We start from the raw sequence: 144,179 nt of genomic DNA on the forward strand, positions 1-144,179 counted from the left end.
CTTCTGCACACTTAAATGTCCCTGTCTGACAGCTCTGAAGAGAGCAGTGGTGCTCCCAGCACGGTGTTTGAGCTCTGAGAACGGACAGACTGTCCCCTCAAGTGGGTCCTTGACCCCTGAATAGCCTAACTGGGAGACACCTCCCTGTAGGGGCCGACTGACATCTCATACAGCTGGGTACCCCTCTGAGACAAAGCTTCCAGAGGAAGGATCAGGCAGCAATATTTGCTGTTCTGCAATATTTGTTGTTCTGCAGCCTCCACTGGTGATACCCAGGCAAACAGGTCTGGAGTGGACCTCCAGCAAACTCCAACAGACTTGCAGCTGAGGGACCTGACTGTTAGAAGGAAAACAAACAGAAAGGAATAGTATCAACATCAACAAAAAGGACATCCACACCAAAACCCCATCTGTAGGTCACCATTATAAAAGACCAAAGGTAGATAAAACCACAAAGATGGGGAGAAACCAGAGCAGGAAAGATGAAAATTCTAAAAATCAGAGTGCCCCTTCTCCTCCAAAGGATCACAGCTCCTCACCAGCAATGGAATAAAGCAGGACGGAGAATGACTTTGACGAGTTGACAGAAGTAGGCTTCAGAAAGTTGGTAATAGCAAACTTCTCCGAACTAAAGGAGGATGTTCGAACCCATCACAAGGAAGCTAAAAACTTTGAAAAAAGATTAGACAAATGGCTAACTAGAATAAACAGTGCAGAGGAGACCTTAAATGATGTCACGGAGCTGAAAACCATGGCACAAGAACTACGTGATGCATGCACAAGCTTCAGTAGCCGATTTGATTAAGTGGAAGAAAGGGTATCAGGGACTGAAGATGAAATGAATGAAACGAAGCAAGAAGAGAAGTTTAGAGAAAAAAGAGTAAAAAGAAACGAACAGAGCCTCCAAGATATATGGGACTATGTGAAAAGACCAAATCTACATTTGATTGGTGTACCTGAAAGTGATGAGGAGAATGGAACCCAGCTGGAAAACACTCTTCAGGATATTATCCAGGAGAACTTCCCCAACCTAGCAAGGCAGGCCAACATTCAAATTCAGGAAACACAGAGAACACCACAAAGATACTCCTCTAGAAGAGCAACCCCAAGACACATAATTGTCAGATTCACCAAAACTGAAATGAAGGAAAAAATGCTAAGGGCAGCCAGAGAGAAAGGTCAGGTTAGCCACAAAGGGGAGCCCATCAGATTAACAGCGGATCTCTCAGCAGAAACCCTACAAGCCAGAAGAGAGTGGGAGCCAATATTCAATATTCATAAAGAAAAGAATTTTCAAGCCAGAATTTCATATCCAGCCAAACTAAGCTTCATAAGTGAAGGAGAAATAAAATACTTTACAGACAAGCAAATGCTGAGAGATTTTGTCACCACCAGGCCTGCCCTAAAAGAGCTCCTGAAGGAAGCACTAAACATGGAAAGGAACAATCGGTACCAGCCACTGCAAAAACCTGCCAAATTGTAAAGACCATCGATGCTAGGAAGAAACAGCATCAATTAATGGGCAAAATAACCAGCTAACATCAAAGTGACAAGATCAAATTCACACATAACAATATTAACCTTAAATGTAAATGGGCTAAATGCCCCAATTAAAAGACACAGACTGGCAAATTGGATAAAGAGTCAAGACCCATCAGTGTGCTGTATTCAGGAGACTCATCTCATGTGCAGAGACACACATAGGCTCAAAATAAAGGGATGGAGGAATATCTACCAAACAAATGCAAAGAAAAAAAAAAAAGCAGGGGTTGCAATCCTAGTCTCTGATAAAACAGACTTTAAACCAACAATGAACAAAAGAGACCAAGAAGGCCGTTACATAATGGTAAGGGATCAATTCAGCAAGAAGAGCTAACTATCCTAAATATATATGCACCCAATACAGGAGCACCCAGATTCATAAAGCAAGTCCTTAGAGACCTACAAAGAGACTTAGACTCCCACACAATAATAATGGGAGACTTTAACACCCCACTGTCAACATTAGACAGATCAACGAGACAGAAAGTTAACAAGGATATCCAGGACTTGAACTCAGCTCTGCACCAAGCGGACCTAATAGACACCTACAGAACTCTCCACCCCAAATCAACAGAATATACATTCTTCTCAGCACCACATCACACTTATTCCAAAATTGACCACATAGTTGGAAGTAAAGCATTCCTCAGCAAATGTAAAAGAACAGAAATCATAACAAACTGTCTCTCAGACCACAGTGCAATCAAATTAGAACTCAGGATTAAGAAATTCACTCAAAACTGTACAACTACATGGAAACTGAACAACCTGCTCCTGAATGAATACTGGGTAAATAACGAAATGAAGACAGAAATATGTTCTTTGAAACCAATGAGAACAAAGACACAACTCACCAGAATCTCTGGGACACATTTAAAGCAGTGTGTAGAGGGAAATTTATAGCACTAAATACCCACAGGAGAAAGCAGGAAATATCTAAAATCGACACCCTAACATCACAATTAAAATAACTAGAGAAGCAAGAGCAAACAAATTCAAAAGCTAGCAGAAGGAAATAAATAACTAGGATCAGAGCAGAACTGAAGGAGATAGAGACACAAAAAACCCTTTAAAAAATCAATCCATGAGCTGTTTTTTTGAAAAGATCAACAAAATTGACAGACCACTAGCAAGACTAATAAAGAAGAAAAGAGAGAAGAATCAAATAGATGCAATAAAAAATTATAAAGGGGATATCACCACCAATCCCACCGAAATACAAACTACCATCAGAGAATACTATAAATACCTCTATGCAAATAAACTAGAAAATCTAAAAGAAATGGATAAATTCCTGGACACATACACCCTCCCAAGACTAAACCAGGAAGAAGTTGAATTGCTGAATAGACAAATAATAGGCTCTGAAATTGAGGCAATAATTAATAGCCTACCAACCAAAAAAAGTCCAGGACCAGATGGTTTCACAGCAGAATTTTACCAGAGGTACAAAGAGGAGCTGGTACCATTCCTTCTGAAACTTCCAATCAATAGAAAAAGAGGGAATCCTCCCTAACTAATTTTATGAGGCCAGCATCATCCTGATACCAAAGCCTGGCAGAGACACAACAAAAAAAAAGGAGAATTTTAGACCAATATCCCTGATGAACATCGATGCAAAAATCCTCAATAAAATACCGGCAAACCGAATCCAGCAGCACATCAAAAAGCTTATCCAGCATGATCAAGTTGGCTTCATCCCTGGGATGCAAGGCTGGTTCAACATACTAAAATCAATAAACGTAATCCATCACATAAACAGAACCAAAGAGAAAAACCACATGATTATCTCAATAGACGCAGAAAAGGCCTTCAATAAAATTCAACAGCCCTTCATGCTAAAAATTCTTAATAAACTAGCTATTGATGGAACGTATCTCAAAATAATAAGAGCTATTTATGACAAACTCACAGCCAGTATCATACTGAATCGGCAAAAACTGGAAGCATTCCCTTTGAAAACTGGCACAAGACAGGGATGCCCTCTCTCACCACTCCTATTCAACATAGTGTTGGAAGTTCTGGCCAGGGCAATCAGGCAGGAGAAGGAAATAAAGGGTATTTAATTAGGAAAAGAGGAAGTCAAATTGTCCCTGTTTGCAGATGACATGATTATATATTTAGAAAACCCCATCATCTCAGCCCAAAATCTCCTTAAACTGATAAGCAACTTCAGCAAGCTCTCAGGATACAAAATCAATGTACAAAAATCACAAGCATTCTTATACACCAATAACAGACAAACAGAGAGCCAAATCATGAGTGAACTCCCATTTGCAGTTGCTACAAAGAGAATAAAATACCTAGGAATCCAACTTACAAGGGGCGTGAAGGACCTCTTCAAGGAGAGCTACAAACCACTGCTCAATGAAATAAAAGAGGAGGCAAATGGAAGAACATTCCATGCTCACGGAGAGGAGGAATCAGTATAGTGAAAATGGCCATACTGCCCAAGGTAATTTATAGATTCAATGCCATCCCCATCAAGCTACCAATGACTTTCCTCACAGAATTGGAAAAAACTACTTTAAAGTTCATATGGAACCAAAAAAGAGCCCGCATTGCCAAGACAATCCTAAGCAAAAAGAACAAAGCTGGAGGCATCACGCTACCTGACTTCAAACTATACTACAAGGCTACAGCAACCAAAACAGCATGGTACTGGTACCAAATCAGAGATATAGACTGATGGAACAGAACAGAGGCCTCAGAAATAACACCCACATCTACAACCATCTGATCTTTGACAAACCTGACAAAGACAAGCAATGAGGAAAGGATTCCCTATTTAATAAATGGTGCTGGGAAAAGTGGCTAGCCATATGTAGAAAGCTGAAACTGGACCCCTTCCTTACACCTTATACAAAGTTAATTCAAGATGTATTAAAGACTTAAATGTTAGACCTAAAACCATAAAAACCCTAGAAGAAAACTTAGGCAATACCATTCAGGACATACACATGGGCAAGGACTTCATGACTAAAACACCAAAAGCAATGGCAACAAAAGCCAAAATAGACAAATGGGATCTAATTAAACTAAAGAGCTTCTGCCCAGCAAAAGAAACTACCATTAGAGTGAACAGGCAACCTACAGAATAGGAGAAAATTTTTGCAATCTACCCATCTGACAAAGGGCTAATATCCAGAATCTACAAAGAATTTAAACAAATTTACATGAAAAAATCAAACAACCCCATCAAAAAGTGGGCAAAGGATATGAACAGACACTTCTCAAAAGAAGACATTTATGCAGCCAACAGACACAAGAAAAAATGCTCATCATCACTGCTCATCAGAAAAATGCAGATCAAAACCACAATGAGATACCATCTCACACCAATTAGAATGGCAATCATTAAAAAGTCAGGAAACAACAGGAGCTGGAGAGGATGTGGAGAAACAGGAACACTTTTACACTATTGGTGGTAGTGTAAACTAGTTCAAGCATTGTGGAAGACAGTGTGGTGATTCCTCAAGGATCTAGAACTAGAAACACCATTTGACCCCCCGATCCCATTACTGGGTATATACCCAAAGGATTATAAATCATGCTACTATAAAGACACATGCACACATATGTTTATTGTGGCATATTCACAATAGCAAAGACTTGGAACCAACCCAAATGTCCATCAGTGATAGACTGGATAAAGAAAATGTGGCACATATACATCATGGAATACTATGCAGCCATAAAAATGATGAGTTCATGTCCTTTGCAGGGATATGGATGAAGCTGGAAACCATCATTCAGAGCAAACTATCACAAGGACAGAAAACCAAATACCACATGTTCTCACTCATAGGTGGGATTTGAACAATGAAAACACTTGGACACAGCGTGGGGAACATCATACACTGGGGTCTGTCATGGAGTGGGCGGTTGGGTGAGGGATAGCATTAGGAGAAATACCTAATGTAAATGACGAGTTAATGGATACAGCAAACCAACACAGCACATGTATACATATGTAACAAACCTGCACATTGTGCATATGTACCCTAGAACTTAAAGTACAATAAAAAAATAGAGAACCCAGATATAAATCCATTCATTTATAGCCCACTCATCTTCAACAAAAGCATGAAGAACATCCAGTGGGGAAAGGACAGTCTTTTCAATAAGTGGTGCTGGACAGTCTGGATAACTATATGCAGAAGAATGAATCTATACCCCTATCTCTCACCCTACACAAAAATAAAATCAAAGTGGATAAAAGACTTGAATCTAAGACCTCAAACTATGAAACTACTAGAAGGAAACACTGGGGAAATGTCCCATGACATTGGTGTGGGCAAATTTTTTTTTGTGTAAGACCTCAAAAGCACAGGCAACAAAGTAAATGTAGATAAATCGGATCACATCAGATTAAAAAGCTTCTGCACAGTAAAGAAAACCTATCAAGAAATTGAAGAGATAATCCACAGATGGAAGAAAATATTTGCAAACTATCCATCTAACAAGGGATTGAAAACCAGAATACATAAGGAGTTCAAAATACTCAATAGCAAAAAAGTCCCAAATAATCTGATTTAAAAATGGGCAAAAGAGCCAGGTGCACTGGCTCATGCCTGTAATCCCAGCACTTTAGGAGGCCGAGGTGGGCGGATCACCTGAGGTCGGGAGTTCGAGACCAGACTGACCAACATTGAGAAACCCCGTCTCTACTAAAAACACAAAATTAGCAAGGGTGGTGGCACATGCCTATAATCCCAGCTATTCGGGAGGCTGAGGCAGGAGAATCGTTTGAACGTGGGAGGCAGAGGTTGCGGTGAGCCGAGATCGCACCATTGCACTCCAGCCTGGGAAACAAGAGTGAAACTCCGTCTCAAAAAAAAAAAAAAAAAAAAAAAAAAAGGCAAAAGATCTATATAGACATTTCTCAAAATAATACATAAAAATGGTCAACAGGTATATGGAAAAAATGTTCGACATTACCAATGATTAGAGAAATGCAAATCATTAGAGAAATGCAACTCAAAACCACAGTGAGATATCATCTCACCACATTTAAAATGGCCTGTGTCAAAAAGACAGGCCCTAGCAGATGCTGGTGAGGATGAGAAGAAAGGTGAATCCTCACACACTGTTGGTAGGAATGTAAATTAGTATAGCCACTAACAGTATGGAGGTTCCTCAAAAAAACTAAACATAGAATACCATGTGATCCAGCCATTCTACTACTTGGTATGTATCCAACAATAAAAAGGAAATCAATATATTGAAAGGATACCTGCACTCCCATGTTTATTGCAGCAGTATTCACAATAGCCAAAATATGGAATCAACCTAATTTCCCAACAAAGGATGAATGGATAAAGAAAATGTGGCATATATACAGGAAGGAATATTATTCAGCCCTAAAATAGGATGAAATCTGGTCATTTGCAGCAACATAAGTGGAATTGGAAGTCATTATGTTAAGTGAAATAAACTAAGTAAAAAGCAACACATATCACATGTTCTTACTCATGTGGAAATTATAAAAGTGAATCTCATGGAGATAGACTAGAACAGTGGTTACCAGAAGTCAGGAAGTTTGAGGGGAGAGGGAGGTGAAAGGAAAAAAAAAAGAATATAAATATATTTATTGCCACTAAACTGTACACTTAAAGATATAAAGGTGACAAATTCTATATGTATATTTTACCTCAACAAAAAGGCGTAAGAATAAACAAAGAAGCAAACAATATTAAGTCTTAAGAAAGCAACTGGTTAATATTTAATTACATTATAATTTTTTAACAAAAATGGGAACAAACATCTGCATATTGTTCTGTTGCCCTAATGAATAATAGCAATAGAATTACAGTATAACAACATTTGCACTATACCTCACAGTTGTCACACAGTTTCACCATAAATTTTAAACACAAATAAAAACTTCAAGTGGTATCATAGAATGACAGAACTGAAGAAACTCAGGTTTTTTGGTCTTCATATTTACAATAACGGTGCTATTGTTTCAACAGAGGAATGTTTAGCATCACAAGTGTTAGAAACATCAAGTAACTGTACCTGAAGGAAGCTTGAGTGGATTTTAAACTGTGATGAACTTTCTCTCAAAACAGAAATGTATAGTTAGGTCCAGGAAACCTGGGGATTGCATGTATAACTGGAGGTTCTCCAAATTAACTTCCATTTAGAATACAATGTTGATGAAAAGAGATGTAATTTAAATGTGCTGATTTGAAGTATGCTTATCTATTATTGCAACTCAACAGTAGTCTCAGCAATTTGTTTCGAATATAGCTCAACAAATGATTTTGTTTTCAGAGAAGAGCGTGTTCCCACTGACATGATTTAGAATTGTTGACATGGTGATAATAACAAAGCAGACCAAATTATAATCGGCTTTCTTCTTCTTCCTTCTCTAGAGACAGTGCACTTCCTCACTGCCTGCAACCAAGGAAATGCTCCCATTGCCCTGGCCTTGATATGTCACTGGTTTCCTATTGTGTTGTTCTAGAAATTTTTCCTGGAAGCCCAGCTGAGCCTCCTCCTCCAGTCCTTCCTATAATTGTGTAATAAACAAATTCCCTATATAAAAATTCCTCTTTGCTTAAACTATCTAGTTATGTATTCTAACTAACTCTTCTAGTTATCTGCAACTAAACCCTGACTGATACAGATAGTAGGCAAAGAACAGGGGATTTTGCTTAGAGCAATAGCTGTTAAAAACATTTATTCCTTTATCCATCCATTCACTCAACAAATACTTACGTGGCTCTGTATATATAGCTATGCTTATATGTTATTCAAACTTCGGGTATTTTCTCCTGAGAGCATTGAATTTTGACTAGGCGATCAAGTCGTGCACAAGAGAGATGGATTGGACAAGTATATTAGTTAGAAAGCATTTGGCTGTCAGAAACGGAAACACTAACTCAAAGTGGTTAAAACTATTAGGAAATATATTATCTTACAAACTGGAAGTTCCACAATGGGTCAAGTTTTGGGGTAGCTCAATGATACCATTAGGTATTCAGGTTCTTCCTGTCCCTCTCTTCTGCCATACTCCATATTGACTTCGTCCTTATACCGGCAGCAAGATGGCTTCAGCTCATCCAGAAACAACAACGATCAGAGAAAGAGAACAGAATGATTCTCTCTCAGGAGTAAGTAGATTGCTGTGTCATTACGGCCCCACTCACAGGTGATCTGTAGGACGACGGGGAAGGGAACCTGTTGGGCAGAACTTTGAGTCATATATTTGGTTGTCCTCTTCATCTGGAACTTGTCTTATTTGCCAGGAAGAAGAGAAAGGCTGTGGCAAGGATCTATACTGAATCATGGCAGAGACTAATGTTGCGGCTGGATGGTCAGGGTCTTGGAAGAAGCAAGTTTCGAGTATTGCAAGTTTGGAGCAAGTTTGGAGCAAGGAAATTTGAGCAAGAAGTATGTGAATTGATCTAGAATGTATGTCTTGCATATGAATATTTATCAAAAGGTTCTCTTTGTAGGAGAGCTGCTAAATAGTCAGATGGGCTTAATGCCCATTCAGTGGATATCAATCAGACTCTCTCTACCACTCTGGTGCTTGATGGATGAGCTCATATACAAAGTGGCCTTGGGGACAGAGATGAAAATATGCCTGGACTCAATAATATGAATTTCTTCTCACCAAAACTTACTACTGCTTGGATGCCCAATTTACCAGCAGCAGCCATTAGCCCTGGGCCCCTGATATGGTATAATATCCTATGGGTACCAACGAGCCATCTTGGGACAGTTTGATTGCTTTGGACCCCTTTTATTACAAACTGGACAGTGACTTTTTTCTTAACTTGAATAGATTGTAACTCCAAATTGGATTTGTTTTCCTGTTTACCATACCTCGGCTAGCCCTACCATCTGTAGATTTATTGAATACCTTACACAGCACTATTGTATCTCACACAACATTGCTTCTATCAAAGGAACTCACATTACCCTGATCTAAGTACAGCAATGAAATGAAGCCTGTTGGCTTCACTGGTTTTGCCACATGCCAACTCACCTAGAAGAAATCAGCCTAATAAAACGATGAAGTCACCTCTTATAGATGTACTTATGACATGGCCTAGCAAAAAACACCCTGTGAGTCTGGGATACCATCTTGCAGGAATGTGCTGTACATGCTGAACAAGGACTGGTGATCAACATATGGTGTTTTTTCCTCCATAACCAGAACACATGGGGCTGAGAACCAAGGGATGATGGCAAGATTGACACCTCATGATCCACCTACAAAAAATTTTGTGTTTTGCTTCCTATTCTCACAACTTTGGTTTCTGCTATTTTAGAATTAGAAGCTTATTATTATTCAATATTGCTTTCAGGGAACACAACAATGATTCCCCTCAATTAGAAGCTGGGACTGCCACCTCATGCTGGTAGGCAAACCAGAAAAAAAAAAAAAAAAAGATAATTACTACCTTGGCTAAGGCAACTGATCCTGATGATCATTAAATGTTGTACATTATAGGAATGAACTAGTTTGCTTTTATTACCCTACTGAGACATCATTTATGTTATTTCCACTATAACAATGAACATTGTTGTACATGTCCCCTTGTACACATGGGTGAAAGGGTAGATACCTAAAAGTGGAATTCCTAGGTCACAGAATATGTGAATATTTAACTTTACAATGTGTTGTCAAAAACTCACCAAAGTGGGCCAGGCGCAGTGGCAGTGGCTCATGCCTGTAATCCCAGCACTTCGGGAGGCCGAGACTGGCAGATTACCTAAGGTCAGGAGTTCGAGATCAGTCTGGCCAACATATAGTGAAACCCCTTCTCTACTAAAAAATACAAAGTTAGCCTGGTGTAGTGGCACACACCTGTAGTCCCAGCTACTTGAGATGCTGAGGCAGGAGAATTGCTTGTAACCGGGAGGCGGAGGTTTCAGTGAGCTGAGATTGTGCGCTGCACTCCAGCCTGGGCAACAGAGCAAGACTCTGTCTCTCAAAAAAAAAAAAAAAAAAAAATCACCAAAGTGGTTGTACCCATTTGTAACCCCACCTACAATGACCAAAGTCCTATTTGTATATATTCGTGTGGATATTTATTTAGTTTTGCTAATCTGATCAGTGTGAAAAATCTCATTATTGATTTAACTTATATTCCTGTGATTACTTGAGCTCAGGCATCTTTTCATGTCTGTGGTGAGATGTGAAAAAAAAATAGTGTCAATTCTGTTTTCCACAAGAACAGTAGTTACATTCTGAGCAGTGGTGTGCACCATCTCATGAAGCAATTCTTGTATTCATGACCATGCAACACATTTTTCTCTCTAATTAGGTCTGAGTTGTTTAGTATCAAATTTAGCTCCCTTGAGGGTATAGGACAAAAGAGGAAAGCCAGTGCAGGATTTTAAATTTACATCTGATAATCTGTAAAATGGACACTTCACATGGCTTGTGTGTGTGTATGTGTGTGTGTGTGGCCTGAATCTCTAATTAGTGTTGTGTAAACCAGGAAGTGCTGAGATGTAATCTTAGGGATTTTGTCCCTTGAGTTCCTGTTAGTAATTTGGGTTTCTAATGGTATAACGTGGATTGCATTGTAGTAGAACTGCCATGCCTCACGGGTTTGCAGCAATCTCAAATGCTACAGTCAAGTATGAGTCATAGCATGCCAGAGCTGGATGGTATCTTCACAATCGGGCTATCCACAGCCCATAATTGGTGAAGGGGGGAAACTAAGGCGAATAGAGCTCAACCTGTGAGGTGGCAAAGAGCTGAATTCCCAATTGCGTGCTCCAGCTTGATCTGAGACCTCAGGGTGGCTGTGCGGTGTCTGGTCATATGAAATTTTCCACCTGTGCTATGACATGAACAACGCTGCTGTTGGGAGACAATTTTCCATGGATTTGTTGAGTTTCTGTATGTCTCAGGAGAGCTTTTGTCCTTTGTCTGACTCAGTAGTCTTGCATCTTCTGCCAGCATCTATAAAACTGCAACTAGTTACCTTGTTACTTGAAAGAAGAGTAAAATCTCAGATACTTCACAGCTCCTCACAGTTGAAAGCAGTAGTTTCAGAAGCTATTAATAAATGTTTTGTGTGATAAGAATCCTCTCATCAAATTCGTTTTGGAAAAGCTGAAGCCAAAATAAGAATTTAAAAAAATATAGAAGGAAAGTGGGTTCTTTTCCTGTTAGACTCTTTGATAAACTAAACAGCATTATGAATGGCTCTTGGGCATGGGGCAGGGATGGATGGAGTGTGCTAAGTTTCAAGAAATATTGGAATAGGAAACCTTGCTTCTCCCTTCCTCTGTGGGATGCTTAGGAACACTGGAAATAACAATAGAATAAAATTAGTAGAAACGGAAAGTGCGTATAATATAATTACGAATAAGGATGGAAATGCAGTTGGGGTGGTTTTCATATCCTTTGTAAACTAGAATGTGGTAAGCTAACAGTTATGGAAGCAGTACCTACACAGTCCTTTTGCTGGTGTGCCCAAACCAAGGAAGATAATGGGATTTTGCCCAAGGGTCAGATTTTAGAGCCAAAATGGGGTCTAGAAACAATGTCCAACCCTTCCATTTTACACATGAGGCACCAAGGCCTAGTGGGAGGAAGGCATTTACTTAGAGCCACCCAGTTCATGGGTGGTAATTTTGGCAATAAAACGTAAATGATTTTAGTCACTTTTCAGTGTTCGTCACACATAATTTGTTCTCATGTTATCGTATTGTTTTATTTATTTGTAACTCAGTTTTAAGGTTTCATAAGGCAAATAGCATTTTGTCTAACACGTAAAGCTTCTACTAAAGTGTAACAATCTATTGAATATCTACGGTATTCACTAGTCACTCTTCAAATTCAATACTGCCCAAAACAACTTTTTGCCATGATGAAAATGCTCCAGCCGGACACGGTGACTCACACCTGTAATCCCAGCACTTTGGGAGGCCGAGGCGGGCACATCACCAGAGGTCAGGAGTTCGAGACCAGCCTGGCCAACATGGTGAAACCTTATCTCTACTAAAAATACAAAAACTGGCCAGGCGTGGTGGCACGCGCCTGTAATCCCAGCTATTCCAGAAGCTGAGGCAGGAGAATGGCGTGAACCTGGGAGGCGGAGCTTGCAGTGAGCCGAGATCGCGCCACTGCACTCCAGCCTGGGAGACAGCAAGACACTGTCTCAAAAAAAAAAAAAAAAAAAAAAAAAAACAAAGAAAAAAAAATCCATATTGCCAGTGTCCAGGATGGCAGCCATAAGCCACATGCGACTATTGAGCACTTGTTAATGTGGCTACTGTGATTGAGGAACTGTTTTCTTAATTTCATTTAATTTTAAGTAATTGAAATTTGCATTTAAATAGCCACATTTGGCTAGCAGCTGCTGTCGTGAGCGCTGTAATGACGAACTGTAGTGACCATACACTACAGTGTGCAATCTAGGAATGAGGAGGAATTAACGGCTAAGGTTGGAGTCAGAATCCGAGTTATTCCTTTTTGTTGATCTATGACAAGCAGTCATGCCACTGGTGCAGGCCTGAAGCCCCGTTCACTTGTTCCACAAGCATTTAGCAAGCACCTATGTGCCAGGCTTTGAGTGGGAGTGTGGGGGTGCAGCAACCACTGGCCACGTGGTTATAAGGGTCTGGGCCTGTGGAATGAAGCAGAAGACGTCATCGTGAAGGAATCAGTTTCAGGCCTCGCCAGAGTTGGCATATGCCACGCGAGGGTCACTGCCCCATTGGCTTCTGAGTCACGGACTGCCCCGGAAGCTTCTGGGCCACGGACTGCCCCGGAAGCTTCTGGGCCACGGACTGCCCCGGAAGCTTCTGGGCCACGGACTGCCCCGGAAGCTTCTGGGCCACGGACTGCCCCGGAAGCTTCTGGGCCACGGACTGCCCCGGAAGCTTTTGGGCCACGGACTGCCGGACCGTTGGGCAGTGAGGTAGCATCTCAGCAAGGTGGCACCCGGAGCCATGCCTTCACATGGGAGGCAAGCGAAGGGGAGGAATAGGACAAGTTGCCGTGCCATGGGTGTGGCTCACTTAGAGCCGGCAACTTATGAGCTGGCGGCAACTGGGTCGAATCCCGAGAGCAGCCATCCTGGATACGAGGCCGCCATGGCTGACAGGCCTCAGCCAGGATGGCGGGAATCTCTAAAGATGCGGGTCAGCAAACCCTTGGGGATGCTCATGCTCTCCATTTGGATCCTGCTGTTCGTGTGCTACTGCCTGTGCTCCGGTGAGTGCTGGCTCAGGCCAGGCAGAGAAATGCTGGGGGAGGGGGAGGGGGAGGGGGAGGGGGCGGGGTGTGGCAATGCACCGGCACCAACCACAGGCCTTCCTGCCCCTTCCTGTCCTCTCTCCTCCCAAAGGCCTTTATGGCTGTATCCTCAGCAGTCTTTACAAAGTTCTGCCCTCTCTCGCCTGGCCGCAGGAAGTCTTTCCTGCCTAAACTCACTTATAAAAGACTTTCCCTCCCCGACTTCCCCTAACAAAAGCCTTCCCTTCCTCACTTCCTGCCACAAAATACTAACCTCCCTTGTCGCCCCTTTTTAAAAATTGAGGACAAGGCACGGTGGCTCACATCAGTAATCCCAGCACTTTAGGAGGCCGAGGCAGGTGGATCACTTGAGGTCAGGAGTCCAAGACCAGCCTGGCCAACATGGTGAAACCCTCATCCCTACTAAAAATACAAAAATTAGCCGGGCATGGTGGTGCACGCCTGTAATGCCAGTTAATCGGGGAGGCTGAGGCAGGAGAATCGCTTGAATTCGGGAGGTAGAGGTTGCAGTGAGCCTGGTGAGAGAGTGAGACTCCGTCTAAAAAGAAAAAAAAAAAAGGACCGGGCGCAGTGGCTCACGCCTGTAATCCCAATACTTTGGGAGGCCGAGGCGGGCAGATTGCCTGAGCTCAGGAGTTCAAGACCAGCCTGGGCAACAAGGTGAAACTCCGTCTCTACTAAAATACAAAAAAATTAGCTGGGCGTGGTGGCATGCACCTGTAGTCCCAGCTACTTGGGAGGCTGAGGTAGGAGAATTGTTTGAACCCGGGAGGCGGATGTTGCAGTGAGCTGAGATCGCACCACTGCACTCCAGCCTGGGCGACAGAGCGAGACTCCGCCTCAAAAAAAAAAAAAAAAAAAAAAAAAAAGGCCAGGCGCGATGGCTCATGCCTGTAATCCCAGCACTTTGGGAGGCCGAGGCAGGTGGATCACGAGGTCTGGAGATCGAGACCATCCTGGTTAACACGGTGAAACCCCGTCTGTACTAAAAATACAAAAAAATTAGCCAGGTGTGGTGGCAGGCGCCTGTATTCCCAGCTACTTGGGAGGCTGAGGTAGGAGAATGGCGTGGACCCGGGAGGCGGAGCTTGCAGTGAGCCGAGATCGGGCCACTACACTCCAGCTTGTGCGACAGAGCGAGGCTCCATCTCAAAAAAATGAAAAAAAATTGAGGTGAAATTCATATAACGTAAAATTAACTATTTTATAGTGAACAATTAAAGGGATTTAGTTCCTGTAAATGTTGTGCAACCGTCACCCCATGTAGTTCCAAAATATTTTAACCACCCCAAATTAAAACCCATACCCATGAACCAGTTACTCCCAATTCCCCAGTCCATAAGGGTACTTCATTCCTTTTTATGGCTGACTAGTATTCCATTGTAGGGATATACTATATTTTTATCTAGTTTTTGAAATTTACCTAATTTGGGTTGTTTCCACTTTGGGCCTATTATGAACAATACTGCTGTGAGCATTTGTGTACAAGTTGTTGTGTAGACATGTTTTGAATTCTCTAGGAGTAGAATTGCTGGGTCATATGGGAACTCCATTGATCTTTTTGAGGAAGTCCCACACTGTTTTACAAAGTGGTTGAACCGTTTTACATCTCCACTAACAATGTTTGAAGGTTTCAATTTCACCAATATATGTTATCTGTCCCCCTTGTTATAAATTATAGCCATTATAGTAGGAGTGAAATAGTATCTCATTATGGTTTTGATTTATATTTTCCTAATGCCTAATGACGTTGAGCATGTTTTATATGCTTGTTGGCCATTCGTACATCTTTGGAGAAATGTCTTTTCAATTATTTGACCATTTTTAATTGGATTGTTTGTGGTTTTGCTGTTGAGCTTCAAGAATTCTTTATATATTCTGGATACTGGACCCTTATCAGATACCTGATTTGAAAATGTTTCCTCCCATTCTGTGGGTAGTCTTTTCACTTTCTTGATAATGTCCTTTGATGTAAAAATGTTTTTAATTTTGAGAAAGTTCAATTTATCTATTTTGTCTTTGGTTGCTTGTGTTTTGGAGTCATATCTAAGAATCCATTGCCAGATCCAAGGTCATCACGATTACTCCCAGGTTTGCTTCTAAGAGTTTTATGGTTTTAACTCTCATATTCAGATTGTTGATCCATTTTTAGTTGATTTTTGCATATGGTGTATGTTAAGGGTCCAACTTCATTCTTTTGCGTGTGGATAACCACTTGTTCCAGCACCACTTGTTGAAGAGATGATTTTTTCCTCTTGGCAGCCTTCTGAAAAATCAGTTGATTATAGATTTATAGATTTAGTTCTGGACTCTCAATTTTATTCTGGTCTACGTGTCTATCTCTATGCTGGTACCACATTCTTTTGATTACTGTAGCTTTATAGCAAGTTTAGAAATTGGAATGTGTGAGTCCATCATTTTCGTTCTTTATCCATACTGTTTTGCATATTCATGGCCACTAACAACTCTATGTAAATTTGAGAGTCAGCTTTTCCGTTTCAGCAAAAAGGCCATTGGAATGTTGATAGAGTTGGCATTGAATCTGTAGATCACTTTGGAAGTACTGCCATCTTAACAATATTAGGTATTCCAATCTGTGACCACAAAATGTCATTCCATTTATTAATGTCTTCTTTAATTTATTTCAGTAATGTTTTGTAGTTTTCAGTTTACAAGTCTTTAACTTCCTTGGTTAAATTTATTTTTAGATATTTTATTCTTTTGTATGCTATTGCAAATGGAATGGTTTCCTTTTTCTTTTCATATTGTTCTTTGGTGGTGTATAGAAACACAGCTGATTTTTACCTGTTGGTCTCGTACCCTGTAAAATTGTGAAATTCATTTATTAGCTCTAGTAAGATTTTGTGGACTTTTTGGATATTCTAGATATAGAATCATGTTATCTGTAAATAGAGAGAGTTTTACTTTTTACTTTCTGATTTTCATGCCATTTATTTCTCCTTATTGCTTAATTGCTCTTGCTAGAACTTCCAGTACAATACTGAATAGCAGTGATGAAAGTAGGCATCCATGTTTTAGAGGAAGCTTTTGGTTTTTCAACATCGATTATAATGTTATCTGTTCATCAGCTTTTCATCATGTTAAGTAAGATTCATTCTGTTCCTAGATTGCTGAGTGATTTTATTACGACAGGGTTTTAGATTTTGTCAGGTGCTTTTTTTTGCATCAACTGAGATATGAAATTGTTTCCCTTTGTGTATTATGTTGACTGATTTTCTTATGTTCAACCATCTTTAGATTAGTGGGATGAACCCCACTTTATAGTCATTGTGTATAATCCTTGTAATATGCTGTTGCATTTGGTTTGCTAGTATTTTGTAGGAGAATTTTGTTATCTATATTCATAAGCGATATTGGTCTGCAGTTTTCTTGTGGTGTCTTTGCCAGCCCTTGGGATCATGTTACTACTGAACTCCTAGAATGAGTTAAGAAGTATTGTTGCTGGAAGATTTTGAGAATGATTGATGTTAATTCTTCTTTAAATATTTGGTAGAAATTACCAGTGAAGCCATCTGTTCCTAGATTTTTTTTTGTTGAAACATTTTGTTTTCGATTTTATTTTTACTTTAAAAAAGTTATGGGATACATGTGAAGAACGTGCAGGTTTGTTACATAGGTATACATGTGCCATGGTGGTTTGCTGCACCTATCAACCTGTCAACTAGGTTTTAAGTGGTATTTGTCTGAATGCTCTCCCTCCCCTTTCCCCCAACCCCCCGACAGGCCCTGGTGTGTGATGCTCCCCTTCCTGTGTCCATGTCTTCTCATCGTTCAACTCCCACTTATGTGTGAGAACATGCGGTGTTTAGTTTTCTGTCCCTGTGTTAGTTTGCTGAGGATGATGGTTCCCAACTTCATCCATGTCCCTGCAAAGGACATGAACTCTTTCTTTTTTATGGCTGCATAGTATTCCATGGTGTATATGTGCCATATTTTCTTTATCCAGTCTATCATTGATGGGCATTTGGGTTGGTTCCAAGTCTTTGCTATTGTAAATAGTGCTGCAATAAACATACATGTGCATGTGTCTTTATAGTAGAATGACTTATAATCCTTTGGGTATATACCCAGTGATGGGATCGCTGGGTCAAATGGTATTTCTGGTTCTAGATCCTTGAGGAATTGCCACACTGTCTTCCACACTGGTTGAACTAATTTACACTCCCACCAACAGTGTAAAAGTGTTTCTATTTCTTCACATCCTCACCAGCATCTGTTGTTTCCATACATTTTAATGATTGCCATTCTAACTGGCTTGAGATGGTATCTCATTGTGGTTTTTATTTGCATTTCTCTAATGACCAGTGATGATGAGCTTTTTTTCATATGTTTGTTGGCCTCATAAATGTCTTCTTTTGAGAAGTGTCTGTTATATCCTTCACCCACTTTTTAATGGGGTTGTTTATTTATTTCTTGTAAATTTGTTTAAGCTCCTTGTAGATTCTGGTTATTAGACCTTTGTCAGATGGATAGATTGCAAAAATTTTCTCCCATTCTATAGGTTGCCTGTTCACTCTGATGATAGTTTCTTTTGCTGAGCAGAAGCTCTTTAGTTTAATTAGATCCCATTTGTCAATTTTGGCTTTTGTTGCCATTGCTTTTGGTGTTTTAGTCATGAGGTCTTTGCCCATGCCTCTGTCCTGAATGGTATTGCCTAGATTTTCTTCCAGGGTTTTTATGGTTTTAGGTCTTATGTTTAAGTCTTTAATCCATCTTGAGTTTACTTTTGCATAAGGTGTAAGGAAGGGGTCCAGTTTCTGTTTCCTGCATATGGCTAGCCAGTTTTCCCAACACCGTTTATTAAATAGGGAATCCTTTCCCCATTGCTTGTTTTTGTCAGGTTTGTCAATGATCAGATGGTTGTAGAGGTGGGGTGTTATTTCTGAGGCCTCTGTTCTGTTCCATTGTTCTATATATCTGTTTTGGTACCAGTACTATGCTGTTTTGGTTACTGTAGTCTTGTAGTATAGTTTGAAGTCAGGTAATGTGATGCCTTCAGCTTTGTTCTTTTTGCTTAGGATTGTCTTGGTTACATGGGCTCTTTTTTGGTTCCATATGAAATTTAAAGTAGTATTTTCTAGTTCTGTGAAGAAAGCCGATGGTATCTTGATGAGAATAGCAATGAGTCTGTAAATTACTTTGGTCAGTATGGCCATTTTCACAATACTGATTCTTCTTATCCATGAGCATGGAATTTTTTTTCCGTTTGTTTGTGTCGTCTCTTATTTCCTTGAGCAATGGTTTGTCGTTCTCCTTAAAGAGGTCCTTCATGTCCCTTGTAAGTTGTATTCCTAAGTATTCTATTTTCTTTGTAACAATTGTGAATGGGAGTTCACTCATGATTTGGCTCTCTGCTTGTCTATTCTTGGTGTATAGGAATGCTTGTTATTTTTGCACATTGATTTTGTATCCTGAGACTTTGCTGAAGTTGTTTATCAGCTTAAGGAGTTTTGGGGCTGAGACGATGGGGTTTTCTAAATATATAAAATCATGTCTTCTGCAAACAGAGACAATTTGACTTCCTCTCTTCCTATTTGAATAGACTTTATTTCTTTCTCAGGCATGATTGCTTTGGCCAGAACTTCCAATACTATGTTGAATAGGAGTGGTGAGAGAGGGCATCCTTGTCTTGTGCCGGTTTTCAAAGGGAATGCTTCCAGCTTTTGCTCATTCAGTATGATGTTGGCTATGGGTTTGTCATAAATAGCTCTTATTATTTTGTTGTGCTGAGAAGAATGTATATTCTGTTGATTTGGGGTAGAGTCTTCTATAGATGTCTGTTAGGTCTGCTTGGTCCAGAGCTGAGTTCAAGTCCTGAATATCCTTGTTAATTTTCTGTCTCATTGATCTGTCTAATATTGACAGTGGGTTGTTAAACTCTCCCACTATTATTGTGTGGGTGTCTGTCTTTTTGTAGGTCTCTAGGAATTTGTTTTATGAATCTGAGTGCTCCTGTATTGGGTGCATATGTATTTAGGATAATTAGCTCTTCTTTTTGCATTGATTCCCTTTACCATTATGTAATGCCCTTCTTTGTCTTTTTTGGTTTAAATTTGTTTTATCAGAGACTAGGATTGCTTTTTTTTTTTTCTTTCCATTTGCTTGGTAAAATTTCTCCATCCCTTTATTTTGAGACTGTGTATGTCTTTGCATGTGAGATAGGTCTCCTGAATACAGGACACCAATGGGTCTTGGCTCTATCCAATTTGCCAGTCTCTGTATTTTAATTGGAGCATTTAGCCCATTTACATTTAAGGTTAATATTGTTGTGTGTGAATTTGATCCTGTCATCATGATGCTAGCTGTTTATTTTGCACATTAGTTGATGCAGTTTCTTCATAGTGTCATTGGTCTTTATATTTTGGCGTGTTTTTGCAGTGGCTGGTACTGGTTTTTCCTTTCCATATTTAGTGCTTCCTTCAGGTACTCTTGTAAGGCAGGCCTGGTGGTGACAAAATCCCTTAGCATTTGCTTGTCTGTAAGGATTTTATTTCTCCTTCGCTTATGAAGCTTAGTTTGGCTGGATGTGAAATTCTGGGTTGAAAATTCTTTTCTTTAAGAATATTAAATATTGGCCCCCACTGGCTTGTAGGGTTTCTGCAGACAGATCTGCTGTTAGTCTGATGGGCTTCCCTTTGTAGGTAACCTGACCTTTCTGTCTTGCTGCTCTTAACATTTTTTCCTTCATTTCAACCTTGGTGAATCTGATGATTATGTGCCTTGGGGTTGCTCTTCTTGAGGAGTATCTTTGTGGTGTTCTCTCTATTTCCTGAATTTGAATGTTGGCTTGTCTTGCTAGGTTAGGGGAAGTTCTCCTGGATAACACGCTGAAGTGTTTTCCAACTTTGTTCCATTCTCCCTGTCACTTTCAGGGACCTCAATCAAACGTAGGTTTTGTCTTTTCACATAGTCCCATATTTCTTGGAGGCTTTGTTCATTCCTTTTCAATCTTTTTTCTCTAATCTTGTCTTCACGCCTTATTTCATTAAGTTGATCTTCAATCCCTAATATCCTTTCTTCTTCTCGATTGATTTGGCTATTGATACTTGTGTATGCTTCACGAAGTTCTCGTGCTGTGTTTTTCAGCTCCATCAGTTCATTTATGTTCTTCTCTAAACTGGTTATTCTAATTAGCAGTTCCTGTAACCTTTTGTCAAGATTCTTAGCTTCCTGGCATTAGATTAGAACATGCTCCTTTAGCTCGGAGGAGTTTGTTATTACCCACCTTCTGAAGCCTACTTTGTCAAACTCATTCTCTATCCGGTTTTCTGCCCTTGCCGGAGAGGAGTTGTGATCATTTGGAGGCGAAGAGACATTCTGGTTTTTGGAATTTTCAGCACTTTTGCACTGGTTTTTTCTCATTTTTGTGGATTTATCTACCTTTGATCTTTGAGGCTGAAGACCTTTGGATGGGATTTCTGTGTGGGGGTTCTTTTTGCTGATGTTGATGTTACTGCTTTCTGTCTGTTGGGTTTTCTTCTAACAGTCAGGCCCCTCTGTGGCAGGTCTGCTCTAGTTTGCTGGAGGTTCACCCCAGACCCTGTTTTCCTGGTTATCACCAGTGGAGGCTGCAGAACAGCAAAGATTGCTTTCTGCTCCTTTCTCTGGAAGCTTCATCTCAGAAAGACACCAGCCTGATGCCAGCCAGAGCTCTCCTGTATGAGGCGCCTGTCAACCTCTGTTGGGAGGTCTCTCCCAGTCAGGAGGCACAGGGGTCAGGGACCCATTTGAGCATGCAGTCTGTCCCTTAGCAGAGCTCGAATGCTGTGCTTGTAGACCCCTCCTTGTCAGGGTCCACTGCTCTCTTCAGAGGTGGCAGGCAGGAACGTTTAAGTCTGCTGAAGCTGTGCCGACAGCCGCCCCTTTCCTCAGGTGCTCTGTCCCAGTGAGATGGGAGTTATATCTTTAAGCCCTTGACTGGGGTTGCTGCCTTTCTTTCAGAGATGCCCTGCCCAGTGAAGAGGAATCTAGAGGGGCTGTCTGGCCACAGCTGCTTTGCCACACTGTGTTGAGTTCCACCCAGTCCTTAGCACAGTCAGGGGAAAGCTGCCTACTCAAGCCTCAGTAATGGCGGATGTCCCTCCCCACACCAAGCTCAATTGTCCCAGGTCGACTTCAGACTGCTCTTGTTGGCAGGGAGAATTTCAAGCAAGTCATTCTTAGCTTCCTGGGCTCTGTGGGAGTTGGACCCACTGGCTTGGCTCCCTGGCTTCAGCCCCCTTTCCAGGGGAGTGAACAGTTCTGTCTCACTGGGGTTCCAGGTGCCACTGGGCTAAGAAAAAAAAACAAACTCCTGCAGCTAGCTCCGTGTCTGTCTGAACAGCTGCCAGTTTTGTGCTTGAAACCCAGGGCCCTGGTGGTGTAGGCACATGAGGGAATCTCCTGGTCTGTGGACTGCAAAAACCATAGGAAAAGCATAGTATCTGGGCCAGATAGCACAGTCTGTCACAGCTTCGCTTGGCTGGGAAAGGAATGCCTCCGCTCCTTGCACTTCCCAGGTAAGGCGACACCTCACCCTGCTTCTACTCACCCTCCGTGGGCTTCACCCACTGCCTAACCAGTCCCAATGAGATGAGCAGGGTACCTCAGTTGGAAATGCAGAAATCACCCAACTTCTGCATTGGTCTTGCTGGGAGCTGCAGACCAGAGCTGTTCCTTTTCGGCCATCTTGCCAGCAGATGCCCCTGTTTTTGTATTTTTATATTGATATATCATAGTTGTATGTATTTTTGGGGTATATGTGATATTTTAATATGTATATACAATGTGTAGTGATCAAATCCAGGTAATTGAGATATCCATTACCTCAAAAATTTATCTTTGGGTTGGGAACATCCCAATTCTTCTCTTCTAGCTACTTTGAAATATAAAACAAATTATTATTAAGTATAATTTCTCTGTTGCAAGGGAGGTTTTGTTTAGTGTTTCAATCTCTTTACTTGTTATAGGTATTCTTTGAAAGGTCTTCCCTCCTTAACCTCCCTTCACAAAGTACTACATTTCCTTTCCCTCCTTTCAGAAATGACTTTCTCTCGTAGATGACTTTCCTCCCTCATCTCTCCCAAGGCCTTCTTTTCAGTACCTCCATCACATGGGACTAACCTTCTTCACCGCACCACTCAAACCACTAACCTCCATCATCTCCTCTCTTAAAGCTTTTCCACCCCTAACCTCACTTGCTAACTTCCCTTACTTCACCACACACATTTCTTCAATCACCTCCCTTCACAAAAGTCTTTCCTTGCTCATTTCCCCTCATGAAAGCCTTCCTTTACTCACCTTCCATCACAGAGTCCTACCCTCCTGCGTGTTCACTCACGAATGCCTTCCTTTATCTCTCTCTAAAGGCTTCCTACCACACTTCTTCTGAAAAAGTGCTTACTTTTCTCACCTCAGTCGTGGAGGCCTTTAATTCCTCAACTCTCCACTAAAATTCCTTGTCTTCCTTCACAAAGACCTTCCTCCCTCATCTCCTCTCACAAGGGCCTTTCTTCTTTCACCTCCCTCATGAAATAATAACCACCTTCATCTCCTCTTCATAGTCCTTTCTTCTCTCACCAGTACATTCCCTGCCTCACCTTTGCTTATATAGTTCCAACCTCCCTGATCTCTCCTCACAAAGATATACCCTCCATCTTCTCCTCTACCAAAATCTTCTTTCCATGCTTTCCCCTAACAAAATTCTAACCTCTTTCACCTCCCCTCACAAAGACCTAATCTTCTTTCATGCTTACCTTTCCTGCTTTCTTTACCCTCACAATTGACTTCCCTCCCTGCTCAAATGCCTCCTTCCCTCAAGTCCCCTCACAAAACCCTAACTTTCTCACCTCCTTTCCCAAAAAACTTCCCTCCTTCACTTATCATCACAAAGGCCTTCCTTCTTTTACCCTCACAAATGCCTTCCCTCCTTCATCACCATTCCAGAAGTTTTTCTTGTTCTTCAATCAAGGTCCTTTCATTTCTCACCTCCCTACAATGACTGTCCTTTGATCACTTCACAGGCCTTTTCTCAAAAGCTTTTCATTCCTTATCTCACAGAGCCCTTTTCTCCTCTCTTACAGTCTTCAGTCCCTTACTTCTCTTCTTTTACCTTATATCATCCTCTCCCTCTCTAAGCTACCTTCACTAAGGCCTTCCCCTCTCCCTCAAATTCCTTCCCTTACCTCTTTATTTACCCTCCTCCAGGCCTTCACTCACTCCCTCTCAGAAGCCTACTTTCAGCTCTCCGAAAGTTCTTCTCCCCACTCAGGTTTTCCTTCCTTCACCACCGAAAGATACTTTCCACTTCTTCCCCAAAAGCCTTCTTTTCTTCCTTCCACTTAATGGTCTTTCTGCCTCACTTGCTTCACTCAAAGTCTTTCCCTCCTCCTCCAGATTCTCCCAACCTGAACTGCTTTTCCTTTTCCTACAACCTTCTTTCCTTCCATAACCTTCCTAAGTCTCAGATGGTTTTCTCAAAACAGCTTTCTCAGTATTACCCACAATGGCGTGCCTTTTCTCCCAACCCCCTCACAAACGTATTTTATGTTCTCATCTGCACAAAGGCCTTAGATTTCCCACAGTCTCCTGCCTTTGAGCTCCAGACCCAAGCCCAAAGACTTCAGCATCCCCACCTCTAATCCCAGTGGCTTCTTTCTCCCTGCTCTCCCTAGAGGTTTTCCGTCTTCTCAACCAAGGTCCACCCACAGTCAAAGAGGGAGGCAAAGATTGGGCAGTGGCATCACAACTAAAAAGAATAGAGACTTCTGTACACTATGTCACAACTACATGGGTTTCTAGGTTTTTGTGAGGAATGAAATTCGAAGTTAAATAAAGTATATGCTGTGTTTTATCAATTATTTGAAATAAGTTAGAAAATGTGATTTCTGTTCTTTGAAAAAATGTTAAGATATTTTTAATGATCATTTACAAATCATAATATTACTACAAATTATTCAGGTTTTTTTCTACTGTTTATCTAAAACACCAAAGTATTTCTGAATTACTGTATTTGTAATAGTACAATACTAAAAGTCTTCTTATCCTCTAAAAAAGTAAGCTGAAAAACAAAACAATTGTGTATTTTTTCTTAGTCAGTGAGTTCTCCATTTTCTATTTCTATTTTGAGTAGAACTCCCACACAAAAAAGAATACTGTCTAATTCAGTGTGATTTCTTTATTTCCAGGAGTACTTTTTCCATTATAGGTCTAACATGTTTTCTCCTAAAATAATCTATGAATCATTCTTTATATTGTTAGATTTCCCAGATTCTCAGGAGGTAATATGTGACTGTATGAATTGAATTTAATTAGCATTTAAAATTATTTCACTTAATTAACGTAACAAAATGCACTTGTTATGGGTTGAATCGTGTCCCTTCACCAAAAACAGTTGCAATTATAACCCCAATACCTTATTTGTGATCTTGTTTGGAGATAAGGTCTTCATAGAGATAATCAAGTTAAAATGAGGTCATCTGGAGTGTATTTTAATCCACTATGAATGGTGTCCTTATAAAAAGGGGAAACTTGGACACAGAGACAGACACCCATACAGGAAAGACTATTTCAATCTGCAAGCCAAGGAGAGGCCTTTCCTCACAATCCTCAGAAGGAACCAGCCCTACTAACACCTTGATTTTGGACTTCTAGCCTCCAGAGGTGTGAGACAATAAATTTCTGTTTTAAGCCACCCAGTTTGTGGTATGTTGTTACAACAGCCCTAGAAAACTAATATACATCAGAAGGTAAAATAATTGTCCATGGTCCTGTAGAATTATAGCGAAAGCAAAACATATGGTTCTGACATTAAAATTCCCTTTCTCATTTCTAGACAGACCCTAGTGAGTTCTCTTAGATTTAATGCTACTGAGAGGAATTGAAGTTGAGTGACCTGAGGTAACTCTGGGATATACCTCCAGTTTGTGTTGTCATTTGCATTCCCAAGCCACATTGCCTTTCAAGTTGTATTTATGCAGAAGACGTACAGACCAGTGGCATACAGGATGAGGAGAGAAGCAAACTGTGGACTGGGAGTTTGATTCCACCAATAATCTGTAACCTATTCAGTCAGTTCTAATTGCTCATCCTTTTCAGGGAAATTTAAAAAATGAGAAATAAAGATGGACTAGTAGGTAATATTTTCAAATTGCCTTAGCTGCATGGACAAATCTCAGTAACTAGTTTCTGTATCATTATATTAGAATACTTTATTTAACTGATATCCTTGGGGAGTGAATGAGGCATTACATGTAGAAAGTCTGGCTGCCTGCTGTGTACCTAACTGAGCATGAGGCTAGCTTTTGCTTTAACCCTGTGTACGTGTGGTGTAGTTGGAGGAGCCCTAAGCTAGGAATCAAGAGATCTAGGTTGCCCTGATTGTTCACACTAACTTGCTGTGTGACCATTGATGAGTCATTTTACCTCTTTAGGCTTCAGTTATCTTGTCGAAAAAATGAAAAAATTTCACTAGGTGGGCATTTTTCCTGTTCAGTCAAAATACTTGGCTATCTTAATGATACCAGTCATTCATATTTTCCTTTAAGCTACCTTACTTTTTTACATTAATATATTTATTTAAAAAGGGAACTGTACCATAGTTATAAATGGAAAGTTGACCATATTTGCTATTAAGAAAGTTATTAGCAAAAATAAATATCCTGAAAACAAAGTAGTGATATTAAATTTAAAATTGTAAGCAATAAAAATAAACAATGGAAGACATGTAACAAACTATTTGTTTTGCATTGTATTAAGCACTTCACATGTGACTTCATTTAATCCTCATAACACTTCAAAATAAATATCACCATTTTGCAGATGAGTAAACTGAGGCAACGAGAAGTTTACTGACATGCTCAAGTTCACCAACTAGTATGTGGCAGAGCCAGGATACAAACTCAGGTCTGTTTGAGGCCAACACCCAGAAAGACAGTGGCATAGGTAGACCCTCAACTTGAAGCCTCAGCAAAATCCTTTAGAAACTGATACAGTTAGCCACTGCTCTTTCTGTCTCCTCACCCTGTCATTCAGTTTCTCATCTATTAGACCTCACACCAGAGCGGGGATGGGGGTGGGGGGGCAACATAATTTGTGAAATGAAAATACAAGATCTCTCATTCAAAATTCATGTATTTCAAAATGATGATAGCAAAACATTAAACCAAGCATGGAGCTCCCCAAGTGTGGGGCCCTGTTTGACTGCACAAGTCACATATCTCTGTCTGCACTGAGTCTGGTGTTTCTTTTCCTTTGAAATGTAGTTAGATTTTTAGTCTTTTATTTGTAACAGGGAAATTAAAAAATAAAAATTCTTTGTGACAAGGAAACATAATTGGTTCTTTAATATTTTCTGCTACCAGTTTAAAAGGCTGACTCCTAATCTTTTATTTGCTGAACATGCTAATGAGTGTAAAGATGCAAATTAGAGGCAAAGAGGATGACATTATTCTTCATATGAAAAATAATGGAGGAGGGGAAAAAGGCTGGAGGCTGTTTGGGTAGAGAGGAAGACCTGAGAAAAAGGCTTGTGTGCTAGCTGGTGGGAGACTTTGGAGAGAGTTAAAGAGGAAAAGGAGGCAATCGTCCCAGGGAAGAAAACACAGGGACAAAAGTTTGTAAAGCCTAAGCAAAAAGAACAAAGCTGGAGGCATCACACTACCTGACTTCAAACTATACTACAAGGCTATAGTAACCAAAACAGCATGGTACTGGTACCAAAACAGACATACAGACCAATGGAGAAGAACAGAGGCCTCAGAAATAATGCCACACATCTACAACCATCTGATCTTTGACAAACCTGTCAAAAACAAGCAATGGGGAAAGGATTTCCTATTTAATAAATGGTGTTGGAAAAACTGGCTAGCCATATGCAGGAAACAGAAATTGGACCCCTTCCTTTCACCTTATACAAAAATTAACTCAAGATGGATTAAACACTTAATTGTAAGACCTAAAACCATAAAAACCCTAGAAGAAAACCTAGACAGTTCCATTCAGGACAATGGCATGGGCAAAGACTTCATGACTAAAACACCAAAAGCAATGGCAACAAAAGCCAAAATTGACAAATGGGATCTAATTAAACTAAAGAGCTTCTGCTCAGTAAAAGAAACTATCATCAGAGTGAACAGGCAACCTATAGAATGGGAGAAAATTTTTGCAATCTATCCATCTGACAAAAGGCTAATGTTCAGAATCTACAAGGAGCTTAAACAAATTTACAAGAAAAAAAAACCCATCAAAAAGTGGGCAAAGGATATGAACAGACACTTCTCAAAAGAAGACATTTATGAGGCCAACAAACATATGAAAAAAGCTCATCATCACTGGTCATTAGAGAAATGCAAATAAAAACCACAATGAGATACCATCTCTTGCCTGTTAGAATGGCAATCATTAAAGTGTATGGGAACAACAGATGCTGGAGAGGATGTGGAGAAATAGGAACGCTTTTACACTGTTGATGGGAGTATAAATTAGTTCAACCATTGTGGAAGACAGTGTGGCAATTCCTCAAGGATCTAGAACCAGAAATACCATTTGACCCAGCAATCCCATTACTGGATATGTACCCAAAGGATTATAAATCTTTCTACTATAAAGACACATGCACACGTATGTTTATTGCAGCACTATTTACAATAGCAAAGACTTGGAACCAACCCAAATGCCCATCAATGATAGACTGGATAAAGAAAGTATGGCACACATACATCATGGAATACTATGCAGCCATAAAAAAGAATGAGTTCATGTCCTTTGCAGGGACATGGATGAGGCTCGAAACCATCATTCTCAGCAAACTAACAAAGGAACAGAAAACTAAACACCACATGTTCTCACTCAGGAGTTGAACAATGAGAACATATGGACACAGGCAGAGGAACATCACACACCAGGGCCTGTCACGGGGTGGGGGGCTAGAGGAGGGATAGCATTAAGAGAAATACCTAATGTGGATGACGAGTTGATGGGTGCAGCAAACCACCATGACCCGTGTATACCTATGTAACAAACCTGCACATTCTGCACATGTATCCCAGAACTCAAAGTATTAAAAAAGACAAAGTTTATAAAGACTTGCCATATGGCAAGTGATGTCAGCTGTGTTTGGTGTCATGGTGGGTTTGATATGATACTCATATTTTTTTCTTTTACACTTTCAAATAAACTCATAGCAAACATTAAGATATCCATAAATATTCATCTATGTTCCACCTAAAATTCTTATGTACTACTAGTGATAGACTACACTTTGAGACATACTGCTCAAATTAATTTAAAAATAATTTTCTTTCAGAGTATGGAAGAAACCAAAGGTGGAGGGCAGGGTAGGGTATATTCTAGACTTATGGTTGAGACTGCCACTGATGTTGCTTATCTTAGTTAAGATGTTTAATTGTCACTTTCATTTCAATGCCCATTGTAATGACCGAAAGATCTATAAAGGGTGAAAACCTGGAGAACCTAGAAAGTTTCCATCTGGCATCTATATGCCAGAAACTTGGAGGGTTCTCTGAAAGATAAAAACATGATGGAGAGAAATCACAGCAACTTGTGTTTCATGTCAAGCCAAGGGCAAGCCTGTCCAGCAAGGCCTGGAGGCTGGGGCACTCTGAGTTGGGGACTCTAAGTTGGGGGATCAATATTCTAGAGGAATTCCAGAGAGCACATAACTTGCTGAATATAACTTAGAATGGAGACTCGGGCCTCAGTGTGCTACTGTCAGTCTACACTTACTTCAGATGGTGTGCTGAATCGAGTGGCAACAAGGACAGCAAATTGACAAAGGGGGACACTGAGCAAACAAACAGCAATATGGAACTAAAGTCTTGTCAAGGTCCCTTCCATCTGTAGCTCCCTTCTTATGTCATGTAGGACAGAGGGTTCTCTGATCTGGCAAAGTGTGCCTAGCAACATTAATCTCATTTCTTGTCCTTGTGCTGGAAGCACTCTCCCAGGCCCTTTGTTCAGCCAGCTACTTCTAGTCCTTTTTTTTTTTCCACTTAAATATCATCTCCTCAGAGAGACTGGCTCCCATTTAAAGTAGCCCCCCTCCTTTATTCTGTATCAGTATCCACTTTCTTCATAGCACTTATTACAATTTGTAATTACTTAATTTGTTAGTGGTCTGTCTTCTCCACTGCATTGTAGTAAGCTCCATGAGGGCAGGGATCTTGTCTGACTTGTTCACTGATATACCCTCAAAACACAGAATATAGTGGGTGTTCAATAATGAGTAAGCATTAGTAGAAAACAAGCAGGACAAAATGGATTATGTTTAATATTGTCAAGGTGTAATATATAGTGAAGATAAAATTGTCATGATTGAATATTTATGCATTGTTGGAATATATGAAACAAATGTTTTAGAAATTTAAGTAGAAATCGTCAAAACCATAATCATGGTGAGATACTTTCATATTTGTCTTTTAGTCCTTGACAGAAAAATAAAGATACAGAGCATTTGCATAATATAATTTAGCTTGATTTAACATTTATAATAGAGTTCATTGTGAGAGTACACATTCAAATGTATGTGTATGGAAGTTGCTCTCATTAAAATGAGAAAGAAGATATTATCATTGATATAAAGGAGATTTAAATATTACAAGTGAATAGTCTTATGATTCCATGCTAATAATTGCTTTGTAAATAGATGATTTCCTAGCAAAATAAAAATAACAAAATTAACTGTGACCATGAAGAAGCAAAAGATAAAGAACTACCCCTCTCCAAAAAATGAAGACTCAGACTTTTTCTGGATGAGTTTTCCCAAACCTTTAATGGATCAAATCATTCCTATATTGTTTCATCTGTTTTAGTCTAGAAAAAACAACAGGAAGCTTCCTAGGTTATTTTATGAAACAGGTATAACTCTCATGCCAAAATTTACAGATGCAGCACACAAAAGAAAACTGCAGACACACTTCACTTAGGAATGTTGAATCATGAATCCTGTATAAAACATTAGCACTTGTGGACTTTGTTCAAGAATGCAAGAATATTTTAATATTGGCAAATATATTAATAATATTCAATAATTAATAGGCAGGGGGAAATATCATCATGGCAGTAAATATTAAAAGGATTTGATAGAATCCCAGTTCTATCCCTGATTCAAAATGAAACAAAATAGCAACAGAAAATTTGTAGAAAACTACAACTAGAGAAATACATCCTTAATTTAATAAAGTGTATGTATCTTACACCAGCAGCCAACATTATACTTAATTATGAAATACTAGCACATTCCCATTAAAGTCAGGAATGACTCAAGAACGCCCATTATTGTGGTTATTAATCAACATAGTTTAAACATTTCTAGGCAATACAGTGAAAGAAGAAAAATAATTCAGCTGTTAATATTGTAAAGAAAGGAGACAAAGTCATCTATATTTAGTGATAATATTATTGTCTATCTGGAATGAAACTGAAGAACAATGAGAACTAATGAGAGTTAAGTAAGGGAGTAAGAAAATACATGTATAAAAATCAATAGCTCTCTTACATACCATTAATCCACTAGAAAATGTGGTGAAATGGATTATGTCCACAAAACAACAAAATATATATGATGCCTGGGAATAGATGTACTAAGAAAAGTGCAGGGCCTATCTGAATACAATGATAAACCTTATTCAGGGACATAAAAAGAGACTTGAATGAACAGAGAAACAAAACTACTTAGGTGAAAAAATTTTGTAACATTATCAATTCTCTCCAAATGAGTCTACATTTAATTGAATTCATGCCTAGCTCATGGGACACACAATAAATGATTTTTGAATGAATGATAAATAAGTGAACATAATTACCATAAAATTTAGAATTTTTTTTGACTTGACAAAATGATTTTAAGGTTCATCTAAAAAATTCTCAGAGCTGAAAATAAAATTTGATAGTAGAGACAATGAAAGGATTACCAGATCAGTTATTAAAACATAATGACATAAGATAGGCCGGGCGCAGTGGCTTACGGAGGCCTAGACGGGTGGATCACCTGGGGTCAGGAGTTCGATACCAGCCTGGGAAACATGGTGAAACCCCGTCTCTACTAAAAATACAAAAATTAGTTGAGCATGATGGCGCATGCCTGTAATCTCAGCTACTCGGGAGGCCAAAGCACAAGAATCACTTGAGCCAGGGAGGCGGAGGTTGCAGTGAGCTGAGGTTGCGCCGTTGCACTCCAGCCTGGGCAACAGAGCGATACTCTGTCTCAAAAAAAATAAAAGAAAAGATAAAATAAACAATAACATCAGTATTGGCACATGAATAGATAGGTTGGTGGAACAGAATAGAAAGTCAAGAAGCAGATCTATGACTATGTAAGGATTTAGAATGTGATGATGTTATCTTAAGTATAATAGAAAAGGATGGATTTAATAAAGGGCCTTATGACTGCTGGAAAAATTGTATCCCTACTCCACAACACACTCCAAAATATACTCCAGGTGTATTAAATATTTAAATTTAAAAAGTACAACCATGAAAATGTTGGGAGTATTAGAGTATAGAATGCCTTTATAGAGGTAAAAATAATAAAGGAAGAGATTAATAGATTTAATTACATATAAAATTTTAAGCTTCTGAGCTTCCCAAACACCATAAAAAAGTAAGGATAGCCAATTACCTTGAAGAAAATATTTTAAATATGTGGCAGATTAAGAGTTAAGTTCTGTACTATGCAACACAATATGAAAGATGTAAGCTCACTGATTATGAAAGTTGCAAATTAAAACAAAAGATATTTTGTTTTATTTTGGCCATCAAATTGGCAAATAATAAAAAATGGAGAGGTGTCAGAAAACTGGCACTTGCTTGTACTACTGGTAGAAGTGTATTTTGGGGTAGCCATGCTGGAGGGTAATTTGGACATATTCAAGAGCCACCATGCCTGAAGAATTTATCTTAAGTAATTTTTCATGAATATTTGCAAGTATATAAAGCTTCCATGATAATCACTGCAAGCTAATGATAATGTAATGATAATCATTGCAGTATTCTTTATAACATCAATAAATTGTAAACAACCTAAATGTTTTCCTATGGAGAAATTGCTAACTCAGTTATAATAGAGCCTTATAATGGAATTCTGTGACATTATTAAAGATAGTTTTGGGAAATATTTAATGCTATGGACAAATCTGTGTTACCCTCTTTTCTCATGTAGGAGGGAATTGTGTAAATAAGACTAAAAACCAGTTCTTTAAAATAGTGAGAAAGAAGGATAACGAAGGTTTTACTGTATGTAAGGCCTTGATTTTTGTCAATATATATGTAAGCCAACATATTTTCCGAGACTTTCTGTGATGGGATCTGATTTAGTTGGAATACGTACTGTTTTCAGCTCATCAGTTGATTAGGCCTCTTAATGCCGTTTGTCAGAGGCAAGTTTACTATTGTAAATCAGCTTACAACAATGGCATGTGTCAGCCTATAGCTTAAGCATTTGTAAATTTAACACTTTTTCAGTTTCACAACAAAATTGCATTCTGATTATTAATAATGCTTAAGCTGTTATGAGATGAAAGTATATTTGTTAGCTATTTGACATTCTATAATTAATTTAAGCAAAGGTAATTACTATTAAAGGGTCATTGAAAGTGATAAATGCTTTATATGTTGGGATTAATAATTTTACTTCTTCTTAAGGGCCCTCATATTTTGTGCTTCCAAATGGATGTATCCTGCGAAACAGTGAAAATGCTAATGGCCAATCTCTGGAAGAAGATTCCGCATTGGAAGCTTTGCTGAATTTTTTCTTTCCAACAAGTAAGTTCTTATTTGATTTTTTTTCCGCCTCTGATGTTCTTGTTTTGAAAACAATAATTAATTGTTTAGGAAGCAGTGTGGTGTATTGGCACTGGAGTGGGACAGAGCTGAGTTTGAATCCTGGCTCTGCTCTTTGGCTTAGGCAAGACAATCTCTCTGAACCTCAGTGCCCTCATCTTTGAAATGAAGATATTTACCACAAAGAATTATAAGGATGAACCGAGGCAATATTCATAAGCCATTTCATAAATGCTTGTTACTGTTTATAAAATACTTTTCCTTCGCAAATATCTAAATCTTTCACAATTTACCTGAATGGCATTGCCTGAAATCTAGTCACTGACCCAGTATTGTGAAATTGATGTCTTCTGTGGCATTAGTGAGGGTACTGTGTGACTGATGTTATGGAATATGCCAGATGTTTTCCCATCTGTTTTAATGATAGAAATCCCAGGTTTCAAGTCTCACCGTCTTTTTGTGATTCTGTATGTAATGTGTTTATCAAGCACATTATGACCCCTGAGAATTATTAACCACAAATAAACACGTTTCATTTTGTATAGCATGTGGTGCCCTTTCAAGAAGAAGCTTCATATAAATTGGAATATGTGAAGTACAAAGATAAAACTATTATGAAAAATCATGCAGAATTTATTCTAACAAAATTTGATATACTCTATAAGCACAAAATTATATCTGTTCTTCGATTCCAGGCCTTACCACTGAATTCTTTAGTGAACTTGAAAAAACCTCTTTATGTTTCTTTATACTTGTTACATTAAGTTTAAAATAGGCATCTACCAACGAGAATAGCAAAATAAACAAGTTCCTTAAATAAACTCAAAGTACTGCCATGGTCAAATTGAGTAAATAAAAAAGAAATCTGAGAAGGTGTTATGTCGTATAGGCTGAAAGAATGGTTTGAGTGCCAAAGTTAGTCGTAAACAACAACTAATGATGATTTAAGCTTTAAAGCTTATGAAAACAACAGATGTAAACGGTCACGTACTTACCTATAATAACTACATTGTACAGACACTGAAACCACCTGTAAAAATGGTTCGAAAAAGATATCTGCATTTCCTAAATATTTCTCCTACCTGGTGCAGGAAAGTAAGTCAAAATCAATTATATGAAGTAAAAATTTTGTCCAACAAAATAAAGTTGTTCCATTTTAACAGAAACATCTGACCTAGGTTGATTCAAAAAGTGATTAAATATTTATAAAATGTACATACTGTCTTTGAAGACAATAACTACAGCTTCATAAAACGTGAAATATTCTTAACCAATTTATTTCTTCCCCCACATAATTGAAAATAAACACTCTTACCACTTAAGCATGAAAAAAAAGTTCGTTGTTTTGCCATTAGGCTACTATTTGTAAAATATTTATCTCTTGCAGATTAAAATGATAACCTGGATACACACTGGCAGGGAAGCTTGAGAGATCACCTGATCTTTCTCCCTTTGGACAAAATTATATACTTAAACCTGACAAAAAAGATTGTTCTACCTTTTTGATTCTTTAAAATTACCAATACCTCTTAGTAATTTGAGCCTGAAAGTTAATTTGTTTTTGTTTTTTTGAGACAGAGTCTCGCTCTGTTGCCAGGCTGGAGTGCAGTGGCACAGTCTCGGCTCACTGCAACCTCTGCTTCCCAGGTTCAAACAATTCTCCTGCCTCAGCCTCCTGAGTAGCTGGGACTACAGGCACGTGCCACCACGCCCAGCTAATTTTTGTATTTTTAGTAGAGACAGGTTTTCACCATGTTGGCCAGGACGGTCTCGATCTCTTGACCTCGTGATCCGCCCGCCTTGGGCTCCCAAAGTGCTTGGGCTCCCAAAGTGCGCGAGCCATCGTGTCTGGCCCGTGTTAATTTTAATATCTAGCATTAAGTCCATCAGATGCACTTAAAGCATAAATTAACAGATGATCTTAGAGATCATATAGTCTAGTCTCTTCTATGATTTAACCCTAACCCTAACCCTCTCTTTAGCATTTCTGGAAAGTGGTGTTTGAACAGTACCCATGGTGAGAAACTCAGCATGCAAGGAAATCCATCGCATCTCTGAGTAGTCCTGACTATTGTCACCGTTTTCTGGGTGTTTGACACCCAGAACTGAACACTTGATTCAATCCAACCTAGGGGAGAAGAGCCAGTCTGGGCCTAGCAGAATTGAAGAACAGATTACTTAGAATATAGAACAACAAGTAGGATAAACTCTCATGTCTAAAATGTTTGGAAAATGAGTATCTAGGCCAGTTGGTAGTGCATTAAATTTTTGATCTTGCATAAGTTACTTTGATCCTTTATTATTTTTAAAACAGAGGTTGTAAAACTCAGTTTGGGAGTTTGTTGCAAAGATTAGTAATAAAGTGTGTAAAGCAAGGTTCCTGGCCCAAACAGGTGCCTAAATAATGGTAGATATTATTATTTTTACCTTGGCTTCAGCAATTGCCAATCTTTAAAAAAGAGGAATGTAGTAAAATATACTGAGGTTAAAATTTGCATAAAACAATTACATTGTTCTTTGCTGATGTTGAAGTGCTTTAGTGATTATAAAATATCAGTTACTACTTTTAAGTTTGTAATTGTTGATAGTATAAGAGATCGAACCGAATCTATTCTGGCCTTAACACATAGACATACTGTGGAGGTTTTTCTTTTTGAATGAAAATCTGATATTGTGCTTTTTAGTTTGTATTTGTTTCTCTTATAAAGCAGGATATTATAGAAAATAAGCTATTTGAGTTTGCAAGTCTTTTAGATTCAGGTATGTACGAATTTATTGCAGTTGCATGAATCTTGGTGTTAATGCCATAAATCATTGCCTGTTTAAAATTATACAGTCATAATTTAAGGGTGAAACGAAGAATATTAAAATATATTATAGTGCCCATATGATAAGTGTTCACAAAAAGTAGGTCAATACCAGTGTATCACTTACTTTAGTCACTAGCAGCAAACTATGTAATTTTTACTTACATTCATTCTCATTGATGCATTCAATGAGTTTCTGTAGCTTAGTAACGTTAAGCCGCAGGATATATGTGGGATCATTTTAACAAGGGGTTAGTATTAAAAGCATTGGACCTGTTGTTATTTAGTTCCTTCTGTGTTATATTTGCATCATCACCACTCAGCTCATGATTTATTGTCCTTTTAAACTATCTTACCAAAGATTTTTTAACAACTTGTAATTTTCTGCAATTCACCTAGATTTGAAAATGTGATGTTAAATAACTTAGTGGTAACTTTTAGCTTAAGTCTTATTTTCTTTTAGCACCCATCACTAGTTGTATATGCCATTAAATGTTTGCTTTTCTTCTTTGTCTTCCAGTAATTATTTAATTAGGGAAAGTGGTAACTAACCATGCTGAATTCTCTTTCTTAAATTTCTGTTTTTTAAAGCTTGCATTCGGGGGGAAAATCAGGTGGTAAAGCCTTGTAATGAGCTGCAAGATCTTAATGAGAGTGAATGTTTGAGCCACAAATGCTGTTTTTCATCATTGGAGACCACGAGCTTCAAATGTTTTGCTCCATTAAGAGATGGTAAGTTATTCCTCTTTCACTTATTTCTATTTTTTAATATTAAATAAACAGATCACAGTGGCATAAGTTCATATTTGGATTTCCCAGCTTAATACTTAAATGGGACTCCCAGTCCTAGAGCAGTGCTCCTTAGAAGGTCCTGAGGCGGTCATGACTCTAGTCAGGAGCAGTTTTTGCTTAGCCTTTAGATGGCGACTTTGGTAATACAAAAATTAGTCTTACATTTTCTTTTGCTTTAGTCACTCTCTGTGTTTTGTCCAAAAGTTTCCAGGCTCTATGGAACCCTCAATGGCTGAGAGAAGATACCGGTTGGACATGCCTTAGCGTACTTTTCTTTGCCCAGCTTTTCCTCCTAGGTAGAATTCTTCCCATTTGTCTTGTCTTCATCTCAGTATGTAACAGTAGACTTGAATGTTTCTTGTTAAGGTCTGCTTATTAGTTTTTCCTTCTTGGGTATTTTTTGAGATAGCATCTCACTCTGTTACCCAGGCTGGAGTGCAGTGGTGACGTGATCACAGCTGACTGCAGCCTCGACATCCGGGGCTCAAGTGATCCACCTGCCTCAGCTTCCTGAGTAGTTGGGACTATAGACGTGCACCAGCAAGCCCGACTAATTTTTAATTTTTTTTGTAGAGACAGGGTCTCCCTAGGCTTCCCAGGCTGGTCTCCAACTCTTGGGTTCCAGCAGTTCTTCCGCCTTGGCCTCCCAAAGTGCTGGAATTTATAGGTGTGAGCCACCACACCGAGTCTTGTTCTATAGTTTTTGAATTAGGTTCTTCTGAATATTTTTTTCTTTACAAAGTTTTGAGAACTACATCGTCTGTTTTTGCTACCTTCATTTGGATAGTGGGGATGTATTTCCAGTTGCTCTCATGATGCATGGATTTGATATGATGAAACACTAACAAATACTACAAAAAGGATGCATGCAAAATAATATCTTAAGTTAATATAGTCCCTATTCAATTTACGGCTTTTTGTTGAACATGTAGGATTAATACTGGAAACTAAAACCTGATCATGAATATAATATTACAATTTTAACACTGTCACATGTTATTTGTAATTCATTTATCAGTTTGGTCTTTATATTATGTATGAAGCAACATTTGGTTCTTGCAGAGGAAAAAATTTAACTGTGACTTACAATTCCCCAATCACATTAGAATGCATTTTCCAATGAATATAAGACTAAAATATGCTTATTTCACCTGCGCATTCTTGATTCCTTGTTTAATTTAGTATTTTGTAATTTGGAAGTAAACCTGCAGCATCTGGTTATTCCCAGACAGTCTCCCATCCAAGCACTAACCAGGCTAGACCTTGCTTAGCTCACAAGATCAGATGAGATGGGGCACATTCAGGATGGTGTGACCGTAGATTAAGAAGCTATTTATTTACCAAGTTAACGGTTCATAGATTAATGTGCTCCCCAAGTGCTCTAGGATATACAACATATGGCCAAGAGAAAAAGCCAATTTAGGGCCAGAGGAAGAAATATATCGTATGCATCATAATAATCAATGATTGTACAAAAAGAGTAGGATCATTTTGTTAAGGCTTCATTAAGGGGTACATATTGAAAGTGTAGCCTTCAGTTGTATTTCAAGAACATTTCATGAACTCCTGTTCCTTATAAAGTAGCAAGGATATTTACCTGTCACATAAGAATACCTCCTCATTTCACTTTATTAACTGATAGCTTCTTTATAAAGACTTTATGAAAGAACTTGGATTTACTTCTCTTGCTTAAGTCATGAAAGTAACAGGATATAATTAAACCAACAGAGCCTAAACAGATGATGCGAATGTTTTGGCTTGGTGCAATCAGCCTGATCATCCTGGTATGTCTGCCCATTTGTTGCTGCTGTCTTTTCTGGAGGAGGTAGGCAAACATAAACTTTTATTTGCTCGTTGCTAAGTATACATGAGTATTTGTGTATAGACGTATTTATTAATATACTTCAGAAATACAGGGATTATGTTTGGGTTCTTTATGTTGAAAATATGGTAGCTTGGGAAAAACCTAAAACTAGAGTTGCCATAATATGTTTTTAAAATGCATGTTATCGGCCAGGTGTGGTGGCTCACGCCTGTAATCCCAGCACTTTGGGAGGCGGAGGCGGGTGTATCACTTGAGGTCAGGAGTTCGAGACCAGTCTGACCAACATGGCAAAACCCTGCTTCTATTAAAAAAAATACAAAATTAGCCGGGCATGGTGGTGAACGCCTGTAATCCCAGCTACTTGGGAGGCTTAGGCAGGAGAATTGCTTGAACCTGGGAGGCCGAGGCAAGTAGATCACTTGAGGTCAGGAGTTCAAGACCAGCCTGGCCAACATGGCGAAACCCCATTTCTATTTAAAAAATACAAAATTAGTCGGGCATGGTGGCACACACCTGTAATTCCAGCTACTTGGGAGGCTTAGGCAGGAGAATTGCTTGAACCTGGGAGGCAGAGGTTGCAGTGAGCCAAGATCACACCACTGCACTCCAGTCTCAGCAACAAGAGCGAAAATACATCTCAAAAATAAAATAAAATGCGTGCTATTTTATTTTTCCATAGATTTCCTTCTTGCATAGTATCTGTACATTCCCTTATCAAACAAACCCACAATTAGAAGGAAAAATAAATTAGCAAGCTTGGTGTGTGTGCGGTGGGGGTGGCTATTAACTGCAAATCAGAACAGTTCCTGGAAGTGTTAGTTTCCATTGAGTCATCTGCCATTGGTCTTTAATGATCATCTACCATTGGGTCATAAAGCATTGATCTGTCTTCAAGCCAATTGGAAACAAATTTCTTCTTAGCATCTTATACAAAATGTCAATGGACTACTAGCACGATGCTTCCAAGCTTTTTTTTTTTTTTTTTTTTATAGCTCCCCACCTATGGGGACAGAGTGGGTATAGAGGTACAGAGCACAGTCAGGACTAGAGTGAGGTGAGTGAAGTACTTAGAGCACAAAGTTAAGGGAAGCACTCACTCTCAGGTTTGTGCGCGTGCAAGGTCAGCATTGTCACTACCCTGAGAATAAGTACCTCCTTAAATTCTCTGATAAAGAGAAGGTGCCTGTTGAAGGTTAAGCATGTTTTATGTTTTTATTGAAGTTAATGTGGAAGTAGTAGTTGAGTTACCAGAATATGGTTTAGATTTCGCAAGAAGAGTTAGACTATATACACTACCTTACTTTTGATAAAGATCATCAAAGTGATTGGCAGTAGGAGTGGAATTTTTGACCCTTCCTTCTTCTCTTCAAAGGTTGATTTTGTATTAAAAAAAAAAAAACCATGAATAACAATAAAGTAACATTTGCTAGAAATTGGTGGCTAGGAATATACCATGAAATTTAGAGAGTTTCTAGGATTATAAGTTTGGTATGATAACTTCATATGGTCCCTGTGTTATACCTCTGCAAAGGAATTTTATGGGGGTGTTCAGGTACCCTGGATTTTTTTTCGCTAAAATGAAATCCAAAAGATTGTTCTCTGATCCTAATATATTTCCTTCTTTCTACATAATACAGACTGCTTGAGAAACAATGTGAATAAGTGTATATATTGGATACTATACATTTTGGTTTACTATGTTTTATTTATTTATTTTACTGTTTTGTGCAAGAGCAGTATGCTCCTTCTGTCATCTTGAGCTGACTATCATGACCCTTGGAGCAGGTAGCAGATTCATCTTGCTGCTTAGCTGAATTTCCAGGAACAATGATTGAGAGTGGATGGGCATTTTCAGCCTATTGTGGTAGGCTGATTTTAGAGGCAAGGAGAATAATTGTGTAAGAACGGGGAAATCCCATCCCTGATATCAAACAAGGAGCCAAGTGCAGGCCAAAGTCTGCTTTTGCAGGGCAAGATATCTCCTTAGAACGATTTCCATAACTCACTTTCTGTTCTCCATTTCAAAGAATAAAGAGATAGATAAAATATTAGGGTAGGTAAAATAAATAACCCATAAAAGAGAAATAGACACAGCAGTAAAATCAATATGTGGTGGCTTAAAAAGGAAAAGAAAGAAGCCAAACACAATTGTTTGTCTAAATCAGAGGTACCAAAAGCTATTATGACTACCTGCAGTAATGTGATTTGGGCCTCTTCTGGAAGACCTTTTTTTGCTCTTTCATCATTGGAAGATACCCTTAAGCTCTTCCTCCTGCTAAATCCTGTCTTAAACATTAAATAACTGAGAATTCCTTTAAGAAAGAGCTGTCATAGCTCTCCTCTGGGCCTTCGGTTGCAAGCCAAAACAAACAATGTTTTGGTATTCCCCAACCTCTGCAATTTGGACAGTGCCTTTTTTAAGGATCACCTAAGGAGCCAGCAACTGACAAGAGTTGGAGAGCTTAAAAAATGAGAGGCACTTTGGGAGGCCGAGGAGGGCGGATCACGAGGTCAGGAGTTCGAGACCAGCCTGAACAACATGGTAAAACCCTGTCTCTACTAACAATACAAAAATTAGCCGGGCATGGTGACACGTGCCTGTAATCCCAGCTACTCAGGAGGCTGAGGCAGGAGAATCGCTTGAACCCAGGAGGCGGAGGTTACAGTGAGCTGAGATCGCGCCACTGCACTCTAGCCTGGGCGACAGAGTGAGACTCCGTCTCAAAAAAAAAAAAACAAAAACAAACAAACAAAAAAAAGTGAAGCAATTTGAGTTGGTGGGAGAACTAAAAGCAGTGTAGGTGAAAAGGGTAATTACGCACCAGAGCCATATGTACTTCAGTTTTTGGCGCCTATGTCATTTTTTCCACTATTGACCATATTCATTCAATGTTTGCCTGTGCCGGGTATAACGGAGGATACAGAAATTTTTAAGACATAGGCCCTACTTTTAAGGAGCTTAAATCCACTTTAAAACAAATCCCAAGTGTGACTCATTTAAATTACAATATAAGATGAAAATAATTAAGGACTAAAATGGATGGTAGCAATAACTTACAAAAGTTTTGAAGGAGTGGGGATCAGGTTAAGTGGGAGAGGGCATGTCAGGCTTCATGGTAGAGGTGCCGTTTCAGGTCGATTTTGAAGGGGGACAGATTTGGAGTAGATAGAGAGGGGTCCTTTTCACAGAATTAATTACATTCAGATGGTGGTCTTTTCACTATAGACACCTTAATTTATTTCATTTCTGAGCAGATACAGCTTAATTTTGCCACTGGAAAACTCTGTAACTGAATCTCTAGTTTACTTCTACTTGACTTGAGTTCTAGTGTGATATGAACCTGGTACACAGAGGACTCAAGCCGGTTTGAACTGGTTGCACATACAAAAGGAAGCGGAGAGCATCAGTGAAAAACTTTCTAAGAATTTACTAATAGCCATATTAAACTAACATATAAGATGTGTTTTTGAAATTTATTGTGTCCTCAAGGTTATGTAAGATCTATTTTTATCCTCATTAATAGGGATCAGAAGCTTCATTAGGTATAAGTGTCACTAGTAGGCTTAAGCCTTTGCTTACAGGAGAAGGAAGGAAAAGATCAAGTGAATAGCGACAAAAGGAAGCAGGGGAGAGGAATTCTAAGGGGAAGAGAAAAAGGGAGGTGGCTGAATTGTTCTTATAACAGCTATTACTGTAGCCAGCGACAGTAGTCTCAAGTGCAGTTTCTAACTCAGTTTCTAATCTTTATCTGGTTTTAGATAAAGTTTAAATCTGTGTGTATATGCCATTTAAACATCTGTGGATTATATAGTGATATGATACTTGAGTGTGTCTGTAGCTTTGGTAAGGTGGAAAATTTAAACATAATACCATGCCTGTTAAATTCAGATGAAGTGCATTTTCATGTTCTTTTTCTTCCTATCAGATTGAATTTGTAACTTTGAATTAAGAAAGAATTCAGAACTCAGTCTGAAAATGACAAAACCGTGTTTTCTTTCAACTAATAAAATGTCTATTTTTTTTGAAGATTGTAGATCATCTGATACACAGATGATGTAAAAAGCACATCCCCCATACACTTTCAATGTTGCTACTTGCCAGATGGCTGTTACTGAAAATTTCTACATTTAGACAAATCCTGCTGCATGATTCTCTGTATTATAATCTGGTTTTCATTATGCCGGTAGTCTTAGTGCCACTTATTTTCTTACAATGGGAGGTAAAGAACTGGGAATAAATGTGTCAAAAACTGCCTAAAAATCATCACCCTTTGAATTTAAAAAATAGGCATTTACGTCCTTCGCCCACTTTTTGATGGGGTTGTTTGCTTTTTTCTTGTAAATTTGTCGGAGTTCATTGTAGATTCTGGATATTAGCCCTTTGTCAGATGAGTAGGTTGCGAAAATTTTCTCCCATTTTGTAGGTTGCCTGTTCACTCTGATGGTAGTTTCTTTTGCTGTGCAGAAGCTCTTGAGTTTAATTAGATCCCATTTGTCAATTTTGGCTTTTGTTGCCATTGCTTTTGGTGTTTTAGACATGAAGTCCTTGCCCATGCCTATGTCCTGAATGGTAATGCCTAGGTTTTCTTCTAGGGTTTTTATGGTTTTAGGTCTAACGTTTAAGTCTTTAATCCATCTTGAATTAATTTTTGTATAAGGTGTAAGGAAGGGATCCAGTTTCAGCTTTCTACATATGGCTAGCCAGTTTTCCCAGCACCATTTATTAAATAGGGAATCCTTTCCTCATTTCTTGTTTTTCTCAGGTTTGTCAAAGATCAGATAGTTGTAGATATGTGGCGTTATTTCTGAGGGCTCTGTTCTGTTCCATTGATCTATGTCTCTGTTTTGGTACCAGTACCATGCTGTTTTGGTGACTGTAGCCTTGTAGTATAGTTTGAAGTCAGGTAGTGTGATGCTGGCCATCAGAGAAATACAAATCAAAACCACAATGAGATACCATCTCACACCAGTTAGAATGGCAATCATTAAAAAGTCAGGAAACAACAGGTGCTGGAGAGGATGTGGAGAAATAGGAACACTTTTACACTGTTGGTGGGACTGTAAACTAGTTCAACCCTTGTGGAAGTCAGTGTGGCGATTCCTCAGGGATCTAGAACTAGAAATTCCATTTGACCCAGCCATCCCATTACTGGGTATATACCCAAAGGACTATAAATCATGCTGCTATAAAGACACATGCACACGTATGTTTATTGCGTCATTATTCACAATAGCAAAGACTTGGAACCAACCCAAATGTCCAGCAATGATAGACTGGATTAAGAAAATGTGGCACATATACACCATGGAATACTATGCAGCCATAAAAAATGATGAGTTCATGTCCTTTGTAGGGACATGGATGAAATTGGAAATCATCATTCTCAGTAAACTATCGCAAGAACAAAAAACCAAACACCGCATATTCTCACTCATAGGTGGGAATTGAACAATGAGAACACATGGACACAGGAAGGGGAACATCACACTTCGGGGACTGTTGTGGGGTGGGGGGAGGGGGGAGGGATAGCATTGGGAGATATACCTAATGCTAGATGACGAGTTAGTGGGTGCAGCGCACCAGCATGGCACATGTATACATATGTAACTAACCTGCACATTGTGCACTTGTACCATAAAACCTAAAGTATAATAATAATAATTTAAAAAAAGAAAAAAAAATAGCCATTTACATTTTCAATTTCCCATGTTTGCATATCTCATTATACTGTACAATATAATTAGTAATGTTATTTTGAAAAGCTTTATGCAGTAATTAGCAAACTGCTGGAAAGTTTGAAGTTCCTAGGATTATATACATCTGGATTCAGAGGAAGGAAATAAAATCTATAAATTTTGAAAAGTATGACTAGGCTCTAAGAACTTTGACAAAATATGTCAGATGAGAATGTGAGCAAACTGGAACTCTGTTCTAACATGAGTCACTATAGGTTTGAAATTCATATAAAGCTGGTTCTTCTTGGACGCTGTTCATAGTAATTTAATTACTGAAATAATAAGAGAACCTCATTATGCGGATCATATGTCTGAGGTGTTCTCATTGCAAGGACTCCAAAGACAGCATTTTAGAGAACTCTGGCATAGTAGGTACTATTAAAAAGAACATTCTGTTGCCAAGTAACTAATAACTTCATTGCAAAATGAAGTGACCTTTTCTCAATTCCCATTCAATTTGATCTTTTTGTCACAGAGTACACTGTTGACTGCTCCCTTCTTGAAATTTCCCCCCCTTGGATTTCATTGTTCCTCTTACAATTTTGTTCCATCTCAGTCTGCTTTTCTTTGTTCACCCAAATGTGGTTGTTTCCCAAAGCCTTACTCTCATTTATCAGAAAATGTTAGAAATATATAGTAGGAAGAACATTTTAAAAGATCTGCGTTCTCATTCTGCTTTCGCCACATTTCGTGGATGTGTTTAAATTCTTTGAGTATTGATTTTCTAACAAAATTATAGTAGAGACTTGAGTTAGATAATTTCTATGGTATTTTCTGACCATAGTATTCCAAGAGTCTCTGGGTAAATTACTCTTAAATCCAAATCCTAAAATCCTCACCTCTACCTGTTCCATATTTCCAGTCACTCTCGTGAATTAGTTGTTTTATCAGCACCTCAAATGCAACATGTGAAAAAGTGAACTCATTTTCTTTTTCTCCTAAATCATCTCCCCTTGACCCTTCTCCATTCCTGTCAGTGATTTCTTTAGTTTCCCAGGCTAGAACCTTAGAGTCTTTGGTGACTATTTCTTCTCATTTATCCTCAATATATAATCTTTTCACTTACTATCCTTGTCATTTTGTTTTGTTTTGTTTTGTTCTTCTTTGGAATGAGTCTGGAATTTGCCCCTTCTCCCATTTTATTGTTGTAATTTAGTACCAGCCTTGAGTGCCTTTTCCCATTCTAGGCAAGTGGCTTCAGGAGAGGAGCGAAAGGGAACTAAGGGTAGCATCTAAAGAGCAAAGGCAGGTTTCAGAGCTGAGAGGTCATAATGATATATCTAATCCAAGAGATTCTTATAAGAGAGACACTATCTGAGATGTGGCTGCAAGTGGGGCTTGGAGGATGGCTAGGAGGTGGGTTCCAGAGAGGTTTCCTGGTACTTAAATAGGAATGTATAGCATTGGCCTTAGGTAAAGAGGAATTAAGGATACCTGCCAAACCAGTTTGGACATATACCTGGACTCCCAATCTACTCTCCCTCTAATCCAATCCATCCTGCAATGTCTTGCCAGACTCATCTTCCTGAAATATCTCTATTTCATTTCATTATATCATTCAAGAACTTCTAATGCTTTCAAGAATATCTGTGTTCTAGGCCTTCTGTTAGGTGCTGTGAAGGACAAAGAAGCAAATCAGATTATGTTCTGTGCTCTCAAGGAACACACATAGTCTATGTAATAAGGGACATATACAAGTATCCAAAGTAGAAAATCATTGTCTGTAAAAGAGGTACAGATAAAAAGTTAGCATGTAGATGGCTTCTATGGAAGTAAACTTGGGAATTTTTTTTTTAAGACAAGTTCTCGCTCTGTCACCCAGGTTGGAGTGCAGTGGCACAATCACGGCTCACTGCAGCCTCGACTTCCCGGGCTCTGGCAATCCTCCCACCTCAGCCTCCCGAGTACCCAGGACCACAGGCGTGTGCCACCACACCCAACTAATTTTTGTATATTTGGTAGAGACAGAGCTTCACCATGTTGCCCAGGCTGGTCTCAAACTCCTGAGCTCAAGGAATCCACCTGCCTTGGCCTCCTAAAGTGCTGGGATTACAGACAGAAGCCAACATGCCCAGCCCATGGGTCCTGGGCTTTTCTTTTCCTGGGAGAGTTTTATTATAGCCTTGCTCTCGTTACTTGTTATTGGTCTGTTCAGGTTTTGGATTTCTTCCTGGTTCAATTTTGTTAGGTTGTATGTGTCTAGACATTTTTCCATTTCTTCTAGATTTTACAACTTATTGGCATATAGTTGCTCAGAGTAGCCACTATTGAACCTTTGAATTTCTATGGTATCAGTTATAATGTCTTCTTTTTCATCTCTGATTTTACTTATTTGGGTATTCTCTCTTGTTTGCTTAGTCTGGCTAAAGGTTTGTGAATTTTATTTATCTTTCTTAAAAAACAACTTTTTGTTTCATTAATTTTTTATATTGCTTTCTTCATTTCAAATTTATTTATTTCTGCTCTCATCTTTATTATTTTTATTCTCCTAATTGTGGGTTTGGTTTGATTTTGCTTTTCTGGTTATTTAAGATGTATCATTAGGCTGTTTATGTGAAGTTTTTCCTCTTTTTGATATAGGTACTTATAGCTATCATCTTCCCTCTGAGTACTGCTTCTGTTGTATCCCAGGTTTTGGTATATCATGTTTCCATTATCAGTTGTTTCAAGAAGTGTTTTAATTTCCTTCTTAATCTCTTCATTGATTCATTGGCTATTCAGGAACATATTGTTTAATTTCCATGTGTTTGTATAGTTTCCAAATTTCCTTTTGTTATTGATTTCTAGTTTTATTCCCTTTTGGTGAGAGAAGATGCTTGTTATCATTTTAATTTTTTTCAATGTTTTAGGGCTTGCTTTGTGGCCTAACACACAGTCTATCCTTGAGGATAATTCATGTGCTGGGGAAAGAAGGTGTATTCTGTAGCCATTGTATGAAGTTTTATCTAAATATCTATTAGGTCTATTTGGTGTACAGTGCAGATTAAGTCTGATGTTACTTTGTTCATTTTCTGTCTGGAATATCTGTCCAGTGCTGACAGTAGGGTATTGAAGTCACTAGCTATTATTGTACTGGGGTCTGTCTCTATCTTTAGCTCTATTTGCTTTATGTATCTGGGTGTTCCAGTGTTGGGTGCACATATATTTACTATTGCTATATTCCATTGCTGAATTGGCCTCTACATTATGTGGTGACTGTCTTTGTCTCTTCATATAGTTTTGTTTTGAAATAGATTTTTTTCTGATGTAAGTATAGCTACTCCTTCTCTTTCTTGGTTTCCATTGGTATGGAATGTCTTTTTTTCATTCCTTTATTTTCAGTCTATATGTGTCTTTATAGGTGAAGTGTGTTTCTTCATATAGTTTTGTTTTGAAATATATTTTTTTCTGATGTAAGTATAGCTACTCCTGCTCTGTCTTGGTTTCCATTGGTATGGAATGTCTTTTTTTTCATTATTTTATTTTCAAGCTATATGTGTCTTTATAGGTGAAGTGTGTTTCTTATAGGCAACTGATGATTGGGTCTCATTTTTATATCCATTCAGCCACTCTGTGTCTTTTGATCGGAGAGTGTAGTCCATTTATATTCAGTGTTATTATTGATAAGTAATGACTTACTTCTGCCATTTTGTTATTTGTTTTCTGGTGGCCTTCTGGTCTTCTCCTTCTACTTTCCTTCCTTCCTGTCTTCCTCTAGTGAAGGTGATTTTCTCTGGTGATATGATTTAGTTTCTTGCTTTTTATTTTCTGTGAATCCATTGTATGTTTTTTGATTAGAGGTTACCATGAGGCTTGCAAATACTATCTAATAACCTATTATTTTAAGCTGATAACAACATAACATTGTTTGCGTAAACAAACAATCAACAAAAAGGAAACTAATAAAAACTCTACCTCATAGTTTCATCCCCCAACTTTTAAACTTTTTATTGTTTCTGCTTATATCTTATAGTAGTCTATGTTTTGAAGAGTTGTTGCAGTTAATATTTTTGATTGGTTCATCCTTAGTCTTTCCACTTAAGACTAGTTTATACAACAAAGTTACACTGTTATAATATTTTGTGGTTTTCTGCATACATATTATTGCCAGTGAGTTTTGTACCTTCAGATGATTTATTATTGGTCATTAACACTCTTTTCTTTCTCATTAAAGTATTCAATGTAGCATTTTGTGTAGGACAGATCTGGTATTGATGAAATCCCCCAGCTTTCGTTTGTCTGGGAAAGTTTTTCTTCATGTTTGAAGGATATTTTCATTGGACGTACTGCTCTAGGGTGAAAGAGTAGTATGTCTTATTTTTCCTTCAGCACCTTATATATATCATGCTACTCTCTCCTGGCCATAAGGTTTCTGCTGGTAACTCTGCTGCCAGACTTACTGGGGCTCCATTGTATGTTATTTGTTTCTTTTCTCTTAGTGCTTTTAGGATCCGTTGTTCATCCTTGACCTTTGGGAGTTTGATTATTAAATGCCTTGAAGTTATCTTCTTTTGGTTAAATATGCCTGCTATTCTATAACCTTCTTGTACTTGTATATTGGTATCTTTGTCTAGGTTTGGGATATCCTCTGTTATTATTGCTTTGAACAAACTTTTACCCCATCACCTTCTCTACCTCCTTTTTAAGGCCACTAACTCTTAGATTTGTCCCTTTGAGACTACTTTCTTTTTAATCTCTTTTTAAAAAAATTTTTTTTTATTTTATTATTATTATACTTTAAGTTTTAGGGTACATGTGCACAATGTGCAGGTTAGTTACATATGTATACATGTGCCATGCTGGTGTGCTGCACCCATTAACTCGTCATTTAGCATTAGGTATATCTCCTAATGCTATCCCTCCCCCCTCCCCCCACCCCACAACAGTCCCCAGAGTGTGATGTTCCCCTTCCTGTGTCCATGTGTTCTCATTGTTCAATTCCCATCTATGAGTGAGAACATGTGGTGTTTGGTTTTTCGTCCTTGCAATAGTTTACTGAGAATGATGATTTCCAATTTCATCCATGTCCCTACAAAGGACATGAACTCATCATTTTTTATGGCTGCATAGTATTCCACGGTGTATATGTGCCACATTTTCTTAATCCAGTCTATCATTGTTGGACACTTGGGTTGGTTCCAAGTCTTTGCTATTGTGAATAGTGCCGCAATAAACATACGTGTGCATGTGTCTTTATAGCAGCATGATTTATAGTCCTTTGGGTATATACCCAGTAATGGGATGGCTGGGTCAAATGGTATTTCTAGTTCTAGATCCCTGTGGAATCGCCACACTGACTTCCACAATGGTTGAACTAGTTTACAGTCCCACCAACAGTGTAAAAGTGTTCCTATTTCTCCACATCCTCTCCAGCACCTGTTGTTTCCTGACTTTTTAACGATTGCCATTCTAACTGGTGTGAGATGGTATCTCATTGTGGTTTTGATTTGCATTTCTCTGAAGGCCAGTGATGGTGAGCATTTTTTCATGTGTTTTTTGGCTGCATAAATGTCTTCTTTGGAGAAGTGTCTGTTCATGCCAAGTCAATCCTAAGCCAAAAGAACAAAGCTGGAGGCATCACGCTACCTGACTTCAAACTATACTACAAGGTACAGTAACCAAAACAGCATGGTACTGGTACCAAAACAGAGATATAGATCAATGGAACAGAACAGAGCCCTCAGAAATAACGCCGCATATCTACAACTATCTGATTTTTGACAAGCCTGAGAAAAACAAGGCAATGGGGAAAGGATTCCCTATTTAATAAATGGTGCTGGGAAAACTGGCTAGCCATATGGAGAAAGCTGAAACTGGATCCCTTCCTTACACCTTATACAAAAATTAATTCAAGATGGATTAAAGACTTAAACGTTAGACCTAAAACCATAAAAACCCTAGAAGAAAACCTAGGCATTACCATTCAGGACATAGGCATGGGCAAGGACTTCATGTCTAAAACACCAAAAGCAATGACAACAAAAGCCAAAATTGACAAATGGGATCTAATTAAACTAAAGAGCTTCTGCACAGCAAAAGAAACTACCATCAGAGTGAACAGGCAGCCTACAAAATGGGAGAAAATTTTTGCAACCTACTCATCTGACAAAGGGCTAATATCCAGAATCTACAATGAACTCAAACAAATTTACAAGAAAAAAACAACCCCATCAAAAAGTGGGCGAAGGACATGAACAGACACCTTTTGAGACTATTTTCTAGATGTTGTAGGCATGTTTCATTGTTTTCTTTTTTCTTTTGTCTCCTCTGACCATTTTAAATGGTATTAAATGTATTTTAAAATAGCCTATCTTCAAGGTCACTAATTGTTTATTCTACTCGATCAATCTGCTATTAAAAAACTCTGATGTATTCTTCAGTATGTCAGTTGCATTTTTAACTCCAGAATTTCTGCCTGATTATTTTTAATTATTTCAACCTCTTTTTTCAGTTTGTCTGATATAACTATGCATTCCTTGTCTGGGCTCTGTTGAATTTCTTTGTGTTTCCTCAAAACAGCTATTTTGAATTCTTTGTCTGAAAGATAATATGTCTCTGTTTCTCCAGGATTAGTTTCTGGTGCCTTATTTAGTTCATTTGGTGATCTCACGTTTTCCTGGATGGTCTTGATGCTTGTGAATGTTTGTCTGTGTCTGGGCATTGAAGAGTTAGGTATTCACTGTACTGTTCACTATCTGGGCTTGTTTGTACCTGTCTTTCTTCGGACAGCTTTCCAGGTGTTCTAAGGGACTTGAGTGTTGTGATCTAAGCTGTATTCACATTAGGAGGCATACCAAATCCAGTGACGCTGTGGCTCTTGCAGACTTGTAGAGGTACTTCCTTAATGATCTTGGGAAAAAAACCAGAATAATTCTCTGAATTACCATCAGAGGCTCTTGTTCTCTTCCTTTCCTTTTCCCCAATCAAATGGAGTCTCTGTCTCTGGAATGAGCTGCCTGGAGCTTTGGGGTGAGGTGAGCCAAACACCACTGAGGCCACCACCACTGGGAATGCACTAGGTCAGACCTTAAGCCAGCACAGCACTAGGGCTTGTCCAAGGCCCACTGTAATCACTACCTGGCTACTGCTTATGTTTGCTCAAGGCACTGGGACTCTACAAACAGCGGGTGGCAAAGCCAGCCAGCCTTGTATCCTTTCCTTCAGGGTGGTGAGTTCTTGCAGGCCCCAGGCGTGTCCAGAGGTACTTTCCAGGAGCCAAGAACTAGAGTCAAAACCTTAGAAATATACCTAGTGTTCTGTTGTACTGCAGGTGATCTGGCACTCACCACAAGATGCAGTTCTTCCCACTGTTTCTTCCCCTTTCTACAGGCAGAAGAGCCCTACCTTGTGGCAATCAACACTGCAGGCCCACCGGGAGTACTGCCAATGTTCTCTTAAAGCCCAAGGGCTCTTCTATCAGCTTGTGGTGAATGTTACCTGGCCTGGGACTCACCACCCTTCAGGGCAGTGGGCTCCCCTCTGGCCCAGGGCAGGTCCAGAAATGCCATCCAACAGCCAAGGCCCGGGATTGGGTATGCTAAAAGCCCACTTGGTGCTCTACTCCCCTGTGACTAAGCTGGTATCTAAGGTTCGAGACAAAATTCCCTTTACTTTTCCCACTGTTTTTCTCAAGCAGGAGTCTCTCCCTGTAGCCACCACAGCTGAGGATGTGCTGAGTCACACCTGAATTCAGCAAGTCTCAAAGTCTTACCCAAGGCTCACAGCATAACCTAGGTATCACTGCTTATTATTCAGGGCCCAAGGGATTTTCAGTCAGCAGGTCCTGCCAGGACTGGATCCTTCCCTTTAAGGCAGTAGATTGTCTCCTGGTTCAGGATGTATCTAGAACTGTCATCTGTGAGCTAGGGCCTGAAAAGGGGACCTCTTGACTCTGACTGGTGCCCTTTCCTACTGTGGCTGAGCTGATGTCCAAGATGTAAGACAGTCTTCTTTACTCTTCCCTCTCCTCTTCTGAAACAGATGGAAGGAGTCTCTTTTGGAGCTATGAGTTTTGCAGCCTGGAGTTAGGGGAGGGGTGGCACCAACATTCCCTTAGCCATCCTGGCTAGTGTGTCAGTAGGTTGTGTGCTTCCTAAATCCACTGACTCTTAACCCAGTTCAGCACTAGGGCTCACCTAAGAATTGCAGTCCTTGTGGCCTAGACTGCCTTTCAAGATTATTGAGGGCCCCAGTGAACTTTTGGCCCACAGTGGCAAGGCTTGCCAGATGCAATCCTGACCACTGGGATGGGTGGTTCCTCTCTGGCTAGGTCTGGTTTAAGTAGTCCCTCTGTGAGTGGGCATCAGCTGAGTTCAGCCTGGTTTTGCTTTCTGCTTTGACAGGGCAGCTCTGAGTTCAATGTAATGTCTCACAATTGCTGCACTCTTTCTCTCCCAAGTGCACAGATTCTCTTTCTGTGCCATGCAGCCACTGCTGGGGGATAGGGGAGAGGTGGCACTGGCAATTCTAGACTGTCTTTCCTACTCTCTTCAGTACTTCTTTCAGCTGTATGAAGTTAAAAGCAAGTACTCTGAGTGCTCCCCTGATTTTTGGTTCTTATGAAGGTGCTTTTTTTTTTTTTTTTTTCCTACATAAATAGTTGTTAAATTTGGTGTTCCTATGGCGGGGTAGGATGGGGATAATTGTTAGAGCATTCTATTCTGCCATCTTGCTTTGTCCTCAGGCCATTTCTTTCTTTCTGATCAGTTATGTTAAACTCTTGAGGTTCCAAAATACCCAACAAATTTCTTCAATGATGTATGTTTTTGTTTGTTTGAGCCCCTAGCCTCAGAGTTCCCTGATGTACTCAATTCTGAGGAATTGCCCCTTTACTCATCATTGGCCACCCAGTTTCATGCCCACATCTTGAACATTGTTATTCACTAAAAATTGAACCTCTGAATCTCTGAAATCTTAAAGTGCAAAATCCTACTCTTTCACCATAGGTTCCTTGTCCTCCAGCTTTTTCTCTGCTTCATTTTTGCTGAACTTGTTCTTTAACACATTGAGGCCTCCAGCATCTTTAACTCTCTCTTTTCTCCCGGTCTGCCATCTTCCTAACATCATCTGCTTTTTTTTATCCAGCCTGGTTCCCATTGTCTAGTACTTTAATCCATTCTTGTTTCTAGTCCCCTTGTTTCATTGAAACTGAATCCATACCACTTATCTGCTCTTAGATCTAGGCTCCTGGGAATTTTTAGAAGAAAAAAAATGTCCCACAACTGTGTGGATCTGTGTCATTAGAAATTTCCAGTGAGCTTTCTACATATGGCTAGCCAGTTTTCCCAGCACCATTTATTAAATAGGGAATCCTTTCCCCATTTCTTGTTTTTGTCAGGTTTGTCAAAGATCAGATACTTGTAGATAGGTGGCATTATTTCTGACGGCTCTGTTCTGTTCCATTGATCTATATCTCTGTTTTGGTACCAGTACCATGCTGTTTTGGTTACTGTAGCCTTGTAGTATAGTTTGAAGTCAGGTAGTGTGATGCCTCCAGCTTTGTTCTTTTGGCTTAGGATTGACTTGGCGATGCGGGCTCTTTTTTGGTTCCATATGAACTTTAAAGTAGTTTTTTCCAATTCTGTGAAGAAAGTCATTGGTAGCTTGATGGGGATGGCATTGAATCTGTAAATTACCTTGGGAAGGATGGCCATTTTCATGATATTGATTCTTCCTACCCATGAGCATTAGAAAGTTGAAACTGGATCCCTTCCTTACACCTTATACAAAAATCAATTCAAGATGGATTAAAGACTCAAATGTTAGACCTAAAACCATAAAAACCCTAGAAGAAAACCTAGGCATTACCATTCAGGACATAGGCATGGGCAAGGACTTCATGTCTAAAACACCAAAAGCAATGGCAACAAAAGCCAAAATTGACAAATGGGATCTAATTAAACTCAAGAGCTTCTGCACAGCAAAAGAAACTACCATCAGAGTGAACAGGCAACCTACAAAATGGGAGAAAATTTTCGCAACCTACTCATCTGACAAAGGGCTAATATCCAGTATCTACAATGAACTCCAACAAATTTACAAGAAAAAAACAAACAACCCCATCAAAAAGTGGGCGAAGGACATGAACAGACACTTCTCAAAAGAAGACATTTATGCAGCCAAAACACACATGAAAAAATGCTCACCATCACTGGCCATCAGAGAAATGCAAATCAAAACCACAATGAGATACCATCTCACACCAGTTAGAATGGCAATCATTAAAAAGTCAGGAAACAACAGGTGCTGGAGAGGATGTGGAGAAATAGGAACACTTTTACACTGTTGGTGGGACTGTAAACTAGTTCAACCCTTGTGGAAGTCAGTGTGGCGATTCCTCAGGGATCTAGAACTAGAAATTCCATTTGACCCAGCCATCCCATTACTGGGTATATACCCAAAGGACTATAAATCATGCTGCTATAAAGACACATGCACACGTATGTTTATTGCCGCATTATTCACAATAGCAAAGACTTGGAACCAACCCAAATGTCCAGCAATGATAGACTGGATTAAGAAAATGTGGCACATATACACCATGGAATACTATGCAGACATAAAAAATGATGAGTTCATGTCCTTTGTAGGGACATGGATGAAATTGGAAATCATCATTCTCAGTAAACTATCGCGAGAACAAAAAACCAAACACCGCATATTCTCACTCATAGGTGGGAATTGAACAATGAGAACACATGGACACAGGAAGGGGAACATCACACTCTGGGGACTGTTGTGGGGTGGGGGGAGGGGGGAGGGATAGCATTGAGAGGTATACCTAATGCTAGACGACGAGTTGGTGGGTGCAGCGCACCAGCATGGCACATGTATACATATGTAACTTACCTGCACATTGCGCACATGTACCATAAAACCTAAAGTATAATGATAATAATAATAATAAAAGAAAAAAAAGAAAAAGAAATGTTATCTCCAGCTTAAGTTGCTGAAAGTTTCAAACCCCAAAAAAAAAAAAAAAAAAAAAAAGAAATTTCCAGTGAGCTCACTTAACATTTCCAGCCATGCCACTCTACTAGATGTTTACAAACAACATGCCACCTTGCCACTCTGAGTCTCATAAAGTGTATCTGCTCATAAAGTGTATCTGCTGACTGAAATGCTCTTATGCATCTCCCCACCTCCACTTTTCTTTATCTGGCTCTCTCCACTCAGGCTGCAGGCCTCATCTTAGATGTCACCTCTTCTAGGAAGCTTACTCCAAACCTCTTGTGCACATTGGGTCGGGCTTCTTCTTGTCTGCCTTCTACCAATCTCTGATTACCTCTACTTGAACTCATCTCAACGTAATATTGTTAGTCTGTATATCTACTTTCCCTTCTAAATTTTAAGCTCCTCAAGGACAAGTACCATATCTTATTCATGTTTATGTCTCTAGTACTTAGAATAATGTTTATTTAATAAATGAGCAAATATATCAGTGAGTGAATGAGCGTGCAAGAAGTTGACCTTTTCAGTGTGCGTATGCTGGTCATGATATATGACACTTTATATGAAAAGAAGAAAACCACCTCTAGGACACTGAAAAATCATTTCACTCCTACTCTCTCCCTTGGGCATTTACATTGGCTATTAGGTAGAATAGCTAACCTTGGATCTCAGTAGTAAATGTTAGTCATATAGCCAGTTAGTGATGAGGCTGAACAAAAATGAAGTCCTCTGAAACCTAGGTCAGTTTTGAAATAATAAGGCCGTGTTGCTTTTTTGTTGTTAATTAAGGTGAAATGTACATGACCAAATTTAAAAGAAAATCTGTAGATAAAGAAAACATAGTCATTTTAATTATATAAAATAGGATATATTGACGTCACAGCATTAGAAAAAAGCATAAGTTCTCAATTTCTTCTCTAAAATCCTGAAATACAAAAATTTCTGCAAACCTAAAAATTTTGTTGTATTCATTTTGCGACAAACCTGGACTGAGATTCCTTCTAGTCATTATTTAATTCTTAGAGTGAATATTCATATATTTGTTGCAGAAATGTTACTGTGTTTGATTATGAGATGCTACCCCAGACCCCATGGGAATGTCATGTAGTATTCAATATATCGTGTCATATTACCTTTCTAAATCGAAAAGAATCTGCATTCTCAAGCACATCTGGCCCCAAGGGACTGAGAACTGTGTAGTTGTTTCAGTTATTATTTTTTTAGACTGTAGGTAACAACATGGCAACATAAACAGGCCATAGATAAATCATATAAATATATTTTTTGCCTTCACTCACCATTTCATTTACGCCTGGAGACATTTTTATGGTTAATTGGGAAAGAATTTGTTTCTTTGCCCCACATTTGTCTTACCTAGTGGAAATCAGTGTCAGCCCAGTAATACAGTTTTAGGGGAGAAAAGTTAGTATTATTTATCTTCAAAGTCATAATTTCAAAGGCAGACTTATCTATCTCTGGGACCCACATGCTCAGAACCTTGTTTTTCTGTACAGCTAAGTAGCACCTACAAGGTCCTGGTATCTTCTTCTGTATGCTACCTAGCTTGAGCTGAGGATAGAATTATTTATCTGTCATTACCTCTTCATAATATTGTGTGCAAATCTTTCTCTCTTTTTTTCTTTGAATTTTTCTCTTTACCTCTGCCATGAACATTACTATTTTTTTTTTCTTCTTGGCTTATGCTTAGTTCTTTAGAAAGTAAAAGCCCTATAAGCATAAAAATCAACAAACATTTCCATTTCCTCTGTGAGATATAAAAAGTGATAAGGTAAGGTTCCAGTCTGAAGGAATTTACAAGCTTTGAGGAGAGAATGAGACAGGTTAGTGTAGTAGGAGAGAGATTGTACTTTAGACTTAGGTAGGTCTGGATTTGAATCCTGGTTCTACTACTGAGTAGTTTGGTGACCTCGGCAAGTTACTTTCCGTCTTGGTGCCTCAGTTTCCCCATATGAAAAATGGGAATGATAGAAATAGTACCTGCTTCATCAAGTCGTTAATGAAGATTAAATGAAATCATGCACATGAAGTGCTTATTATGCACATAGGAAGTTTATCATACCTGCTACTAGCCATTATTCACGAACACTGCAAAGTGGTCTAATGGAAAAAGCTTGTACTTTAGAGTCAAACAGACCTACATTTAAATTCTAGCATCTCCATTACTAGTTATCTGTGACCTTGGGTGAATCATTTTACCTCTTTAAGCCCCAGATTAATCATTTGCAAAATAGGAAACACACTATCCACCTTCTAGGGTTGTTGTGAGGATTTAATGAGAAAGTATATAAAGCACTTAGTGAAGTTCTTGGCATGTGGTAGCCTCTCAAGTGCCCCTTTACCAACTGTGCACACAAATACAAGGAGGTATGAGATTGTATACCCAGTGACAACAGGAGTAAGTGAAAGTGCTTTGAAAATTGTAAATGCTAATACAATGTGAGCCATTACTGTGTAGATTTGAAGTTCATAGGAGGAAGGAATCCCTCTAAACTAGGAGTGGAAGAGCTGGCTTCCTAGACAAGATAATATCTAAACTTACTGTTAAAGAGTGGGTAACATTGATGTCAGCACAGGGAAGTGGGAGAGCATTTCTGTTACAGAAGGTCACATAATCAAAATAACTGTATAGAGAATAATAATGATGGTTATGATAATCAATATGAGCAAGCCAAGTGGAATAATTTCTATCAGATTTATTAAATCTGGTGAGTTAAAAATATCAGGTGGGAAAGTACAGTTATCTGGGCAAATATTTTTTTCCTTATAACCCTCCAATTGTTATTCTATCACTAATGAGAAATAAGGTTTCACTTGAACTTTTTATGTTACAGCGAATGTGCCAATTATTTACAAACGCAGGACAACAGAGTTGTAACGGGTTCGAAGAAACAAAGAAGGAAGCGAAAGAGGAAGTCTAAAATGTTACAGAAAGCAGCAAGAGGTGAGGAACATGGTGAAGAGTAGCAAGAGACCAAAGGTAATTGACAATGGAATATAAAGTTGAAGTGCTCAATCTCTGATTCTTGTTAGCTTTATATTTCTAGCATCATCTTGGCTTGACTGACACATTTTTTTAACCACACAAATGTTTGGATCACAGGAGGGTCGGCTTCTGAACAAATATTTATCACTAGAGATATTGAGATGGTAGGAAAATGGATAAGAAATGTGCCAAATTGTTTTGAGTGCCACATTATGTGGTATACACAGGTCAGCTTTTCAGAGGCAGAAAAGAAGTTGAACCTACCCACTCTGACTCTGTGGCTCCCTGATAGACACCCTTGGTAAATAATGAAGGCCACAGTCCTCATATGTGACCACATCACATGTCCAGGGGAAGGAGAATGGCCTTAGGAGTCTGACAGAGCTGAGATTAAATCCTGGATCTTATCTGTTAGTCTCAGCTACCTGTTCTTCAAACCTGCACGATGTAGTGTTAGAAGAGGTTGAGAGAGGGATCCCAGAATCATATACTAGAGACTACTTTGTACGGGTTATACTTGTACAGGCTTATATATCCCTAGCCTTGACTTGGGTCTCCTCCTCCCAAAATAACTGTGAAGGGACAAGTAAGAATAAAATGGTTGATGAGAAACAAAGCTGTATCTCAGGGACTGGGAGTAAGGAGACCCAGGTCATTAACTAGTAGTGTTTCCATGGGCAGTGAAATTAACCTTTCAGTTCCTTGATACCATCATAGATTTTTTTGTGTAACTTAAACAATATAATGTATGTGAAAATGTTTTGAAAATTGCAATGCCGTACCCAAAATTACGGTATTAAGTTACAGAGAAGCAAAGGAATGGAATAACAGACCATTGAATTCCGTGTCAGGAGACTCTGGCTTTAGTCCCAGTTCTGCCATTATTTACAGTGTTTGCTTGAGCAAGTCGTTTAACTTTCTTGGGCTTCATTTCACCAATCTTCAGAATGAGAAGGTTGATTTGATGAATAGGAAAAGTGATTTATCTCAGAAGAAAAAAAAGAAAATCTTTATATAAGATATCATATATGTATATTTGATACATATTTACTTATGGTAACACATAAATATATATTACTATAATAATGCCTGTGTATTATTATTCATATAAATATATTACCTTGTATTAGTTTAATGCAATACATGTGTCCATATGTACACATGTACACACACATATATACATATGTAACATTATAACTAGACTAACAAAACTTGGTTTCTGTAGACCTTTCACTGAGACATGGAAGTTAACTTTGTTATTCAGAAATTATCTCTGTAATGATGTTTGCTCTAATCTATTTTATATGTATGCCTCATAGTAACAGAAGATGATGTACTGGCAAACTGAAAATACATGTTAATCATAACATTCAGTATATAGAATTTGATAATTTTGTTGCAGGGACTTCTTTTATGACAAAGTGCGATATGTGAATACTAGTCTTTTCAAATTGTTTAACCCTACTTTACTTTTCTCCCATAGCATTATTTTCCCCTCAAGACAACAGAAACCATTCAGAGCAGAGGGGACTGTCTCAGCCATCCAAACCTCATGGAGCATTTTGGAAAGTTAAAAATTGGTTCTTATTTTTGTCATGTTTACTTTCAAACATGAAATAAAATTGAGTTCTGTTTTCATGCATCAAACCAGAATCTGAATTCTTTTTATTAAAAACAGTTCCTACAGAATCTTTAAAAACATGCCTGAAACACTGGTGGCATTCAGATCCTAAAAAGTTACATGATTTTTGCAACTTGGGTTATTGTATCAACGTATACTTCTGTTGGTACTAAATAAGACAGATGTTCCATATTGTTATTCACCTGTCAGCAAGCAGAGAGAAAAACCCCAATGATCATATGTTGCAGTGTGTGATACTTTGTTTATTTTGAGGAAAAGAGGTGAAGATAATTTGTAGGGTTTTTTTATTTTATAATTTATAATGTTATTTTTCCCACTATAAAAGTAAAATACACTTATGGGAAATTTGGTAAAGAAGAGTATATAGAATAAAGGAAAAAATCAAATCATAATTTCACTAGTGCTAAATACTGTTACCTTGTTGTGTTTTCTTTTCTTTTTAAATAATTGTGTTCTGTGATATATATGAATTTATTATGCTGTTTTTAAAAATTATGTCTTAGGATTCACTTTTTTCTTTTGAAATATGTGAGACTCAAGTTTACCTGGGCTTGTTACTCATTCATGTGGCAAACATTTATTGAGTTCCTGTTATGTGCCATGCACTCTGTGTGCTTGGAGATAGAGTCATGAGCAGGACAGACTTGGCCCTGTCTTGATGGAACTCACAGTATAGCTGGAGAGGAAGCCAGGTAAAGAAGTAATGACAGGGCTATGATAAGAAGAGTACCAAGTTCTATGGCAGCACGTAACAGGGGCACCTTGCCCCAGACTAGTAGTCGCTTGGAGAATGAGAAGAACTGAAAGGGGAGGATACTCAAGTTTCTCAGGATTCAGTTATGATATGAATAGATTGCAATTTTGAGGGAAGAAGTCTTGGTTTTTGGTGATCAGAAAAGAAAAAACTCTTGTTACAAAAACTTTAGATAGATCCAAAGCTTGCAGATATAATGAGAATAAAAGAGTTCCTGTCAAACGGAGGTTCATAAAGACACCATGCCTGGGAAATGTGCACATCTCCATATGTGCTCTATGGCAGGAGGTGTCATTTGAGCCAACAAAGCACAAAGCCCCACAATTGAAAATGCTTGCCGAAGGTAAGATCCACAACATGTGCATTGCAAGATTTATCAAGACAGCAGTATGATTACCTTCTGAAGAAGCTGTCGGGATGTTTGATAGACACCAGACAGAAGGAGACCTGTTGCAGATACCCTTTTGAATCAGGAGTCCAAATTTTTCAGTGCAACTGAAATGCACATTTAGTGCAACTCACTTGGATGTAAATGAAAATAATGTGGTCATTTATTCATTTCTTCAACAATATGAGCTAGGTACTGTGGTGCTGGGGAGACAGAAGCAAAAAAAAAAATACAAAAATATCTGCCCGTATAGAGTTTACATTCCAGTGAAGTAGCCAGAAAAGAAACAAAATCAATCAGTAAAATACATAGTATGTTAGATAACGTGTGCTAAGGAGGAAAAAAATAAAGCAGGGAAAAGTACTAGGGAGTATGAGGAAAGTTTGTAGTTTTACATAAGGTGGTCAGAGTAGGTCTCACTGAGAATATGGTATTTGAGTAAGAATCTCGGGAAGGAAGGGAGAGAAAGCTGTACAGATATCATTAGGGTGTGTATGTATGTGTATTACATATATATATGAATATATCATATTTACACAAATAAATGTATTATAAGAAATTGGCTCATGTGATTATGTAGGTGGACAAGTCCCAAGGTCTGCAGGGTAAGTCAGCAAGCTGGAGATCCAAGAGAGCTGGGTTTAGTTCTAGTCTGAGTTCAAAGGCCTGAGAACCAGGAGAGCCAGTGGTATAGTTTCCATTCAAAAGCTGGTGGGCTTGAGACTCAGGAAGAGCCAGTGTCTCAGTTTGAAGGTATTCTGGCAGGGGGGATTCTTTCTTACTCAAAGGAAGGTCACTCCTTTTTGTTCTACTCAGGCCTTCAGCTGATTGGATGAGGCCCACTCATGTGAGGGAGCACAATCTGCTTTACTTAGTCTACCAATTTAAGTGTTAATCATATCCCAAAACACCCTCACTGACACACCCAGAATAATGTTTGACCAAATATCTGGTCACCCCATGGCCCAGTCAAGTTGACACATAAAATTAACCATCATAGTCTAAAGTGCATAGGACAGTGTCTGATGTTCAACAAATCAAATATCTGTGTGTATAACTGAATTAGAAACAAAAATGACTTGTGGAGTTCTTCGCTTTTGCTATGATGAACAGGCATTTCCAAGGCAAACTGAAATCTTAGAAAGGAGTCATCATGTATACCAAATGATCACCAGAGTTCAGTAAACAAGTGTTTGCTTTGAAAGTTATTTCCCAAGAATCTGATATTGCTGCTCTAAATTTTCAGAGCTGTATTCAGCAGAAACAAAATGAAAAAGAGCAACAAAAAAGTTCGTTGTGTAGAAATAAATAATAAAATAACTACATAAGACAACAATTCCTTTAGAACAAGCTTGTCCAACCTGCAGCCCATGGGCTGCATGTGGCCTAGGACGGCTTTGAATGCTACCCAACACAAATTTGTAAACTTTCTTAAAACATTACAAGAGTTTTTTTGCAAATGTTTTTTTTAAGCTCATCAGCTATCTTTAGTGTTAGTGTATTTTATGTGTGGCCCAATTCTTCTTCTTCCAGTATGGCCCAGGGAAGCCAAAAGATTGGACACGCCTGCTTTAGAACCTAATATTGAAATTTTAGTGAAGACATTTGTAATCTATAAAGAAGATAAGCATAGTCTGAAGTAATACTTTGAAAGCAATAGAGAAGAATTATCTGCAACTATTCTTTAACAGATTAGAAGTTAGGTTTCAGGGTACACAGACAAAGATTATCATTAACTTGTCAAAGAGTGTGAGCTTAGAGTGATAGTTGAACAATTAGTGCTGCAGAATAAATGCTGGACCAGAGATGAAAATTGAGGCAATCGAAGGTTGTTATTATTAACGATTAAATGCCAAAGGGACTCACAAGAGTGGGAAGGAAATAAGGTTGTTCAGAATGCTGTCTCCAACACCAGTGCCTAATGCAGTACCAAATCATGTCTGACATGGATGTTGAAGCCCTGCAAGTCATAGATGGGTAGATAATAAGTGTGTCACTAATGTACAAACATTAGTGGTCGCAGAGTCATTTCCCTCAAGCCATGACCATATCTGTTCCAAATGAAAAGACACTAGCTAAATGAGAAGTATCTCTGATGAAGAGCCTGAATTTAACTTGACTAGTGTGACTGCTTTAAGCCAGAGGTGCTAGACAATCTCCTTACTTCCACAGACACAGGGACTTTAAACCAAGGATCACCAAGTGGTCAAAAACAAAGATCTTTCACTTCAGCCCTAGGACAAGCAGACTTCGGTAGAGAATCTGGATACATGTGAAGTTCAGTCACTTGGAAAATGTGGACAAGCTCTCTCTTGGCTATTAGCATCAGCATCGTGGACAATGGAAGCTCTATAAAATAAGTGGCTCTTTAGTGTAATAAAGGAATATTTTACTCATTGTGACATTTTGGAATGCTTTTTGTCTATTTATGGTCTAAATGATACACAAATTTCCCTTGGGGGGACTAGGAGAACTGATACTACTACGGGATTGCCAGCCCGAATTTAGAGCCCAAGTCCAAGCTGTAATATGTGAGCACTCCAGGTTAGTGGCTGCCCTTCCCACATCTCAGGCAGGGGACTTGCCAAGAGAATTTACCTGTAGATGAGTTATAACTTCAAGGGTGCCAAACTCAAATGGAAAGGTATTCAGGACTAGCAGGACTGGCTATTTGACGTGTGGGGCCTAGTGCAAAATGAAAATATGGGGCCCTATTTCAAGATAGCAACAGCAGAGCATTAAACCAAGCATGGGACCCTTTTAAGAACAAGATGCTATGTGACTGCATAAATTGCATACTCAGGAAGCCAGCCTTAAGAAATAGGTTAGCTCACAGGATTGATGCAGTGCTTAGCAAGGGATATCAAGGGGTATTGTGAATAATAAACTCTACTTAAATATTTCATTGGCTCCAATTTTGCAGGAGTGCATATGTAAAGCAGAATGCACTGTTTATAGTACTATCAGGACACTATACTCAGCAGTTCATTCATTCATTCATTCATTCATTCAAGAAACATTTATAGAGCCCTTATTTTTAGTCAGTTACTGTTCTATGTACCGGGGATATAGCAGTGGGCAAAATGGACAAACATTTTTGCTCTCATGAACTCTACATTTTGCGTATGTGTTTGCTGCCTAATTGAGGCTTATTTTAATTTCACGCATTATAATCTCTTGCATAGCCAAGCCTGGCTATTTGCATCATGAGGACAGAACCACAAAGTCACTGCCCACTTACTGGCAGGATACAGTAGATGAAGGCAGAATAAATAGGCAGAAATGACTCTTTGAAATTTAAAAGTTGAGAATAGTGTTACAAATGCACTGAAACTGACTTGACAGGTAAGAGGAAGTATGAGGGGTAGAACTCTAATGAGTAGGTCTATTGCTTGGTAGTCAGGATTCCTAAATCCTTCTACTCATGGCTTGTACACACTACTTGAGTGATGTTGGCCCAAATGATAAGAAAAAAAAATAGTTGCCTGTCTTCTCCTAGAGGAAAGTTCTCTGAAAATAAGACAGTATATGTTGGGTTGTTATGAGATGCTATTAGTTCATAACATTCTCTATAATTACGCTAATCATTCAACACAATTTAACAGCCTCCTACTGTATGTTAGACACTGTGTTAAATACTGGGAGAGGGTAAAAATGAACAGCCACAGTCCTTCTTAAGAAGCTTGCAATCTAATGAGGCAGATATTTGTCAACAGTGCCTTAGACTTAGATCACTGCTATGGGAACAGAGAGGAGAGGTGCCTAACATTCTTTGTGGTGGGTAGAGCAGGGAAACATTTTCCAAAGTTCTAAGGAATTTTGAGCAAACAGGAAAGAGAGATGACATGGGAAAGGCAAAGAATGTCTGAATGTGCTGTAAGAGCAAAGGAAGGCAATTGACAAAATTTTTAAAGGCCTATGTTTCCTCTTGCTTGCAAAGTTCCTTTAAATCAGCATACTGGGTCATATTGAACAGAAGTTGTCATATTTGGCAAATCAAGTTATTATATATGGCTCCCTCCCCCACATTCCCCTCTGCCGATGCCAAAAGATTGATAGGGGAGTTAATGGAACTTGGTGTCAAACGGCAATGAAAAGTCTAAAAGTCTAACAACGAAGTTTTTCAAAGATCTTTGAGCAGGGCCAGTATATGAAGGGAAATGTACAAGATAGGGCCTACGTGTATGGTGGAGTGGTTAGGGTAAAGGTTTCTTTTTGCAATCTTTACTTTCCCCTACTTGTTCTTAGGGTCAGACCCCAAATTTTTCAGGTGAATTTTACTGAAATTTCAGAACAAATAATCCCAATCTTATATATGTTGCTCTACAAAGTAGAAGAACAGAAAAAGCTGCTCATCATGTTTATGAAACTAATATGCTGTAGATATCACAACCAGCCAAAGGTAGTGCAAGAAAAAAGTGATAGAGGCCAATTTGACTTACAGACATAGATATAAAAATCTTCCAAGTCTGTCTATCTATCTACCTATCTGTAATCTCACGATGTACTAGGTAGACCTTATTTTAGGAGTTCAAGGTTGTTTCACTGCTGGAATGTGCAGGAGTATAATTACATTAATGGAACAAAGGAGAAAAATTACATGATTTTCTGAAAAGTTATAGAAGAAAGCAATGGATAGATATCAATGGTGATTTCAGATTTAAAGAACTCAGTACACTAGAAATGGAAGGGAACTCCTCTAACCTTGTAAAAGTAAGCCAAAATAAAAATATTTAATGGAGAAAATTTAGAAGCATTCCGTTTAAGGTCAAGAGCAAGGCAGTGATGCTTGTTATCACAGCTACTATTTAACATAATACTGGAAGATCTAGCCAAAGAAATTATATAAGAGAAAGAAATGACCTCTAAAGTCCAAATCAGGGATTAGTAAGAGAATTAAAATTGCTAGACCCAGCCCCTAGAGCCTAAATGTGGCCTGAAACACATACACGTCCATTGCATATCTGCTTCCCCTTACTTAACTGCATTGGGCAAAGATGGCCAATTACCCGGGTTGCCTAGGATGGAAGAGTTATCCCAGATGTGGAACATTTCATACGAAACCTGAGACAGTCATCCTAGTTCTGGCTCTGATTTCTTTCTTTCCTTATGACCCCTGGAAATTTACTTTCCTTTGAAGCTAGGCTATGCATTAAAGTTGGATGGTTTAGGTATTATATTTTATTCAGCATTCCTAGATGTTTTTAAGCAGAAAGTATATATTCATATCAGCTCAATCTCCTCTTTTGCCAGAATTCTCCTTATTTAGCCCTTAATAATAATGAAATGTTTAATGGCATGGGAAAATGCTCATATGTAGAGTGAAAAAAGCAGATTATAAAACTCTATATATAGTTGGATTCCAATTTTGTTGGAAAAATATATCACATATTCATGCCCTTGAAATTTTTGTGATAGCTACCAAAACTTCCGCAGGTATAATTGACTTCAATGTCTTTGTGGGGGAAAAGTTATTGTGGATAGGTGGGGAAAAGAAATCTTACAGGAAGAGTAGCTGGAAAAAGGGAAGGATGGTGGGGTAGGGGAAGAAAAATGATGCAGATTGGAAGAGGTAACACAGTGGGAATGTTTCCGTTATAATGAGAGGGTTTGCATTTTAAATACTTATGACCCATGGCTCTTTTGCACATTGGAGATAGAAAGTTATCGAATGTTATTCCTTAGAGCCCTAGATCTAGATTTCATTGTCTTATTGAGCATGTAACTAGGTCATTGGAGGAGGCATTTTAAACAATCGCTTACTAAGGGATTTTTTTTTTTAAATCTATGCTTCAATAACGACAAGAATAGAATAAGTTAATTAAAATATATTTGAATATTAAATATCCCTAGAAAGGCCCTGATATAGCTCAGATTTTTTTACGGCAATAAAGCAAACTGGTAGTTGTGAGCTTAGGCTCAAAACAGAGGTTTGACAAGTTGTCAGAGATTTCTTTGCCATGAAAATGATACAACTGCTCTCGGAGTTTTTAGGTATAGGTCACAACAGGAAAATCCCATCTTTTGTGGCACATTCCTTAAATAGCTAAAAATAGATTAAGTAGAGAGGAGGAGGATGGGTGTAACTGTAAATGTTTAGCACTAGGGAGATCCTTGTGGTGATGGAATACAGCAGGTCCTCGTATAACATTGTTTCATTCAACAATGTTTCCTCATAACATCCATGAGGAAAAAAATTGATTTTCTGCCAGGACCACTGTCTGTGTGGAGTTTACATGTTCCTCCCATATCTGTGTGGGTTTTCTCTAAATACTCCAGTTTCCTCCTACATCCAAAAGCTGTGCACCTTAGGCTCATTGGCCTGTCTTCGTTGTCTGAGTGAGTGTGGAGGTGTGCGTGAGTGTACCCCGTGATGGAATGCTGTCCTGGCCAGGGTAGGTTACTGCCTTGCACCCTGAGCTGCAGGGATAGGCTCTGGCCCTCCAGAACCCTAAACTGGAATAAGTAGGATGGAAAATGAATGAATGAATGAGTACAAATTATGGTAAAATAAAAATTTGTAAAGCCTACAGTCATCTTACACATACATGACAATACATGAAACGGTAAGAAAGTGATCAGTGAGCCTCCCATATATGTTATTGCTTGTTTCTGAACTCAGTGGTGGGAGGAGGTGTTCCTAACAATGTTCACTTTGCAGACATTTATTTCTTTATTTAATCCATTATCACTATGGCCACTGTCATTCAGTGATTCACCAAAAATTGGGTAAATAATTATCTTGTTTTCATTAATCTTTTTAAAATGTAGGGATAGCTTGCATTCATTTCAGTGTTTAATATTAGAAGTGTTTGAGGTCTATATTTAAAAGTTTGGTGATGTTTTTGTGACCAGAAATATACCATAGAAACTTGACTCTTGTTTATATCAGTTAGCCTGTGGTCAAATTGGCTTCATTATACATAATTTCACTTTAAAGTCACAGTTTCCAATAACTGTCAACAACATTAAGTGAGGACTTACTGTATTTCTGCATTTGGATTTCAGTGATGGTTACAATAAATCTACACATGTGATCAAATGGAATAGAACTATATATACACATATTGTTCCAATGCCAGTTTCCAAGTTTTGATAGTGCACTGTAGTTATGTAAGATGTAACTATTGGGGGGAATTGGGTGAAGAATACACCAGATCCCTCTTTTTCATCTGTGCAACTTCTCATGAATCTGTTGTTATTTCTGTTAACCTAAATAACAAACAGAGAGAAACCTCTTTAAAAGAAAAGATGTTTATTTGGGAATAGAGTATTGTAATGGGAATACTCATGTCATATTTAGGGAAGTAAAGGAAGACAAAGCTTTTTCAAGGAAAAAATGGGGCAAATTGTATATTTGTTTTGAAATAATTATCTTTGGCTACAAAGATCAATAACAAGGGTGATACCAGTCCAAGGTTAGACAGGCAGTTGTTGGGCAGATAGTCCTGCAGAAGTATTTTTATGTATTGGGTTGTGATGGCCCTTGTGTAAGGTTGTGTTTTTTGTAGTATTCTGAAATTTATTTTTTGTTATTGGTCATACAAGCATGAGAACCCTCTCTTCATGGCCTTTCCTGACTCTATTTGTTAGGGTGTTCTTAACATTAGTAACTGCATTTTGATTTTGACAACTTTTGCATTACAAAATAAAATTTTTAAAAATATAGAAACAACAATAAAATAAGTCAAATAGACTAGACTCTCCCAGGAAAAGCCAACATGACCCTCTTATGTCCTGCCTACTCTGTCTTAATTGGGCACCAAAGCTGGGAGAAGACGCTTGGGCTGACTGATGCCTGTGTCTCTTGCCAAATAATGTGATAGATAAGGGAAAGCTAAATATAGCTTTGTTCACTTTCACTTATATAGGCCACAGTGTCTTGCTGACTTTAGAGAAATGCCCTTCCAAAACATTATTCTACAACTGGTTTATTTGGACAGTCCAGTCAAATGACCAGTTGAGTCACTGAAGGGGAAAAAAAAAATCACCAAACGAGTTGAATGAACACTCAGAATATCAACTCCTTCACCCAGTACAGACAGTCGTGGGATGGATGTTCATGATAAAACAGCTCCCAGAACAGCTTTTAGGTAACTTAACGTAGGCTTTTTAAAAGTAGAGAATCATACTTGGAATAAGCATTACAAATAATTAGAACTTTGGCAATGTGCTAACTTAACTGTAAAAACTAAGCTGAAATGTCACAAGAACATTTAGAACTAGAAAAGACCAGAACTGTTCCTGTGTTAGTTTGCTAAGGATAATGGCCTCCAGCTCCATCCATGTTCCTGCAAAGGACATGATCTCATTCATTTTTATGGTCACATAGTATTCCATGGTGTATATTCACCACATTTTCTTTACCACATTTTCTAATACCACATGTTCTACCTTATAAGTGGGAGATAAATAATGAGAACCAATGAGCACAAAGAGGGGGAACAACAGACGCTGGGGCCTACTTGATGGGGGAGTGTAACAGGAGGGAGTGGAGCAGGAAAAATAACTATTGGGTACTATGCTTAGTACCTGGGTGATGAAATAATCTGTATACCAAACACCCATGACATGACAAACCTACACATGTACCCCTGAACCTTAAATAAAAGTTAAACAATAAAAAAGACCAGAACTCATCTACTCTAATCACTTTATAGTATCAGAAGTTTATATCTGAGTGAAAACTAAATTTCAGACATATCTGGGCATCTGTTTCTGTAGGTTCATTATATTGGGACTGGGGCCTTGGAGGAGTTTGTTTTACTTTCTGGCCCTTGAGGGAAGAATCTTGGTGATGAATGGGTGAACAGAATGCCTATTCCTTTGACTGGCTCCATAGACTAGGCCTGAGTCCTATGGAAAGAAGAGCATTCTTTCCATTTCTCCTCAGAACATAGCATGTGTTAAATGCAGTGAGGACTGAATGGAAGCTGCAGATTGGGAGCACAAGAAGGCAGTGTTTCAAAAACAGTAGCAATGGCAGTGACTTTTCTGGAAGAAAAGAGAAAATTTGTCATTTATTTAATAAATATTTGTCGAGGACTTACTATATTCCAGGCACTGTTCTGGGTGCTTGTGATACAGCAATGCTCTCAAGGAGCTTAAATTCTAGTGATGGGGGTATGGAGAGTAAGAAGAGAAGAAACAACAGGCATAATGAATAAATAAATTATATAATGCACTTGAATGTTGTAAGTAGTATGGAAAAAAGTAGAAATGCAGAAGGAGAGGGGTTCAGAGTGGCTGAGGAGAGGTACAGGCTGTACTACTGAATAGTCAGAATAGACTTCATTAAGCAGAGAAGATTTGAAGGACATAAAGGAGTTAACGGAGCTGACATCTAAGGGAGGTGCATTCCAGCAGAGGAGACAGCCAGAGCAAAAGCCCCAAGGTGGGCATGTGCCTGCAAGTTTGTGGAATGGCAAAGAGGCCTGTGTGACTGATTGAGACAGGGCAAGGGAAAGAGTACTGGGTAAGTAGTTAGAAAGTTGATTGCACCAGATGACATATAGGGCCTTGCAGGCCATGGTGAGTACTGGGATTTGCCTCTGCAGGAGATGGGAGCCAGTTCAGGGTTTCGAGCAGAGGAGGGGCAGGGCCTGGCTTGTGTTTGAATGCAATCGCTCTGGTTGTGGCGCTGGGAATAGACTGTAGGATGGCAAAAAGATAAACAGAATGCCAGTGATGAGCCTGTTGCAGCAATGTAGGAGCTCACACCAGAGTGTTAGCAGGTGAGAGGTGGTGTTAAGAAGGTCAGATTTGGCCAGGTGTGGTGGCTCACACCTGTAATCCCAGCACTTTTGAGAAGTCGAAGTATGTGGATTGCCTGAGCCCAGGAGTTTGAGACTAGCCTGGGCATCATGGTAAAACCTCTTCTCTACAAAAAATACAAAAATTAGCCAGGCGTGGTGATGCATGCCTATAGTCCCAGCTACTTGGGAGGCTGAGGTGGGAGGATTGCTTGAGCCTGAGAGGTTGAGGCTACAGTGAGCCATGATCATGCCACTGCACTCCAGCCTGGGTGAGTGACCCAGTGAGACCCTGTCTCAAAACCAAAAACAAACAAACAAAAAAGGTCAGGTAGAAGGTCAGATTTTGGGGAATGAGTTGAAGGACGTGTGTATAGGATGTGTGTAGGATCTCCTGACAGATTGGATATGAGGTATATGAGAAAGGAAGTAATCCAGAAAGCATGAGAAGGATGGAGTTGTTATCAATACTGATATGGGGCAGACCACAATAGAAGCTGGTTTGAGGAACTAGGAGTTGGCTGTGTTGAATTGGAGATGAGTATTAGACACTGAAGTGCAGATGTTGAATAGTTGCTGGATATAAGAGTCAGGAATTCAGAGCTAGAGATATAAATTTGGGGATCGTCAGTAAAAAGCTGATATTTAAAGCTGTGTAGTAGAGCAAATGAGATAGTTACAGAAGAGGACCAAGGACCAATCCCAAAATTGACGTAGGGAAAGACAGGAAAGCCAGCAAAGGAGACTGAGAGTGTTGAATGAGGTAGGAGGGAAACACAAAGTGTAGGGTGTTTTTGAAGTCAAGGGAAGAAAGGGGAAGGGTGTAATACAAGCTCAAATGCTGCTGATAAGTCAGGTGAGAGATAAGACTTGAAGGTAGATTTATCAATATAGAGGTCATTGTAGACCTTGATTAGGGCAGTTGTGATAGAATGGTAGGAGTGAAAGCCTGATTGTAGTGATTTTAAGAAAGACTAGAGGATGCCTGGGTGTGATAGCTTGCAGTTGTAATCCCAGTGCTTTGGGAGGTGAAGGCAGGAGGGTCGCTTGAGGCCAGGAGTTTAAGACCAGCCTGGGCAACATAGTGAGACCGCATCTCTACACAAATTAAAAAAAAAAAAAAATTAGCCAGGTATGGTGGGATGTGCCTGTAGTCCTAGCTATTTGAGAAGTTGATCATGACACTGCACTCTAACCTAGGCTAAAGAGTGAGATTCTGTCTCAAAAAATAAATAAATAAATAAATAAAGACTAGAGGAATTGGAGACAGCAGAGATAGGAACTCTTTTGAGAATTTTTGCCTCAAACAGGAATGAACAAATCAAACAATAATTGGTGGGAGGAGTGAGGTGAAGGGAAATGCACATTTTTTAAGGTAATGTATTTCATAATTTAAAAAGGAGATTATTTCCACCTTTGAAGTTTATTGACAAATGCCCAGTTGATGCAGATTGTGTTGAATTAAGATATGATGTGTCAAATGTAAAACGAGGGTGTAGAGCAGTGATTTTCAAAGTGAGATCCCCATAACAGCAAGAGCAATATCAACTGGGCGTATGTGAGAAATGTAAATTCTCGGAGGCCACATCCCAAACCTACCAAGTCAGAAATCCTGTGGTTCAACAAGCCCTTCAGGTGATTCTGATGTACATTAAATTTTGAGAGCTCCTGGCGTAGAACACTGTTATCAGGTGAGTTTACTTCCAAATCATTAACATGAATGAATGAAGAATGTTTATTTTTTCATTAAGAGCAGAAGGTATGTTTTTTTTTCCTGTCCTTGCTCAACCACCTATTGTTCAGGTGTCTCCATCTTAAGGAAAATCCCCCCCCGCTCCCGCACTCCCCAACTCAGAAATAACAGCATATTTATATGTTGGTGGGAATGATCCAGTAGAGAGTAAAACATTAGTGATATAGGAGAGAGAGTGTAAAAATGTTGGAGTCATGTACTTCAATAGGTGAGAGAGGAAGGATCAAATACATAGGTGACATTAGATAGGAGCAAGTAGAGCCTCACATATGGTGATAAGCAAGATGGCAGAGAGCATAGGCACAAAGGCAGTGGCAATAGGAGTCTGAAGTTTCTTATTGCTTCAATTTTCTCAGTTAAGTAGGAATCAAAGTCATTAGCTGAGAGTGAGGATGGAGGAGTTTTGACAAGCTTGGCAACGCATTCTGCGGGCAATACTCTATGAAAATAGTCACTCAAACATTGCTAGTGGGAGTTTGAAATTATAGCGACTCCTTTGGAGAGAGATTTTGCAATATTTTTATCTTTTGACGCAGCAATCTCACTTCTGGTATTTTAACCAGAAGATCCCCCTCCACAAACAAGAAACAACGTATGTACCGAGTTTATTTATTGCAGCATTGCTTGTAATGGAAAACAATATTGGAAATAACCTATATGATCATTTATAGAGGACTGGCTAATGATGCATCATTAGGTTGTTTATTCTGAGTTTTTCTTTTTTTGATGTAGGTGCTTATTGCTATAAATTCTTCTCTTAGTACGGCTATCACTATATACCATAGGTTTTGGTATGTTGTTGTGTTTCCATTTTCATTTGTTCGAAGACATTTTTTAATTTCCTTTTTAATCTCTTCATTGACCCACTGGCCATTCAGGTTCATATTGCTTAATTTCCATGTGTTTATGTAGTTTCCAAATTTCCTCTTATTATTGATCTCTAGTTTTATACCATTGTAGTTAGAGACAATGCTTGATATCTCAATATTTTTAATTTTTAATACTTGTTTTGTGGCTACTATATGGTCTATCTTTGAGAATGATCCATGTACTGAGAATAATATGTATTCTGCAACCATATGATGAAATGTTCTCTTCTGTAAATATCTGTTAGGTTCATTTGTTCTATAGTGGAGATTAAGTCTGATGTTTCTTTGTTGATTTTCTGTCTGGAAGGTCTGTCCAGTGCTGACAGTTGGGTGTTAAATTACACAGCTATTTTTGTATTGGGGTCTATTTCTCTAGCTCTAATAATATTTGCTTTATATATCTGTGTGCTCCAGTGTTGGATGCGTATCTAAAATTATTACATCCTCTTGATGAATTCACTCCTTTGTCATTATATAGTGACCTAATTTGTCTCTTCTTATCGTTTTTCTCTTGAACTCTATTTTGTCTAAGTACAGTGACTCCTACTCTTTTTTGGTTTCCATTAGCATGGAATATCTTTTTCCATCCCTTTATTTTCAGTCTATCTGTGTCTTTATAGGTGAAGTGTGTTACATTTAGGCAACTGATCATTGGGTCTTGCTTTTTAACCCCTTCAGCCATTCTATGTCTTTTGATTGGAGAGTTTAGTCCATTTACATTCAATGTCATTATTGTTAAGTAATGACATTCTCCTGCCATTTTCTTACTCGTTTTCTGGTTTTTTTTTTTTTTCTTTCTTTCCTTCCTGTCTTCCTTTTAGTGAAGGTGATTTTCTCTGGGGTATATTTTAATTTCTTCCTTTTTAATTTTGTGTATCTGTTGTATGTTTTAAGATTTGAGGTTCCCATGAGACTTGCAAATAATATAGCCCATATTTTAAACTGATAACAACACTTATTACATAAATTAAAAAAATCAACTAGCGATAGGAAGACTAATAAAATCTCCACACTTTAACTTCATTCCCCCAATTTTTACTTTTTGTTGTTTCTATTTCTATCTTACTATACTGCCTAAGTCTTGAAAAGTTTTTTTAGTTATTAGTTTGGTTGGATCATCTTTTGGTGTTTCTACTCAAACTACGAGTAATTTATATACCATAATTTCAATGTTATACTTGTCTGTTTTTCTGTGCACTATTACCAGTGAGTTTTTGTTTGTTTGTTTGTCTGTTTTTTGAGATGGAGTTTTGCTCTTGTTGCCCAGGCTGGAGTGCAATGGTGTGATTTCGGCTCACTGCAACCTCCGCCTCCCAAGTTCAAGCGATTCTCCTGCCTCACCCTCCCAAGTGGCTGGTATTATAGGCATGCGCCACCGTGCCCGGCTAATTTCGTATTTTTAGTAGTGACGGGTTTTCGCCATGTTGGCCAGGACGGTTTCGAACCCCTGATCTCAGGTGATCCACCCGCCTCGGCCTCCCAAAGTGCTGGGATTACAGGCGTGAGCCACGGCGCCAGGCGCAGATGTTTTCTTACAGTTCATTAGCATCCTGTTCTTTCAGATTGAAGAACTCCCCCTAGCGTTTCTTGTAGGACAGGTCTCGTGTTGAAATCCCTCAGCTTTTGTTTGTCCGGGAAAGTCTTTATTTCTCCTTCATGTTTGAAGGATATTTTGTCTGGAAATGCTAATCTAGGATAAAAGGTTTTTTTTTCTTCAGCACTTTTAAGTATGTCATGCCACTCTTTCCAGGCCTGTAAGCTTTCTACCAAGAAGTCTGCTCCCAGACATATCAGAGCTCCATTGTATGTTATTTGTTTCTTTTCTCTTGCTGCTTTTAGGATTCTTTCTTTTTTTTTTTTTTTTTTTTTTTTGAGATGGAGTCTTGCTCTGTCACCCAGGCTGTAATGCAGTGGCGCGATCTCGGCTTACTGCAAGCTCCGCCTCCCGGGTTCACGCCATTCTCCTGCCTCAGCCTCCCCAGCAGCTGGGACTACAGGCGCCCGCCATCACGCCTGGCTAGTTTTTTTTGTATTTTTAGTAGAGACGGGGTTTCACTGTGTTAGCCAGGATGGTCTCGATCTCCTGACCTCGTGATCCGCCCGCCTCGACCTCCCAAAGTGCTGGGATTACAGGCCTGAGCCACAGCGCCTGGCCAAGGATTCTTTCTTTTTCTTTGACCTTTGGGAGTTTGATTAATAAATGTCTTGAGGTAGTCTTATTTGTGTTCAATGTGCTTGATGTTCTATAGACTTGTTTTTGTACTTGCATATTGGTATCTTTCTCTAGGTTTGGGACATTCTCTGTTTTTATCTCTTTGAATAAACTTTCTACTCCTATTTCTCTCTCTACCTTCTATTTAAGGTCACTATCTCTTAGATTTGCCATTTGAGGCTAGTTTGTAGATACCGTAGGCATGCTTCATTCTTTTCTTTTTTTTTTCTTTCGTCTCCTCTGAGTGCAGATTTTCAAATAGCCTGTCTTCAAGCTCACTATTTCTTTCTTCTGCTTTATCAATTCTGCTGTTAGGAGACTTTGATGCATTCTTCAGTATGTCACTTGCCTTGTTCAGCTCCAGAATTTCTGCTTGATTCTTTTTTTTTCTTTTTTTTCTTTTTTTTTTTTTTTTTTGAGACAGGGTCTCACTTTGCCACCGAGGCTGTACTGCAGTGGTGTGATCTTGGCTCACTGCAACTTCTGCCTCCTGGGTTCAAGCAATTCTTGTGCCTCAGCCTTCCGAGTAGCTGGAATTACAGGCATGTGCCACCGCGCCCAGCTAATTTTTGTATTTTTAGTAGAGACAGGATTTTGCCATGTTGGCCAGACCGGCCTTGAACTCCTGGCCTCAAAGTGATTTGCCTGCTTTGGCCTTCCAAAGCACTAGGATTACAGGCATGAGCCACTGCGCCAGGCCTGCTTGATTCTTTTTTAATTTCAATATCTTTGTTAAATGTATCTGATAGGAGTCTGAATTCCTTCTCTGTGTTATCTTGCATTTCCTTGAGCTACCTCAAAACAGCTATTTTGAATTCTGTCTTAAAGGTCACATATCTCTCTTTCTTTGGGATTAGTCACTGGCGCCTTATTCAGTTGGTGAAGTTATGTTTTTCTGGATGATGTTGATGCTTGTGGATGTTTATCAGTATGTGGGCATCAAAGAGTTAGGTATTTATTGTAGTTTTCACAGTCTGGGCTTGTTTGTATCCTTCCTGGGATCTTTCCAGGTATTTGAAGGAGCTTGAGTGTTGTGATCTAAGTCTTTGGTTACTGTGACCATATCTGCTTTGAGGGTTCTCCAAGCCCAGTAATGCTGTGGCTCTTTAAGACTCGTAAAGTTACCACCTTTGTGGTCTTGGGTAAGATCTGGGAGAATCCAGGCAGAGACTCTTGTCTTCTTCCCTTACATTCCCTGAAACAGAGTCTCTCTCTCTCTCTCTCTCTCTCTCTCACTGTGATGAGCTGCCAGGAGCTGGGGGAAGGGTGACACAAGTACCCCTGTGACCACCATGACTAAGACTGTACTGAGTCAGACCTGGAGCCAGTACAGCACTGGGTCTTACACAAGGCCTGCAGTCACCACTGCCTGACTACTGCTTATGTTCACTCAAGGCCCAAGGCCCAATCAGCAGATGGTAGAGCCAGCCAGGTTTGTGTCCTTCCCTTAAGGATGATGAATTCTCTCTGGCTCTGGGTAGGTCCAGTGATGCTGTCTGGTAGCCAGGGCCTGGAGCTGGAAACCTTAGAATTCTACCTGGTGCTCTATTTTATTATGGCTGAGCTGGTACCCATGCCACGAGACAAAATCCTTCTCACTCTACCCTCACCTTTCCTCAAGCAGAGGAGACTCTTCCCATGGCCACCACTGCTTAGGCCCACAGTAAGTGCTGCCTGGCTACCACAGATGTTCAACTAAAGACCAAGGATTCTTCTGTCAGCTTGCAGTGAATGCTGCCAGTCTTGAGTCTCTTCAGCATTGTAGATTCTCCTTTGTCCCAGGGCAGGTCCAGGAATGCCATCTATGGTCCAAGGCCTGGAAACAGGGATCCTAAGGGCCTGTTTGGTGCTCTACCCCACTGTGGCCAAGCTGGTACCCAAGCTGAAAAACGAAGTCCCCTTTACTCTTCCCTCTCCTTTCCTAAAGCAGAAGGAGTCTCTCCCCATAGCCACCATAGCTGGGAATATGTTGGGTCACACCTGAAGCCAGCACAACTCTGAATCTCACCCAAGGCCTACAGTGAGTGCTGACTGGCTACCACTGCTGATTATTCTGGGCTCAAGGGCTCTTTAGTCAACAGGTGATGATTTCTGCCAGGACTGAGTCTTTCCCTTTAAGGCAACAGTTTCCCTTCTGGCCCAGGGTGTGTTTAGAAATGTCATCTGGGAGCTAGGGCCTCAGGACTCTTCCTCGGTTCCCTATTCTACTATGGCTAAGCTGGTATACAAGTTGCAAGACAACATCCTCTTTACTTTCCTCTCTTCTCTCCTCAAGCCCAGGGAAGGAGTCTCTCCCAGAGCTGCAAGTTGTGCTGCCTGGTGTTGAGGGAAAGGGTGATGCAAGCACTCCCTTGGCCACTCCAGCTTGTCTCACTAGGTTGTGTGCCCCCTAGTCCACTGGCTCCCAGCCCGGCAGAGCACCAGGACTTGCCCAGGAATTGCCGTCTTCGTGGCCTAGACTGCCTTTCAAGTTTATTTAAGATCCTATAGCCCTTTAGCATACAGTGGTGGGGCTTGCTGGAACTTAGGTTTCAACCACTGGGCTGGAAAATTTGCCTTTGTCTAAGGTTGGTCTAAATGCTCCCTCTATGGGCACTGGCTGAATTCTGCCCCATGTTGCTTTCCACTCTGACAGGGCAGCACTGAATTCCAATGCATAGTCCCACAACCACTGTGCTCTCCCTCCACCAAGTGCATGGATTCTCTCTCTGCCGGGGAAGGGGGAGGGGTTGTGTAGGTGATTGGGGACTGTCTTTCCTACCCTCTTCAGTGCCTCTTTCTTTAATATGATGTTATAATAAAACCAGGTACTGTGATTTCTTAATTTTTGGTTCTTATGAAGGTGTATTTTTGTGTAGATCGTTGTTCAATTTTGTATTCCTGTGTGGGGAACAATTGTGGGAGGCTTCTATTCAGCCATCTTGCTCTACTTCCCCCTCCAACTGAGGTTTCATATAAATTTGAATATCAGCTTATTAATTTTCACAACAACCTTGTGACTTTTTGAGGGGAGAGATTTTATTGACTCCATAAATGAAGTTGGGAGGAAATGGTATGTTAACAAAATCAAGACTCCAGCCTATGAACATGTATATTCATGTTCATAAGTATATTCCTATATTTAAATCGGTTTTTAAAAAATTTCTCAGAAATATCTTATGGTTTTTAGTGTAAAGACCTTACACATCTTTTTAAAGATTTATTTCTAGGTATTTGACTATTTTTGGAAGATATTGTAGTTTTAAAAATTTGTACTTACTCTCCTGAGCTAGATAAATGAAATTGATTTTTATATTTTGAACTCATACCAACCTCCTTAAAACAGCTATTAATTCAAAACTTTTGTAGATACTTTTGGATTTTTTCACTTCTAATCCTTATACCTTTCCTTCCTTTCTTCTTTGACTTATTATGCTGATTAGGATCTCTAGTATGACATCAAATAGAAGTGTTGCTAACAGACATCTTATTTTGTTCCTGATCTCAGGGGAAATTTTTAAGATAACTTAACAATAATTATGATGTTTGCTGTGGGATTTTTGTAGCTGCTATTTTTTCAGATTGAGGAAGTTCCCTTGTCTTCTAAGTTTGCTAAGAGGCTTTCTTTTTTTTTTTTTTAAATCACAACCGAAAGTAGAATTTTATTAAATATCTTTTCTGCATCTGGTGAGGTGATCATATGATTTTCTATCCTTTTTTCCTGTTAATATAGTAAATTATAAGTTAAATGAATTAATTTTCCATAAGCTTCATGTGGTTGTTGTATACTAGCATTGTTAAATATCACTAAGTTAGGTTTACACACACACACATATTATTAACGTGATTTTTATTTCTTGGAATGTCCTTTACAAGTTTTGGTTTTGGTGGCTTCATAAAACAAGATGAGAAGTGTTCCATGTTTTCTCTCTTTTTTTTTTTTGGGAAGTATTTGTGTAAGATTAATGTTATTTACTCTTCAAGTGTTTGAAACACTTTGTCAGTGAAGCCATTTAAGCCTGGAGTTTTACTTTGTGGCGAGGTTTTTAATAACAGGTTTCAGTTCTTTCATAGATCTAGAACTATTTATTTTTGTTTCAATTTTATTGAGTTGTGTTTCTTAAAGAATTTGTCCACTTTCTCTAAGGCTGCTTCTACCCTAACTCCCTTGCTCTTCTTTTCTTAGGTCCCCCAACTACACTTATATTAGTCTTTCCCACTATTTTATATATATATATATATCTTAATATATCTTACAACCTTTTCAGGAATATCAATGCTTTTTACTTCTACACTTCATTCTAGATACTATCTAGTGCACTAATTCCATTTTCAACTTTGCCCAATCTGCTGTTAAATCCATCTGTTGAGCTCTTAATTTTAGCTATTTTATTTTCTGTTCCAGACTTCCATTTGGCTTTTTATTGTAGATTCCAATTCTGTGGTGACATTGTCTTTTGCCATATATTTCCTTGAACCTGTTCATCACAATTACTTTAAAGTCTTTGTCTGATAACTCCAATATTACCTGTTTCTGTTTCTAGCCTCTCTTTTTCTCTTGCTCCTATTTATTTGTATGTCAGCAATTTTTACTGAATAGATCAAGAATGTGAAGGATTAGACCGTCCTCCTCTCTGCCTATTTCTGACCCAAGAGATGAGGCCTAAACTGAGATTGAAGAGAAGATTTGAATTCAGAATGAGATTGAAGTTTTGATTTAAACTCTGAAATGCTTTAATACCTGAAAATAAGATTGTTTTAAAAAATGAAAGTGCTTATGTTTCTCTTATTGTTTCTTCAGAGTTTAAAAGAATACAACTCTTTGTCATATAAAAAATGTTTTTGACTGAATGCCCAACGTTGTGTATGAAACATATAGAGACTCCAGATCATGTTATCTTCCTCCAGAAGATACTGCCTTTTCCTCTGTCAGGCAGCAGAGAATTAGATAAATGTAATTCAACTTGGGGCTTTGCAAACTGAAAGCTAATTTGTGGTCTTTGTATGTCCCAGTTTACTTCTGGTTTACTCCCACTTCTAGGGCGTAGCTCTCTAGGAGTTCCAGCTAAGAGTCAGGGTTGTTTGTTGGAGCTCCTCCTACTTATAAGGTCATGAACTCCAATTTTTCACCCTCGAACATTGTGAGCCTGCTTGCTTGCTCTGCTTTGTTGATGCTTTCTGATTGACTTCTTACCCTAATTTTCTGCACAGTTTAAACTGTAAATGCCTCTAGAAGAACACTGGTTCCAAGCGCTAGGTTCTATTCTCTGTCCCTTCTATCTCTCTGAGAGCTTGGTCTCGCAACACCTAGCTGCCTTGTCCACTGAACACTTTTAATCTCCCCAGCCCCAAGAGGTGACCTAAAACTGCTCTGCTAAATTCTTTATCTCATTCTCCATGCCAAAAACATCAAGGAGGAAAATAAGTGTCCATGAAGTAAGCTCACCTTAATGAGCTCCCTTCTTTCTGGATCTAGTTTCTCAAGTCCTGGCTACCTTAGTAGCCTTCTTCTTTCTTCTCAAAAAATGTTTATAAAAACCTGCCTTTTCTAGTTTTTCTTGTTAAAATATTCATCTCTACTACAAGCTACTCAATCATAGAAGACCTCTGAACTCATGATTAAAATTCGTGCATGCGTGTGTGTGTGTGTGAGTGTGTGTGTGTATGTATTTCTATCTCTGTTCATTGATTGACTGGATATAGGAGTAATGACCCTGTAGTAGCATACATACCTAACACCAAGATATTTGTTTCTATGCATCATTTCTTACTTAAACTAATCAGGTTTCTTTGGAGAAACTACTGATTTCAGTGAAAGTACAAGCACAATGTGAGCCTAGATATAGATATCTTGCTATGCCAGTGATACGGTTTGGCTATGTCCCCACCCAAATCTCATCTTGAATTGTAGCTCCCATAATCCCCACATGTTGTGAGAGGGACCCAGTGGGAGGTGATTGAATCATGGAGAAGGGTTTTTTTTTTTTCCCTGCTGTTCTCATGATAGTGAATAAGACTTATAAGATCTGATGGTTGTATAAAGGGCGGTTCTCCTGCACATGCTCTCTTGCCTGCTGCCATGTAAGACATACCTTTGCTCCTCCTTTGCCTTCCACCATGATTGTGAGGCCACACCAGCCATGTGGCACTTGAGTCCATTAAACCTCTTTTTTCTTTATAAATTACCCAGTCTCGGGTATTTCTTCGTATCAATATGAAAATGGATTAATACAACCAGAAAGTAAGAAAGTGATCAGAGAATGATGGGGACATTTCATAAGGACACAGGAAGCAACTTGAGGGGACACCCACTGGCCAAGTCTGGGATAATTTAAACATAAAAAAAATTTTGGTAATAGTGTTAAGAAAAAAAATCCACAAATTCATGGTAATATTCAAAGTAAAATAAAAGGAGAGGAGAAAAAAGAATTCCCAGTGTGTTTTTTTAAAAAACAGAAGAATGTCAGCTACTAAATGTAGAAGGAATAAAAATAATTAGAAAAGCAATATTTTTTAACACCCAAAGTAATAATTGGCTCAGGTAAGGATCATCAGAGGATGCTAATATGACTGGGTAAAATGTTGAAAATGAGTCTCAAAATATCACTCTATAGACTACTTTTAAACAGAAAAAATATGCTTTCTCAATGGAAAAGTCTGGTGATCACCACTTTAACCAAGTGGTCAAGCTTGGCAATGCCAATAGTGGTTTTGCTTGATGATGTGCCTTCAGTATGATCAAGAGGAAGGTACACAACGTCATTTATATGATGTTCTTGCTGGAAATGTTTGATCTAACTATCATAGTGAGGAAAGAGGCAATTCTAGAATGTGAGGCATGATGCAGGACATCCTACCTGGACTCTTTAAAGAGACACTCAAATGCTCTGAGTGAATCTTGAGTGGATCTTGGATTGGAAAAACAGAAGCCATAAAGGATATTTTGGTGGATAATCAAAGGAATTTTAGTAAAGACTGGATGCTGGATGATATTGAATTCATGGTGACTTTCTTAGGTGTGTTGATATTGTGGTTAAATAGAGGAATCAGTTTATTCTTGGAAAATACATCCTGAAATATTTTGCAGTGAATTGTCATGATGAAAGCAACATACTTTTGTATGATTTGAAAAAAAGGATGTGTGGGTATGGGTGTATATTTAGATAAATAGAGTGGATGTATCCAGATGTTAACAGTTGGCAAACATAGGTGAGAGGTATGCAGGTCTTGAAAATTAGAAGAAAAAACTCTTGTAGCGTTTTATTTTTTCAACGAAAATCCACAAGATGGCAGTAGAGGAACACTCTCAGAATGGGTTTCTTGGGGGCCTCTTGTAAGGTGACATTTTCTGATTTGAAAAGCAGGATGAGAGATCCAACAAAGGATTGTTTTGGCTTTGTGAATACATTTACATGTAATGTTATACAAAGGTATGAAGACAAAATGCCGTTTGGTTGTGTCATTTTATGAATTGCTTTCATCGAAATAAATACCATTTTGTTAAATTTGGTCCAAAACTCCTGAAATGTGTCCAAAATGTTATGTGTATGAGCATTTTCCTTTTATGATGAGAATATCTACAGTTTCTACTATGTCTCAAAGGGGTCAATTATTGCTCCCTAAACTTAGAAGCTTGAGGGATTCAAGAAAGTGGCACTAGATCAATGCCTTAATCACATCAGAACTGGTAGTAGTTTAAGCCATTTCTCTTTAATATGTGCTTTGAAAGTGAGTTTAGTGAAGTGCTCTGGCAGTGCTTATTTGTTAAATGGATTGATGTAGGAACTAGTGGATGTGGATGGATAGGAGTCAGAAGACCTGGGTGTGAATGTAGCACTTATGCCATCCTCTTCCCCAACATCTTTCCCCAAACGCACACACCAAGTTAAAACTGTAGCCAGCAAGATGTTTGTGGTCACATAAAACAATTCCCCCCCAAACAAAATCAGTTGTTTGCCTGTATTTCATTTTTTACTCCCCAAACAGAAACAGCTTATTGGTCAGTGGAGATGCCTGCAATATAAAATTTTCTCTTTATAAACATTTGTGAAAAGAGTTCATATTTTTAGGGCAACATGAGCCAAGCTTGTAATTGCAGGAAGCTTCTAGTCTTCTGTGAGTGTTACCTTGCCTCTTGTTCCCACCTTCAACCCCTGCCACCCCAAGAGTTTTGGTTTGGATCAGGACTAGGTTTCTATAAATTGCAACGTGAGCAGCTGGATGATCACAGTAAGAGCCAAGCCACATAATGCTCGTCTTTCGATTCATTGGGCAGATAGTTGTCTTAGAAACTTACATGATGACTTGAATGTAAAATAAAATCCCTGTTGAGCAACTTGATCTGGCTACTTGGGTGGAATGGATTTTTTTAAAAGTGTAAACTAAGGGAAAATAAAATACTCATTTAAAATGTGTTGGCAGCGTGTAGTTGGCTTAAAGTGTCATTTACTGAGTTGTTACCACTTTTGCTCTCTCAATTTTATTAGTATTAAAAATTCATTATTGAGGGACCATGAGCTACATGCAATTAGTAATGTGACTGAAAGTGAGAGACTAAATAGTAAGATGGTCATGTCTTTAGAAATAAACTTTTAACTTCTCTTTACTGCATTCCCCATGGAAATACCATGTTGTGCCATGTTGTTCCTTAAAAGAGCTTATGTTCAGTAGAGAACTGGTGAAATAAATAATGACACATTCATATATTGAGATTGTATGTAACTGTTGAAAATAATGACATAGATTCATATATACTGACATGGAAAGATATCCAAGCTGAACTGTAGGAGAAACAGAGCAAGTTGCAGAGCTATATGTAAAGCAGAATACTATTTTGGAGTATACATTTGCTATTATATGTTCAGAAAATAAGATATGGGAGATCATATAAAATTTGCTTAAAGCGATTTATTTATGTTGTGGGGAAAGGAGTAGTATTGTACAAGGGAACTTATGTTTTGTGTTTTATATGTTTTTCTGTTGTCTGGATTTTTAAAAATGAGAATGTAGTCTGAATAAATAATGATATAAAGGGAGTGTATGTTGGCACTATCCTTTGAGACCTTCATGTGCTAAATATAGTTGTGCAGTATAATCAGTTCTGTCATTCATCGTGAATAGACAACAGCCAAAGAGAGCCAGCTGGTTAACTTATAAGTTATATCCCTTCCACGTTCAAAGATGTTTACAATATTAATAGACTGAAATGAAACAATAAAAAACAAATGTATAAACTAAAAAAGACAAATTATTTAGAAGGAATGAGATAACTCTTTAGAAGGAATGAGATAACAGGACCTGGAATATGGAATGACTTCTCTACAGAATATAGCAAAAAGTTTACCTCTGAGCTTTCTGGTATCCAAGGGGAAAAGGAAAATATGTTGGCTCTATATATTTCTTCCAAAGTAAGAATGCTACAAAGAAATTTATCATACGGCATCACATATGTGACACTGACATATTGGACAATTTTTTAAAAACAATTTTGCTTATAATTTATTTCATTGATTTATTTTACATATATGAAATAGAAAAATGATATTCCAAAGAATTATGCCTCTCAAGTTTTGGAGGAAATTATTTTTTAGAAATAAAAAGAATTAAATTCAAATTGCACAAATAAAAGATAAATTTAAGCTCTGCTTAAAAGTAAATTTCAGAGACGTTCTTCGCCGAGAGTCGTCGAGGTTTCCTGCTTCAACGGTGCTTGGACGGAACCCGGCGCTCGTCCCCTACCCCGGCCGGCCACCCATAGCCAGCCCTCCGTCACCTCTTCACCGCGCCCTCGGACTGCCCCAAGGCCCCCGCCGCCGCTCCAGCGCCGCGCAGCCACCGCCGCCGCCTCTCCTTAGTCGCCGCCATGACGGCCGCGTCCACCTCGCAGGTGCGGCAGAACTACCACCAGGACTCAGAGGCGGCCATCAACCGCCAGATCAACCTGGAGCTCTACGCCTCCTACGTTTACCTGTCCATGTCTTACTACTTTGACCGCGATGATGTGACTTTGAAGAACTTTGCCAAATACTTTCTTCACCAATCTCATGAGGAGAGGGAACATGCTGAGAAACTGATGAAGCTGCAGAACCAATGAGGTGGCCGAATCTTCCTTCAGGATATCAAGAAACCAGACTGTGATGACTGGGAGAGCGGGCTGAATGCGATGGAGTGTGCATTACATTTGGAAAAAAATGTGAATCAGTCACTACTGGAACTGCACAAACTGGCCACTGACAAAAATGACCCCCATTTGTGTGACTTCATTGAGACACATTACCTGAATGAGCAGGTGAAAGCCATCAGAGAATTGGGTGACCACGTGACCAATTTGCGCAAGATGGGAGCACCCGAATCTGGCTTGGCAGAATATCTCTTTGACAAGCACACCCTGGGAGACAGTGATAATGAAAGCTAAGCCTCTGGCTAATTTCCCCATAGCTGTGGGGTGACTTCCCTGGTCACCAAGGCAGTGCACGCATGTTGGTGTTTCCTTTACCTTTTCTATAAGTTGTACCAAAACATCAACTTAAGTTCTTTGATTTGTACAATTCCTTCAAATAAAGGAATTTGGTATCCGCCCCCCCAAAAAAAGTAAATTTCAATATAAGATTGTTGTTTTCCTTGAATAAGAAGCTGAAATTGTGAAGTTTTTATTTGTTTTAATTTTTATGGGGGTTTTTATTTTTTAATTTTTATTTTAGATTCAGGGGGTACATATGCAAGTTTGTTAACTGGGTATATTGTGTGATGCCGAGGTTTGGAGTAAATGAATGATCCCATCACCCAAGTACTGAGCATAATACCCAATAGTTTTTCAACCTATCCCCTCCCTCCTCCCTCCCTCCCTGCCTCTTCTAGTAGTTCCTAGTTTCTATTGTTGCTATCTTTAGGACGATGGTTTTTTAATTATATTTTTACAAAAGACACAGAGACCTCTGATTGAATATTTTCACTATTTACCCTCTATAAAAATGCAGTCAAAACATCAACTCACAACTCACTCACTGAAAGCATCTTTTTGGGAAAACTGAGGGAATATAATCCAGGTACATATTTTCCTGAAAATCTAAACAAATTTTTTTCAAACCTGGCTGCACAACAGAATCAACTGGGGAGTTTTTAAAATTTTACTGTCTGTAATCCACCATGAATCTTCAGAGATTCTCATTCCAAAGGTCTGGCATGGATCTTGGGAAACTAGCTATTGATGCTCTGCACATGTTCTGATGCAAATCCTGGTTCGAGAACCACTGATCTGTGATACATAATAGGCATAGCATGCCTTCCTCTAGCATATGTTTTATTTGAAGGCAAATAAGTTAAAACATTTTTGTATGAAAACAAACAGATGAATTATGGAACGGAATTCTAATTTTGCATTAGTTTCTGAAATAAAATATGAGCTTTAGACATTTGATGCACTCAAGGGCTCACTTAGGGCTATGTTCCCAGACTCTGTGGAGGTAGAGTTTATGATTCACTGCTATGAAATTGTTTTGGTGGAAAGGTTTTTTAAAGCACCAAGGGAATTGTATCAGTTAGGGTTCAGTGCTTATAAAATCCTTGGAAAGGTTAGAAGATTGGAGGTTGGAAAACCCACCACCATAACTGTCACCTAAAGGCTAAGAAGCTACCACTCAAGAACTTCTGCCATCACTGCTGTTACTTCCACTACTTCTCCCCCACAGAGCTCAAAGCTGACTAGTAAACTTGACCAACAGTGGCCAAAGCAGTAGGAAGATGACATTTTCCTCCCTCCCACATTTCAAATCTTGTGCAAGTGCATCTCGTTGGACAAGTGGAATTCACATCCAGAATTTTAGTTGCAAGAGAGGCTGGGAAATAGAGTTTTTAGGTTTTTTACCCCTGTGAAATAGGAAGGTGCATGGAAGAGGGTAATGAGGATGCTGAGGGTCAAACGATGTTGTCAAGCACAATCATGAATCAAAAGTGCTAAAAAGTTTGATATAATTGGCTAGGGAGGACACTGAGATTCACAAAGCATGGAGATAATGCCATCTCCTTGTAAAGCTGAGTGAAATACTCCTTCCATACAGCCTAAAATGGAAATTTACATTTTATCTCTTTTGTAGAAGTTATTCTATAGATGGCTCCGTCTTGAAAGATGACATTCATTATTGGCAGTGACATTTCAGCCAAATTCCTTCAACTGAGTTTGTGAATCACATTTTTTCTAAATAATAAGTTGCTTATGAAAAATAGTTTCTTTCAGTGTATACGCAACTGAATCTGAATTATATGTGAAATGCTATCCCATTCATTTTGCTTGGGGTGTGCATGTCCATGTGTTTGTGTGTGTGTGTATGTGTGCATATGGACACTTTCTGGAGGGCTTTATTAAGCTAGGATATAAACTGATTATTTCCCTGATTGTCCACACATAGGTCATTCAAGGCTAACTTTAACCTGACAATGATTCTATTGGCCTGGAGTCAGAAGGGGTGCTTCTCTGAGGGAATCACAGTAATAATAGGTACTTATTGAGTACCTGTTCTCTGCCTAACTTTGTGCTAAATGCTTTACATGTAGTGTTTCTCTTATCCTTATGACAATTATTTGAAGTATGTATTACTATTCCCATTTTGTAGATGAGGACATACGCACAAAGAGGTCAAATATCTTTCTGAGTTGACAGAGCTTGTAAGTGATATAATCGGAATTCGAATGCAGGTGTTTGATGCCAAAGGTTCCACTAACTTAGGTGACATTGAAGAGAACCTCAGGAGATTACTTGTGGAACTGCTGAAGCCTCTTTTCCACTTTACTGTTATCACCTTAGCCCCTGTATTTTGGCTAAATGTATGACCATACTTAGTAGGGTAACTGAGTTTAAGAGGGGAAGAGAGCATTTTTAACACAAGCTGAGTTACCCACGAATGCAGACAGAAGAAAAACTGGGTCGTTGAATCAGCTGTTCCAGAACAGACATAAGATGATAACCCTCTCATCTTCCCTCCTTTCAAAGCTATTCAGCAGTATTAAATTGTGGAGTGGGATTATAGTACATAACATAAATTCCTACAATGCTTTGAGTTTAGATAGTGAAAAAAATAGTAATGTGGGAGAAAAAACATGCGTTTGTCCACTGCCTTGTGTGAACTAGTTCTGAGTTACATAGGAAACTTCTCTCAGAAAGGATTGAATTTTGGGAATTTTTTGCCTGTAACTGGACTGATGGCAACAGAATTGAAATGATTTCTGCTCATTCTTTAACTTATTACCCGCAATTGCATCATTCCAGTTTTACGTGTGGTACTGGATCATATACAGTAAAAGTAAGTGGGAAGGGAACACTTTCCATCCAGTATAAAATGGCCAACTCAATAATAAACTGAGCACAGCAGCTCTTATCACACAGACATTTGGCACAGTGTTTATTAAACAAGGCACCATTACTATTTTGGGAGGGACTGTTTTTCATTGTGCAGGGCTGTCTCAGGGAAATTGTTTAGAGTCTCTGACTTCAGGGCACTAAGTGTCAATAGCCTAACTCCATCTTCTGGAGAAGCAGGGTAGGTGACGGCTCTGCCTCATCCATGGCATGACTGAATAGGAAATGTTGCTTTCCTATGGGCATTTCTTTAGGGAAACTGCCTGAAACACAGACAAGTAATTTGCTCAAAGTGGGATAACCAGATGAAAATACAGGATGCTTGGTTAAATTTTAATTTCAGATAAACAATGAGGAATTGTTTTGTATATGTCCCTAGATTTTTACTGGGTGTCCTGGATTTTTATTTGCTAAATCTGGCAAATAATCAGGCAACCTTAGCCCAAAGTCAATTGGCAGATCCATGACTCAATAAGTGGTAGATCCATGACTTGAAGCCAGGTCTGTTTAGTCTGACGTCAGACCCTGAGTGCTTTCTACTGTTCTGTACTGCTTTCTACACTTGGGCAACTTTCATGCACAAAAATAATGCCCTGGAAGATACAAAGATAAAGTATAATCCATGCTTTCAAATTATTTGGCTTTTCCAGGACAAGAAAAGAGAATTTGGGAAGAAATGCGTATTAACACCATCTTCTTGAGGGCCTACTATATGATGAAAGTTGAATCAATTTATATTCTAGGAAAACTTTAAAAGTTTAAACAAGGAACATATGTTATACCTTCCTCTGAGAAGTCTTGTTAAAACTTTCAGGTTGTTTTATAGGGTGATATATCTGTAAAGGAAGCACCATGAGAGGCTCTCCCTTGATGTGTCTTCCTATTCTTATTTCTCCTTTGGTTCAAGAGGTAGCTGATCAGGAAGCTCAATCAAGGTCAGAGCTTAAGTTAATTAATGGCTTTCATATATTGAGCATGGCGGCCCTAAAGGTAAGAATACAGCTCAGATCCTAGTAGGTTTCTTGAGCTAATGAAGTCTTTACTAAAAATTCTCAGGACTCTCAAAACTGAAAAAAGCACTTTTAAACATTAACACATTTATCTTCCTATTTGCCTTTATTAATGAGATTGTGTATATAAAAGTGCTTTGCAAACTGTAAAAGATATTTAATTGAAATAACTGTGAAATAATATTTTGTGATCTGTGTTTTAAACATGAATAAACAGACATCAGAAAGCTTAGAGTTACAGAGGAGTAAACAAATATGTAGATGGTATCATCCTTCATGTATATTTTTGCAACTTGCCTTATTTATCCGACATTGCTTTTGAGATTTATTTGTGTTGATACATTTAGATATAACCAATTTATTTTAACTTCTCTATGGTATTCTATGATATGAATAAACCACAGTGTTATTTATCAATTCCTCTACTGATGGATGATTAGATTATATTCACTGTCAATTTTGCTATTGCAAATGGTACAACAGTGCATAGTACTCTAATGCACATATGTGTCTTCTTGTGAACATATGTAAAAGTTTTCCTAGGATAGATACCTGGAAGTGGTCAGTTTGATATTAGCTATGCAAATTAAAAATTACCCTGTATGATATTGTATATTGTTTATGAAACACACATACAGAGAAAAGAATAAGAACATTCATTGAGGCCAGGCACAGTGGCTCACTCCTGTAATCCTAGCACTTTTGGAACTCAGGAGTTTGAGACCAGCCTGGACAATAAGCCAAAACCTCATCTCTACAAAAAGTACAAAAATTAGCCAGACATGGTGGCATGTACCTGTAGTCCCAGCTACTTGGGAGGCTGAGGTGGGCAGATCTCTTGAGCCCGGGAGGTCGAGGGTGCAATAAGCCATGATTGCACCACTGCACTTCAGCCTGGGTGACACAGTAAGACCCTATCTCAAAAAAATAAAACCTAGAAAAGACCATTTATTGAAATGATACACAGCAACTTCAGCAGAGTGGTTATTCTAAGGAGGGAAAGGCAGGAAAAAGATGGGAGGGGTTTGGAGCTTTAGCTCTAACATTTTATTTCTATTCCATTTTACTTTATTTTTTCAAACAGCTATTCCCCTTTATTTATTTATTTTATTCATCCTCCTTCCTCTAACCTCCTCTTCCTGGCCTCTGGTAACCAATAATCTACTTTTTGCCTTCATAATATCTACTTTTTTTTAGTTCCCACATATGAGTGAGAAAATGAAATATTTGTCTTTCTGTGCCTGGTTTATTTCACTTAAAATGTCCACCAGTTCCATTCACGTTGCTGCAAATGACAGGATTTCATTCTTTTTTTAATAACTAAATAGTATTCCATTGTGTATAGATACCACATTTTCTTTATCCACTCATCCGTTGATGGATACTTAAGTTGATTCCATATCTTTGCTATTGTGAGTAGTTCTATAATGAAGATGGAGCTTAGATATTTCTTTGATATACTAACTTCATTTATTTGGGGGATATACCCAGCAGTGGGATTGCTGGACCATGTGACAGTTCTGTTTTTTAGTTTTTTTGAGGAATGTCCATACTGTTTTCCATAGTGGTGTACTAATTTACATTCCCACCAACAGCATACGAGGGTTTCCCCTTTCTTCACATCCTCGCCATCATCTGTTATTCTTTGTTTTGTAATAAAAGCCATTTTAACTGGGATGAGATAATATCTCATTATGGTTTTGATTTGCATTATTCTGATGATTAGCAATGTTGAGAATTTTGTATATACCTGTTTGCTATTTGTATGTCTTCTTTTGATTAATGTCTGTTCGGATCTTTTGCCCATTTTTTAATCATATTATTTGTTTCTCTGCTATTGAGTTTTTTGAGTTTCTCATATATTCTGGTTATTAATCCCTTGCCAAACGGATAGTTTGCAAACATTTTCTCCCATTCAGTGGGCTATCTCTTCACTTTGTTGATTGTTTCCTTTGTTGTGCAGAAGATTTTTAGCTTAAAGTGATCCCATTTGCCTATTTTTACTTTTGTTACCTGTGCTTTTGAGGTCTTACACAAAAACTTTGCCCAGCCCAATGTCCAGGAGTGCTTTTCCAATGTTTCTTTCTAGTGGTTTCACAGTTTGAGGTCTTAGATTGGAGTCATTAATACATTTTGAATTGATGTTTGTGTATGGTGAGAGATAGAGGTCTACTTTCATTCTTCTACATATGATTATTCAAATTTTCCAACACCATTTATTGAAGACACTGTCCTTTCTTCATTGTAGGTTCTTGGCACCTTTATAAAAAAAAATGAGTTGGCTGTAAATGCATAGATTTATATCTGGGTTCTTTACTCTGTTCTGTTAGTTTATATGTCTGTTTTTCTGGCAGTACCATGCTGTTTTGCCTACTATAGCTTTGTAATATATTTTCAAGTCAGGTGGTGTGATGTTTCCAGCTCTGCGCTTTTTGGTCAGGAATGCTTTACCTATTTGGGGTCTTTTGTAGTTACATATACATCTTAGAATTGTTTACTCTCTTTCTGTGAAAAATGTCTTGGTATTTTGATAAAGATTGCATTGTATCTGTAAATTGCTTTGGGTAGTGTATTAGTCTGTTCTCATGCTGCTAATAAAGACATACCCCAGACTGGGTAATTTATAACCTCCGCCTCAATTGAACCTTGAGACAAGGTTCAATTCTTGTCTTCTGCATACCTGCAGGACCAACACCATGTAGAAGCTGCTAAGGCTTGGAGTTTGCACCCTCTGAAGCAACAGCCCGAGCTATACCTTGGCCCCATTTAGCCATGGCTGGAGCTGCTGAGACACAGGGCACCAAGTCCCAAGGCTGCACATAGCAGGCAGGCCCTGGATCCAGCCCACAAAATCATTTTTTTTCCTCCTAGGCCTTTAGGCCTGTGATGGGAGGAGCTGCCATGAAGGTCTCTGACAAGCCCTGAAGACATTTTCCCCATTGTGTTGGTGATTAACATCTGGCTCCTCGTTACTTATGCAAATTTCTGCAGCTGGCTTGAATTTCTCTCCAGAAAATGGGTTATTCTTTTCTATCACATTGTCAGGCTGCAAATTTTCCAAACTTTTATGCTCTGTCACCTCTTGAATGCTTTGCTGCTTAGTAATTTCTTCTACCAGATGCCCTAAATCATCTCTCTCAAGTTCGAAGTTCCACAAATCTCTAGGGTAGTGGCAAAATGCCATGCCACCAGTCTGTTTGCTAAAACACAACAAGTGTCACCTTTATTGCAGTTCCCAACAAGTTCCTCATCTCCATCTAAGACCACCTCAACCTGGACTTCATTGTCCATATCACTATCAGCATTTTGGTCAAAGTCATTCAACAAGTCTCTAGGAAGTTCCAAACTTTCCCACATCTTCATGTCCTCTTCCGGCCCCTCCAAACTGTTCCAAGCTCTGCCTGTTACCCAGTTCCAAAGTCAGTCCCACATTTTCAGGTATCTTTACAGCAGCACCCCACTTCCCAGTACCAATTTACTGTATTAGTCTGTTCTCACACTGCTAATAAACACATACCCGAGGCTGGGTAATTTACAAAGGGAAGAGGTTTAATGGACTCACAGTTCCACATGGCTGGGGAGACCCCACAATCATGGTGGAAGGAAAAGGAGAAGCAAAGCTGCATCTTACATGGCAGCAGGCAAAAGAGTTTGAGCAGGGGAACTCCCATTTTTCTTTTTTCTTTTTCTTTTCTTTTTTTTTTTTTTTTTTTGAGATGGAGTCTCACTCTGTCTCCAAGGCTGGAGGGCAGTGGCACAATCTCGGCTCACTGCTTCTCCACCTCCCAGGTTCCAGCAATTCTCCTGCCTCAGCCCCCTGAGTAGCTGGGACTATAGGCACGTGCCACCACGCCTGGCTAGTTTTTGTATTTTTAGTAGAGATAGGGTTTCCCCATGTTGGCTAGGCTGGTCTCAAACTCCTGACCTCAAGTGATCCACCAACCTCGGCCTCCCAAAGTGCTGGGATTACAGATGTGAACCATTGCACCCAGCTGGAACTCCCATTTTTAAAACCATCAGATCTTGTGAGACTTATTCACCACCACAAGAACACTATGGGTGAAAACACCCTCATGATTCAATTATCCACACTTGGCCCCGCCCTTGACAGATCCGGATTATTACATTTCAAGGTGAGATTTGGGTGGGGACATTCAAACCATATCAGGTAGTTTTGTCATTTTAACAATATTAATTCTTCCAACCCATGAGCATGGAATGTATTTCTATTTTTTTTGTCTGCCTTCATCAATTTCTTTAATCAGAGTTTTATAGTTTCCTTGCAAACATCTTTCACTTCTTTAGTTAAATTGATTCCTAGGCATTTTATATTCTTTTTGGCTATTGTAAATGGGATTGTTTTCTTGATTTCTTTTTCAACTTGTTTGCTGTTGGCATATATAAATGCTACTGATTTTGTATGTCAATTTTGTATCCTACAACTTTGCTAAATTCATTTATCAATTCTTACAGTTTTTGTTGGAGTCTTTAAGTTTTCAAAAATCATTTCATCTGCAAACAAGGATAATTTAGATTTTTCCTTTCCAATTTGTATGCCCTTTATTTCTTTCTCTTGCTGAACTGCTCTGACTAGGACTTCCAATACTATGATGAATAAAAGTGATGAAAGTGGGCATCATTATCTTCCAGATCTTAGGGGAAAGGCCTTCAATTTTTTCCCATTCGGTAAAATGTTAACTGTGGGTTTGTCATATGTGCCATTTATTATGTTGAGGTATGTTCCTTCTATACCCAGTTTTTTTTTAAATTTTTAATTTTTGTGAGTATATAGTAGGTGTATATATTTATGGGGTATATTTAATATTTTGATATAAGCATACAGTGTGTAATCATCAGGGTGAAGTATCCATCACCTCAAGCATTTATCATTCATTTTACAAACCATCTAATTATACTCTTTTAGTTGTTGTAAAATGTACAATTAAGTTATTATTGACTATAGTTACCCTCCTGTGCTATCAAATACTAGATCTTATTTATTCTTTCTATGTTTTTGTACCTATTAACCAGCCTCCTTCCCTCCATGACCCCCCTAACTATCCTTCTCGCCTCTGGTAACCATCATTCTACTCTCTATCTCCATGAGTTCAATTGTTTTAATTTGCATTATTTTTTAATTTTTAATTTTTGTGGGTACATAGTAGGTGTATATATTGATGGAATACATGAAAAGTTTTGATACAGGCATATGATGTGAAATAATCACATCATAGAGAACGGGGTTTCCATCCCCTCAAGCATTTATTCTTTGTGTTACAAACAATCCAATTCCACATTTTAAGTTATTTTAAAGTCTACAATTAAGTTATTTTTGACTATAGTCGCCCTGTTCTGCTATCAAATAGTAGGTCTTATTCTTTCTATTTTTCTGTACCCATTAACTATCCCCACCTCCTCCTCAGGACCCCACTACCATTCCCATCTTCTGATAACCAGCCTCCTACTCTTCATCTCCGTGAGTTCAATTGCTTTCAATTTGCAAGGAATGAGTGAGAATATGCAAAGTTTGTCTTTCTGTGCTTGGCTTATTTAACTTAACACAATGACCTCTGGTTGCATCCATGTCGTTGCAAATAACAGAATCTCATTATTTTCTATGGCTGAATAGTAGTCCATTGTGTATATGTACCACATTTTATTTATTAATTTGTCTGTTGATGGACACTTGGGTTGCTCCCAAGTGAATATTGCTATTGTGAGTACACATGGGAGTGCAGATATCTCTTCGATATACTGATTTCCTTTCTTTTGGGTAAATACCCAGCAGTGGAATTTCTGGATCATATAGTAGTTCTACTTTTAGTTTTTGAGGAACCTCCAAACTGTTCTCCATAGTGGTTGTACTAATTTACACTTCCAGCAGCAATGTATTGAGGGTTCCCTTTTCTGCACATTTTTGCCAGTGTTCATTATTACCTGTCTTTTGGATAAAAGCCATTCTAATTGTGGTGTGATTATTTTATTTCAATGTTTTCTTTTAATACTTTTATAGTCTGAGGTCTTAGATTTAAGTCATTAATCCACTTTGATTTGATTTTTGCATGGTGAGGGACAGGAGTCTAGTTCCATTCTTCTATATACAGATATCCAATTTTCCTAGTGCCATTTACTGAAGAGACTGTCCTTTTCCCATTGTATGTTTTTGGCACCTTTGCTGAAAATGAGTTTGCTGTAGATGTATGGATTTATTTCAGGGTTCTCTATTGTATGCCATTGGTCTCTGTGTCTGTTTTCATTGTAGTATCATACTGTTTTGGTTACTATGACTCTGTAGCATAGTTTGAAGTCAGGCAATGTGGTTCTTCCAGTTTCATTCCTTATGCTCAGGATAGCTTTGGCTGTTCTGGGTCTTTTGTGATTCCATATAAATTTTAGGATTTTTTTTTTCTAATTCTGTGAAGAATGTCATTTGTACTTTAATAGGGATTGCATTGAATCTGCAGATTGCTTTGGATAGTATGAACATTTTAACAACATCGATTCTTCCAATCCATAAACATGGCCTATCTTTCCATTTTGTGTGTGTGTCCTCTTCAATTTCTTTTATCAGTTTTTTATAGTTTTCCTTGTAGAGGTCATTCAATTCTTTGGTTAATTCATAAGTATTTAATTTTATTTGTTGCTATTGCAAATGGGCCTACTTTTAAATTTTTTTTCAGATTGTCTGCTGTTGGCATACAGAAATGCTACTGATTTTTGTATGCTGATTTTGTATCCTGCAACTTTACTTAATTTGTTTATCAGTTCCAATAATTTTTGATAGAGTCTTAAGGTTTTTCCAAATATGAGATCATACCATCTGCAAAGAGGAATAATTTGACTTCTCCTTTTCCAATTCAGAGAGACCTTTCTTTGTCTTGTCTGATTGATCTAGTTATGACTTCCAGTACTAGTGAATAACTATGGTGAAATAGACATCCTTGTCATGGTCCCAATCTTAGAGGAAAGGCTTTCAGTTTTTCCCCATTCACTATGATACTAGCTTTGGGTCTGTCATATATGGCTTTTATCATATTGAGGTATGTTCTTTCTATACCCAGTTTTTTGAGGGTTTTTACCATAAAGGGATATTGAATTTTATCCGATGCTTTTTCAACATCGGTTGATATGATCCTATGATTTTTGTCCTTCATTCTGTTGATATGATGTATCACATTGGTTAATTTGCCTATGTTGAATCATCTTTGCATCCCTGGAGTAAATCCCACTTGGTCATAATGAATGACCTTTCTATCGTGTTGTTGAATTCTATTTGCTTTAATTCTGTTGAAAATTTTTGCATCAATGTTCATCAGGGATAGTGGCCTATAGTTCTCTTTTTGTGATGTGTGTTTGTCTGGTTTTGGTGGTAGGGCCATATTGACCTCATAGAATGAGTTTATAAGTGTTCCTTTCTTGTCTATTTTTTGGAATTGTTTGAGTAGGGATAATATCAGTTCTTCTTTAAATGATTGGTAATATTCAGCAGGGAAGCCATTGAGTCCCAGGCTTTTCTTTGCTGGGAGACTTTTTAAAATGGCTTTAATCTCATTACTGTTATTGGTCTGTTCAGATTTTGGATTTCTTCATGATTCAATCTTGGTAGGTTGTGTCTAGGAACTTATCTATTTCTTCTAGGTTTTCCTATTCATTGGCATAGCATCACTTATAGTAACTTCTAATGAGCCTTTGAATTTCTGTGGTGTAGGTTGTAATAACTACTTATTCATTTCTGATTTTATTTATTTTGATCTTCTCTCTTGTTTTCTTATTAATAGTCTGGTGGAAGCTTTGTCAAATTTAGTTTTTCAAGAAACAACTTTTTGTTTTGTTGGTCGTTTATATTTTTTTCATTTCAATTTCATCTATTTCTACTTTGATATTTAATTTTTCTTTACTTCTACTAAGTTTGTGTTTAGTTTGCTCTTGGTTTTCTTGAGATGCACCATTAGGTTGTTTATTTTGAGTTTTTCTTTTTTTGATGTAGACATGTACAGCTATTAAATTCCTTCTTAGTACTGCTTTCACTGAATCCCATATGTTGTGGTATGGTGTATTTCCATTATGATTTGTTTCAAGAAATTTTTCAATTTCCTTCTTAATCTATTCATTGACCCACTGGTTATTCAGGAGCATATTGTTTAATTTCCGTGTGTTTGTATAATTTCCAAAATTCTTTTTGTTATTGATTTCTAGTTTCATTTTGGTCATTGTGATCAGAGAAGTTTCTTGATATGATTTAAATTTTTTGAATGCTTTAAGACTTATTTTCTGGCCTATCATATGGTCTATACTTGAGAATGATCCTTGTGCTGAGGAGAAGAACATTGGGTCTTGTTTTATGATCTATTCTGCCACTCTATTTCTTTTGATTGGGGAGTTTAGTTAATATAAACTTAATGTTATCATTGATACATAATTACTTACTCCTGCTATTTTGTTACTTGTTTTCTTTTTTTTTCTTTTTATTATTATTATTATTATTATTATTATACTTTAGGCTCTATGGTGCATGTGTGCAACGTGCAGGTAAGTTACATATGTATACATGTGCCATGCTGGTGCACTGCACCCACCAACTCGTCATCTAGCATTAGGTATATCTCCCAATACTATCCCTCCCCCCTCCCCCAACCCCACAACAGTCCCCGAAGTGTGATGTTCCCCTTCCTGTGACCATGTGTTCTCATTGTTCAATTCCCACCTATGAGTGAGAATATGCAGTGTTTGGTTTTTTGTTCTTGCGATAGTTTACTGAGAATGATGATTTCCAATTTCATCCATGTCCCTACAAAGGACATGAACTCATCATTGTTTATGGCTGCATAGTATTCCATGGTGTATATGTGCCACATTTTCTTAATCCAGTCTATCATTGTTGGACATTTGGGTTGGATCCAAGTCTTTGCTATTGTGAATAATGCCGCAATAAACATACGTGTGCATGTGTCTTTATAGCGGCATGATTTATAGTCCTTTGGGTATATACCCAGTAATGGGATGGCTGGGTCAAATGGAATTTCTAGTTCTAGATCCCTGAGGAATCGCCACACTGACTTCCACAAGGGTTGAACTAGTTTACAGTCCCACCAACAGTGTAAAAGTGTTCCTATTTCTCCACATCCTCTCCAGCACCTGTTGTTTCCTGACTTTTTAATGATTGCCATTCTAACTGGTGTGAGATGGTATCTCATTGTGGTTTTGATTTGCATTTCTCTGATGGCCAGTGATGGTGAGCATTTTTTCATGTGTTTTTTGGCTGCATAAATGTCTTCTTTTGAGAAGTGTCTGTTCATGTCCTTCGCCCACTTTTTGATGGGGTTGTTTGTTTTTTTCTTGTAAATTTGTTGGAGTTCATTGTAGATTCTGGATATTAGCCCTTTGTCAGATGAGTAGGTTGCAAAAATTTTCTCCCATTTTGTAGGTTGCCTGTTCACTCTGATGGTAGTTTCCTTTGCTGTGCAGAAGCTCTTGAGTTTAATTAGATCCCATTTGTCAATTTTGGCTTTTGTTGCCATTGCTTTTGGTGTTTTAGACATGAAGTCCTTGCCCATGCCTATGTCCTGAATGGTAATGCCTAGGTTTTCTTCTAGGGTTTTTATGGTTTTAGGTCTAACATTTAAGTCTTTAATCCATCTTGAATTAATTTTTGTATAAGGTGTAAGGAAGGGATCCAGTTTCAGCTTTCTCCATATGGCTAGCCAGTTTTCCCAGCACCATTTATTAAATAGGGAATCCTTTCCCCATTTCTTGTTTTTCTCAGGTTTGTCAAAGATCAAATAGTTGTAGATATGTGGCGTTATTTCTGACGGCTCTGTTCTGTTCCATTGATCTATGTCTCTGTTTTGGTACCAGTACCATGCTGTTTTGGTGACTGTAGCCTTGTAGTATAGTTTGAAGTCAGGTAGCGTGATGCCTCCAGCTTTGTTCTTTTGGCTTAGGATTGACTTGGCGATGCGGGCTCTTTTTTGGTTCCATATGAACTTTAAAGTAGTTTTTTCCAATTCTGTGAAGAAAGTCATTGGTAACTTGATGGGGATGGCATTGAATCTGTAAATTACCTTGGGAAGGATGGCCATTTTCATGATATTGATTCTTCCTACCCATGAGCATGGAATGTTCTTCCATTTGTTTGTATCCTCTTTTATTTCCTTGAGCAGTGGTTTATAGTTCTCCTTGAAGAGGTCCTTCACATCTCTTGTAAGTTGGATTCCTAGGTATTTTATTCTCTTTGAAGCAATTGTGAATGGGAGTTCACTCATGATTTGGCTCTCTGTTTGTCTGTTATTGATGTATAAGAATGCTTGTGATTTTTGTACATTGAGTTTGTATCCTGAGACTTTGCTGAGGTTGCTTATCAGCTCAAGGAGATTTTGGGCTGAGACAATGGGGTTTTCTAGATATACTATCATGTCATCTGCAAACAGGGACAATTTGATTTGCTCTTTTCCTACTTGAATACCCTTGATTTCCTTCTCCTGCCTAATTGCCCTGGCCAGAACTTCCAACACTATGTTGAATAGAAGTGGTGAGAGAGGGCATCCCTGTCATGTGCCAGTTTTCAAAGGGAATGCTTCCAGTTTTTGCCCATTCAGTATGATATTGGCTGTGGGTTTGTCATAAATAGCTCTTATTATTTTGAGATATGTCCCATCAATACCTAATTTATTGAGAGTTTTTAGCATGAAGGGTTGTTGAATTTTGTCAAAAGCCTTTTCTGCATCTATTGAGATAATCATGTGGTTTTTGTCTTTGGTTCTGTTTATATGCTGGATTACATTTATTGATTTGCGTATATTGAACCAGCCTTGCATCCCAGGGATGAAGCCCACTTGATCATGGTGGATAAGCTTTTTGATGTGCTGCTGGATTCTGTTTGCCAGTATTTTATTGAGGATTTTTGCATCAATGTTCATCAAGGATATTGGTCTAAAATTCTCTTTTTTGTTGTGTCTCTGCCAGGCTTTGGTATCAGGATGATGCTGGCCTCATAAAATGAGTTAGGGAGGATTCCCTCTTTTTCTATTGATTGGAATAGTTTCAGAAGGAATGGTACCAGCTCCTCCTTGTAACTCTGGTAGAATTCGGCTGTGAACCCATCTGGTCCTGGACTTTTTTTGGTTGGTAAGCTATTGATTATTGCCACAATTTCAGCTCCTGTTATTGGTCTATTCAGAGATTCAACTTCTTCCTGATTTAGTCTTGGGAGGGTGTATGTGTTGAGGAATTTATCCATTTCTTCTAGATTTTCTAGTTTATTTGCGTAGAGGAATTTGTAGTATTCTCTGATGGTAGTTTGTATTTCTGTGGGATCGGTGGTGATATCCCCTTTATCATTTTTTATTGCATCTATTTGATTCTTCTCTCTTTTTTTCTTTATTAATCTTGCTAGCAGTCTATCAATTTTGTTGATCCTTTCAAAAAACCAGCTCCTGGATTCATTTATTTTTTGAAGGGTTTTTTGTGTCTCCATTTCCTGCAGTTCTGCTCTGATTTTAGTTATTTCTTGCCTTCTGCTAGCTTTTGAATGTGTTTGCTCTTGCTTTTCTAGTTCTTTTAATTGTGATGTTAGGGTGTCAATTTTGGATCTTTCCTGCTTTCTCCTGTGGGCATTTAGTGCTATAAATTTCCCTCTACACACTGCTTTGAATGCATCCCAGAGATTCTGGTATGTTGTGTCTTTGTTCTCATTGGTTTCAAAGAACATCTTTATTTCTGCCTTCATTTCGTTATGTACCCAGTAGTCATTCAGGAGCAGGTTGTTCAGTTTCCATGTAGATGAGCGGTTTTGAGTGAGATTCTTAATCCTGAGTTCTAGCTTGATTGCACTGTGATCTGAGAGATAGTCTGTTACAATTTCTGTTCTTTTACATTTATTGAGGAGAGCTTTACTTCCAAGTATATGGTCAATTTTGGAATAGGTGTGGCGTGGTGCTGAAAAAAATGTATATTCTGTTGATTTGGGGTGGAGAGTTCTGTAGATGTCTATTAGGTCGGCTTGGTGCAGAGCTGAGTTCAATTCCTGGGTATCCTTGTTGACTTTCTGTCTCGTTGATCTGTCTAATGTTGACAGTGGGGTGTTAAAGTCTCCCATTATTAATGTGTGGGAGTCTAAGTCTCTTTGTAGGTCACTCAGGACTTGCTTTATGAATCTGGGTGCTCCTGTATTGGGTGCATATATATTTAGGATAGTTAGCTCTTCTTGTTGAATTAATCCCTTTACCATTATGTAATGGCCTTCTTTGTCTCTTTTGATCTTTGTTGGTTTAAAGTCTGTTTTATCAGAGAGTAGGATTGCAACGCCTGCCTTTTTTTGTTTTCCATTTGCTTGGTAGATCTTCCTCCATCCTTTTATTTTGAGCCTATGTGTGTCTCTGCACGTGAGATGGGTTTCCTGAATACAGCACACTGATGGGTCTTGAGTCTTTATCCAATTTGCCAGTCTGTGTCTTTTAATTGGAGCATTTAGTCCATTTACATTTAAAGTTAATATTGTTATGTGTGAATTTGATCCTGTCATTATGATGTTAGCTGGTTATTTTGCTCGTTAGTTGATGCAGTCTCTTCCTAGTCTCGATGGTCTTTACATTTTGGTATGATTTTGCAGTGGCTGGTACCGGTTGTGCCTTTCCATGTTTAGCGCTTCCTTCAGGAGCTCTTTTAGGGCAGGCCTGGTGGTGACAAAATCTCTCAGCATTTGCTTGTCTGTAAAGTATTTTATTTCTCCTTCACTTATGAAGCTTAGTTTGGCAGGATATGAAATTCTGGGTTGAAAATTCTTTTCTTTAAGAATGTTGAATATTGGCCCCCACTCTCTTCTGGCTTGTAGGGTTTCTGCCGAGAGATCCGCTGTTAGTCTGATGGGCTTCCCTTTGATGGTAACCCGACCTTTCTCTCTGGCTGCCCTTAACATTTTTTCCTTCATTTCAACTTTGGTGAATCTGACATTTATGTGTCTTGGAGTTGCTCTTCTCGAGGAGTATCTTTGTGGCGTTCTCTGTATTTCCTGAATCTGAATGTTGGCCTGCCTTGCTAGATTGGGGAAGTTCTCCTGGATAATATCCTGCAGAGTGTTTTCCAACTTGTTTCCATTCTCCCCGTCACTTTCAGGTACACCAATCAGACGTAGATTTGTCTTTTCACATAGTCCCACATTTCTTGGAGGCTTTGCTCATTTCTTTTTATTCTTTTTTCTCTAAACTTCCCTTCTCGCTTCATTTCATTCATTTCGTCTTCCAGGGCTGATACCCTTTCTTCCATTTGATCGCATCGGCTCCTGAGGCTTCTGCATTCTTCACGTAGTTCTCGAGCCTTGGTTTTCAGCTCCATCAGCTCCTTTAAGCACTTCTCTGTATTGGTTATTCTAGTTATACATTCTTCTAAATTTTTTTCAAAGTTTTCAACTTCTTTGCCTTTGGTTTGAATATCCTCCCGTAGCTCAGAGTAATTTGATCGTCTGAAGCCTTCTTCTCTCAGCTCGTCGAAGTCATTCTCCGTCCAGCTTTGTTCCGTTGCTGGTGAGGAACTGCGTTCCTTTGGAGGAGGAGAGGTACTCTGCTTTTTAGAGTTTCCAGTTTTTCTGCTCTGTTTTTTCCCCATCTTTGTGGTTTTATCTACTTTTGGTCTTTGATGATGGTGATGTACAGATGGGTTTTTGGTGTGGGTGTCCTTTCTGTTAGTTTTCCTTCTAACAGAGAGGACCCTCAGCTGCAGGTCTGTTGGAGTACCTGGCCGGCCGTGTGAGGTGTCAGTCTGCCCCTGCTGGGGGGTGCCTCCCAGTTAGGCTGCTCGGGGGTCAGGGGTCAGGGACCCACTTGAGGAGGCAGTCAGCCCGTTCTCAGATCTCCAGCTGCGTGCTGGGAGAACCACTGCTCTCCTCAAAGCTGTCAGACAGGGACATTTAAGTCTGCAGAGGTTACTGCTGTCTTTTTGTTTGTCTGTGCCCTGCCCCCAGAGGTGGAGCCTACAGAGGCAGGCAGGCCTCCTTGAGCTGTGGTGGGCTCCACCCAGTTCAAGCTTCCAGGCTGCTTTGTTTACCTAAGAGAGCCTGGGCAATGGCGGGCGCCCCTCCCCTAGCCTCGCTGCCGACTTGCTGTTTGATCTCAGACTGCTGTGCTAGCAATCAGCGAGACTCCGTGGGCGTAGGACCCTCTGAGCCAGGTTTGGGCTATATTCTCCTGGGGCACCGTTTCCTAAGCCCGTCGGAAAAGCACAGTATTCGGGTGGGAGTGGCCCGATTTTCCAGGTGCCATCTGTCACCCCTGGAAAGGGAACTCCCTGATCCCTTGCGCTTCCCGAGTGAGGCAATGCCTCGCCCCTGCTTAGGCTGGCGCACGGTGCACTCACCCACTGACCTGCGACCACTCTCTGGCACTCCCTAGTGAGATGAACACGGTACCTCAGATGGAAATGCAGAAATCACTCGTCTTCTGCGTCACTCGCGCTGGGAGCTGTAGACCGGAGCTGTTCCTATTCGGCCATCTTGGCTCCTCCCCCCCATTGTTACTTGTTTTCTGATGGTTTTGTCGTCTTCTCTTCTTTCCTTTTCTCTTGTCTAATGAAGGTGACTTTCTCTAAGAATATATTTTAATTTCTTGCTTTTTATTTTTGTGATTCTGTTGTATGGGTCCAGATTTGAGGTTACCATGAGGCTTGTAAATAATATCTTATAACTCATTATTTTAAACTGATAACAACTTAATACTTATTGCGTAAATTAAAAAATCTAACAAGCAAAAAAACAAAAAAACTAATAAAATAACTACACGTTAACTTCTTCCCCCTACTCATTATTGGTTTATAGAGGTTTACCATTTCTTCAAGGTTTAATCTTTGTAGGTGGTATGTATCTAAGAATTTATCCATTTCTTCTAGGTTTTCCAATTTGTTGGCATATAGTTGCTTATAATATTCTCATGATTTTTTGTATCTGAGGTCTCAGTTATGTGTTCATTTTTTTATCTGAATTTATTTATTTGGGTCTTCCCTCTTGTATTTAATCTTAGCTAAAGGTTTGGCAATTTCGTTTATCTGTTCAAAAAACCAAATTTTCATTTTGTCAGTCTTCTGTGTTGGGTTTTTTTTTTTTGTCTCAATTTCATTTATTTCTTCTCCAATCTTTATTATTTCTTTCCTTCTACTAATTTTGGGATTGTTCTGTTTTTGGATTTCTAGTTCCTTGAGGTGCATTGTTAGGTCATTTATTTGAAGTTTTCCTTCTTTTTTGATTTAGGTATTATTGCTATAAATATTTCTCTTAGTACTGCTTTTAATGTATTTAATTGATTCTGGTATGTTGTATTTCCATTTTTGTTTGTTCAAGAAATTTTTAGTTTTCCTTTTTAGTTTCTTCGTTGATCCTTTCATTGCTTTGGAGCTTGTTCTTTAAGTTCTGTATGTTTGTGTAGTTTCTGAGATTCTTCTTGTTATCAATTTCTAATTTAATTCTATTCCAGTCAGAAAAGATACTTCATATTATTTCTATGTTTTAAAATTTGTTGAGACTTTTTGTTGGCTCAAGATTGTTCTATGTTCTGATGAAAGAATGTGTGTTCTGCAGCAGTTTGGTGAAATGTTCTGTAAATGTCAGTTATGCTTATTTGACTTACTGTGTAGTTTAATTCTGATATTTCTTTGTTGATTTTCTGTCTGAATGAACTGTTTGCTACTGAGAGTGGAGTTTTGAAGTATCCTATAATTATTGTTTGGCAGCCTATCTCTCCCTTTAGATCTATTCATGTTCGCTTTAGATACTTGAGTACTCTAATGTCAAGTGTGTAAATATTTATAATTGTTATATATCCCCTTGTTAAATTTACTTGTTTACATAGTGATTTTCTTTGTCTCTTTTTGTAGTCTTTGACTTTTGGTTTATTTTATCTGGTATAAGTCTAGCTTCTCCTGCTCTGTTTTGGTTTCAAGTTGCATGAAATATCCTTTTCCACCCCTTCACTTTGAATTTACATGTGTCTTTATAGACAAAGTGGGTTTTTTGTAGGCAATATCTAGTTTTGTCTTGTTTCTTAATCTATTCAGCCATTCCATGGCTTTTAATTGGAGAATTGAGACCATTTATATTCAGTGTTACTATTGATAAGTATAGACTTTGTACTGTCATTTTGTTGCTTATTTCCTGGTTATTTTGAGACTCCTCTCTTCTTTTCTGTCTTTAATACTGTCTTTCCTTGTGGTTAAATGATTTTCTCTTGTAATATGCTTTAATTTGTTGCTTTTTATTTTTACTGAATCTGTTATAGGTTTTTCCACTGTGTTTACCATGAGGCTTACAAGAAAACATCTTTTAGATATAACAAGTTATTTTAAAGAGATGGCAGCTTAGATCATAAAGAAAAGAATGGAAACAAATAATCAAACAAACAAAAAACCCGTTACACTTTTAACTCCATCTCCCTTCCCATTTAGACTTTTAGTTGACTCCATTTATGTATTTTTATATTGCCTATCTCTTAACAGGCTGTTGTGCTTATAATTGTTATTGTTTTTGACAGATTTGCCCATTGAGCTTCATAATAGTTATGAGTACATTGCACATCACAATTACAGTTTCAGATTATCCTGGGGTTGTCTGTGTATCCATGTGTTATATATTTATTTTATATATCGATTTAAATATTTATTTTACCAGTGTGTTTTATACCTTCATATTTTTTTTTCTGCATGTTAGTGGTTTTTTTTTCTTTTAGATTGAAGTACTGACTTTAGCATTTCAAGTAAGACAGGTCTGGTAGTGGTAAATTCTCTGTTTTTGTCTGGGAATGACTTTATCTCTCCTTCATATTTCGAGTATAGACTTGCTGGATACAGTATTCTTGGATGGCAGGACTTTTTTTTCTTTCTTTCAGCACTTTGAAAATGTTGTTTCATTCCCACCTGGCCTGTATGGTTTCCACTGAGAAGTTTGTTCCCAGACAGTTTGGAACTTCTTCATATGTTATTTGCTTCTTTTCTATTGCTGCTTTCAGGATCTTCTTTTAGTCCTTGACTTTTGTGAGTTTTATTATTAAATTCCTTTGGGTAGTCTTATTTGGGTCAAATCTGTTTGGTATTCTCTGAACTTCCTGCTCCTGGGTATTTATATCTTTCTCAAGTTTTAGAACATTTTCTGTTGTTTTTTCTTTGATTAAGATTTTTAGCCATTGTTCTTGCTTAGCTCCCACTTAAACACCAATAATTTAGATTTTGTCTTTTCAGGTAATTTTCTCTATCTTGTGGGTTTTCTTTGTTTTCATTTTTTTAAAATTTTTCCCCTCGTTGTATATTTTAGAATTGTCTATCATTGAGCTCACTAATTCTTTCCTTTACTTCATCCATTCTGTTGTTTAGAGCCTCTAATTAATTTTCAGTTCAGCAAATGTGTTTCTAAGTTCCAAGATTTCCATTTTTTTAACTAATTTTAATCTCTTTGTTAAATTTCTCTGAAAAACTTGTGAATTTCTTTTTGTCTTACCTTAGAGATTACTGATATTCCTTAAAATTATTCTTTTTAATTCTTGATCAGGGAGTTCACATATTATCATCTCCTTAGGATCAGTCACTGGTTCCTTTGACTGGTTTGGAGAAATGATGGTTCCTTTTGTTGTTGTTTCCTGAGAATGTATGTCTATGTCTTTGTGTTGGAGGATTATTTATTTATTTATTTATTATACTTTAAATTCTAGGGTACATGTGCACAAGGTGCAGGTTTGTTACCTATGTATACATGTGCCATGTTGGTGTGCTGCACCCATTAACTCATCATTTACATTAGGTATATCTCCTAATGCTATCCTCCCCCCTCTCCCCACCCCACGACAGGCCCTGGTGTGTGATGTTCCCCTTCCTGTGTCCAAGTGTTCTCATTGTTTGATTCCCTCCTATGAGTAAGAGCATGCGGTGTTTGGTTTTCTATCCTTGCGATAGTTGGTTCTGAATGATGGTTTCCAGCTTCATCCATGTCCCTACAAAGGACATGAACTCCTCCTTTTTTATGGCTGCATAGTCTTCCATGGTGTATATGTGCCACATTTTCTTAATCCAGTCTATAATTGATGGGCATTTGGGCTGGTGGTGCTGGAGAGGATGTGGAGAAATAGGAACACTTTGACACTGTTGGTGGGACTGTAAACTAGTTCAACCATTGTGGAAGACAGTGTGGCGATTCCTCAAGGATCTAGAACTAGAAATACCATTTGACCCAGCCATCCCATTACTGGGTATATACCCAAAGGATTATAAATCATGCTGCTATAAAGACACGTGCACACTTATGTTTATTGCAGTACTATTCACAATAGGATTAGTTTTTTATTCTGTATTCTTTGTATGGCTAGTTTTGATTAGGTATGTTTGCTTAGAGAGTCTTTGTATTTTACCTGTTGATTTTCTTCTTCTTTCTTTCTTTATTTTTTTTGATGGAGTCTTGCTCTGTCACCAGGCTGGAGTGCAGTGGTGCGATCCTGGCTCACTGCAACCTCCACTTCCTAGGTACAAGTGATTCTTCTGCCTCAACCTCCCAAGTAGCTGGGACTACAGACACATGCCACCACACCCACCTAATTTTCGTATTTTTAGTAGAGACAGGGTTGCACTGTGTTGCCCAGGGTGGTCTCGAACGCCTGAGCTCAGGCAATCTACCTGCCTCGGCCTCCCAAAATACTGGGATTATAGGTGTCAGCCACTGCACCCGGCCGATATTCTTTTTATTTATTTTCCACTAGGTCACTGCCTCCTTTTTCTCACTAGATGGTACCTTGATTTCAGATTTGCCTCAGCGTTAGTGAATAATCAGATGCCTGCCTGTCCTGAAATGGGGGAGGTCCCTAAGGGGGTATCCTGGCAGTGTGGGAAGCCTAGCTAGGGATATGTGACCAGGAAACCTGTGGATTGCACCTCCACAACATGATGCTGCTGAATAGCATTTTGGGTTTAGTGTCGCCTTTGGCCAAGTTATCAAGAAGAGTTTCCAGGGCTGGGGATGGTAGTCTCACCTTCCCCTTTGTCTTTGGCTCTTTTCAGAGATATGTCTCCTTTCAGGCATTCAAGATGTTTCTTGTGGGTTGAAGTAGGGACAAGTGTCTTGCCAGGGAACCAAAGATGGTGGGGAAGCTGGTTGTCTACCTTGATCTTACTTTCCCCTGCATTGAAACGGTGAGTCAGAGGAAAATTTTTCACATGCTTGGTGATGAGTAGATTGGAGTGAGGAGCATGACAGATATGGAAGTCCTATTCTCTACTGTCTGCTTGAAGATGTTTCACTTCTCTGTGGTCCTGGGAACTGTCTTAATCTCATATCTAAGTTCTCGGGTATTGCTGATGACAACCTTGGCACTGTATACTTGCTTTTGGTTTTCTGTCGGGGAAGGGGGAACTGAAACAAGCTTGCTTCTATACTACTATTTTGAAATAGAAAGTCCTGTAACATTTTATTTCTTTAATAAAGCAGAGAAAGTTCAGAAGGACACATGGCAAGATGTTAACATCTGTTACATATTGGTGGTGAATACATAGGTGATATTATTTTCCATATGATATAGATATTTCATAGACAATAACAAAAATACTCTTATATAACTAAAAAGGTATATTGAAGGAATTCAGGACACCAACCCCAGTATCTGACCTCTAGTTTTCACTCAGATAAAAGTTGAAGAGTGTAGGATTCCCCTTTCCTTTAAACCAGCTCAGAGTCCATTCCTGTAGTACCACCTCCCTCTATGGACCAACAAGAGGGGACATGCTTGTTCACACCAAAGCAAAATGTAGCCCAAACATCCATAAAACCCCCCAAAACAATGAGCAAAGACGTCTTAAATAAACCTCTATTCAATCACATTTCATTCTCTCTGATGGAAATGAGGGCCCAGTCCAAGATCTTACGAGTGGTTTAAAATGGAGGCATGATATTTCTAAAGCTAAAAATGCTGAAGTTTTTTATTGGTGGTTTCTTGGTAATTGTAGTGACAAATCACATGAGGGAGCTATAGGCAAAGGGAACTAAAAGAGAGTGCTGGGGAAAGATATTTTGCCCTGGAGAAATATACGAGAGTTGTCTGAAAAGCCTATCTAACTACCTCTCTTAGGCCATTTGCTATTTGAGCAAGGGCAAATGCTCTCTTGCATCTTTACGGCTGATCTGAAAACAGAAGGGCAACAGGAATCTCCTATGAATTCCCAATCCAAAACTCAAGCCAGTGCAAAACAATAGTGAGGTAGGAACCAAATCCTAAATTTTGAGAAAAGGCATTTTCCTCTGTAATTAAATCTAGGGAGATTTCACTATTTGGTATTACTGGTCAAGAGTTGTAGGATGCATTACTGAATTCTGAAGCATAGGTATTTGATTAACAAATGTAATAATGTTAAAAGACAAGAGCAGAAATCTGAAGGCTCTATAAGTAGGCAACGAATATCGCATTTTGTGCCTAATCAGAAGGTTTTTCAATATTATTCATTACTTAATGATTTCCAAGTATTATTCAATAATTAATTAATTATTGTAATTTAGTAAACTGGTGAGCAGTTTATTGTGGTTTGCTGACTAGAGCCTAATCAATGCAGAAGCCATTTTACTTTAGATAAAACCACACTCACATGGAAATTTTCTGCTTTATATTTATTGCCATGTAAATCAGCCCCATTGCATTTCACAAATCAGATTAATATATTGATATTAATAACAGAAGTTAAATTTAAAAAGGATCCCATCCAGTCTTCCAAACTAATTAACCAGCAAAGATTTAAATAGGAGCTCTGCATTTCCCTGTCCCTAGAACCCACACACAACAGAGGGCTTTGTCCTGGTTACAAATCTGACCACATAGGAGAAATTTGCTAAAGTGGCTTTTGTACATGCAGTGGCATCACTGAGTCCGGCCACTGCTGTGTTTCTTTGCCAACAACTGCAACTGAACATTTGCCACCTTCCCTGCTGCTATTGAGGCTCAGGATTAGATGCAGGGAGGCCAGCATCCCTCACAACTTCATCTCTTGGCACGGCAGGTGGGAGGCAAGCAGCATGGCAGAAAGAGAAAAAATCTTTGCAATTATCAATTTGAAGGCCCTGACTCAAATTGGCAAGTATAAAGGGGAGGGAAGTAAATAGAACTCTAAGTCAAAGGGCCAATGCCGGCTCCTCAGAGAGAGAAAGAGAAAGCCCTTTGGGAGCAGGTTGGGTTGGGAGTCACTCTCTTCTGATAGGGAGCATATGGGAAACAGACAATATTTTGTTACTTTAGCATAAAGTTTCTTAACTTGGACGCTATGGGCATTTTAGGCCAGATACTTTTTGCTTTTGGGGGCCTGTCCTGTGCATTGTGGGATGTTTAGTAGCATCCTTGGACCTTACCCGACAGAAAACAAATAGCACATCCATCCCCCTGTTAGGACAACAAAAATGTCCGCAGACATTGCCAAGTGTCTACTGAGGAGAATAATCACCCTGGTTGAGAAGCATAGCACACAGTGACCCTTTTAGCAGGTTGCATTTTGGATTTTGCTACACCAAGTGTGACTTTATCACCTGTTATTCATTGAATTGTGACTTCTCCTAAAATATATTGAAGTCCTAACAACCATTACCTCAGAATGTGACCTTATTTCGAAATAATGTATTTGCAAATGTAATAAGTTAAGATGAGGTCATATTGGTATAAGGTGGGGCCCTAATTCAATATGACTGGTGTCCTGAATGCCATGTGAAGACAAAGGTAGAGATTGTAGTGAACACCAAGGATTGCCTGAAACACCAGAAGTTAAGAGAAAGGCACAGTAGGAGAAACTGCCCTGCCAACACCTTGATTTTGGACTTGGAGCTTCCAGAACTGTAAGACAATATGTTTCTGTTGTTTAAACTGCCGAGTTTGTGGTACTTTGTTATGGCGGCCCTAGAAAGCAAATATATCCTCCCTGCTAAAGTGACCTGTTAACAGTTACTTTGCAGAGAGACATTTTTAGAACCAGTACACTAAGCTCCAGGCAGGGATTTAGCCTTCAGGAGCAGTCCATTGGAGGCCTGCCAGGTCTCCACCAGCTAAGTCAGGTTACTCACCTGTTTTTTAATTCAGTTAGTCCCTGAAATGAGGTTGAGGACTGCTTTGAAAGACCTCAGGTTAAAGGTAAGTGGAAAACACAGCCAAACCGCTGTGATACATCCATTACTGTCCTTCATCCTTCCCCTGGATCTTCTTTGATTCTTTCACTTAAAAACAAGACTCAGGGCAGTGGAGAAAACATCCCATGTTAAGCTATGAGAAACTAAAAACCCATCCACTCTTCCATACTTATTTGTCAAACAGTGGCAAAGTTAGTTAAGATCTTGAGCTCCTGGCACGTCTTCTTTCTTTCACCTGCTTGCCTCAGAAATGCAGCTCACAGCAAAAACTATGGTTCCCTTTCCTCCACATCTTCACCAACATTTGTTATTTCTTGTCATTTTGATATTAGCTATCCTAATGTGTGTGAAGTGGTGTCTTATTGTGGTTTTGATTTTCATTTTTCTGATGATTAGTTATGTTGAGCATCTTTTCATGCACCGTACAATGTAGCCATTTGTATATCTTCTTTGGAAAAATATCTATTCATGTTCTTTGCCCATTTTAATCTCACTACTAAATCTATTTCCCAAAGAAATGAAATCAATATGTTGAAGAAATATCTGTACTCCGTATGTTTATTGCGGCACTATTCACAATAGCAAAGACTTGGAACCAACTCAAATGTCCAACAATGATAGACTGGATTAAGAAAATGTGGCACATATACACCATGGAATACTATGCATCCATAAAAATGGATGAGTTCATGTCCTTTGTAGGGACATGGATAAGCTGGAAACCATCATTCTCAGCAAACTATCGCAAGAACAAAAAACCAAACACCGCATGTTCTCACTCATAAGTGGGAATTGAACAATGAGAACACTTGGACACAGGAAGGGGAACATCACACACCGGGGCCTGTTGTGGGGTGGGGGGAGGGGGGAGGGATAGCATTGGGAGATATACCTAATGCTAGATGACAAGTTAATGGGTGCAGCACACCAACATGGCACATGTATACATAGGTAACAAACCTGCACGTTGTGCACATGTACCCTATAACTTAAAGTATAATAATAAAAAAAGAAATATTTGTACTCCCATGTTCATTGCAGCACTATTCACAATAGCCAAGAAATGGAAACAAAGTGTCCACTGACAGATGAACGGATAAAGAAAATGTGGCCCGCGCACACACACACACACACACACACACACACACAAACCCAAAAGTGGAATATTATTCGACTTTTAAAAAGAAGGAAATCCTGCCATTTGTAAGAATGTGGAAGAATCTGGAGGACATTATGTTAAGTGAAATAAGCCAGACAGAAAGACAAATACAACATGATCTCACTTATATGTGGAATCAAAAAAGTTGAATTCATAGAAACAGAGTAGAATGGTGGTTACCAGGCCCAGGGGTTGGAGAAATGGGGAGATGTTGGTCAAAGGGTATAAACTTCAGTTCTAAGATGAATAATTTCTACAGACCTGATGTACAGCCCAGCAAGTATAGTTAATAATACTGCATTGTATACTTTAATTTGCTAAGAGAATAAATCTTAATTGTTCTCACCACGAAAAATAGTTAACTATGTGAGGTGATGAATATGTTAATCAGCTTGATTGTGTTAATCATTTCACAACATGTATTTATACTAACAGCACATTTTACATGTTAAGTATATACAATCTTATTTGTCAATTTTGTCTCAAAGCTGAAACAAATTTTTAATAAAGACAAATGAAACAAAAGAAGAAAAATATGTTTAGGGACTTGGGTATGTTCAGAGCTCCCTTAGCCCTTGGCTTCAATGTCTCCCCAGGTCTCTCTAGAGGTTGGAGGTCTCTGCAGCTTTGAGTGCCAAGTCCAGGGAAGGCAGGCAGAGGAAAAGGGAAGAAGTGGGAGGCATTGGACCCTTGGAGCTGACAAATGTTCCCTGTCCCCACCCAGCCTGTGGCCCAAGTCCTGCTGCTTTGTTAATTTAACCCTTAGTCTGCCTTGGCAGGGCCTGCTGGGCACATAGCCAAATTTTGCTGTTTCAAAGTGGAATAGAAATGGTGGTGGAAGAAATTATGTGGATCAAAAGCTTTACTTTTTTCCATAAAAATTGGAGAGTGTGAACACCTAACAGCTATCATTTCATATGTCCTTTTGATGTGCCAGGTGCTTCAAAACTTACCTCACAGAATCCTGGCAACTATCCTTGGGAGATGGAGTTTTATTAGACCTGTTTTCAGGAGATGTAACTGAGCCTCAAAGAGGTAAAGGAGTTTTCCTGAAGTTCTCATAACTATAAGGAACAGAAGCCAATTTGAGTCCAAATTTTTCTCTGTTATCACACTGCTCCTCTCCAGTGAGCCCTTGCCTCTCCTACAAGGCCTGGATGTCTCTACAGTGTGGTAGGTGTGGTATGGGAAGCCTACAGGGTACCTGGATGTGGAAGGCAGAACAATAACCCCACCAGAGATGTCCACATCCTAATTCCCAGAACCTAAAAACATGTTGCCTTACATGGTATAAGGAGTTGAATTGTGTCCTCCAAAAAGATATGTTGGTGTCTAAGCCCAGGTACCTTAGAAAGTGAACTTATTTGGTAATAGGATTATTGCAGATATAGTTAAGTTCAGATGAGGTTATACTGGAGTAAAGTGGGACTTAATCCAACATGACTGGTCTTTTGATAAGAAGAGAGAAATTTGGACACAGGGACATTTAGAGAGAAGGCCATGTGAATATGGAGGCAGAGATTGAAATACTGCAGCTTCAAGCCAAGAAACACCTGTGACTATCAGAAACTGGAAAAGGCAAGGAAGGATCCTCCCCTAGAACCTTTGGAGGGAGCACAGTCATACTGATACCTTGGTTTTGGAGTCCTAGCCTTCAGAAGCATAAGAGAATAAATTTCTGTTGTTTTAAGTCTCCCAGTTTGTGGTACTTTTTAATGGCAGCCTTAGGAAACTAAAACACATGGCAAAAGGGACTTTGGTGATATGATTAATGGTATAAACCTTGAGACAGAGAGATTAACCAAGTTTATCAGGGTGGTCCCAATGTAATCACAGGGGTCCTCATAAGAGGGAGACCAGAGGGTCAGAGCCAGAGAAATTTGAAGATGCTATTCTGCTGGCTTTGAAAACAAAGGAAGGGGCTGTGAGCCAAAGACTATGGGTGGCCTTTAGAGGCTAACAAAAGCAAGAAAATGGATTCTTCTCTATAGCCTCCAGAAAGAACACAGCCTTGTCAACACCTTGATTTTACCCACTGAGAACCATTTGGACTCCTGACTCCAGAGCTGTAAGCTAATAAATTTGTATTGCCATAAGCTATTAAATCTGTGGAAATTTGTTACAGCAGCCATAAGCGACGAATACACTTGAAAACCTGGCAGCCTCACCTATGAATAGCATCCAGCATCCGGCTGCTCTCTTGGACACTAAGGTTAGAATGAGGACCTCCACTATTTCACTCACTTGACTCTGGGTATATACTATCAAAAAGAATCAAATATGTTTCCAAATCAGATGTTTCTTCAGACACTGATATTAATATCAAAAAATGTGAGAAAAGAAAGGACAGTACAAGATGAATGAAAACAAATGTGTCATTGTTAGTAAAACCTAATATGTGTAAAGAGCTTTACATTTTACAAAATACTTACTTTTTTGAGACAGGGTCTTGTTCTTTTGCCAAGGCTGGAGTACAGTGGGGTGATCATAGCTCATTGCAGCCTCCTGGGCTCAAGCTATCCTCCTGCCTCAGCCTTCTGAGTAGCTAGGATTATAGGAGGATATCACAATGCCCAGATAATTTTTTTTTATTTTTGTAGAGATGGGGGTCTTGCTCTGTTTCCTAGGCTGGACTTGAACTCTTGGCCTCAAGCAATCCTTCCTCCAGCAATCCTTCCTCCTCAGCCTCCCAAAGTGCTGGGATTCCAGGCATGGGCCCCTGTACCTGGCTCTAAAATACTTTCTTGTTTGATTACATTTCATTTCATTTTCATAAGGGCACAAAGAGAAAGGACAGCGATCGATCTCACGGATGAGAAAACAGTTTCTGAGAGGTTAAATTACATTTTCAAAGTCACAAAGGTAGTAAGTGGCAGAGCTGTGGCTTGAAAACAGAGGTTCTGATTCTAAGTAGAAGCCTGTCCTACTAATTTATGCCTTCTCACAATAATATATTAATGTTTGTTTTAAAAATGAGTGTATACTAGATACAAATGTCATAGCCCATAAAACTCAGTTGTACAAGTTACTTCACTGTTTCTATAACTGAATTTAGCTTTTTTTTTTCTTCAGTCCTGAATCTGCTGGATGGCACAAAGTGTACTCTTGGTCATTTTCAGGTCACAAAAGTGATTTAAGGTCTTGGCTCACATCAGAATCCTCCCCCATTCTCTTCCATGTACTGTCCCCTCAGTTATACAGGGTTTATAAAACTTTATGGTATGGGGAAAAGGAGGATGATGACAGCCTCTGCTGCAAAGTACACCATCCACTATGGTTGCTGTTCACTCTCACCTCCATGGAGCATCCTCTGAGACAGTTGTATTCCCACCTGGCCTCATGCCATGTGGGCCATATTACTTTATCCAGCCTTGTCCCCCCCTCACAACCACATGACTCTTTTGGGCCTACCAGCTCATACTTTCAGGAGTAAGGGGAAATCTTCCTGCTGTCTCTTTCTCCCAAACTATTTGGGGCTGTCTCAGAGTCCAATTTTGTCCCTGACATCTCCAGCAGTTATCTGTACTGTTTCCATAAGGTGGTGGTGCAAGGAACTCCTGTCAGGATCACCTTACTGTCATTATTTCTTCCTTGTATTCACAAGCTGAAATACAAGAGGAGAACATTCACATGTTTCTCTTCTCTACATCTCTTCAGTAACAGTCCTAACCTGAAGGCAGTGCATGTGGAATGCTCTAGCTCTTTGGGTTTGAGGTACAAGATTGTGTTGGTGTGGGAAAACATCAATGAATAATTCAAAATATTCTCCCACCAAGTCATCTTAACTCAATTATCAATTATGTGGAAGTGCATTAGAATTTGGAAAATTTTGCCGTGACTACATGTGAAAAAAATATGAATCTCAGAATAACTAAGTAGGTTATGTTTCACACACATAATTTAATGACTGTTACATCTTAGAGAAGTTACTTAATTTCACTTAGCCTCAGTTGCTGTTTATAAAATGGGAATTAGGATCAGATCCAGTTTTGTGGGGTCCAAAATTTATACCATTTGGGGGACCCTCTAGAAGAAAATTACAAAAACAGAATTAGGTATAAGAAGGAATCTGTGCTTAACTAGCACCCAGCTAATCCAACTCTGGGGCCATAACAACCTCTGAATACCAGCCTCAGAATTGGTGAGGAGCTCAGAGGTAATGGATGTGAGAGTGTTTTGTAAACTGTGAAGTGATACGGCTACAAAATTGGAACCAACTTTAGAATGGTCAATTTGATGTGCTATATAGACATTCTTGGTTTAAGTAACTGCATGTAAGAAAATTTAGGCTGGGCGTGGTGGCTCACGCCTATAATCCCAGCACTTTGGGAGGCCAAGGTGGGCGGATCACGAGGTCAGGAGATCGAGACCATCCTGGCTAACATGGTGAAACCCCATCTCTACTAAAAATACAAAAAAAAATTAGCCAGGCGTTGTGGTGGGTGCCTGTAGTACCAGCTACTCGGGAGGCTGAGGCAGGAGAATGGTGTGAACCCGGGAGGTGGAGCTTGCAGTGAGCAGAGATCGTGCCACTGCACTCCAGCCTGGGCGACAGAGTGAGACTCCGTCTCAAAAAAAAAAAAAAAAAAAAATTTAAATCATCTCTTTTCTAAGGAACATTCCATGTTTTTCTTGAAAATTATAATTTGAATGTAAACAAAAAGGAAACCAGTTAAAATGAGGCCTTTGAGCTAAAGGCTTAAAAGAGATTGAGCTGAATCTAAGCAAAATTAGACTATTGTGAAATAGGTATAGTGAAAAGAAAAACCAGCAGGTTTGGAAAGGTGGCAATGCCTTTTCTCTGTGTAATGAACCCAGCATTGTTTCAGAATTGGAATATGATGAAATGAGCCTGGAATTGATGGATGGGATAATTGAGTTAAAATCTATCTTTACCCTAACTCACTGTGTCACTTGGAGTTGGTGTCTTCTCTGATCAGGGTCTCATTTTTTAACATGAAAATGAAATGATGATAGTAGATAGTCCCCAATGTTATTTCTTCATTTTTTTTTTTTTGTAAAATGAAAGCAAGTTCATTAACAAAGTAAAGGAATAAAAGAATGACTACTCCATAGGCACAGCAGTCACTTCTTCATTGTTGTAAAAAAAATATAAAGATTACTTGAATAGTTGTGGTGTAAATGATAATTTCTAATTATAAATAATTTAAGGATACAACAAAGTACAAAAAGAAAGTTAGAAAATTTCCTTAAAAGTTCAATATTTCAAAATAACCACATGAATATGAGATGAACATCGTCTGAAATGGCTCTCCTAAACATTGAAGGATGAAGATACAGATACATAGAAACCCCTTACAAAATGGGCTCATACCCTACATGCTGTTTTTAAGCAAAAACTATACTTAATTTTATTTGTATTTTACACAAAAGAGAAAAACTGAAATGAAACTATCTTAATTCTGACAATAGGTACAGGGGAAAATACCTCGTGAGAATTTTTAATCTGGTAGCTCCTTTGGGTTTTCAGGTCGAATTCACTCCAGATGTGTGGTCTAAAAAATTTCAAGCAGATAATTTTATTTAATGTGCCTCCAATTTGGTAGCACTCCAAGGCAAATGGTAGAACCAAATACAAATCCTTTATGGAGCATAAAGTGTCAATGAATTCCCATAGATAAAGCTACAACCTAAATGAGCAGCTCACAGTAAACAAACATGAAGCAACAACAAAAAAACAAGAAAATCATAAAACACAGAAGGAAAGAATGCACTGTAAACAAAGACCAAGAGAAGAAAAAGAAACAATAGAAACAACCCCTAAAGGGTTTAAACACTGGTATTAACATACTGTGTTTAATGTTTAAGGTAATAAAATTGAAGATTGAAACTAAGAGGAGGGAATAGCAGATTTTTAAAAGAATTATATGTAGTTTATAGACATCAACATATGATAATTGAAATTCAAAACTCAATGACTGTACTAGTTAGCAGATTAAACACAGCTGAAAAATGAATTCATGTATTGGAGAATGTACCAGAAGAAATTATCCAGCACATAGTTCAAAAAGACAGAGATGGGAAATATAAAAGCAAGCACAAGAAACATGAAAGATTGAGTGATAGGTCTAATGTCATTGATGCGTCTGTTGAAGATAACAGAGGAAAAGCAACATTAAAGAAGTAATTGCTGACAATTTTCCAAAATTACTCAAAGAAACCAATCCTCAGATCCAGGAAGTCAAAATGAATCCAAAGTAGAAAAAAATAAATCTTCATCTAGAGGTACTGTAGTGAACCCAAAGAATATCTGTGTTCAAGAAACAAGATATCTCAGAAGCAGTCAGAGAAAAAAGACAGAGTACCAAAAAAAAAAAAAAAAATAGGAATAGCAATGATGAATGACATTTAAACAGCAACAATTGAAGTGAGAAGACAGTGGAGTAATATCTCCAGTAGACTGAGAGAAAACAATTGTCAGCCTAGATTGTACACACAACAAAAATATTTCTCAAAGTGAGGCAATTAAAGATATTTTCAGATAAATAAAAATTGGGTATCTATTACCAAAAAATAAAAAAGAACACTAATGGAAATTTTCAATGCTACACTTCAGATAAGAGAAAAAGGATTCCAGCTAAAATGAAACATAAAAATGTGAGTGAAGATATCGGTTAATATGTGTCTAAATCTGAAGAGACACGAATGATAAAAAACAATAAAAACAATTTCTAATTTATGAGGTTAAAAATAGTCCAGAAATAAAATATTGGACAATGATATCATTTAGCATTTTGAACTAGTGTGAGCCCTTGACCCCTATGCTTTCTGGACTTAATAGTCCAAATAGAGGAATATCTGAACTGCTGAACTGCAGTTTGGAACTACTGTCTGTTGCTATGTGTTGAAACGATAGAAAATACGGAGGACTTATGCGACCAGCTGCCCTTTGAACCCTGGGCATGGCTTTAAGCTGAGCTGGGCAGTTGTGCTTATGTTGCAGCTAGTCTAGCACTTCATCCTCATTGTTCTATAACTAAAGCTAAATGGAAGAATGGATATTGGGTTAGAAACCTAGAACTTTCTCTCACAGCTGTATACTTACATCAAATTGTAGCTGGGAAGGATGAGGCTCAGAGAGGTCACAACGCTGATGGCTGACAGTGAAGGGGCAAGAGTTTCGTTTTACTGACTCTGAGTTTAGTATTCTTTCCCCAGGTCCATGTAATCTCTTTGTTGTTACAGCAGTTATTTTCCATTCATAACTCTTTGCAACAAGGGTGTTTAGTTAGAGGATAGCATTTGGATCTGATGTCAGGCACCTGTCTGTGGATTACTGGGTTATTTGTCCTTGGTCTATAGGCACCTGAAGGAGGATTAACTCAGGATCTCTGAGCAGATTAGGCAGTTAGAGATTCCAACTTCATGACTTTCAATCCACTATGAGGGGAGCCTCTAGTGAACTGTGAAGTAGTTTCCTTTCTCCCAGGAGTCACTTCAAACACTAGCTCTCAGAGGTCTCAGGCCCTTGTCTGACTAGGGCTCATCTGACCTTGGAGTAACCCAAGACTGTTGATTAATTTTCAACAGAAAATCCTTTTAAGTTTATGTGTCTTTGTGGATGTAGGTCACTTATTTGGTATAACACTAAAGCAGGGTAGCCTTGAAATTTTTAATAAGAGAGTTGACATTTTTCAGAGAGTAGAGCGAGAAACTAGTTGGGGCCTTAGGCAATCAAAATAACAGTGAGAATATGGTGGTTGTAGCAATAGTTTCTGCTGGCTTGAGGCCAGAAAGCTGACTACAGAACTTAGAAATAGGCCACATGCGGATTTATCTTCAGGGATTTCAGGAAAGGGGTGCTCCAAGATGCCAGAAATATGACTGGCACATTTTGGAGATAATTAAATTGTCTGTTATCTTCATATTAATAACAGCTTGTTGGAGGAAAGAAAAGACTCCACAAAAGAAATTGACATTCTGATAAAAGGATTTGCTTACACTATTCAATTTAACTGTACGTTTTTATATCATGTATGAATTTTTACTTAAAACAGATCTTGATTATATGTGCTTATTCTTTTAAAAAATCCTCCTTGCTGACTATTCATTTTTCTCATACTTAGCTTAGATGACACTTCTCATAGGAAGTTATCAAACCTTCATATCATGAGAGATGTCCCTTTCCTGTGCTTACAGTTTCCTACATTATACACTATGATGTAATTGCTTATTTACTTGTCCATCAATATCCCCAGTACCCTGCACCTGGCACATAGCAGACTTCAGTGATTATTAGTTGAATGGAAGAATGAATGAAAGAATGTACGTAAATTTTTGTGAGGGTTTGTAGAAGAAAGAATTTGCATCTGATTGGGTGAAATATAAGATACTCTCTAAAAGATATATCATTAGAGATGTGTTTAAAAATATATAGAGTTTCATAAAGGGGAAAAGGCAAGAAGAATTCCAGACAAAGCAAAGGAAACATCATGAGTAAACCACAGACACAGGAGCAGTAAAGTATACCTATATAATGGCCAGTTCAGATTGGCTATATCTGTGATTCTCAAACTCGACACACATTAGAATCACTTGAAAGGCTTATTAAAATCCTAAAGTTACTGATTCAGTAGGTCTTTTGTGAGCCCCAATAAGTTGCATTTCTAACAAGTTCCCAGATGATGCTGGCCCAGAGACTTTGAGAACTATTGAGCTGCAGCATAGTGTATTTGAAAGGAGTGGTAGTAAGTAAAGATGGAAAGATAGACTGGGGCTAAACTGTGGAAGGTCTTTAAATGATAAGTTGAATATTTTGTGTTATTGGTAGGTGCAGGAGAGTTACCAGAGAGTCTTGAATGTGGAAGCAATTTAATCCAAGCTATTTCTTTCTCTCTTTTTTAAAATTACATGTTAAGTTCTGGGATACATGTGCAGAACGTGCAGGTTTGTTACATAGGTATACATGTGCCATGGTGTTTTGCTACACCCATCAACCCGTCATCTACATTAGGTATTTTTCCTAATGCTATCCCTCCCCTAGCCCCCCAACCCCCGACAGGCCCCAATGTGTGATGTTCCCCTCCCTGTGTCCATGTGTTCTCGTTGTTCAACTCCCACTTATGAGTGAGAACATGTGGTGTTTGTTTTTCTGTCCCTGTGTTAGTTTGCTGAGAATGATGGCTTCCAGCTTCATCCATGTCCCTGCAAAGAACATGAACTCATCCTTTTTATGACTGCATAGTATTCCATGGTGTATATGTGCCATATTTTCTTTATCCAGTCTATCATTGATGGCATTTGGGTTGGTTCCAAGTCTTTGCTATTGTGAATAGTGCTGCAGTAAACATATGTGTGCATGTGTCTTTATAGTAGAATGATTTATAATCCTTTGAGTATATACCCAGTAATGGGATTGCTGGATCAAATGGTATTTCTGGTTCTAGATCCTCGAGGAATTGCCACACTGTCTTCCACAATCATTGAACTAATTTACACACCCACCAACAGTGTAAAAGGATTCCTATTTCTCCAAATCCTCTCCAGCATCTGTTGTTTCCTGACTTTTTAATGATCACCATTCTAACTGGTGTGAAATGGCATCTCATTGAGGTTTTTATTTGCATTTCTCTAACGACCAGTGATGATCTTTTTTTCATGTTTGTTGGCCGCATAAATGTCTTCTTTTGAGAATTGTCTGTACATATCCTTCGCCCACTTTTTGATGGGTTTTTTTTCTTGTAAATTTGTTTAAATTCCCTGTGGATTCTGGATATTAGCCCTTTGTCAGATGGATAGATTGCAAAAATTTTCTCCCATTAATCAGAGCTATTTCTTTAGAAAAATTAATCTTTCAGTGGCCAAAAAGATGGCTTTATGGAGATGGGTAGTTGGGGGTTGGATGGAGAGATTGCAGGCAGAAGGCCAGTTAGGAAGTGAGTCAAATATTCCAGGTTTCAATAAACCATTCTATATTGCTGAGATTTACCTTTTAAAATGTTAATCATTTTTGAATGGAAATCTTCTTAAAATATATTACACACTCTCTGCTTTCCTGCAGAGGGAACCCTGAACATAATGCATCCTTTCGATGACTCCAAGTTATCATTCTGAACATCAGTGATTGCACTGGGTTGTGACACAGTGTGCTCTCATGGGTATGGAAGTGTAAAGAGCTTTTTGCCCAATTCTAAATGCCCTGGAACTGCTGTGAATTTTTAGTTTTGTGTCTTCTATTGATAGCATTTCTGACTCTCCCTTGGCAGCTCCTCTCTCCATTTTAATTGGCTGATTCTAATCTGCAATGGGCTGGAAAACCAGATATAATTGTTTGTAATGTAAGAGTAAATAGAGTATGGGTGAAGTACTCTTCTATGAATAAAATCTATAAGCTTTGGGGTGTGAACTCTGCAACATTTATTTGGGCTGCTTACAGGTCTTTTGATGTTCTTTCTATTTTATGGCTCAATTCCAGGTAAATGAGATTGCCAAGAACATGAGAAGTAACGTGTTGTCAGTAGGAGTTTCACGACTTTTCTTTCCAAATCATAATACTTGGATGACTTATAAAAGCCATAATTATGAGTAAATTCACTTCCAGGAAAAGGGAAATTGCATTTTAAAAGACACATTTATTGTTTTCAGATCACTCTCCTCCATCTCCCCTACCCTGATAGTCATTTGAAGTTAGACTCTAGACCACAAATTATTTGTGATATTCCTCTTGAGAAGTCACCATAAAAGGTGCAGAAAACTTTCTGATATATGAGATGATAGTGTTTATTAAAGTGGTAAGACAAACTCTTTCCTTGGAATACTGTTGGGAGGTAGGAAGACGGGGAAAACCCCACTATGTTCATAGCATATTGAGTCTCTGAATAGCCTGCCTCTTTTCAAAGGAAGCAGAGTCCCACAAAAGTCTTCAGGTAAACTGCATATGGGCCCTGTGGAGTTTATTAACTTGTTTTTCAACAAAGTGTAAATGTTGCAGATATAAATACAGTTAGGGGAGGGGAGGGGAAGAGAGGGTACTAGGCCAAAATATTTATTATCACAGTGACATTGTAAACCAATTACAAAACATTTACTCATTAGTTTGATTATATATGTATAATATGTGTATCTGTATATATGTGTGTGTGTGCACATATATATATATAAAATATATATACTATTGACAGAAGGAATTACTTATGAAGTTATCAAATTTTATTCTTAAAAGGAAAAGCTAGAAAACAAGACCACAAATGACAAAACATCCTAGTTAGAGCCCAGATGGCTGCATAAAATAAATAGCCATTTCCTTGATGGAAGCATAGGCAATTTGGCTTGTGAAGCTGCAATTCCAGCAGAGATCCTTGAAACAGATGTTGATATTGCTTTTGCATCAAAGCTTTCTCAAAGAGCAAGATGTTCAGGTAGCATGATAAACAGATAACTGGTACCTTCAAATTCTTGTTAGTGTCACAGGGAGACAGTGCTCCCCCAAAAGGAGATTGCCTCAAGATACCCAGAGCAGAACACACAAGCACAAAAACTGGAGGAAGATGAAATTTTTCTAGTGTTCTGTTACAGATGAAAGCAGCTCCCAAATCTCCATTTTGCTTGTGTTCATTTTGATTCTTCCATTCTGCCTCCCTGTATAGCTCTGCCTCTTCAAAGTCATGTCAGAGAGAATACTACATTAGCTGTTCCTTTGGGGAGGATGAAAGAGTATAGGGAGGAAAGCGAGGATCATTAGGATTCTGGCAGATAGTGATAAGTGTCAACAACTTTACAACTGTAGGGAATAGTAGAAACAAAGACCATAGTTGGAAAAGAGTATGATGCATTTATGGGCTGGTGGCCAGAGAAATATGGCTAGAATATAGGGTTTGTAGAGGGAAAGAGAAGGTTGAGAAGAAGCATGAGAAAATTGAGTGAAAAATAATGATTGGGAAACTTTAAACTCAATAACACTCTTTCAAGAAACCTTGTACTAGTAATAATTTTCTTAAAAATTTCCATCTGATATCTTATTTGAGAAACAGCACTTGGATTTCAGCAACTTCAAAAACATTCACCTTTAGAATGTACAAAAATATCAGGAAATTTAAAAGTAAGATGTTTAGAAATTTTAGTTATAATAATAAAAGGGTTTTTTTTTACAAACAAAGAAATATCATATGTTTTTTATATCTGTCCTGTAAAATATTCATCAGCAGTAGTAAAAAAGATGTCACTACAGTTACCTTAGATATTAAATATGAAATTATTATGAGCAATTTTATACCAGTAAATTTGAAAATTAAGATAAAATGGACAAACTCCTAGAAAATGTAGCAAAATTAATTGAACAAGAGTTAGCAACCTGAGTAGTTCTATAACAATTAAAGGAATTCAGTCACTAATCAGAAGTCTTCCCACAAAGAAAACTCCAGGCCCATATGGCTTCATTGGCAAGTTCTACCAAACATTCAAATAACAAATACTTTCAGTTTTGAATAAAATTCCAGAGAACAGAAAATGAGTCAACATTCCCTGACTTATTTCATGAGATGAACATAATCCTGATTCTGATGGATGAAAACAATAAAATCAAGAAAAAATATAGAAAAATATCATTTATTTCAATAAATGAAAAAATTCAAACCAAATATTATCAAATAGAATTCAGCAACATATAAATAGGATAAATCATTACGACTGTCTTAGTCCATTTTGTGCTGGTACAACAGAATACCTGAGACTGGGTAATTAATAAAGAACAGAAATTTATTTCTTACAGTTCTGACTGGGAATTTCAAGATCAAGTGGCTGGCATCTTGCAAGGGCCTTCTTGCTGCATCATTCTATGCTAGAAGGTAGAAGGGCAAGAGAGGGAGAGAAAAGGGGCCCAAATTACCCTTTTATAATAAACCCACTCTGGAGATAACAGCATTAATTCATTCATGAGAATGGAGTCCTCATGGCCTAGTCACCTCTTAAATGTCCCACCTCTTAATACTGTTAAAATGTTAATTTTATTTCAACATGAGTTTTGGAGGGGCCAACCATTCAAACCATAGCAAAGACAAGGTACAGTGTATCCCAGGAATGCATGATTACTTTACCTTCAGAAAATCAAACAGTGTAATTCACTACATTGACAAATTAAAAGAGAAAAATCATATGATCCTCTCAATAGATGCAAATAAATCATTTCATAAAATTAAACTATCATCTAAAAAGGGTATTTATTAGAATTATACAGTAGAAGTAGAGATGTCCAGAATGGAAGAATAAGAACCTCCATAAATTTATCCCTCCATAAAATAAGTGAAAATTCTGGCCAGAAAATTTGTCAAAATAAACCTTTTCAGCCTTCTATAAATTAATCAAAGGCTTAAAAAAATTTGAGGGGGATTTACAGAAGAGGCACTGCTAAACCTCAGTAAGAAAAGCAGGGACTGTGGCTTTTACATTTCTCCTATTCCCACCTCCATCTCCCCCGCTCTGTGGTAGCCTTGAAAACGAGTCACTTCTTCACAGTGACTGGGAGCTATGCAAACTAGTGTCCTTGCCACTACTGGAGAGGCGCATCAGTTTTATAGCTCCTCAAAAAATCCCATTCTCAAGAGAATTTCCATTGTTTGAGATCCCTAGAAAAAACTCAATAGGGCTTGTCATTACTTGACCTGACTCAGTGCTTACTCCTCAGAAAAATTCCTCTTCCTAGGACACTTGTTGAAAATAATCAATGACAATTCTTCAACATCACAGCTACATGAGGCTGTGATACCAGTTGGGAAAAGCAAGAACATGGGAAAAAAAAACACAAATGGAAGATCTGGGAACTACATGTTAATATGGGGCTTTGAAAGCTCTTATACATGTTTTAGATCTAGAAGAACAGAAACGTGTTGTACTGTGAGAAATCCTGAATTCAAACAAATGACATCACTTTTAGTGAGAATAAAAACAGGTATGACTACTTTGGAAGACAATTTGCCATTTTCTAATCAAGTAAAAAATGATATATAACAATGACTTAGAAAGTCTACTCCTATCTATATGTCCCAAATCAATGCATGCTTATAATCATACTAGAATTATTCAAAATTGCCAATAACTATAAATAAACCAAATGCCCATCAGTAGAATGTATAAGGAAATTATGGAATATTATACTACCACAAAATGAATTAACTGCAGCCACACATAGCATAGATGAATCTTACAACCATTATACTGAGAGTAAAATATAAATGCACCAAAGAAACATGAAATGATTTCGTTTATATAAAATTCAAAAACAGGGAAAACTATACTGAAATGTTGGAGACTGCGTACATATGTTGTAAAACCATAAAGAAAGACAAGAAAACAGTCACTGTACAATTCAAGATGGTGACATCCTTTAAGGGGTTATAATGATAGGGTACATAATGGGCTACTGGGTACTAGCAATGGTGCGATCTCGGCTCACTGCAACCTCTGCCTCCCGAGTTCAAGCGATTCTCCTGCCTCACCCTCCTGAGTAGCTGGGAATACAGGCGTGTGACACCACGCCCAGCTAATTTTTTGTATTTTTATAGAGATGGGGTTTCACAGTGTTAGCCAGGATGGTCTGGATCTCCTGACCTCACGATCCGCCCACCTCGGCCTACCAAAGTGCTGGGATTGCAGGTGTGAGCCACCGTGCCCAGCAGGGATCATGATTTTTAATACATATAACCATTGCACTCAGAATCCCACTTGTAACTCTTCTGATTTCTAGTACAGTTAAAACAGTTTATCAAATGCTCTTGAGGGCAGCCAGAAAGATTGCTGGAAAAAGCGTTAGCATTTTTTGGCAGCAGTCTCAAGGGATTCTCAGGGGGAAGATGTCTTGGTGTAAAGGCATTATTTTAAGGACACTGGCTTACACTAGCTATCTGATTTGCCATTTCTAACATTTATAGTTGTAAAACGTTCAACTGCAGATAATGCCTGCCTTTTGGTTTTTTGTCTTCAGCTAGTAATTCAGTCCAGGAGACTGAAACACAAATGAAAACACATTTTTTTCTCTATGGAAGCCTCTCACCAGGCTTCATTTACTCAGTAACCAACCTGGCAGAAGATAAGTGTCTTTGGAGCATAATTTCATTATCATTCCTTCTTTTTATGTCCAGAGAGAGAATTATCTCTGGGTTCATGTTAAGTTGGTAAGGATCTCATACTCTCATACTCTCATACTCTCATATCTAATCCCTTAAAATCTGTACACCCATAAGATTTTTTCCTGTTGATTGTCTCATAGGCACTGATTAGGTATGTGATGGAAAGTATCAGGGGTATGGGCATGACTATGGACAGATACAAGATATAGAGGGCCAATCAACGAGCACCTTGTAGAATATCCTCTAACCTCACACAATGCAAGTCACTTAATGGAATGCAAATAATCAAGCTGGAAAGAAGACAGGTTCTGGGGTCAGCATATGTTCCTCACACCCATCATGGGTAGTCACACTCTCTCTCCTTTTTTTCTTTCTTCTGGGGAAATGTAAGTGGATGAAAATGCCTCTGAGACACCACACAAAATGTGCTAAGTTCTTTGCTGGCATCTAATATTAGTACTTTGCTTTCTGTCTTTCTTATTAAAATCTACCACAGGATTATGGTGTGATAGATATGAGAAGGATTATAAGGATTGTGATGGTTAATTTTTTTTATTATACTTTAAGTTCTGGGTTACATGTGCAGAACGCACAGTTTTGTTACATAGGTATACACGTGCCATGATGGTTTGCTGCACCCATCAACCCGTCATCTACATTAGGTATTTCTCCTAATGTTATCCCTCTCCTAGCCCCCCACCCCCCGACAGGCCCCGGTGTGTAATGTTCCCTCCCTGTGTCCGTGTGTTCTCATTGCTTAACTCCCAATTATGAGTGAGAACATGTGGTGATTGGTTGTCTGATCTTGTGATAGTTTGCTGAGAATGATGGTTAATTTTATGTGTCGACTTGACTAGGCTAAAGGATGCCCATATAGTTGGTAATACATTATTTCTGGGTGTGTCTATGAGGATGTTTCAGGAAGAGATTAGCATTTGAATCAGTAGACTGTGAAAAGATCACCTTCAACTATGTGGGTGTTTATTGTCCACTTCATCAAGGGCCTGAATAGAACCAAAAAGCAGAGGATGGGCGAATTTGCTTTCTGCTGGAGCTGGGACATTTATCTTCTCCTACCCTTGGACATAAGAGGTCCTAGTAGTTGGGCTTTCAGATTTGAACTGGGGCTATACACCATTGGCTCTCCTTGTTCTCAGGGCTTTTGGCTTGGACTGGAACTACTGCACTTACTTTCCTAGTTCTCCAGTTTGTAGGTGACAGGTAGTGGTACTTCTCAGCCTCCATGATTGTGTGAGCAAATTCTTCATAATAAATTTACTTCTATATATCTGTATATGTACAATTGGTTCTGTTTCTCTGGAGAACCATGACTAATATTGGGGTATCCTAATCCAGTGGTTTTCCAGTTATGCTCTGGAGAGACCTCTCTGGGCCACTACAGAGGGGACTTGATCCCCTATTCTAGAGCAATCAAAACAACTCTACTTTATTCATTTATTAATTGAGGAAATATTTACATTACATATACTATATGACACGCATGAATTGTGTCTCTCTCTCTCTGTGTGTGTGTGTGTGTGTGTGTGTGTGTGTGTGTGTGTGTGTGTGTGTATGAAGACCCATTGGTGAGAAAGAAAAGAACTTGAATTCTTGGAGGCACTGAAAGGTGGCCCAGTATGATTGAGTGTAGAGTAGGGATAGGAACAATGAGAGAGTGATGAGGCTAGAGGAGTAAAGGTCTGTTTTTTGTGGTGGGTCCTGGGTTTCTGGACTCAGAAGACACCCTTTTCATAGAAGAGTATGTCTGGGGGATGCTATGGCTTTTTCACATGTACCTCAATAGTCTATTCTCTCAGATGGCAGATATATTGCCGGCCTAATTCATATGGAAGAATATGTAGGATAGCGTGATATGCCTTTGGTAAATGTACTTTTGAAAATGAGGTGGTGGGTGAACAGGAAGAGTTATAGATCTGTATCCTCCAAGTCCTTGCTTCTAATTATCTGGATTAAAAAAATAATTAGTTAAAATCTAGCTGTTATTTCCAGGGATTCCTCCTGGAAATAATGTGCCAATGTGGGAATATGTTGCTTTGGAACAATAATACCTGTCGTCCATGCGTGCTGGACACTTGGCCAGAATTATTTCATTTAATCTTCATAATAACCTTATGAAGTAGACACTATTATTATCCCAATTTTATAGATTTTTCAGATATTAACTTACCCCATGTCTCATAGCTAGTATGTAGCAGAGCAGGAAATTGAACTTAGGTGGTCTTGGCCCTAACGAACAGAAAAAAAATTAAAGATAATATTATTTCAAAAATATAATTCATTAAAATTCATAAGCATTAATTATGTTAGAAACTCTCGAACTGCAGATCAGTGTGCCTAGTTTTTATTTTTAATTTCATCTTTTATTTTAGATATGGGAGTTAATGTACATGGGAATATTGAATGATGCTGAGGTATAGATCCCATCACCCAGGTAGTGAGCATAGTACTCAATAGTTAGTTTTTCAGCTCACGCCCCTTTCCCACCCTCCCTGCTCTAGTAGTTTGCAGTGTCTATTATTCCAAAATTTATGTCTATGTTTGTTTAGTGTTCAGCTCCAACTTATAAGTGAGAGCATGCAGTGTTTGGTTTTCTGTTGCTATGTTAATTCACATAGGATTATAGTCTCCAACTGCATCCAAGCTGCTGCAAAGGACATGATTGTATTCTTTTTTATGGCTGCATAATATTTCATGGTGTATATGTACCACTTTTTTATTATACAGTCTACCATTGGTGGGCATCTGGGTTGACTTCGTGTCTTTGGTATTGTGAATAGTGCAGTGATGAACATATGAGTACATATTTCTTTTTGGTAGAACGGTTTATTTTCCTTTGGGTATATACCCAGTAATGGGATTGCTGGGTCGAATGGTAGCTTGGCTTTAAGTTCCTTGAGAAATCATCAGACTGCTTTCCACAGTGGCTGGATCAGTTTACCTTTCCACCAAAGGTGTATTAACTATTCTCATTTATCTGCAGCCTCACTAGCATCTATTGTTTTTGATGTTTTAGTAATTGTCATTCTGACTGGTGTGAGGTTTGATCTCATTGCAGTTTTGATTTGCGTTTCTCTGATGATTAATGATGCTGAGCATCTATTTCTATATTGGCTTCTTGTATGTCTTCTTTTGAGAAGTGTCTGTACATGGCCTTTGCCCAGTTTTTAATGGGGTTGTTTGTTTTTTGCTTGTAATAAGTTCCTTATAGATTCTGGATATTAGAGCTTAGTCAGATGGCATAGTGTGCAAATATTTTCTCCCATTCTGTAGGTTGTCTGTTTACTTTATTGATGATAGTTTCTTTTGCTGTGCAGAAGCTCTTTAGTTTAATTAGGTCCCATTTGTGATTTTTGGTTTTGTTGCAACTGCTTTTGTCATATTCATCATTAAATCTTTGCCGGGTTCTATGTCCAGAATGGTATTTGCTAGGTTATCTTCCATGGTTTTTTTTTTTTTTTTTTTTTTTTTTTTTTTTTTTCAGAATATTACAAAAGGTTTATTCTGTAAAATTTTAAGTTCAGAAACATATATATGCTCAAAATTAATTAGTAATATTTTTTAGCAGTGAATACTAATTACAAATAAATACAAAGCTCTTCTACTTATTAGAAAATTAGTGAAACTTTTTTTCCTCAACTTTTAAGTTCAGGGGTACATATGCCAGATGTGCACATAGGCACATTTTTGTTACATAGGTAAATGTGTGCCTTGGTGGTTTGATACACAGATCATCCCATCACCTAGGTGTTAAGCCCAGTATCCATTAGCGATTCTTCCTGATGCTATCCCTCCCCTCACCCCTCTTCTGACAGGCCCCAGTGTGTGTTGTTCCCTTTCATGCATTCATGTGTTGTCATCATTCAGCTCCCATTTATAAGTGAGAACATGCAGTGTTTGGTTTTCTGTTCCTGTGTTAGTTTGCTGAGGATAATGGCTTCTAACTCCATACATGTCCCTGCGAAAGACATGTTCTCATTTTCTTTTATGGCTGTGTAGTATTCCATGGTATATATGTACCACATTTGTGTTAGTTTGCTGAGGATAATGGCTTCTAACTCCATACATGTCCCTGCGAAAGACATGTTCTCATTTTCTTTTATGGCTGTGTAGTATTCCATGGTATATATGTCACACTCTGGGGACTGTTGTGGGGTGGGGGGAGGGGGGAGGGATAGCATTGGGAGATATACCTAATGCTAGATGACGAGTTGGTGGGTGCAGCGCACCAGCATGGCACATGTATACATATGTAACTTACCTGCACATTGTGCACATGTACCATAAAACCTAAAGTATAATAATAATAATAATAAAAGAAAAAAAAAAAAAAAGAAAATGTGGCACATATACACCATGGAATACTATGCAGCCATACAAAAGGATGAGTTCACATCCTTTGCAGGGACATGGATGAAGCTGGAAATCATCATTCTTGGCAAACTATCACAAGATCAGAAAACCAAACACTACATATTCTCACTCATAAGTGGGAGATGAACAATGAGAACACATGGACACAGGGAGGGGATCATCACACACCGGGGTCCGTAGTGGGTGGGAGGCTAGGGATGGGATAACATTAGGAGAAATATCTAATGTAGGTGATGGGCTGATGGGTGCAGCAAACCGCCATGGCACATGTATACCTATGTAACAAAGCTGCACATTCTGCACATGTAACCCAGAACTTAAAGTATAATTCCATGGTTTTTATACTTTTAGATTTTACATTTTAAGTCTTTAATTTTAAATTTAAAATCCTCGTTGCATTTTTGTTAGCCTTGTTGAAGATCAGATGGTTGTAGGGGCGCAGTTTATTTTTGAATTTACTATTCCTTCCCATCGGTCTATGTGTCTGTTTGTGTACCAGTACCATGCTGTTCTGGTTATTGTGGCTCTGTACAGGGTCTTTGTTGTTGAATTCTTACCCTTAGTATCACAATGGGGAGAATTAACAGTGTTCTTTGGTGATGTTGTTTAGGCTGTGATCCAGTAGATGGCGGTGGAAAATAGTGGGCAGTAGATAGGTTCTTCGCTGCGTAGCTCCTTTGTGTATCTCCCAATTTGCATTTGTGCTCTGCAGTGCAAAAAGTAGAGAGGTGACCTTCTTACCAGGTCCACTCCTGGGCGTTGGGGGAACCACCTCCGATCACTGGCACTGTGCTTGCATGTGTGTGTGTGTGTGTGTGTGTGTGTGTGTGTGTGTTAGATGTTTCAGGCTATGGGGTCCCCTTGGGCAGAGGTCCAATAGGGAGACAGGCCACACCCTTACCTGACCAGCCCTGTGGAGAGAGGCACACCCAGGTCTCACACCAGGCCACGAACCGGTGCCACTCATCCATCTCAGTTTTCTGAGAGTGTGAGCTCCTTACTTTCTCAAGCGCTGGCCACAGATCCTGGTTGGGCATTCCCAAGCCATGGGCTGCAGCTCTGGAGCACCAGGACCTGCTTGCGGCTTCCTCCTCTGGACTCGTGGGGTTGGGTTCCAAGTGTGCTGGGGTATCCAAAGGGCTCTCAGGCTGCCAGAATGCACTCAGGCGGAGCAAAGCACCCAGCCTGGGCAGCAGAGGCTGCACTGTGTGCACACTCCTGTGGGGTGGCCAGGCAACCCTGCCCTGGGAAGGGTTGGCGAGCAGGTGGACCTGCAAGACAGACATGCCCCAGTCCCACAAGAAAGCCAGCCTTGCTTTCTCCCCATTGGGTGTTTAGCTTGGGCCAGAGCCTCTCAGATGAGATGGGGAGTCCTATGGGGATAGGTGCCTGTGGCCAGATTCCAATGGAGCTTTCCTGTGCACAAAGGTCCCTGTCTCTGGACCTGCTTGTATTAGTCCCTTCTCATGCTGCTATAAAGAACTGCCTGAGACTGGGTAGTTTATAAAGGAAAGAGGTTGAATTGATTCAAAGTTCTGCAGGCTGGGGAGGCCTCAGGGAACTTACAGTCATGGTGGAAGGCGAAGCAAACACATTCTTCTTCCCATGGTGGCAAGAAGAAGAAGTGCCGAGCAAAGGGGGAAAAGCCCCTTATAAAACCATCAGATCTCGTGAGAACTCACTCACTATCACGAGAACAAAATGGAGGTAACCGCCCCTATGATTCAGTTATCTCCCACTGGGTCCCTCTTATGACATGTGGAGACTATGGGCACTATAGTTAAAGATCAGATTTGGGTGGGAGCACAGCCAAACCAAATCACTGCTAAAGCCCTATCTCTGCCTAAGCCCCAAGGAAATCCCCCTGCCAGCTCAAATGTCTGTGGTTGATGTGGGGTCCTCTGCAGCTAGGATCCCAGAGGTCCATGGCAAGAGCAGTCATTCCCCCAGTCCCTTCACACATTCCTTCCTCAAGAGCCATTCAGGGCTAGAAACCAGCCCCAGTGTTCAGGTACTCCATGTGGAGTTTCCAGCTTCCACCCTCTTCAGCCTCTGTATCTGAGTCTTTTCTCCCTCCACATTTGGCATTTTCTCTCTGAAGATCTCTTCAAATTATGTTGGTTTAGTCAAAAACCCGGTCTCTCTCTCAGCTGGAGCGGCACTTCCTGGCTGCATCTAGTAGGCCATCTTGAAACAAACAAACACCTATTTTTTTTTTCTTTACTTGTGAACTCAGGCAAATCTATGCTCTGAAGTCAGTTACAGCTACAGAAAGATGTGCACATAGTGTCATTGCCTGAAAAGTATTGGATAGACCTGGCTGAATTCTCATTTCTGGCATTCTCAGACTGTGTGGCTTTTGTCAAGCTCTTCACTGTCTTAATCTCAGTGTCCTCATCTGTAAAATGGGGCTCACAATAGTGCCTACTTCATATAGGTGCCTTAAGAACTGAATTAGGTAAAGTGCCTAGCATGGTTAAGAGTAGCACCGTCCAATGGAACTCTCTGCAATAATGGAAATGCTCTAGGGCTCTTCTGTCCAATATATAGCCACCAACCACATGTGGCTATTAAGCACTTGAAACATGGCTAGTGAAACTAATAGCCTAAAGTTTTAATTTAATTTAATTTACATTTATACTTAAATAGCCACATATAGCTACTAGCTACCATATTGGACAGTGCAGATCTAGATACAGAGCTAAATTCTCAATAAATGGAATGGTTTTATTATTGTGCAGATATTTTGCCTAAATTACAGATCTTCTAGCTTAAGGTCCTTACTTCCATTGACTGTGGACTGACTTTTTTCATGCATACATTGATTTACTCTTGTCTGCCTTTCCTGACTTGTCTGTACTTAATCTTTTAATCACTGAATTATAGCACATATCAGTCTGCCTTCTGTGACCTGGCATCCTTGATGTTACAAAGCATACATCCTTGGATATGGAAATCGTATGACAATCGTGATAAATAGTTGAATTGTGGACTCAATGTTCTTTGCCTTCATATGACTTTTTCCAGAAGTTGCTTAATAGTTTTTATCAAAGGAAGGTGTTATAATTGTCTGTCTCCCCAGTGGACACTCAGTAATGACAAGTTGTAAAAGGGCCCAATGGAGGCTTCAGGGAAAATCATACCATTTATCTGTTTGAAATATATTTTTGGGTTTTTACATTCATGTCATGAGAGACTGATTTTTAAATGTTTCTGGCTTGTAGTAGATGTAGTGTATAGTACCTGACAACGGAATGAAAAGGTAAACAGGAGTCAGGAATCTGTCATTTGTTGACTTATGTGCTAATATCTCTATTCAGTCATCCATCCATCCATGCATTTAACACATACTTATTGAGTGTCTATTATGTGCTAGTCCCCAAGAAGCAAAAGATAAGACTTTGTGACTGCTCTTAAAGAGCTCACAAATAAATGTGATGGAATAATATTACACACATTGGAGTGAGTGTTCCCCAATTTTTTCCTTTGCCCCAGCCAGTCAGAGAAGGCCTTGTACATGCCAATCCAATTGTCTCTGTCTTTTGAGGACAGTTTATTTCTCTTTTTTCTCTTTTCGTAGAGAACGGGATCTTGCTATATTGCCCAGGCAGGTCTTGAACTCCTGAGCTCAAGCTATCCTTCTGCCTCTGCCTCCCTAAGAGCTGGGATTACAGGTGTGAGCCACCATGCCCAGTGAGGACAGTTTATTTCTGTTAGTACAGTGCCTATGATTTGGGGATACAGAATCAGAGAATGGGAAAAGGAAGACAAGACTGAAGAGAAAAGAAGGGAAGGACTTAGCCTATTTAGCTAAAAGTGTAAAGTCAATTTACAGATAAAATTTTGGGAGAAGGGAAGAATGGAGAAACACACAGTAAAAGCCAAGGGTAGAGGGCAGAGTTCCCTAGCAAGGGGAGAGGGAGGTTGGTGAATGAGAGATGTAGAGTGGGCAAGAAAAGTGGGGAGGAAAGAAAGATAGAAACCAAGAATATTCCCTTACCACTAACTTAAGAATTTTGATGGCATCCTGGTTCAAGTCTTTTGAGAGACTAAGGTAAATAATATAATTTTTATACTATTGTTTCTATGTGGTTTGACTATGCTTTCCATTACTTTGTGATGGAGCTACAGGAATCACAGCTTTAATAGGGTTGCATATGTAAACATTACAGCATAACATGCCAACCACTAAATGAAGTAAGCATAGGATTTTAGGGAAGTCTTCATCAAGGAGTAGATTGTTGAACTGAGTTTTAAAAGGTACGAAGTCAGTCAGGTAAGAAGGATGGTCTAGGGATTGGCAGGAAAGGGTATACCAGCATGTGCAACAATGTGGACATGTGACACAATGTGGCCTAGTCAAATAAGGGGCTTGGAATGGCTGATATGGGTGGTATCAGCCACCCATGAGGAAAGCAGAAAGAGATGAGACTGGAGAGGTTATAAGGGCCAGATCATGAATGGTCTTAATGTCATTGCTGAATCTTATTCTGTAAGCATAAATTGTACGCTGTAAACAACAGAGAGCCACTGAAGTGTTTTAAGCATGGGAATGGCACAATCAGATTTGTGTTTCAGAAAGATTTTTATGAATGTATGGTGAAAACTGTCTTGGCTGCATTTGAGAAGGGCAAGGCTGGAGGCAGAGAAAGTAATTATGAGACTTGAGCGATGCTGTAAATGAGAATTCTGTTTTGGACATATTCAAGTTTATATGTCTTTGAGACACCGAAATAGATATATCTAGTACATTGTTGGGTATGTTGATAGAGATTTCTAGTGCTCACTCATATCTGGCTCTTCTAACCTTATGAGCACATCGGAGTATTGTACTTGAAATTAGATGAGGTCTTGTGACTTGTTCTAGCCAATTTGCTGTGAGTGAAAGTAATATAAGTCACCTCTGGGCTAAAGCATTTATTTAGCAGTATAATTCTCCAGTCTCTCTTCCCCTGCTGTATTGACCAAAGAGGCTAAGTGTCCCATATGGTATGAGTACAGGATAATAGCACTTCCATCAGCCTGACTACTGGAGGACAGTGTCTTGGAGTGTTACCCAGATTTAGATTTTATATACAGAATAAGTAGGAAGTAAACTTTTGTTTTGTTGAGCCAATAAGGTTTTGAATTTTTAAGACCAAACAGTAACTTATCCTAGTTTGATTAATACATGTCTGAATCTCAAGAGAGATATCTGAGTTATATGTGGAGATTTGGAATCACTGGTATATAGATGTAACTGAAGCCATGGAAATGTATGGGACTGCCCAGGGGTAATGGTATAATCAAAGAAAAATGGGCTGAGAATAAGAACCAGAACTCCAGATGCAAAGTGAAATGTAGAAGATAAGCCTATGAAGAATTAGAAAGAAGAATCAGAGACATAGGAAGAAAGAGAAATGTGGTGCCATGGGAACAAAGTGAGGAGAAAATGTCCAGAAGGGTAGTTAGTAGAATCAAATGTAGCAGGAAGGTCAAGTCTGATTAAGTCCTGTGAAGCATGCAAATGATTTTTCAGGAAGGAGATGGCTAGGGGCTTTGGAGATACTAGTTTTGGAGGAAGACTAACTGCAGAATCCAGGTTGCATTCAATTGGTGATTAGGAAGTAGGTATGAAAAGAAAGTAAACATAGATGATTTATTTAGAAAGTTTAATTTCAAGTGGAGAGAAAGTGGGAGTTTGAGGAAAGAAGGAGAGGGGAATAATGTTATTTCAATGGCTAGAGGAGGATGTAGGGAAGGATAACTGTGATTGTTGCTTATGTGGACCTCCTGGTATTGAGTTTGGGGCAGTAGTCCAATGTGGCCAGGAGAGGTCCCCATGGTGAATGTTCTTGAACCAAGAGGGAGAGTTAGCAGCTGGGAGGAATTGGAATCTACAGAGTACTGTTCATTACCAAAAAGATGATCTTCACAAGGAAAAAAGATCTGCCTGCTACAGAAGTGGAACCAAGGTTTAAGGCCCTGGGTTGTGAGTCAGCAAGTAGTGTCAAGGGTAAGCTCTCTTCACGCAAAACTGAAGGGCCTCAGGGTTTCAAATTAGGACAAGTCAGCCTATGCAAGGGGGACTGGAAGGGTTGAAAGGCTGAAACAGCAAAGGCTAACAAACAGGAGCAAGGGGTGTGGCAGGAACCTAACTGAGGGTGCCTGAGTCAGAGAACAGAGCAAGAAGCAGGCCAGGTAGGGATGGGAAAGGTAAGTGATGAGTGACTCATTGGCAAGAGATTTTGAAATAGAAGGTGCGCTCTCAGATCTTCCCTTTTTGGTTCTCAAGGTACTGACTCCAGATATTAGGGCAGAAGCTACAGGACAGAATATGTTTGGCATGCAGCATGACTGTGGAAATTAGGGACTCAGGTAAAGCTTTAGCTTTGACCACTAAATTATAATATTTCCCTCAATTGTTGAATATTCTCAAAATAATAAACAATATACTATTGCTTTGAATTTCAGCCAAATTAATAATATAAATTTGGTAGATTTTCTGAATAGACTACCAGCTCCATGAGGGAATAGTTTTTGCCCACCTGGGTCACCACTGTGTCCTCACTGCTAGGAATATTACGTGGCTCCAAGTAGGCGTTTAACAAATGTCACATGAATCAGCAACATGGCTGAGTCTCTTTAAAATTAAGAAAGGGAATTTGAGGAAGTAATGTCAAGATGGACCAACTGATGCTGAAGATATAGGTGAGCAACAAACAACTATAGCAAAGTCTTCAGAAGGATGCTGTGGAAGAAGGTAGAGTTTAAGTTCAGGAACAGGCAATGGTAGAGTCTTCTGGAACAGCTTAAGACTAGGAGCAGCAACAGCAGCCTAAAACAGACTAGATAGAACGTGAAAAGGAAATGATGCAGCCAAAGCAAAAAGAAGTACCCAACATCCAGCCCTCTCCAGTAAACTTTGCATATTTCAAGTACCATCATGGAACTGATGCAGCAGGACTGTAGGGCTTTTACAAAGTAATCTCCTTTAGCCTAGTTGCTCTGGCTAAGACTTCCAGTACTATGATGAATAGGAGTGGTGACAGTGGGTATCCTCTTTTCCCAGTTCTCAAGGGGAAAGTTTCCAGATTTTTCCCATTCAGTATGATGTTGGCTATTGTAATAGGTGAGAATATAAACTAGTTCACTCACTGTGGAAAGCAGTTTGGAAATTTCTCAAAGAATTTAGAACTACCATTCAATCTAGAAATCTCATTATGGGGTATATACCCAAAGGAATATAAATCATTCTACCATAAAGACAAATGCATATGTGTGTTCATCGCAGTACTATTCACAATAATAAAGGCATGGAATCAATCTAAATGCCGATCAACAGTGGCTTGCATAAAGAAAATGTGGTACGTATACACAATGGAATAATACACAGCCATAAAAAAGAATGAGATCATGTCCTTTGGAGCAACATGTGTGGACCTGGAGGCCATTATCCTAACCAAACCAACACAGAAACAGAAAACCAAACACCACATGGTTTCACTTGTAAGTGGGAACTAAATGACGAGTACACATGTGATATGGTTTGCCTGTGTCACTGCCCAAAATCTCATCTTGAATTGTAATCCCCATAATCACCGTGTGTCAAGAGTGGGATCAGGTGGAGGTAATTGGATCATGGGGGAGGTTGCCCCATGCTGTTCTTGTGATAGTGAGTTTTCACAAGATCTGATGGTTTTATAAGCATATGGCATTTCCCCTATTTGTTCATTCTCCTTCCTGCCAGCTTGTGAAGAAGGTGCCTTGCTTCCCCTTCACTTTCTGCCATGAATGTGAGTTTCCTGAGGCCTCCACAGCCATGCTGAACTGTGAGTCAATTAAACCTCTTTTGCTTTATAAACTACCCAAAGTCTTGGGCAGTTCTTTATAACAGTGTGAAAATGAATGAATACAGTAAACTGACACTGAGGTAGTGGGGCACTGCCATAAAGATACCCAAAAATGTGGGAGAGACTTCAGAACTGGGTAACAGGCAGAGGTTGGAACAGTTTGGAGGGCTCAGAAGAGGACAGGAAGACATGGGAAAGTTTGGAACTTCCTAGAGACTTGTTGAGTGGCTTTGACCAATATGCTGGTAGTGATATGGACAACGAAGTCTAGGTGGAGGTAATGTCAGATGGAGATGAGGAACTTGTTGGGAACTGGAAGAAAGGTGATTTTTGCTTTGTTTAAGCAAAAGGACTGAAAGCATTTTGCCCATGTCCTAGAGATCTGTGGAACTTTGAACTTGAGAGAGATGATTTAAGGTATCTGGCAGGATAAATTTCTAAACAGCAAAGTGTTCAAGAAGTTACCTGGGTGCTCTTAAAAGCATTCAGTTTTATTCATTCGCAAATAGATGGTTTGGAATTGCAACTTATGTTTAAAAGGGAAGCCGAGCATAAAAGCTTGGAAAATTTGCAGCCTAATGATGTGATAGAAAAGAAAAACCCATTTTCTGGGGAGAAATTCAAGCCAGCTGCAGAAATTTGCATAAGTAATGAGGAGCCAAATGTTAATGGCCAGTACAATGGGGAAATGTCTCCAGGTCATGTCAGAGACCTTTGTGGCAGCCCCTCCCATCACAGGCCTGGAGGCCCAGGGCAGGAAAATGGTTTCCTGGGCCAGGCCCAGAGCTCTGTTCCTCTGTGCAAGAGCAGCCTTGGGACCTGGTGCTCTGCATCCCAACCTCTCTGGCTCCAGCCATGGCTAAAAGGAACCAAGGTACAGTTCAGGCCATTGCTTCAGAGGGCCATTGCTTCGAGCCTTGGCAGCTTTCACATGGTGTTGGGCCTGAGCGTGTGCAGAAGACAAGAACTGAGCTTTGGAAACCTCTTCCTAAATTTCAGAGGATGTATAGAAATGGCTGGTTGTGTAGGCAGAAGTCTGCTAAAGGGGCAGAGCCCTTGTGGAGAACCTCTGCTAGGGCAGTGTGGAAGGGAAATGTGGGGTCAGAGTGCCCATACAGAGTCCTCAGGGGGGCACTGCCTAGTGGAACTGTGAGAAGAGGGCTACCATCCTCTAGACCCCAGAATGGTAGATCCACCGACAGCTTGCACCATGTGCCTGGAAAAGCCACAGACACTCAAGGCCAGCCCATGAAAGCAGCCGGGAGAAGGGCTATACCCTGCAAAGCCACAGGGCGGAGCTGCCCAAGGCTGTGGAAGCACACCTCCTTCCTGAGGGTGACTTGGATGTAAGATGTAGAGTCAAAGGAGATCATTTTGGAGCTTTAAGATTTGACTACCTCTCTGGATTTTGGACTTGCACGGGGCCTGTAGCCCCTTCATTTTGGCCAATTTCTCCCATTTGGAATGGGTGTATTTACCCAATACCTGTGCCCCCATTGTATCTAGGAAGTAACTAACTTGCTTTTGATTTTACGGGCTCATAGGCAGAAGGGACTTGCCTTGTCTGAGATGAGACTTTGGACTTGGACTTTTGGGTTAATGCTGGAATGAGTTAAGACTTTGGGGGACTGTTGGAAAGGCATTACTGTGTTTTAAAATGTGAGGACAAGACATTTTGGAGGGGCCAGGGGTAGAATGATATGGTTTTCCTGTGTCCCCAACTAAAATATTATCTTGTATTCTAATCCCCATAATCTCCACATGTCAAGAGTAGGACCAGGTGGAGGTAATTGGATCATGGGGGCGGTTTCCCTCATGCTGTTCTGGTGACAGTGAGTGAGTTCTCACAAGATCTGATGGTTTTGTAAGCATCTGGCAGTTCCACCCTCACTCTCTTGATCTCCTTCTGCCTTGTGAAGAAGGTGCCTTGCTTCCCCTTTGTCTTCTGCTATGATTATGAGTTTCCTGATGCCTCCCCAGTCATGCTGAACTGTGAGTCTATTAAACTTCTTTCCTTTGGAAATTGCGCAGTCTCAGGCAGTGCTTTATAACTGTGTGAAAACAGCCTAATACAACATGGAAACACAGAAAGGAACAATAGACACTGGGGTCTACTTGAGGATGCAGAGTCAGAGGAGGGTGAGGATTGTAAACTACATATTGGACATTATGGTTGTTACCTGAGTGATGAAATAATATGTACACCAAACTCCCATGACATGGAATTTATCTATAGAACCTACCTGCACATGTACCCCTGAAACTAAAAAGTTAATTAATTAATTAATTAATTTAAAAATAATCTCCTGGAACTTTGGAGTTGGTGTTCTTAAGGAAGAGCACTCTCCAGTGAGAAGTCTTATACTGAGGAGAAAAGGTACCAACTTGTGTTGACAAATGAATGAGTGGCTGCATGCTACTGGCTTTCCAGCAACCAAAGAGGATCATATCAATATCAGCTACTGCTTTTGATGTGTCAAGCCTTTACATACATTATTTCTAATTCTCTCAGCAGTCCTCCAAGGTGAGTGTCATTATCCCTGTTATACAGCTGGAGAAATGGAGGCTCAGAAGGAATAAATGTCTTGCCTAAGGTCTTGTACTCAGAACTGTTAGAGCTTGGGCTCTCAAATACAGCACTGTGCTCCTGCCTTATATCCAGACAGTTGTCCCTCCAAGAAGGAATAGAAATAGCTGGAATCACCTCATGTATTTACCTTATACAGATTTCTGGGGATCAGCAAACCAAATGTATGGTTATAATTGTCATGAACTTCTACTCCCTTTTGAAGACACACAGGTCTTATGTGGTGATTCAGAGGGTGTGGGAGCAAACACCAGATTAAAACCCCTTGACCCCAAGGAAGCTTTTCCTAACCTCTTGTCCCTACACAGTGGGGAACACCAGTGCCACATAGCATATAGATAAAGGTGAAAAAAGCACCATAAATAGAAAACTGCGTGCATTCACTTCATACAGTTGAGGATTGAATGAGCTAATATATGTGAAGCATTTTGAATAGTGCCTGGCACATAGTAAGCCCCCATAAATGTTAGCTGTTCTTGTGGCCATCATTGTGATAATCATCATTATCATCATGATTATTATCATCATCACCTTGGCTAACTAAGCACAGTGAACAAGGCTGTACTTTACGTATATTTTTTTAATTGGCATCTCCAGCAGGGTTCCTAATTGACAGTAGCAGAGGCTTCCGTGAAAAAGTA

The 144,179-nt window shown here is 38.9% G+C and overlaps 1 protein-coding gene and 1 pseudogene across 2 annotated transcripts; both read left to right on the forward strand.

Moving 5' to 3' along the window:
* The first annotated feature begins 13,394 nt into the window (after window positions 1-13,394).
* Window positions 13,395-60,317, forward strand: FMR1NB (FMR1 neighbor). 2 transcript variants are annotated; one of them, XM_054471472.2, is made up of 6 exons: window positions 13,395-13,738; window positions 33,440-33,559; window positions 36,976-37,116; window positions 38,905-39,001; window positions 58,519-58,628; window positions 60,154-60,317. In XM_054471472.2, exons 1-6 carry the CDS (start codon window positions 13,474-13,476, stop codon window positions 60,288-60,290), a joined length of 870 nt encoding a protein of 289 aa, XP_054327447.1. In that variant the 5' UTR covers window positions 13,395-13,473; the 3' UTR covers window positions 60,291-60,317. The 2 variants fall into 2 exon arrangements, with proteins under 2 accessions (XP_054327447.1, XP_054327448.1); XM_054471473.1 differs by lacking the exon at window positions 60,154-60,317 and having other exon boundaries at window positions 58,519-58,664.
* Window positions 60,318-77,835: 17,518 nt separating this feature from the next.
* Window positions 77,836-86,544, forward strand: LOC129024231 (ferritin heavy chain-like; annotated as a pseudogene).
* Window positions 86,545-144,179: the final 57,635 nt, after the last annotated feature.

Source organism: Pongo pygmaeus, chromosome X (assembly GCF_028885625.2).
Source record: "Pongo pygmaeus isolate AG05252 chromosome X, NHGRI_mPonPyg2-v2.0_pri, whole genome shotgun sequence".
NCBI classification, from domain to species: Eukaryota; Metazoa; Chordata; class Mammalia; order Primates; family Hominidae; genus Pongo; species Pongo pygmaeus.

Coding starts and splice junctions, on each gene's coding strand:
- FMR1NB (XM_054471472.2), top strand. CDS start 13,474: ATGCCTTCACATGGGAGGCAAGCGAAGGGGAGGAATAGGACAAGTTGC. Junction 33,560..36,975: donor GAATTTTTTCTTTCCAACAA/GTAAGTTCTTAT, acceptor TGTTTTTTAAAG/CTTGCATTCGGGGGGAAAAT. Junction 58,629..60,153: donor GTTACAGAAAGCAGCAAGAG/GTGAGGAACATG, acceptor TTTCTCCCATAG/CATTATTTTCCCCTCAAGAC.